General features: G+C 49.7%; 5 protein-coding genes across 6 annotated transcripts in view; 4 read left to right on the forward strand and 1 right to left on the reverse strand.

Annotated features, from left to right (window-relative positions):
* Positions 1-4,112, forward strand: part of LOC116815269 (pituitary homeobox 3-like) — a 17,167-nt gene extending 13,055 nt beyond the window's left edge. The window contains exons 2-3 of the mRNA XM_032763480.2: positions 656-870; positions 1,987-4,112. Coding sequence (XP_032619371.1) covers positions 656-870; positions 1,987-2,487 — 716 coding nt within the window. The 3' untranslated portion in view covers positions 2,488-4,112. The remainder of the gene's footprint in view (positions 1-655; positions 871-1,986) is intronic.
* Positions 4,113-14,648: 10,536 nt separating this feature from the next.
* Positions 14,649-53,738, forward strand: SNRNP200 (small nuclear ribonucleoprotein U5 subunit 200). Its single transcript, XM_032763362.2, has 45 exons — positions 14,649-14,839; positions 16,690-16,853; positions 17,893-18,064; positions 18,651-18,843; positions 20,013-20,068; positions 21,268-21,366; positions 24,189-24,341; positions 25,046-25,145; positions 25,695-25,831; positions 26,638-26,721; positions 26,978-27,151; positions 28,186-28,323; positions 30,237-30,392; positions 30,773-30,943; positions 31,251-31,444; positions 32,446-32,569; positions 33,148-33,297; positions 33,674-33,784; positions 35,695-35,826; positions 36,794-36,982; positions 38,007-38,204; positions 38,703-38,855; positions 39,025-39,105; positions 39,521-39,604; positions 40,109-40,215; positions 40,773-40,891; positions 42,359-42,513; positions 42,989-43,178; positions 43,783-43,956; positions 45,766-45,926; positions 46,184-46,411; positions 46,898-47,089; positions 47,174-47,352; positions 48,016-48,167; positions 48,598-48,706; positions 48,850-48,958; positions 49,513-49,702; positions 49,863-50,027; positions 50,347-50,468; positions 50,887-51,030; positions 51,277-51,453; positions 51,811-51,971; positions 52,099-52,180; positions 52,524-52,616; positions 53,181-53,738. Exons 1-45 carry the CDS (start codon positions 14,795-14,797, stop codon positions 53,322-53,324), a joined length of 6,411 nt encoding a protein of 2,136 aa, XP_032619253.1. The 5' UTR covers positions 14,649-14,794; the 3' UTR covers positions 53,325-53,738.
* Positions 53,739-55,844: 2,106 nt separating this feature from the next.
* On the reverse strand, positions 55,845-65,611 carry CIAO1 (cytosolic iron-sulfur assembly component 1). Its single transcript, XM_075062718.1, has 8 exons — positions 65,537-65,611; positions 65,009-65,174; positions 64,620-64,768; positions 62,282-62,393; positions 60,833-60,921; positions 60,121-60,322; positions 58,520-58,607; positions 55,845-56,724 (listed from the first exon to the last, which is right to left on the reverse strand). The coding sequence occupies exons 2-8, from the start codon at positions 65,145-65,147 to the stop codon at positions 56,484-56,486; spliced, it is 1,020 nt and encodes a 339-aa protein (XP_074918819.1). The 5' UTR covers positions 65,148-65,174; positions 65,537-65,611; the 3' UTR covers positions 55,845-56,483.
* TMEM127 (transmembrane protein 127) lies at positions 65,608-81,099 on the forward strand. The gene is made up of 3 exons (XM_032763349.2): positions 65,608-66,598; positions 76,109-76,273; positions 77,368-81,099. Exons 1-3 carry the CDS (start codon positions 66,355-66,357, stop codon positions 77,673-77,675), a joined length of 717 nt encoding a protein of 238 aa, XP_032619240.1. The 5' UTR covers positions 65,608-66,354; the 3' UTR covers positions 77,676-81,099.
* A 6,107-nt stretch (positions 81,100-87,206) lies between these two features.
* Positions 87,207-121,901, forward strand: STARD7 (StAR related lipid transfer domain containing 7). Of its 2 annotated transcripts, none has more exons than XM_032763330.2 (8): positions 87,207-87,815; positions 99,255-99,457; positions 99,818-99,867; positions 106,273-106,383; positions 106,478-106,560; positions 108,906-109,005; positions 111,343-111,427; positions 119,726-121,901. In XM_032763330.2, exons 1-8 carry the CDS (start codon positions 87,421-87,423, stop codon positions 119,911-119,913), a joined length of 1,215 nt encoding a protein of 404 aa, XP_032619221.1. In that variant the 5' UTR covers positions 87,207-87,420; the 3' UTR covers positions 119,914-121,901. The 2 variants fall into 2 exon arrangements, with proteins under 2 accessions (XP_032619221.1, XP_032619230.1); XM_032763339.2 differs by having other exon boundaries at positions 87,232-87,815; positions 121,840-121,901.
* Positions 121,902-140,443: the final 18,542 nt, after the last annotated feature.

The raw sequence follows: 140,443 nt of genomic DNA on the forward strand, positions 1-140,443 counted from the left end.
GGAGTGGGAGGTTGACCCAGGAGAAGGCTCAACCCAGCTCTCAGACTCAGGACCGGCGCTAGAGTTTTTCATGCCCTAGGCGCACAACCATTTCACCACCCCGCGTGCCGCTCCCGCGGCTCCGGTGGAGATGCCGCAGCCATTTCTGTGGAGAGTCCGTTGGTCCGCGGCTCCGGTGGAGCTGTGGCAGCCGTGCCTGCGGGAGGTCCACCGGAGCCACGCGGGACCAGTGGACCCTCCGCAGGCATGATTGCGGCAAGTCTACTGGAGCCGCCTGCTGCCCTCCCCCCGGCAAAATGCTGCCCCCCGAAAATCCTGGCGCCCTAGGCGATTGCCTAGTTCGCCTCAATGGAAGCGCCGGCCCTGCTCAGACTCATGCCATAACCACAAGCCCCACCCTCTTCTCTGAAGCCTTTGCTGGCCTGAGTGAGCCCTGCTGTCATGACAGAGAAGGACACTCCAGTGCTGTATGTGCTAATGGAACCCAGGGATGGATGCGTGACACTTCCCCTGTGGGCCCTTCCTCAGGGGCCTGGGGTCTGTGACAGCACCCCAGGCTCCTTGGCTCATGCTGCAGGGCCTCCTGTGTTTAGCTTTGGGCTCGCTCACATGGTGGTTCTCCCACTGAACCCCTTCCCCCTCTGTCTTTCTGCAGCAGAGAATGGGGAGAACTCGCGGTACAAGTCATCCGGCTCCAGCGGTGAAGAGGAGCTGAACCCAGGCAAGAAGAAGCTAAGGAGGCAAAGGACTCACTTCACCAGCCAGCAGCTGCAGGAGCTGGAGGCCACCTTCCAGCGCAACCGCTACCCAGACATGAACACCAGGGAGAAGATCGCAGGCTGGACCAACCTGGCGGAACCCAGGATCAGGGTAAGCAGGCGCCTCCTCAGATACTCCAGTAGGGGGCAGTCCAGGCCTGATGGGCTGCAACGGCTCAGCCTACGGTCTGCCTTCCCCTCCAACTGTAGCTTTTACAGAGCGGGGCCTTCAGATGGGTGGGGTTTGTGTGAGAGCCTCCAGAGAAGCGCAGCAGCACAGAATTCCAGTCATATGCTGAAGGAGTAGCTCCATTAGCTGGTAGCAGTAGTAGACCATTGTCCTCTGGCAGGTCCTCCACTACAGAAGCATACAGTGCACATTGTCCCAGTATGTTACAAGTGCCGACAGCAGGGCCAGGAACCCTTTGCTGTACAGGCCTGGTAACAGTGGGAAGAAGACATCTCTCAGCAACTCCTGTCGAGTCAGGAAGCAATTCCTATCCACATCTCCTGGGGCTCAGGTGGAATGCAGGGGCAGCCCTTTGACTCCTGCCATGCTGCCATAATCCCTCTGGTGCCACAGAGCTTGGGCTTTCCCTGCCCTGTGTGCAGCTTGGAGGGCTTGCATGGGCAGAGACTGGCAAAGCTCATCACAGGGGCTGAGTGAGTCTGTGGGTTCGGGACAGACCCCCTACTGGGGCATAGGAATTCGTCACAGAGGGAGACAAAACTGCCAGGGTCATTCCAGGTGCTGGGATGACTAGGACTGCTGTTTGGGCCAGATTCAGACCTGGTGTGAGCCGGTGCAGCTCCACTGAGCTCAGAAAGTTGGTACCAAGTTGGATGGAGCCACATAGTGCTGCGAAGATGCCAGCTTGGCATCCCTAGAGCTTATTCACCGAGCAGGGACCATGTCTGCAATGCCCGGGCAAGCCCCATGCTTGTACTGGAGACAGGGATTCAGCCTCCAGGGGTTGTTCAGTCGTTGGCCCCTCTGCCAACTGGGGAAGGGGGATGCTTTGGGGGATGTGGGTTAACCTGGTAGCAGCTGGGCTGAGCCCCATGAGACAGCCCCCAGCTGGGGATGCCCGTGAGTCTCTCCTGGCTGAGGCAGGAGCAGCACAAGCTGCTGAGAAGTGGGAGGCAGGTTGACTAGCTGCAATGCTGGCTGGTGTGTCGCTAAGCTCAAAGCAGGTTTTTCTCCCCTCCACACTCTCTCTCTCTGAAGGTCTGGTTTAAGAACCGCAGAGCCAAGTGGCGGAAGAAGGAGCGGCACCTGCAGACCGAGCTGTGCAAGGGGAGCTTTGGCTCCCAGCTGAACGCTCTGCCCAGGGGCCCGTATGAAGACCTCTACCCCAGCTACTCCTACAACAGCTGGGCCCCCAAGGACTTCCAGGCCAGCCCCCTCCCTGGCAAAGGCTTCCAGCTCTTCAGTGCAGTGGATTTCAATTCCTTCTCCCCACAAGCCATGTTCCCGGGGGTGTCAACAGCCTCCATGCCCAGAATCCCAGCCCTGGAGAACTTCAACAGCCTGGCCGGCCCTGCCAGGTCTCCCACCCCCACCTGTGGACCTGAAGATTTGCCTTACATGTACAGGGACCCCTGCAACGCAAGCCTGGCAGGGGTGAGACTCCAGGCAAAGCAGCCCCAGCCCCTTGGCCTCGAGGTCCTGCCACGCCCAGCCACGAGCCCCAGCTCCTGCCAGTACACACTGGACAGGCCCATATGAAGCGAACCCCAGAGCACCGGTACCAGCCTCCTCTTCAGACCGTACAGAGGGGTGGAGGGTTCTCTCACCAAGGACAGTGTGGAGGGAGGGGCGTTCCCCAGTTCTGGGACAGTGCCCTCCACTGCGCCAGAACTGCCCTCAAAGCCAATGCACCCCACCTCCCTCTGCCAGTGCCTAGCTCAGGGAGCCCAGGGAGTGCCAAAGGCTATGAGCAGCCCCAAAGATTGTGGCTTAGCCCAAGACCTGTAGATCTGGCCCCAGACAAAGCTCACTGCAGGCAAAGTGCAGCAATCTGGGTTAAATTACTGCGGAAAGCACCATCTCAGATCCCAAACAAGTAACAGACTCTTGGGAGGAGACAAAATCCCCCTGTGAGAGGAGTGGAGGAGACCTGGAGAGGTCTGGACACAGGGCTATGGGACTAGCCTGCTCGGCAGGCACAGGGTAGGGCATGAAGCTGTTCTGACTGAGTTCTGCACTTGATGGCATTATGATCTTCAGCTCTTGCCAACGAAACAGAGATTCCAGAGCTCAGGCTGTGGCTAGAGCAGGGAGCTCAACGAATTCCGTTCCCCGCGCTGGAAGGGAATGCCAAAGGGTGAGCTGAGGAGCAGGGATGGTGTGTCTGGACTCCAGCGGATAGACCAGGAGCCCTGGATTCTATTTCCAACGCTAGCATTTCTTCACCATGTGACGGTGGGCAAGTCCCGTCCCTGCCCTGCACCTCAGTTTCCTTGCCTGTAAAATGTTGATAATGGTGCTGACCGGCCTCACCAGAGGACTAATTCATGCTTGTAATATGCTTTGGGATCCTTGGGAGGAAGGTGTAATAATGTCGGTGCAGATGACATCAGAATTGGGGGAGGTGTAAATCTCGCTGAGGACAGTCACTGATACAGAGTGATCTGGATCGCTTGGTAAGCTGGGTGCGAGCAAACCAGGTGCAGCAAAGTTCTCTGGCCTGTGTTATGAAGGAGGACAAGCAGACTCACTAGATACTCACAGCAGTTCCTTCTCATCTTAAAATCTTTGAATTTAGGTGCAAACTATTCTTTGGCCTTGTAAAATCGGTGCAAGCCTGCTTTCAGATCTGAGCCAGAGTTTGTACAGGATCTGGCCACATCACCATTATGATATCAATCCATGTCCCATCCTCCTGAGGGCAGAACAGACTGGTTTGCCTTTTCCAGTTCCAACTCCCAGGAGACCCCCCAGGACTCCTTGGCACATGGCTCACCATAGCTGAATTCCTCTCATTTCAGGGCTTACTGCCATGGGATTTTGGGGCGTGCTTAAATAGCTCCCCTGTATCTCCCCCTCCCTCAAAAGCCCACATACACAGCAGTGCTCCCTCCAGAGCCCACGAGCCCTACCTTGTGAGCAGCCAAGTGACAGGGTGCTCTCCAGCAATGGCTGTAGGAAACAGGAGTGGAACTTCGGACACACCCCACTCACTCTGCCTGGGGCCCTGGCTAGCCAGCTTTCACCTCATTTCTCTGGAAAAGGGTGGGGGATAGTGTTTAAGACCCAGGGCTGGGAACTGAGGGTACAGCTACACTGCAAAAACCCAGCGGCAACGTCTCAGAGTCTGGGCCTACAGACTGAGACTCACACTTGGGGCTGAAAATAGCAGGTAGAGATTACTGTCTGGGCTCTGAAACCTGGCCGGAGGGAGGTGTCAGACAGACCCCAAGCACCAGCCTGAGTGGAAACATTTACACAGCTCGTGTTAAAAAAGGCTCCAGAAGCAATCCTGGCAATTACAGGCTGGTAAGCTTAACTTGACTACTGGGCAAACTGGTTGAAACTATAGTAAAAAACAGAATTATCAGACACATAACTGAACATGATTTGAAGAGGAAGCGCCAACATGTTTTTTGTAAAGGGAAATCATGCCTCACCAATCTACTAGAATTCTTTGAGGGCATCAACAAGCATGTGGGCAAGGGAGATCTAGTGGATATAGTGTGGTTAGATTTTCAGAAAGCCTTTGACAAGGTCCCTCACCCAAGACTCTTAAGCAAAGTAAGCTGTAAAGGGATAAGAGGGAAGGTCCTCTCATGGATCAGTAACTGGTTAAAAGACAGGAAACAAAGGGTAGGAATAAATGGTCAGTTTTCAGAATGGAGAGAGGTAAGTAGTGGTGTCCTCCATGGGGCTGTACAGGGATCAGTGCTGTTCAACATATTCATAAATGATCTGAAAAAAGGGGTAAACAGTGAGGTATCTTTTAACTCTGTTATAGTCTTGGCCTTCACAACATCCTCTGGCAGGGAGTCCCACAGGTTGACTGTGCATTGGGTGAAGAAGACTTTCTTATGTTCATTTTAAACCTGCTCCCTCTTAATTTCATTTGGTGTCCCCTAGTTCTTGTGTTATGAGAAGGAGTAAATAACACTTCCTTATTTACTGTCTCCACACCAGTTATGATTTTACAGACCTCTGTCATATCCCCCCTTAGTCGTCTCTTTTCCAAGCTGAAAAGTCCCAGTCTTATTAATCTCTCCTCATATGCAAACTGTTCCATATTCCAAATCATTTTTGTTGCCCTTTTCTGAACCGTTCATTCAATATATCTTTTTTGGAGATGGGGTGACCTCATCTGCACCACAGTATTCAAGATGTGAGCATACCACGGAAAAAAATTAGCCGGTTTTAGCACCCCCAGCAGCAGCTCTCCCATCACAAGCACCAGCTTTCTCTTCCTGGGTGCTCAGTGCCCGTCCCACCCCATTCCACCCTTTCCAACTCCCCCACTCCACCCCTTCCCCAACCCCCACGCTCGCCTGCCTCTTCCTGCACTGCTCTGCCCCTGTCCCACCTCTTCCACCCAGTTCACACCTCCCCGAGATGCCGCCCCCACTTCAGGCCCGCCCCAACTCCACCCCTTCCCCCAAGCCCTCATCTCCACCCCACCTCTTCCTGTCCCCACTCCACCCCATGCCCCGCCCCTACCCCACCCATCCCCCCAAGTCCCCATACCTGCTCTGCCTCTTCCTCACCTCTTCCCACTCCAGTTCCACCCCCTCCCCTGATCCTTGCCCTCCCTCCCAGTGCCTCCTGCATGCCACGGATCAGCTAATCCATGGTGGTCAGGAGGCGCTGGGAAGAAGGAATTGATCAGTGGGGTTGCTGGCTGGCGGGAAGTGCTGGAGGGGGAGGGAGAGGGCAGGGAGGTTCGCTGCTGGTGGGTGCTAAGCACCCACTAATTTTTTTCCATGGGCTGGAGCACCCACGGAGTCAGCACCTATGGTGGTCAAACCTTGGAGTGGTTGTTGGAGAAAATGTGTATTTTACTAGTCCCTGGAGTGGGGAACGCAAGTTGCTACTTCCTGATCTGAGGGCAGATGTATGTGGTGTTTCCCAAGCCGCACAGCATAGGCATTTGGACCAGACAGGGCAGGAACCTGGATGGCTGAAGGAAAAGAAACACGTGCACTGCCAGAATTGCCAACATGTGGATTCTGGGCAATTCCTGGCTCATGAGGTTGCATGAGTTTGTGAGAGAGCAAGGAATACACCATGACATGGGGATTGCCGACTGTTTTACCTGCTCGGCAGCAGCTCACTGGTGACTTAAGAGGTTGTGATCTCCCAGACGCTGCATTGAGTCGCTTGGGCAGAAATGATCAGCATCTTGTTCCTGATGGACAATGTAGGAGAGCAGATTTGGCTGGCAAAATCTGAGACGTATGTCTAGGAGCTGTGACAGTTTTCTCTAATTTGAACAAATGTCTGAATAATTGCTACAGTGACAATATGAAACCAATTAGTAAGTGTTGGAAGAACATTAATTGGGAGAGTAGTGTATGGCATAGAAACATTACAAGCTTTGACACCTCTGTTTCTCAGATATGGGGTACGTTTATTGGACAGGGGTCAGCGTAAAACTCTCAGTATTTTGGAATGGACAGCCTGTTTGTGATTTCTCTTGCCAGCCCTGCTACAAACTTCACCCTTCAACTATTCTGAACCCCCACCAGGAACACCATTCCCCTGTAACACAGTTGTGCTTTGCTCCAGGCACTGTCTGGGAGTTGGATTATAACAGAGGGGAAGTCATGGCAGTATAAACCTTTGTATATCATGGAGTGAAGACTTCAGAGAGATGCATTCCCTGCTAGCAGTGGGGCAGACTCAGGTACAGTAGTGGGAGGGGCCAGGGGCCAGGCTGGAGGGAGAAATGCAGCTAATGGGTCAGGAGCATGGGTAGGAAGGTGGGCCGAAGCAGAGCATGAAGACCTTTGCAGAAGAGAACCCTATGTCTCTGTCAGGGATGCTCCAGCCCAGGCCCCTCAGCAGTCAGGGAAGGCAGGAGGAAGGAGTTCCTTTGCCTGCAGTAACTGTGCCATCCACACACCCTCCGCCACAGAAGCAGCAGCAAGCTCGTTGGTCTGTGTGATACCAGGACGCTACTGGAGCCAGCAGACAGGTGGGAGTTAACTGGCTAGGAATGAAGTGCCCTCTGAACAGAGAGGTAACGAGCTGACGGTAAATGGGTAAGGACAGGAGGGTTTGGGATCATCGTAGAGTTCAGAGACAACTCATTTAATCGAAGGAACAGGGGCAAAAAGTGTCAAAGGGCAGGGAGAGAAAAGGAGAGCAAGACGGAGATAGAGGGCTGTGCCACCTGGGCAATCCTGATAGCTCTGCTAGGATGCCACAAGCCTGACATTCAGCCCCAGCCGCTTTTCTACTGCTGGGCTCCACACCAGTGTTCCCATGCATGTGCGGAATGAATTGTGTTATGTGCACCAATACGGAGGTGATGTGTGGGGGCTCCGGCTGGGGCCAGGGATGAGGGGCTTAGGGCTGGGGTAGAGGGTTGGGGTCAGGGGTTGAGGGCTTCAGCTGGGGGTGCAGGCTCTGGGGTCGGGTCGGAGAGGAGGGGTTTGGGGTGCAGGTTGCCCTGGGGCTACAGCAGGGAGAGAGGACTCCCCCCAGACCTCTTGCCACAGCAGGTCCGGGCCAGGGCTGGGCTGGGGCCTGCAAGGAGAGGCACATCTTCCCCGGCTGCGACAGGCATCTCCCCCTGCCACAGCCTGAATGCCGTGTGGCCGCACAGCTGTGCGGCTTAGAGAGAATTTAGCTCCCCACACACAGCTCAGATGATGCCACACAATCTTAACCCACTTCTATTCCAGTGTTGGGATCCCCAGCTCTGACAATGTCCCCAAACCCAACCTGCAGCCCCTCTTCTAATCCAGTCCTGGGCTCCCCACATAGCTTTGCTGATGGATCTCTTAAAATGAGGATTATTTCTCCTGGGGAGGGCATAAACTGGCATTTAGGGTCACAAAGGGCCTAACGAGAAGTGACCAGCTCCTTCTTGCTGTAGCAGAACTCAGGTCATCTCATATAATTAAAGGGCAGTACATTCAGAGGAAATACTACTTCTTGCAGCTTGAAGCCAGGCAGTGCAATTCATGGCAGCAGGAGGTCAGAGAGTCAGATACCACCGGTAGAGTTTAAATCAAAAGGGCTGGATAATTTTCTAGCTGCTAATCTCATTTGTGGCTATGCTGGTTAAGACAATGAATCAAAGCTCTCCCCACATGATCTCAGTTGACCCTCACAGGGGTCAGAAGGAATGTATTGCTCCATTTGCAGCATTGCACAAGTGTATTCTGGGTACCAACCACTGGGCGCAACAGGGCAGAGTAGAAAATCTGATCCGCGGGATAAATCCTCTGTACCTAATAAGGACTGAGGCTATGAACAGGTTCCTGTATCAATGACAGCCTCAATCCTTCTGCAAGGACGCTTCACGGGAATTTTACAACCGAGCTGGAACTCAACCAAGAGATGCAGGGAGCAAGCATGACACTCTATTCTTTACAGCGCAAGGTGAGCTCCTTGGAAGGGTTGGCTAAAGGGGCCTGGGAGAGCTGCTCTGTGGGAAGACACAGCACAGGTGTTTATATCTGGTAGAGTCCTTCAGAGTGTCAAGGAACAGAGAGTGAGAGGGATTTTGATGTTAGGAGAGACCTAGATTGCAGCCTCAGTTTCTTCCCTTCATGGTGCCCATGAAAAGGGTTTCTGTTCCACTCTCTCTTGGTTTCTATACCTCTCCCATCACTTTAGGGCCTGAGCACTTCAGATCTTCAGTATCTGGGTTTGGTTCCAACAAAACTCTGGCAGTTTGGAGGCTTTGGCCAGGAATCTAGGGTCTTCGCTCCCTGCTGATGCACACATGCAAGTGAGAACCAATGATCGCAAAATTGATCTCACTCGAGTCCATTCAGGGTCTGGAGGCTGCATCTTGTGAAAACAAGATGGGGTGGAAATGAGAAACATAACAGGCCTCTTCTCTTCCATTTAAATCGCCCAATGATCAAGCCAGGAGAGCATCACGCCTCACCTTCCTTTCAGCTCTCCCATTCCCAGAGAGGGGCTTTGCTGTGGCCGTGTGGTAATTAACATGGCATTGGGTAATGGGCTCATTTGCACCTGCAGATTTCTTCTGAAAACCTGACTGGAACAAGCAGATTTCTACAAGGAGGAGTGAGGGGTGGGAAATCAGACATTGGAATTTGTCTTTCAAACTGCTTTTGCAGTTGCAAGGTATGGTTCTGCTCCAGGACCACACTTCCTACATCCAGGAAAACTGAAGGTCCTGTCAGAATGAGCTTCCAAGGCCAAGTGCCACTGATCTGTAGCAACAGGGAGGCAGAGCTGACTTCTGGGTTCTCTTCACAGGCAGACTAGCTGCACTGGGAGACTGAGACATAAAATGTACATGCCTCAAACGTGTTGTGGAATGGTCCAATTTCCCTAGGCAGATGTGTCCTTAGAAGAGGTTTAGCCAAACCTTGCTGCAATTGAATGAGAATTTCACAGTGGAGAGAAGTAAATAGCGTGTCCCCCAATGGTCTGCACTGGGAGCAGTGCTGTTCAACACATTCATAAATAATCTGGAAAAAGGGGTAAATAGTGAGATGGCAAAGTTTCCAGATGATACAAAATGTCTCAGGATAGTTAAGTCCAAAGCAGACTGCGAAGAGTTACAAAGGGATCTCACAAAACTAGGTGACCGGGTAAGAAAATGGCAGATGAAATTCAGTGTTGATAAATGCAAATTAACGCACATTGGAAAACATAATCCCAACTATACATATAAAATGACGAGGTCTAAATTAGCTGTTGCCACTCAAGAGAGAGATCTTGGAGTCATCTTGGCTAGTTCTCTGAAAACATCCACTCAATGTGCAGCAGCAGTCAAAAAAGCGAACAGAATGCTAGGAAGCGTTAGGAAAGGGATAGATAATAGAAGAGAAAATATAATGCCACTGTACAAATCCATGATAGGCCCACATCTTGAATACTGTGTGCCGCCCCATCTCAAAAATGATATTTTAGACTTGGAAAAAGTACAGAGAAGGACAACAAAAATTATTTGGAATATGGAACAGCTTCCATCTGAGGAAACATTAAAAAGACTAGTACAGTTCATCTTAGAAAAGAGATGACTAAGGGGGGCATGACAGAGGTTTATAAAATCATAACTGGTGCAGAGAAAGTGAATAAGGAAGTGTTATTTGGCCCTTCGCATAACACCCGAACGCGGGGTCACCCCATGAAATTAATAAGCAGCAAGTTTAAAACAAATATATGGAAGCACTTCTTCACACAGGGCAGAAGTCAACCTGTAGAAGGGGATGTTGCAAAGGCCAAAAGTATAACTGAGTTCAAAAAAGAATTAGATTAGTTCATGGAGGACAGGTCCATAAATAGCTATTAGCCAGGACAGCCAGGGACACAACCCCATGTTCTGTGTGTCCTTAAATCTCTGCCAGAAGCTGGGACTTGATGACGGGATGGATCACTTGATAAATTGCCCTGTTCTGTTCATTCCCTCTGCAGCATCTTGCACTGGCCACTGTCGGAAGACAGGACGCTGGGCTAGGTGGATCATTGCTCTGATTCAGCATGGTCATACTTATGTTCCAACTTTCCTCGCATTTCTCTCATTCCCAGTGCACCCAAATCCTGCCCTGCCTTGGTAAGTAAGAGGAGAATTTGTTGTCTGCTCATTCAATCTTCCTGTCACACTGCTCAGCTGATGGATCCTCACTAATCAGAGTGAGTATTCCCAAACCATGGGTTGAATTCATCCTGGTGTAATGCTACTTCAGTCAAAATGGTCGTTGTCATGATATAATTCCCCACTCTGAACCTTAGCGTCCAAAAGATGGGGTACCAGCATGAATTCCTCTAAGCTCAATTACCAGCTTAGTACTTGTAGCGCTGCCACCAACCAGGAATTTCAGTGCCTGGTATGCTCTGGTCCCCCCAAAACCTTGCCCGGGGAATCCCAAGACCCAGATCTTCTGGATCTTAACACAAGGAAAGTAAACCCTTTCCCCCACCATTGCCTCTCCCAGGCTTCCCTCCCTGGGTTACCCTGGAAGATACTGTGATCAAACTCCCTGAATCACAAACGAAGGAAATTCACTTCCTCCCTCTTCTCTCCCTCCCCAGACTTTCCCTGAGAGAGAAAGTATCCTAACACAGAGAGAAATCAACCTCTCTCTCCCCCTTCCTCCTTTTCCCCACCAATGTCGCTGGTGATCCAGACCCAGTCCCCTGGGGTTCACCAGAATAAAAAAAACTATCAGGTTCTAAAACAAGAAACTTTTATTAAAGAGAGAAAAACAGTAAAAAATTATTTTTGTAAATTTAAAATGAATAGGTAAGGTCTTCAGCTAGAGGCACTGGAAATACCCCAGCTAAGTATAATACAAATTAAAATCCTTTCAGCAAAAATACAAATTGAACTCCTTCCAGCCAAATCAATTTGCAAATAAAAGAAACAAAATAGCCTAACTCGCTATCTTCTAGTACTCACTATTCAGAATTTACAGAGCCTGGATTGGAGAGAAGCCTGGTTGCACTTGGTCACTCTCAGAACCAGAGAGAACAACCACCAAAATAACAGCACACACAGACAACTTCCCTCCTCAGATTTGAAAGTGTCCGTCCGATGGGTCCTACTGGTCAGGTGACAGCCAGGCTTACTGAACTTGTTAACCCTTTACAGTCAAAAGAGATATAAAGTACTTCTGTTCTATTAACTCCTACTATCTGTTTATGACAGTCGTACCAGGGATCAAGATGCCCCACTACGTTGTCAGACTCTATTCACTATCATCAGGAGGTAACTGAGGTCAACAAAGAATCAGATCAGATCAAATGGGATTTGGAAACAGATGGCTCCTGAACACATGACCTACACATATCCCACTCAGGCAAATTTACCTAGTTACCCGAATCACTGGAAGACCCAATGACAGAGAAAAGATTATTTCCCACTTATTTTACGCTGAGTGCATCTGACAATCTGAGTAGTGCCATGACTTGTCTGTGTAGCTTTATGCAACACGAACGTCCACTGTATTGGTGATGGTGGCAACTGTCTTACATATGTATGCTCTGTAGAAAAACAACTTAAAGAAGAGTTCATTGCTGACCTACAGCTGGTGTGTTCTTGTGTTTATTTAAGAGTCTAATGAAAATCCAATTTGCAAGTGGAAATGAGGTGGCATTACTGTTAGCTTTGCTCCTTAAATAGTTGGACATCAGCCTGACACTAGATTCTGAAATCAAGACAAGAAACTTGAGTTGACCTGACTCCATCCTGGAAAATTTCCAAGTGGGATGAGGCTGTGGGCTCCCACCCATGAAAAGGGGACTCTTACATTATGCCTGGGACACCAAAAGTCCCCTAGGCTGACCCTGCCTTTCCTTCTGTGTCACAGCTCATTCCATTTCTCTAGGAGGGTTTAACCCTCCACATCAGTGTCCAGAGCAGAGATCTCTGAAACTCTCTGTGTGGGGCAAGGCGACCCAGAAAAATGACTTCATGAGCGTGATGTGCAATAAAGACCACTGTGTCCAGTAATGAGGCCTGGGCTTAAGCACAGACAATGCTGGTGAGGCTCCACTAAGTCGTCATTTGCAGGCTGGCTGAATCTTCCCCTCTGGCTGCGGGGTGCAGAAAGGCAACTCATAGCTCAGTCAACCCTTCTAGCTCCTGGGTGCCTGCTTCTTGTGTAGGTCACCCAGGCCAGGATTCAAACAGTGGTTTAACTCCCCAGTGCAGAGCCCATGTGGCCCAGGATATTATATTATTTGCTGGTCATGGCCATCATCAGTGCCTGGAGAGAAAGACAAAATTAGATGATGACCATTGCCTCGGGCAGGTGTGACGGGCTGGAACACAGAAACCCCCTTGGGATCGGCCAACTGAAGTGACAAGACTACCTCTGCCCCTGCTTTCCCTACCAGCACCCTGTCTCGCTGAGCCAGACACGCCCATCTGCTCCAACAAAGACCCAGGGTCTGAATTACTTGCCCCAAACAGTTGCAGACTTAACTGAAAGCAGCTAACAGAAGTGTTCCTGTCTTTAACACTCAGATGCCCAACTCCCAATGGGGTCTAAACCCCAAATAAATCCGTTTTACCCTGTATAAAGCTTACACAGGATAAACTCATAAATTGTACGCCCTCTATAACACTGATAGAGAAATATGCACAGCTGTTTTCCCCTGCCCTGATATTAATACATACTCTGGGTTAATTAATAAGCAAAAAGTGATTTTATTAAATACAGAAAGTAGGATTTAAGTGGTTCCAAGTAGTAACAGACAGAACAAAGTAAGTCACCGAGCAAAAAAAAAATAAAACACGCAAATCTATGTCTAATCAAACTGAATACAGATCATCTTACCCTTAGAGATGCTTCAGTAAGTTTTTTTCTCAGACTGGACACCTTCCAGGCCTGGGCACAATTCTTTCCCCTGGTACAGCTCTTGTTCCAGCTCAGGTGGTAGCTAGGGGATTCTTCATGATGGCTCCTCCCTTTTGTTCTGTTCCATCCCTTTATATATCTGTTGCATAAGGTGGGAATCTTTTGTCCCTCTCTGGGTTCCCACCCCCTTCTTCTCAATGGAAAGCCACCAGGTTAAAGATGGATTCTAGTTCACGTGACATGATCACATGCCACTGTAAGATGACTTCAAGCCTTCATTTCCTCCAGCCTGACTCACAGAAAGGCTTGCCTGCAAACAGAGCCATCCATGGTCAATTGTCCTGGTTGATGGGAGCCATCAAGACTCCAAACCACCATTAATGGCCCACACTTTGCATAATTACAATAGGCCCTCAGAGTTGTATTTCATATTTCTAGTTTCAGATACAAGAGTGACACATTTATATAAATAGGATGAACACTCAGATTATAAGCTTTGTAATGATACCTTACAAGAGATCTTTTGCACGAAGCATATTCAAGTTACATTATATTCACTCATTAGCATATATTTATAAAATCATATAGACTGCAACATCACAACAGGAATAAAGAGAAGTAAACAGAACGTGCACCTAGGCCTCACCAGGCTAAAGCTAGGGAGCAAACCTGGGCTATCAGTGGCCCAGCTGTTGCCTGGAGCTGTGATTGTGAGGGGCCGAGAGGGGAGCTGCAAGGATTTGGGCTGTATGACATCATTAGTCCTGTGCCAGCTAATCCTGAGCACTACTGCAAGTCATCCCTGCTCCACCCGCACTGTCCCTGGCGTTAGCCTATGACAAGGCTCTTCATTTCGCTGTCGCGCTTCATTCACCAACTTCCTCGTATCTGAAAAGAAAAAAAAAATCCACAAAGCAGCAGAAGAGGTGGGGTTCAGCTACGCCAGCCCTTACAGCCAGAGCTCCTAGCTCTGCGCTCCTGAGGGCGGCTCACAACCCCGGCCCATGCACCAAGCCTGAAGTGACCGCGACAAAGTGCCCCGCCCTGCGGGAGGGAGATCGCAGCAAAACGTGACATCGCCGCTTCACACCACAGCGCGGCTCAGCATCGCGCCGGCCGCGAGCCCTGTGCCTGGGGACCTCACACCCCTGCGACCCGCTGGCTGGGAGCCCCGCCCCCCGGCTGGGAGGGAGCCCCAGGACCCAGCCAGCTGGGAAAGGCCCTGGGCAGATTATTGGCACAGCCCCGCCGCAGACACGCCCCCAGCCCGTCGCTAGGCAACGCCGCCGCGTGCTCACGAGAGGGCCAGCTGCCCGCGGCCCGTGACGTGCTATCGCGCCGCACCACCGCCGCGCGCGCTCCAGCGTCCAGGGGGAGGGGCGGAAGTCTGGGGGCGAACGCGGCAGGGCACTTCCGGTGTGCCCCGGAAGGAGTTGCAGGGCGGACGTGCGTGCTGCGCGGCGACTTGTTTCAGTTTTGGCCGCTGCTTGATCCACTGCGGGGAAGGGGAAGCGGCCCGAGTCCAGCACCGGGGTCCGGGCGGGTGAGGCGGCGCCATGGCGGATGTGACTGCGCGGAGCCTGCAGTACGAGTACAAGGCGGTGAGTGGGAGCGGCCGCCCGGGTGCGTGGGGGCGGGGAGGGAGCGGAGCAGGGGCCCGGGGAGGGGGTAGGGGGAGGGAAGATGAAGGAGGGAGGCGGCTGGGCGAAGCCCGGGGAGGAGGGGAGGGCGGCGGGGGAGCCCGGGGGGAGAGGGAAGAGAAGGGGGTCAGGAGCCTGAGGGGGGTGGGGCGGGAGCGGCCCTCTCTGGCCCTGTGTGTGAGCGAGCAGTTCTGTTCTCGTCACCCCACAACCCTGGCCCCCCATTTTCCCTGCAGGAAGGAAACACTAACTCGGACCTGGGTAAGCTTTGTACAGGCCGTAGTATTGCTGTAAAGTTGTGATCGATGTTGTAAATATACAAATGGGGAGACAGAGTCTTGCATCCTTTAACATGATCCTGGAAACCCTGGGTTGTGGAGTAATTCTGGTAACCTGCAGGGTGCTAATGCTTGGCATGCGTTAGGCTCTGCTATGTACATGCCATGTGGGGAAGCATGGTGGCTGTGGGAATCATTACTTCAAATTGCCCGATGGTTGTATGTTCACAGCCATGAGGGGCTCGCCTTGCATTTCATTATCTAAATTTATAAAATAAACTTACCCTTGACCCTGCTTCCCTCTGCAGCTACTGCCCCTTATTCCTTTCATCCCTGAGGTCATTGAAATTCTGTCTCTAACTGCTGTGTGGTGTTCTTTTCCTTCAGTTGCAGCCTAGATCCTGCATAATATCCCTAAAATGCAGCTTTTCTTATTTCTCCATTCACACAGATAAAACTCTTGTTCAGGTTCTCATCTTACATCTTGATTATTGTAACATCCTTCTTTCTGGCCTGGACTGCTGCAGTCTTGCCCCACTCATATCCGTTCAGAATGTGGCTGCAAAGATCATTTCCCTAACCTGTCATTTTGACCATGTCACCCCTTTCTTTGCATCCCTCACTGGGTCCCCCTTTATCATAGGCAGGCGCTGACTCTGTAGGTGCTCTGGGGAAAAAATGGTGGGTGCTAAGCATCCACTGGCAGCCCCCCTATCAGAACCTCTTCCTGCCCGCTGGCAGGCCCTGCCGATCGGCACCTTCCACCCAGCGCCATAAACTGTTTTGCAGTGTGCGGTAGGTTCTAGGGGGGAGGGGTGGGAACAGGCAGTGGGGATGGGGCCTTTGGGAAGGGGTGCACCCCCCCCCCCCCGGCACATTGAAAAGTCAGCGGCTGTGCCCTTTATTGTATCAAACGTAAGCTGCTTGTCTTCACTTACTTTCAAGGTTCTTCACGGTCAGTTCCCACCCTACATATCATCTCTCATTCGCTCTTGAGCTGTTGATGCCTGCCTCCAATTGGCTGCTTTTACCATCTGCTTGTCTGAAAATTTAACAAGCATCTTCATGCTTTCCCTGTACTGCTCCTCCCCTTGTGACACTCCCTGTAAATATTTTCAAGGGTACCTCATTATCTTCCTTCAGCTCTCTTCTTAAAACTGCCCTTTGCAGTATGGTCTACAAAAAGCCTGACAGCCGGTAGTGTGCTGAGACCACTGATGATGACCACTCATTGTTTCCTTATGCTCTGCTGTCTGTATCCATTTGTTATCTCTGGGTTTATACTTGGATTGTAAGATTTTGGGAGCAGAGCTTGTCTTTATTGTTCTGTTTGTGCAGTGCCTAACACCATGGGGACTGGGCTCATGACTAAAAGTCCTAGGCGCTACAGTAATGATGATAATGTGTGGGAGTTTGTTTGGGATGGCCACGGGCAATAATGAAACGTACTACTGGCCTGGCTGGGGTTGTAGAGATTGTTGCATTGGTTTCTTCACACCTTTTACTTGTTCTCTTGTGCTGTGATCCCTCCAGAACTCTAACCTCGTACTTCAAGCTGATCGCTCCTTGATCGACAGGACCCGCCGAGATGAGCCTACAGGGGAGGTGCTCTCCTTGGTTGGGAAGCTGGAGGGCACTCGAATGGGTGACAAGGCTCAAAGAACCAAACCCCAGATGCAGGAAGAGAGACGAGCGAAGTGAGCGGATTACACATGAATTTGTCTTTCAGAGCTTGGGGTTCTAAGAGACTAAATGAACACAGAGCACTGAGTGAGAGCATCCTGACTGCAGTACGGTATTCAGGAGTCTAATGCTGAAAAGCTTGTGTTGGATCTAGCCCTAGGAATTTAAAGTATTTCCACACTGCCTGGGTTTCAGAGATTATTGTTAAGGATAGAATTTAATCATGGAGGTCATGGATTCTGTGACTTTAATGAACCTCCATGACTTCTTTGGCTCCAGCCCCTGCTGCAGGGGCTGGAGCTATCAGTGTCATCCCTCCCAGTTATTTTCAGTAAAAATCATGGACAGGTCATGGGCTTCCATGAATTTTTGTTTATTGCTTGTGAGCTGTCTGTGGCTTTTACTGAAAATAACCATGACACAATCTTAACCTTAATTATCATACAGTTATCTAGGAAAACCCTTAAAGCTTGTGCTCTTAAAGTGATACCTATTCACTGCCCTCCTCAATATTGCTTCTTATGTAAGTTCGGCTGTGTACTCTTGATTTGGTTTTTCTTGCAAGTTATTCTCTACACCTTAGCTATGCACATGATGACAGTGCAGATAGTGTAACCTTATAGAGAATGATTCTGTTACACCACACAAATGCGGGAAGGAGCCGTGAAGGTTGCCTTGAGGAACCTCAACTCGAAATTCCATGACTTTAAGATCATAATTGCATCAGACGTAATGCTGAGTTAATGTTCTTGCGTCTGAGTACTGCAGACAGTGTGCTGCTGTGGATAAGGAGAGTTTCCCATGAACTGGCCAGGCAGCGATACTTTCATATGTCTCAAGTGCAGTAAAAATTAACTTCTTGTGCCATGGATAGAAAATACATTTGAAGGGTTACTGTCAGGCTTTTAAAAAATGTCATGTTCTAAAAAAATCTTTGAGATACTGATAGATTGAATTATTAAAAAAACTCTTTGCCACCATTTATGCCAAGTGCTTACTTTCTAATTTTGCTCTGATTGACTTGTGTGATGTTTTCCTTGCCCTGCTTTCTAGGAGGAGGAAGCGTGATGAGGACAGGCATGATATCAACAAAATGAAGGGTTATACGCTACTCTCTGAAGGCATTGATGAGATGGTGGGAATCATCTACAAACCCAAAACGAAGGAGACCCGGGAGACCTATGAGGTGCTGCTAAGTTTCATTCAGGCAGCCCTTGGGGACCAGGTAAGGATGTGCATGGACCTGTGAGGGTATCTTTGCTCTAACTACTTGTGTTGTGTGTACATATCAGCCGAGTGGAGTTGTCAGAACTCTGTTTGTGCGTGGTGTGGGGCAAATAGCTGGCAGAGCTGTAGTTCAGATCAGTCAATAAGCTGGTCTTTGGATCCTTGATTGCTAATCCTTCTGTTGCAAGCTAGTGAGAAGTATAACAACTTGTGGGTGCTAAAGCTCTTCACCTGAGATACTGTCTCCATAGGACCCTAGACGCACCCCCAGAGCTACCTGAGTGACTGCCCTTACTGTAAGGTGGGATCTGATTTCTGAACAGGGTCGTGGCTGTTACTGTTCCTCATGTGCTGGCACAATGCTGCAGTGTTTTAGAGGGAGATGCTTCCAGATCGGTCGTTTTTCCATGGAGATAATTATTGTAGACAGAAAGGTGGAAGCATTTAGTCCATAAATGTGAGCCAGACTTTTAGTTCCACTGCTGAGCAGTGGGAGTGCTTATCCCAGGTGGGAAATGCGCAGTCCGGTACATAAAGCATCCCCTAAATTAGGTGTGTTGCAGCTGTTCTCATTTCTTCTGCAGCCACGTGACATTCTCTGTGGAGCAGCGGACGAGGTCTTGGCTGTATTGAAGAATGAGAAGCTGCGTGACAAAGAGAGGCGGAAGGAAATTGATTTGCTGTTAGGACAGACGGACGACACCCGCTACCATGTGCTGGTGAACTTGGGCAAGAAGATCACAGACTATGGTGGTGACAAGGAGATCCAGAACATGGGTAGGGATCACCCTCGAGCTTGCGCCTGGACTCCTCCCTTGTATTATCTCACAAATCACAGTATATGGGTTCTCAGCATGTTGTATTTCAATAGCTGGCACACAGATGGGGCACAGTGCCTGTATGCAGGGAGGCTAGAAAGTGTTTTAAACTGAGACGGGGCTTAAAAATGTTTCTTTGGGGCTTGGTGGTAAATAGTTATTGGACTTGGAAACTAAGGGCTACACGCTAGCACAGGGGTGGGCAAACTTTTTTGGGCCAAGGGCCACATCTGGGTGGGGAAATTGTATGCAGGGCCGGGGCAGGGTGTGCGAGGTCTGAGGGGGGGTGCGGTGTGCAGGAAGAAGCTCAGTGCAAGGGATTGGGGCAGAGGAGGGGTGTATGAGGGGGTTCAGGGAAGGGGGTTGGGGTGCAGGGAGGGGTGTGGGGTGCGGCAGGGGATTGGGGTGCACAGGGGTGCAGGGTGCAGCAGGGGGTTGGGGTGCGAGGTGCAGGCAGGGGGCTTAGGGCAGGGATTGGGGGGCGGAGTGCAGGAGGGGTTAGGGCTCTGGTCCGGCACCACTTACCTAAAGCGGCTCCTGTGTGGCATTGGTGCGCACTGGGAACAGGGCAGGCTCCCTGCCTGCTTGCCCTGTCCCCAGCCCTGTGCCACTCCAGGAAGTGCTGCTGCCCCTGGGAGAGGTGGGATGGAGAGCTCTGCATGCGCTGCCCTTGCTGCACCTCCAGGTACCTCCCCCGAAGCTCCCATTGGCCATGGTTCACCATTCCCAGCCAGTGGGAGCTGCGGGGGCGGTGCCTGGAGGCATGGGCAATGCACCGAGCCTGCCCCCCATCCCCCCGGGGCTGCTTCTGAGAGTGCTGCAGGGCCCCTGCGGCACCACGGAGGGCAATCCCAGGGCTATAGTTTGTCCTCCCCTGCGGTAGCCTAAGCCATGCATATAACTCCCAGAGATGTCTATGGATAATGTTTAGTTTTTCTATTCAAATCCTGATTCAGTCATAAGTAAAATGAGTGATATTTTCTCCACTTAGCCTCTCGTGGGAACGTATCCCTGGGTGTGCTCCCCATGCTTTAGTGGGTACTGGTGCTTTTGCATTATAGTGGTGCAAAAGCAGGATAACTGGGTTGAGCTTGGGTTGCACCCTTCTAACTCCGTCCCCCTTTACAGATGATAACATTGATGAGACGTATGGAGTGAATGTGCAGTTTGAGTCTGATGAAGAGGTAAGTGATCAGATACTTCTACGGTGGTGGCTGAGCTGCTCTTCTTTGTGCTGCTGGTTGTGGACAGGGCTTGGGGACGTGGGGAGCTGGAGTTTGGCTCTATCTCAGCCTTGTTGGCCAGCGAGGCTGAGCCAGGCCGGAAGATTAGACCCTGCTTCCTGGTACTGGAAGGCTTGGTAAATTACTGTACTATACTGTACTGCCTTTCACAGAAATGTGTATGAATTCTATGGCATGGCCCACAGACCAGCTGCTTGGTTTTGATCAGCTGTCAGACTTCCTGGCCTCCTCAGCAGTCCCTTTCAGATTGAAACTTGCGCGCTCTCTCTCTCTCTCTCTCTCTCTCTCTCTGACTTCCTGTTTCCTGCAATGCCTTTTCTAAATGTGAGCCACTTGGGACTATTTCATATAATTGCTCTTCTGTCACATTTACCTGAGTGAGGGTCTGAAAAGAATTGCCTTGTCTGGTTCCTTAAGGCAGAACAATACAGGAACCTCTGAGTCATTGGTAGCACTTATTTTTGAAAGTCTTGAGGTGGGAAAGGATTGAAAGGACTTGTGCGCCCTAACAAGTTCTGAACGCACTTTAACATCACAAGATAGATGAGGGTTATCTGCAGCGAGCTCAGTGGAAACATGCTCCTTCTAAAACAGAACTAACGCGAGGGAGTAGCTGTCCCAGGGGAGTATTGAGAAGGATAACTGAGCCTGAGCAAGGGACCTGACACGTGGCCAAGATGGCATCTGTAAGAAACTGTCCCTCTTTCTGCTCTGGGCCATAGATGATCGCTGCATGAAAGATTTTCCCTCACTCCCATAATTTAGGGGTGCCCAATTGGCTTGGTACGTTATTTTTTCTGCTGACTTTGGCTGCATCTGGTATTGGTCACAACTGAAAGCAAGATGACAGACTACAATAATAATGCTCACTTCTACTGAGCTTGCAGTACAAGGAGCGCCATCCCTGATAAGGATCATATCTTCTAAATGGGAAGACTGAGGCATGGGGTGATGGGACTTGCCCAAAGTCCTGTGATCTTCTGCCTTAACCACAGTATGATTTTTCTGCTGCCGGAGGAAGGACTAGCTCAGCTTTCAGTGGGAATGGCATTTGTTGTACTCCTATCCAAGGTGTGGAGAGCTTCTCCATGAGGTTTTCTGGGGAGAGAGCCATTCACAGGAGCTGTGTGTTCCAACAGGAAGGCGATGAGGACGTGTACGGTGAAGTACGGGATGAGGCGTCTGATGATGACATGGAGGGGGACGAGGCTGTTGTCCGCTGCACCCTCTCAGCCAATGTGAGTTACCAAGTGGGAAGCGAAAGGCTACTTTCCTATCACTGGAGGGTTGGCTTGAAGTTGGTGGCTGTATTAAAGCTATGGGGACTTCATTCCTAACTGTGATAGCAGACACTAGTGTGTCAGATTTAGCTGAGGGCCCCCTGCTGGAATGCTGTACGAGAAGCCAACTGCTGAATATTTGGGTGTCTTAAGCCCCCAGGGTCAGAACAGAGTCCAGGCACTGCTGCTGTCTTTGATCCTCCTGGCACGCTCTTGGGGAGCAGAACTTCTATGTGGTGTACCCCTTCTGAGAGCTGTGACCCTACGCCCCACCCCAGAACGGGTGCTGACCCTCATGCTTATCCTGTCGGTTAACACACCCTATCTCAGAACACGAGCTGGGTGGTGCTTTGGGTCCATAGTTTCCTTCATGGAGCACATGGTAGATGTAATTTGTGAAACATAGACATTTTGCACAGGATTCTAAAACACAATTGTTCTTTCTTTGATAGAGTGAGAAATACACAGATCTATACAAAAATCCAGCATGCATTTCCCTACCTCCATTTCCTCACTATTCCAGAACATTCTTTGTGTCCAGGGTCCCACTGCAGAAGTGTGTGACTTGTGTTCTGAACCAGAAGCCTTCTGCTCCAAGCTTATGTTCTCTAAATACATTTCACCAACCAAGTAACAAGTGTGAACTCCTCAAACCCTCTAACAGCCTTGCCTTAGAGTTAGACAGTCCCTTTGGGCACTCTGGTCTATCTTGCCACCCAGGCAAGCCTGCCTCTATGATCGATGGTACCTTATACCAAAAATCACAATAATATTCAGGTTACTCCCAGTCCCAAAGGACCAGTCACTTACCCCAGGTCAGTTGTACCTAGGGTGTCCCAATTTTATAGGGACAGTCCTGATTTTTGGGTCTTTTTCTTATATAGGCTCCTATTACCTCCCACCCCTCGTCCTGATTTTTCACACTTGCTGTCTGGTCACCCTAGTTGTACCCCAGATCTCTTACCAAAGTCAATGCTTGTAGCCAATCCTATATCAAACTGACTAAAGACTTATTAAATAGGAAAAGGAAATGAGAGTTATTTACAAGGTTAAAGCAGGTAATATACACGACAAATGAGTGACTGTGTGACTGGATTCCTGGAGGAGCCAGCTGAAGTCACTCAGTAAGGGTGAACTGCAAAGAATGAGGCAGACAGCCCCAAAGCTGGTGGATGTTTCAATACTTAGATTTACCAAGTTAGCACTAAACAGCTTCTGTTATACCTTAACGGTGACTCGGAAGTCCAAAACACAGTTCCCTTAAAGTAACCCAGCCTCAGCCTCCATCTAATTACCCAAGTCAGATATGATGAAGATTAATGAAAATCTTATTTCATCATATAAAAAGGTTCTACCAATCCCAGGGGATCGGACACATTACCTCCCAGGTTACCCAAATACATGCTTATAGCCAGGTCTTGTTAACTAAACTAAAATTCATTAAAAAAGAAAAGAGAGTATTTTTAAAAGATCAATATACATACAAACATGAGTTCAATTCTTGAGGTTCAGATTTATAGCAGAGATGGTGAGCTTTGTAGTTGCAAAGAGTTCTTTTGGAATTTTAGTCCATAGGTTATAGTCCAGTGTCCAATATGATATCCAGGGTGTACCAGCTTAACTGGGATCTCATCTTGCAACTCAAACTTCCCCTGATGAAGCAGATCTGAGATGACAGAATGAGGACCCCTGGATCTTTTATACAATTTCAGGCCTTTGACAGGTTGGAGTCCCTCAGGGAACGATAGGCCCTTATTTCCTAAGCATCCTCGTTTGCCTATTTTTCCACCATTCATAGAATCATAGAATATCAAGGTTGGAAGGGACCATAGGAGGTCATCTAATCCAACCCGCTGCTCAAAGCAAGACCAACACCAATTAAATCATCCCAGCCAGGGTTTTGTCAAGCCTGACCTTAAAAACCTGTCAGGAAGGAGATTCCACCACCTCCCTAGGTAACCCATATAGGCGAGGCTAAGGGCTAGTCTACACTGGAAGTGCTGCATCAGTGCAGCTATGCTGCTGTAGCGCTTCTGATGAAGAAGCTCTTGTTGGCACAGTAAAACCACCTGTGCGAGAGGCGGAGTAGCTGTGTGGGCAGGAGAAGCTCTGCCCGCACTGGTGCTTAGGTCAATGTAACTTGTGTCGCTCGGTAGTGGTGGGGGTTTATTCACACCCCTGAATGGCATATGTTATATCGACGTAAGTGGTAGTGTGTACAAGCGCTAATACACGCAGCACCGTGCAAGCTAAGCTAGAAGCACTGAACACGTTCTTAAAACTCCAATATCTGCGTTAACAGTACTGACACACAGGTGAGCCAGGCTTGTTTCCAGCTATACATTTGTGTTCAGTGAGGCCTGGGGCCTTGGCATGAGCTGGCACTGGGTTTTCCAGCATCATACTCCTCTGTTGCCCAGAACTGCCTGTGTGACTCTCCCAGTTTCCCCTGTGAGTCTCTTTAAACCCTGTTCTGTCCTCTTTGTCATGCTGCTGGTAGCTCCTTTTTCTCCACTTCTCTCCAACTTGCAGACAGTAGGAGGAAGTAGCTTTTCCCCGGTCCAGCAAACTTCCTTAGCATTGCTGTCGTTGGGTCAAAGCCCCGTCATTACAATTAAGTGCTCTGTTGTCCCTGGTCTGACTGCTGCTGCCAGGGCTTTGCTCACATACACGATGGCTGGGGGGTGGGGCAGTACCCAAAGGGCTGTTTGTGCCTGTCCTGGGGACTCAGTCCTGTGTGGGCGAAGGTCGGCCGTAAGGAGACACTGCCTGTCTTTCAGCTGGTGGCCTCAGGTGAGCTGATGAGCTCCAAGAAGAGAGACTTGCATCCCCGAGACATCGATGCCTTTTGGCTTCAGCGGCAGCTGAGTCGCTTCTACGATGATGCCATCGTGTCCCAGAAGAAAGCAGACGAGGTGCTAGAGATCTTAAAGGTATGTGGCCAATTATCCTGCCTCTGCAGGTGGAGAAGGTTCCAGACTCAGGGCCTGCCTGGCTGGAAGACAGGAAGCTGCCTGGGCAAGTTCTTTACACTTTGGACCTATTTTTCCATATTAAAATTGTTAATACAACCAAACAACTTGCTACTTTGCCACTCTTCCCCTGAGGATACTCCCATCGTGTCCCCCTCTGCTGTGAGGACCAGGTTTAACGCATGAGCAGACCTTCTCTTGGGTGACAGTTACTGCTTCTTGTGGAAGGTCAACTCTGGGGTGGTGTTCCCCATGCTAACCATGACCCTGATCCTCGCTCCCTTTGACTTCCCTTGGAATTAGGGTGCCCAGCACTTCTCAGGTGCCAGCCCTTCATCTACAGTATTTATGCGGCTCAGATGCCTGTAAACTGCACCAGCATAGATGACCTAGCTGTCCTGCACCTATAGGCCTCTTAGGAGGGCGGAAAAAGGTTCTAGGACAGACTGCACTTGTTTAGATTCATCTCAGCAACACTGGCAAACTTGCTCAGAATCTTGATTGTTACCTGGAGGATAGGAGTTGTCAGTCTGGCGGGTAGCCTGTATGTGCTGTGCAGTTAGGTTCTACCTGCTGTGCAGTGGGAGTTTGGGTCCCCTGCCCTCTCCCATGGTGAAGCAGGGCAGCAGATGTAACCAGCTTCTTTCTGTCCCTTCTTTTCCCAGACTGCCAGCGATGACAGGGAGTGTGAAAACCAGCTTGTCCTGCTCCTGGGCTTTAACACCTTTGACTTCATTAAGGTGCTGAGGCAGCACAGAATGATGAGTGAGTACTGGGCACCTCATTAACCTGCAGTGCTGTTACCCTGGTTCTCTGCCTGTGTGCTGCTCCGGTCGTGCTGCTAGTCACACCTCAGGTTATGTCTGCACTGCGGGGATTTACACCAGCACAGGGGAGGCTACGTACCCCAGACGTAGACGTCGCCTACGGTGATGGAAGGGGTTTTTCCATCAGTGTAGGAACACCATATCCCTGAGCAATGGTAGCTGGGCTGACAGAAGTATTCTTCTGTCGACCTCGTTACATCTGTGTGGGTTTTTAGGGCCACGTAGCTACGCTTGGGGCATGGGTTTTTCACATCCTTGACTGATGTACGTTGTCCTAAATTTTAAGAGCCGGCCTCAGTCAGCTTTCATAGCTGCAACTTTCTCACCTCTCCATACATCTGCCTTCTGTGCAGTCTTTCCTCTGCTCCACGCTTTGTGAAACTTCAGGTTTCTCCTGATCCTCTGTGACTGTTCTCCATCTTGCCCCTTTCTCTCTGACCTTGTGCATTGGGGCAGTTGCCTTCTCTCACCCTCTTTCTCCTTCTAGTCCTGTACTGTACGCTGCTGGCTAGTGCACAAAGTGAAGCCGAGAAGGAGAGGATCATGGGGAAGATGGAATCTGATCCCGAGCTGTCAAAATTTCTGTATCAGCTGCATGAGACGGAGAAGGAGGATCTGATTCGGGTAAGAAGAGCAGAGAGAGCCCATAAGGTCCTTGTTGCATCTGAGCTGACACCATTGAAATAGTGCTTTGTATGCATGTCACACACACACATTTCACTGCAATCACTGAATAAACTGGATTGAAAGGAGGGGAGGGTGCTACTGGGCTCACAACATAGAGGTATGGTCTGAAGATGATGGTTGTAGACTGACCATGGTTCCCCTCTTCCTATTAGCCAGATCCAGCTTTGGGTTCAGAGTATTGCTCCAATTTGAGCTGTTACTAATCAGCAGCAGACAGCAGCTTCTGTGTCTCTGTTACGGGGTCCTCTAAGATGCAACTCCCTTTGGAGCACGTTGGATCCACTCATTAATTGGAAGGGGTTATGGTGGTTTTGAGCATGACATCCTCCGTGCCCTGAGGGAGCTGAGATATCCTGACCAGGATCTGATGCTGGGTCATCTTCAGTGTAGTGCTTAGCATTGCTCGTTAGCCCCCTGGGTCAGCTCCATCCTGTCATTGTGTTGTCTAATGAATGTTTCCTTGTGCCTGGACCCAGCCTGTTCTTACACCCTTCTGCACGGGGTCTGTTGCAGTATGTTCCCCTGGGGGACAGGTGATGTTTCTGGCCCTGGTGGTGGTGGTTTCCAGTGACCATCAGCAGGTGGCTCTGGTTGAATGAATGGCTGTGCTTAAAGGGACTCCCAGCCTGAGGAGCTGCCTCACTAGCTAGCTGAAGCTGTGCTATCGCAGTGGGGCAGCAGCTGCTGTTCCCCACCGAGAGGTGTCTGCACCGTGTTAACCTGCCCTCTCCCTTTGCATCCAGGAGGAACGCTCTCGCAGGGAACGTGTGCGCCAGTCCCGGATGGACACAAACCTGGAAACCATGGATCTGGATCAGGGTGGAGAGGTATGTCCCTTAAGGCACCTGTTCTTAGGATGCTCGAGGAACTGCTAGATGAAGGGCTGAATGAGTGCAAGGGGGTTGTTATTAAATACCCTGATCTAGTGGCCTGCAGGTGGGGTGTGTAGGGTTAAGCCCCGATCTGCCTGAGAAGTTGTGAGAAGGCAGACTTGCAGGCTGGAGGGAGTGGATGCCATGCTGCCCCTTTAAATATGGGCCCCTCCCATTCTTCCTCTGACCCCCCCCCTTCTGGTTTTTCCAGGCGCTGGCCCCGCGCCAGGTTTTGGATCTGGAAGATCTGGTGTTTGCTCAGGGCAGCCATTTCATGGCCAACAAGCGTTGCCAGCTGCCTGATGGCTCGTTCCGCAGGCAGCGCAAGGGCTACGAGGAGGTGCATGTGCCTGCCTTGAAGCCAAAGCCCTTTGGCTCCGAAGAGGTAGGTTTCTCTGTTCCCTTTCGGTCAGCAGGGGGCAGGGTTGGATTACCTAGTGTCCCTTCTTCCCCACGCCACACAGAAACCTGCTGGCTTTGTGGCACTTCTCACTCACAGTGTGCGACTCAGGAGTTGAGGGAGCATCTCCACGACACGCCCTGGGGCCAGCAGGACTTAGGCCCCTTCCAACATGGGACCCTTAAGTAGCCTGTGCGTTAAGCTCTGCTTCCCTGAGATTTCATGTGACCAAAAATTGCTTCTGATCCACTGGTTTCTAATGCCAGGGATGTGCACCTGGCATTGGTGCCTCTGGCTCCCCTTACACCTTAAAGATGGGCTACTCTGCGGAGCTTGGGGGCACTGTTGCTGCACCTCTGCCAGTCATTTGTGCAAGCTGCTCTGCCGGACCGAGCAAATGAGCATGGGCCATAATCAAGGTTGGGTTCCAGTTCTGGCTGTGCTACTAATTCACCATGTGACTTTGGACAAGTCATTTGGACTCTGTCAGTTTCCCAAGCTGTAAAATGGAGACAGACAAACCCATGGTGTGAGGAGTCCTTGCTGCTTGTACAGTGTTACAGGTTGTTGTGGTATGTGCTGTAATCGTTGCTTTGCAGTTGGGCTACCCACACTGGCAATCCAAGCTCCTCCGTGAGCTCTGACCCACAGTGGGAACTGCCTGGTACACGAGAGGGTGCAGTCTGGGGAATCGGTAGTGTCGGCCCAAAGAGTTAGAATCCTCTATGCTAGTTGACTGCGTTGCTGATCGCTGCCCAGAGTGATGTGTGAATCTTGCAGATCAGCAGTTGGACCCCCCCACTTCCCCCACGCCAAATGCTTTGGTCTAATGGGCTCCATCTGATCTTACTGCCTGTTCTGTGACTGCTCTGCACAAAGCATTATGTCCCAGCCACACTGAGAGACCAAGAAGCTCCCTGCCATTCCCCAAGGGGTCTCTCTTCTAGACCACAGAGTGCCCTGCTTGCTGCACAATAAAGGGTCTGGTCTTTGATGTTAATGATGTTTCCCCTTTTCAGCAACTGGTTTCTGTGGACAAACTGCCCAAATATGCCCAGGCTGGGTTCGAGGGGTTCAAAACCCTGAACCGGATTCAGAGCAAACTCTACCGTGCTGCGCTTGAGACTGATGAGAACCTGCTACTCTGTGCTCCCACGGTAAGGATCTGGCCAAGCTGTCTCCTGCCCCAGGAGGCCACCTCATAGATACTCAGTGCCTCCAGCCACTCCTGTTCAGCACAGACTTTGGGTTGTAGCCCAACTCTCTTAGAACATAAGAACGGCCAAAATGGGTCAGACTCAAGGTCCATCTTGCCCAGTATCTTTCAGTGGCCAATGCCAGGTACCCCAGAGGGTGTGAACAGAACAGGGAATCATCAAGTGATGCACCCCCTGTTGCCCATTCTCACCTTCTGGCAAACAGAGGCTGGGGACACCATCGCTGCCCAGCCTGGCTAATAGCCATTCATGGATCATAAATTTATCTAGTTCTTTTCTAACCCCGTTATAGTCTTGGCCTTCACAACATCATCTGGCAAAGAGTTCAACAGATGGACTATGCCTTGTGTGAAGAAATACTTCCTTTTGTTTGTTTTAAATCTTCTTTGAGATGGGATGACCACATCTGCACACAGAATTCAAGATGTGGGTGTATCATGGATTTATATAGCGGCATCATGATATTTTCTGTCTTATCTATCCCTTTCTTAATGATTTGCAACATTCTGTTTGGTTTTTTGACTGCCACTGCACATTGAGTGGATGTTTTCAGAGAACTACCCACAGTGATTCTAAGACCGCTTTCTTGAGTGGTCGGCTAATTTAGCCCCCATCATTTGATATATATATACTGGGATTATGTTTTCCAATGTGCATTACTTTGCATTTATCAACATTGAATTTCATCTGCCATTTTGTTGCCCAGTCACCCAGTTCTGAGAGATCCAAAGTTTTGTCACCTGGGGGAGGGCTGGCTCATACTTCATGGGGAATCTGTCTTTGGCTGCTGTCAGGAGACTATGGATATGATGGGGCTGATTCAATGTGTGTACCAGGGTGTGACATACCAGGGTGCAATCCAAACCAGTGGAGGGCTGTGTTAACTTGTCTCCTGCATTGGGTGCCTTACAATGCCTTTCTGCTGTAGCTTCTCCTTGGGCTGCTCATAACCAGCCTTCCAGCATGCAAGCCACAGCCTGACTCTCACCAGTCATGGTTATACTGCAGGATGACCCCAACATACCCCCAGTCCCAAGGATTGTCACCAGAAATGTGTGTCCTGTTGCTGCCCAGCACCAAGGAATAATATGTCAGTTTCTTTTGTCCAAGTTATTCAGATACTTTCGCTTAAACACACTGGATTAGCTAAAACAGTAAAACAAGTTTATTAAATACAAAGAGGTAAATTTTAAGTGAATACAAGTAATGAGGCATAGAAGTCAGAAATGGTTACAAGAAAAATAGAGGCAAGACATTTACTAATACCTGACTTGACTTAAACTAGATTAGATTCAAGCAAAGTTTCTCACCATGTGCTCCAGCAGATTACTGACCAAACCCCCCAGAGTCCAGCGCCTATTTCCCTTGTCTCTTCAGGCGCAGTGAATGTGATAGAGGGAGATGTCTGGGGCTGTTTTGCCCCTTCTTTTTATCCTTTCAGTCCCTCTTGAAAAACATTTCCATCTGAAAACCAGGATCCAAAGAGTCTATGTGGAGAGATGTTCCCTGCTGTTTTTTTTTCCACTGTTTGAACTTCCTTTGTCTTCCCTTCCTGCTTGATAACTGTTTCCTGCTTAAATGTAAATTAAGCAGAGTACACGCTCCTTTATTTAGGACAGACCTGTTTGCCAATGTCTTTTTGGGCAGTGTTGTGGGGTTTGAAACGTATGGAGTTATTAACGCACAGGGGAATCTTATAACTTCACGTATCATGATGCCACACACATTTTACCAGGCCACTACTGATCAGCAAATTATGAGTTTTTAATTGATACCTTACAAGGCGTGCTTTATGCAAAGATTATTACAATAGTGTGTAGGGTGTGACTACAGAGGTGTATTCTGTGCCGCAGGGTGCAGGGAAGACCAACGTCGCTCTGATGTGCATGCTACGTGAGATCGGGAAGCACATCAACATGGATGGAACCATTAACGTGGATGACTTCAAAATCATCTACATTGCACCCATGCGGTCTCTAGTGCAGGAGATGGTGGGCAGCTTTGGGAAGGTAATGGAACGACTTTGCTCTGGTCCTGCTAGACCTGGCGGGGAGGGGGAGTGGAGCAAGGACTTGGAGCTTTGCTCCTGTGAGGTCTGTACTCAGAAGGGCCCTAGCTGAGCTCTAGCATTAAAGGGTATCGAGCCTTGAGAGGACAGGGTGTTGTGCCTCTTATTCCCTGTTCTCTTGGGCCTGATGCCTCCATTCCAGGCTTTGTGATTCAGCACCAAAGAGGAAGAATCCATGTCTTGCTTAATGCCACGGTGCGGAAAACCCTGTTTGTAGTCATGGGAGAGGTATGCAATGGTGCATGCGATTTCCCCAAAGGTGCTGCTCAGGACCTTTCATTTCCCGGTCTCCTCACATGCACTGTGCTTGGTCTTTCCTAGCGCCTGGCAACTTATGGCATCAATGTGGCCGAGCTGACTGGAGACCATCAGTTGTGTAAGGAAGAAATCAACGCTACACAGATCATCGTCTGCACCCCTGAGAAGTGGGACATCATCACCCGCAAGGGCGGAGAGCGCACCTATACCCAGCTGGTGCGCCTCATTATCCTGGTGAGTAGCAGTAATGTCTTCTCCAAACCCACTGGGAGATGATGACGCTGGCTGTCACTGCACTTTGGGAAGTGCTTCATGGTACCTCAGCCCTAGGGGTTATATCAGGGTCTTTGTGGTTTCTGAGAAGGCCATAATTGATGTGAGACTTCATCTGGGCGTGGTGGATAGGTAGGTGTTTTAAACCTATGCAAGCCCAGCCATGCAGTTCCATCAGGGAGTATGAATGAACCAGATATGCAGCAAAGAAGTCAGTCGAGCCTTTCCCCGTTGAAGTCAATCTCTTCCCACCCCTTTTCTCCTCTAGGATGAGATCCACTTGCTGCATGACGACCGGGGCCCTGTCCTGGAGTCCTTGGTGGCTAGAGCCATCCGCAACATTGAGATGACCCAGGAGGATGTGAGGCTTGTTGGCCTGAGTGCCACTCTCCCAAACTACGAGGATGTAGCTACGTTCCTGAGAGTGGACCCCGTCAAAGGCTTATTCTACTTTGATAACAGGTGTGGGAAAGGTTGGGAAGGGCCTTTTACAATCCAGCTGGGGAAGCAGCCAAGGTCTTTGGTGAGATCTTTACGGGGAGGTGGTTTAGAATGTAATTGTCATTAAGCTGATGGTGCCAGGGTTTCATTGGGCATCCAGCCTGATTTAACTGGCCACGGGACGAGCTTGTGGTTCTTAGGGAGATCGTTAGAATGTGTAGGTCCAGGATCGCACCCCGAAATGCACCCTAAGGGTATTTTCCTGAGGTTGGGTAGCTATTAGTTTTACTTAAGGTTAAGATTTTGTTACAGTTATTTTTAGGAAAGGGACAGGTCACAGGCAACAAACAAAAATTCACAGAAGCTTGTGACCTGTCCCTGACTTTCACTAAAAATAACTGACAAAATGGGTGGTCAGGGGTCAAGCACCTACTCCCGCTGCAGCTCTAGGGTGTCTCAGGTGCCTGCAATGGCTTGAAGTTCCAGGGCCCTCAGCTGGGAGCTGCGGGATCCCCCAGCCAGCTGATAGGTCCAGCCCCACCACCCCAGGGTTGAAGTGGAAAATGTCATGGAGGTCTCTGGAAGTCAAAGACTCTGTGACATAATCTTAGCCTTAGTTATACTCATACCTGGGTTCAGAACATAAGCTGGGAGGGGGAGAAAAGGGATTCTCCATCCCAATCTGCTGGGGAAGCTTTGAATGGCTCTGAGGCGGCTTGCAAAGTTTCATCCATATCTGAGGATGTGCATCCAGGGAATGGGCTCAAGTGACAGTCGAATACTGCTGCCGTAGAACCAAAACAAGGAGGCAGTGCTTGGCCAGAACGTGACTCATTGAATCTTCATGTGTTGGGCTAGAACAGGAGGGTATTTAGCATGGAGTCTCTGCGAAGGGGCAGGATTAAAGCTTGCGAAGGGATCTGCACAGTGATTCTTGGATAGAAACCATCTGATCTGTGGCAGAAATCCATAACGTGGAGGTGTCATTCCAGCCAGTTCATGCTACCTGCTTCTCACTGCAGCTTTCGCCCAGTGCCTCTGGAGCAGACCTATGTGGGAATCACAGAGAAGAAAGCAATCAAGCGCTTCCAGATCATGAATGAGATTGTCTACGAGAAGATTATGGAGCATGCTGGGAAGAACCAGGTAGGCCTGACATCCTGCTGGTATTTTAGTTGCTGGTGCATTTAAGCCTCTTGGTTATGGTGCACTGGTGAGAGGCTTTTTCTATTTATGTTTGTCTTGTGGACTCTGCTCCCAGCTCCAGAACTACTGCAGTCTCTGTGGATAGAAGTGTAGATCTGTGCTGGTTACTAGCAGCTGAGGAAGGGACATGTACCCCAGACTGCTATTTCTCTGCCTGCTGACTATTGCCTTCTGACCATCCAGCACGAGCACTTCGGTTCTTCCCACGTGGCTGTGCCTCAGCCCAACTCCTCTGGTTAGAGCTGGCTGGAGCTCCCTCCTGAGCCAGCTCACTGAGCCTCCAGCCCCTCCCAGAGCTAAGCGTCTCTCCTTTTCCAGCATTAAACTGTTTCCTCTTGTGGTGCTCCCATTACCAGGCCAGCAGCTCCAACCCGGACCTGCTGCATCAGCACCATGCCCCAGTGTGTCTTCTAGGCCACACTTTTGCACCACAGTCACCTCGCTTTCCTGAGCACAGGGAATGGGCTAGGGCAGAACTCTGTGCCCCCAATAACAGTGTTGTGTGGTACGTTCAACAGGTGCTGGTGTTTGTTCACTCCAGGAAGGAGACAGGGAAGACGGCCCGAGCCATCAGGGACATGTGTCTGGAGAAAGATACGCTGGGCCTCTTCCTTCGCGAGGGCTCAGCCTCCACAGAGGTTCTGAGGACAGAAGCTGAGCAGTGCAAGGTAACTGGCAGGCAGAAAGTTGGGGTATTTGCCCGTAGTCTAGCTGGTGTGTTATGACAGACTTGGGGGGACAAATACCGCGGCTCACGTGTGATAAGCTTGCCACATTTCCCTAGAATCCGAGCTTTCTCTCCCTCTTGTCTTTACTCACAGCATTAAACCAAAATCTTCTCAGTAGGAACAATGGGACCTGCATCCTCGTTCCCCAGGGGGTGTTGGTTTCATGGCAGCATGAGAGACCAGCACTTGTTAATGAGTGCTGGAGCTCAGGCGCTCCCTGCCCTGGTTTGCTCCAGGAGTTCCTCTGACCTGCAGTGTGTCCTGTGGATTCACTCGCTAAAGAGTCTGACTCTAATTAGTTGTCTCTTTGCTACAGAACCTAGAGCTGAAGGACCTGTTGCCATACGGCTTTGCTATTCACCATGCTGGGATGACCCGAGTAGATCGAACACTGGTGGAGGATCTGTTTGCTGACAAGCACATTCAGGTGAGTCCCTGCTCCAAGTGGAGCATGTATATTCAGATCAGGCTGGGATCGTCCCTGGGAGATACTTGAGCAATGCTTTAAAGGTGATTGCTGCTTCAGCAGATGTTGGGATTCTCCATCTGGAGACTAGAAGTGCAAGGCTGTTGATTGTCAAGTCTTCATGAAGCTAGTGCTCACTGTGACACTGGAGGCACACAGACTGGGTTCTCTCTGGTCAGAGGTCTAGGCTCCAACCCAGGAAGTGAATGGGTCCGTGAACAGGACATGGCTAGGATAGGGGAAGGAAGCCTTTCCTCTAAGCAGGGATGGGTATCGCTGTTCTTGGATTTCCCTTTAGCTGGCTCTCACCAGCAGCCTGTGGGCTTCCACCGTGGTTACAGTCATGGAGGATCATCTAGGATTAGTTCCTGACTTTAACGAACCTCTGTGACTACTTCTGCTTCAGCCACGGTGGTGGGGGGCTGGAGCTGGCAGATTTTTGTTGCTTGCCTGCGACCTGGCTTTGACTTTGATCTGAACGGCATTCATGCCCTGTTACTCCGTTTCTGCCTGTGGTGCAGTGCAGCTGTGGTAGTCAGCCCTGCCTGCTGCCCACAAGGATGCAGTGGCTTTGTAGGGAAGATGTTCTGCTGTGGGAAGAGCAGGGTTCTGTTGAGCACAGGATAACCTTGTCCCTCTACCCCCACTTTGTAAAGCGCTTTGAGGACAGTGAGACTGAGGTCCTGTTTTACAGCTGGAGAAACTAAGGGCTGGAAAGGGTCATTGCCCTTAGACTTGTGACTTCTTAGGGGCAGGGGGTGTATTTGCTCTGGGTTGGGGCAGTGCCCAGCACAGTGGGGTCCTGGCCCATGACTAGGGCGCCTCGGTGCTACTGCAGTATAAACAAGAGGGAACATTGCGACAGACTGACAACACATGCCTTACAATATCTTGAATTAATTTCACTGAGGGTTTGTCTACACTTGGAACGCTCCAGTGGCCCAGCTGTAGCACTTCAGTGTAGACAATCCCTCCGCCTGTGAGAGGGGTTCTCCCATCGCAGTAGTTAACCCACCTCCTCAGGGCTAGCGAGGCCAACAGAAGAATTGTTCCATCGACCTCGTGCTGTCTTCACCGGGGGTTAGCTCAGCATGGCTAAGTCTGACAGGAGTGTAGATTCTTCAAGAAACCCCATTGTCTACTAATGACCTGCTCTTGGAAACTCCAGCTAACAGACCCCTGAATGGTATAAGGTGGGGGACTAACCCTGTCTGGGTGTGCTTGTTCTGAGCTGAAGTTGTGATGAACTAGTAACCCCAAGGAATCCTTTGGGTGGGTGTTGAAGGACTGCTCCTGCAGAATTCATGTGAGGGTTGAGATGAACCCTGATAAGCTTAGTACCATGTGTGTGGGTTCTTTGATCTTTTCTGTAGTACTTTTTACTTGAAGAGTAAAGCAGGCTTGCAAAGGAAGTGCTGTGTGGTACCTTCTGATGATGGCACTGATACCTGTTAACCAGCTCTGAAGAGAAAAGCCGGTGCCCTTGGATAGTATCTCTGCTGGGACACTGAGGCAGGGAGCTGTGCGGTCTGGAAGTACCCTGGTCAGAATGAAGGGAGACACGGGTCTCCATGCAGAAAGGTGGTGCTGGGGAGCTGGAAGGCTCCGGGGATGCTCTTGGCTGGACCTTGGAGTGGGGATACAGGTTCAGTTGCTCAGAACTGAGACAGGCATGACTCACCCAAGGTCAGGCAGTCTGTGGCAGATCTGGGAATAGGCTCCAAGTCTCCCAGGCTGGGGCCCTCCACTGAGCTTTGTGTACATGGAAGGAGACGTTCAGGCACACTTGTCCTAGTGGAGCAAGGACCAGTATCTCTAGTGGAGTTTCCTCTAGGAATGAGCTAACTAACCTCACTGTGTTCCTGCTCCAGGTTCTGGTCTCCACGGCGACGCTGGCTTGGGGTGTGAACCTTCCTGCTCACACGGTCATCATCAAAGGGACGCAGGTGTACAGCCCGGAGAAAGGCCGCTGGACGGAGCTGGGTGCTCTGGACATCCTGCAGGTAAAGTCCTGGCAGTAAAGCTTCTCTGACTATCCCTAGCAGGTCCCTCTCCTTTTGGAATCTGCCTCATGAATCCTCCATGTGATCAGCTTCATGCATTTTGACACCACAGCTGCCATCACTTCCCTAGGGACAGCTCTGTGTTGGTCACGGATTCCGTGACTTTCTGGCGCGCCTGGCCTGGGAGTCACCTGAGCAGCTCGGGCAGCCCCTGGGCCAGGCACCCTGGCTGCTGCTGGGGCAGTCTTGGGGGCCTCTGCCTCCCAGTAGCAGGAGTTTGGGTGTGAGAGGGCCCAGGGATTGGGGTGCGGGGCGGTGCTTACCTGGGGTGGGGGGCGGCTCCTCAGAAGGGTGACAGCAACTCCCTTCCCTCAGCTCCTAGCTCCATGAGCTGCCTCCACCCGCAGGCATCAGCCCCGCAGCTCTCATTGGCTGTGGTTCCCAGCCAATGGGAACTGCAGAACTGGAGCTTGGGTCAGAGCGGTAGCATGGCTTCTCCAGGAGCTGGGTAGGGAGCCTGCCCCACCCTGCACCTGTGAGACCCCCTGGGCCATCCTCCCAAGGTGCCCCCCTTCCCCCCGCTCCCCAAAAGAAAAGAAAAGTTTTAGGGTTATATAGGAAAAGTCATTGAGAGGTCACGGGCAATAAACAAAAAATCACAACCTGAGACCTGTCCATGACTTTTACTAAAAATACCTGTGACTAAAACGTAGCCTCCCCCATAGTCTATTCCACTCTGCCTCCCCCAGCTAGATTTTCTTGACTGTCCGATGAGCTGGACCACAGAATAAGTGTGCTGGTAGGAGTAAGGACAGAGGAATGACCTAGAGCACCATGAACACCTCCCGCTCTGTAGCTGATAGCTGAGCACTGGCTGGCTTGTGGCACAGCGGTTAGGAAAGTGTTCTGCTGTTGGCTAGATTAAAAGCTCTTTTCTGCATCTGATTAAGCCCTTTATTTGTCCTAGATGCTTGGCCGTGCTGGGAGACCCCAGTACGACACAAAAGGCGAGGGGATCCTCATCACATCACACGGAGAACTGCAGTATTACCTCTCCCTACTCAACCAGCAGCTCCCTATTGAGAGTCAGATGGTGTCGAAACTGCCGGATATGCTGAATGCAGAGGTTGTGCTGGGGAACGTCCAGAATGCAAAGGTGAGAATGTGGGTATGTCATCCCTCCCAGCCCCCAATTGCACCTTTGTATAGAAATGTTCACAATACACCTGATCTCTGGGTCTGGCGGAGAAAAAGGTGCCCTATCTTCTGTGTCCATGCCTGGTGGCTTGCTGGACAGACTGCTCATAAAGGCACAGAGCACACTGCCCTGCCCTGGGCAATATTTTGCATCTCCATGTGCCTTCTAGTGCTGCCTGGCTGTCAGGGTAGCAGAAAACCCAGCCCTGTCACTGAAAAGGAAGGGACACTTGATATAGACATGTGCAGATTGTAAAAGCGATGGAGCACACTTTCAGTCCAGCATAGCATTGGGGTTTATGTGTAAATCGAAATAGTCTGTAACTAAAGCATTTTGGCTGTTTCATGACCTTTGGCTTCCAGTTGTTGCCTGAGCTGGGAAGAGAACAGTGTCCTCAGGCAGCAAGTGAAATGATTTTTGCTTCCTGGTCCAGGATAGACGCTTAGAGAAATGTATTAGCCCTGAAGGCATTTGCATTAATCTGTGATCTGTCAGTTTCTGGATCTCCGCTTGGTCTTCACAATATTCCCCTGCTTTCTTGGCTGGAATCTCTTTGCATTGCAGCATGGTTTTGCTGGCCTGGATGTCTGAGATGAGCACTCTCTGGCACTTGAATGTGGGGTTCCCAAGCTCTGAGGATAGTGTGTGTTGTTTTGCATTTTAGTGGTTCTGCAGATAATGGCCCCTAAAACTAGGACAGGAGGAGTGCAGGAAAGCAGCTCGTACTCAGGCAGGTGCAGGTTAAGGCCAGTTATTACAGTCTGCCGGGGTAGGAGCTGCCTCTTCTCCGCTTTCGGTATTTCTAGTTCTGATGTTTCATGAGGCCTCAACTTTAAAACTGCCCCAAGTTAATTGATCTAGCCGGGGTCACATCGTGGTAGGTTTTGGGCTTTGAACGAAGGGTCCCCATAACTTCCTGCTCCAGGGGCCGCGGTGTGCCCGCTCAGCTGAAAGGTCACTGGTTCTCGGGGTCTGTCCGTAGGATGCAGTGAACTGGCTGGGCTACGCCTACCTGTACATCCGAATGCTGCGCTCCCCGTCGCTCTATGGGCTCTCTCACGATGACCTGAAGGGAGATCCCTTGCTGGACCAGCGCCGGCTGGATTTGGTTCACACTGCAGCCCTGATGCTAGACAAGAACAATCTTGTGAAGTACGATAAGAAGACGGGGAACTTCCAGGTGAGGCAGGGGACCAGGGGGTGACTCACTGAAGCCAGGTGGCTGGGGAGAAGGCTGCAAACTGCCTCCTAGAGGTGGCTCCAGATCAGCCACAGTGGGTGTTTGGGGAGTGTAGTGGCTGTTGTATTCCAGCCTGGAGCTCAAGGGAGTCACTGGTCTGAAGAGTCAGAATGGGGGTTGAAGTAGCTCCAAACCTCGGTATCCCCGGGTATGCTGCTGCCTCCTTGCTGAGCAAATTCCCATTGTGGCCTGTGGCTCCTTTGCTTTGGAGCTGGGGCTGAGGGAGGGAACTGTGTCCCTGACACCATGAACCTTCTCCCCATGGCCATTCCTGGCTCCTGAGTGACTCTGCTCCACATGTCAGGAGCCTCTGTGCTGGCCAGCTTCATTCTGCATCTTCCAGTGGGCTCCTTTCTGCCTGTCTCAGCCCCCTGATCAGCCAGAGGGGTCTGTGCTCTACCACTGCAAACTGGAGTTACTCCGTCCTCCCTCCCCCAGGTGACTGAGCTGGGCCGCATTGCCAGCCACTACTACATCACCAACGAGACCGTGCAAACCTACAACCAGCTCCTGAAGCCCACCTTGAGTGAAATCGAGCTCTTCCGGGTCTTCTCCCTGTCCTCCGAGTTCAAGAACATCACTGTCCGGGAGGTACGGCACTGGGACGGGATGGGGAGGGGGCTTGCTCAGGCAGGAGAGGTGCTCCCAGGATCTTCTCTCCTGTCCCCTGGAGGGCTGCCGGGCTGGTTTCTCTGGTTCAGAGGGTTTGTATGCAGTGCCCCCAAGCTGGCTTCACCTCCCACCCCTTGTCTTCCCGCAGGAAGAGAAGCTGGAGCTCCAGAAGCTGCTGGAGCGGGTCCCAATTCCAGTGAAGGAGAGCATCGAGGAGCCCAGTGCCAAGGTGAGCTGCCCCTCTGCCCGCCCTCCTGGGAAGCCTGCCTCTGCGTGAGAGGAGAGCCCTGCGGCCCTGAACCCCTCCCTGCTTCTGTTCAGTGCTTTAGGGAATGCTTGGGCCTGTTGCCTGCCCCTTGTCCTCTTTGTGCAGTGTCCTGGACAGGAGCATGGGTTGCTTGAAAACTCTGAGCCAAGCACAGCCTGATGCTTCAGGAATGACTGGGCTTATTGTTTCCGGCTGGACTGCTTTCCTGCACTGGGGAGTGGGAAGGAACTGCAGTCTCTCCCCCCAGTACTGTTGTGCCAGCCCTGACCAGCTAGGAGCTCTTCCTCTCCTTCCACCCTTCTTCCCCAAAGATGCGAGGCTCTTAGCTGATACCCCATCAAGGCTTCGATCTAACTCCTGTTCTTGCTGTCTTTAGATCAATGTGCTCCTGCAGGCCTTTATCTCCCAGCTGAAGCTGGAAGGGTTTGCTCTGATGGCAGACATGGTGTACGTCACCCAGGTGAGTGGGAATTCACGTGGGTAGAAAATCTTCCACTGTCTTGGAATGACCCTGTCTGGGCCTCAGTACCCCAGGTTAATGCCTCCGTGCTTAATGTTCGTTAGTTGCCTTGATGACTAATAGGGCTATGAATTTGTAATGGGGGCTAATTCCTGTGAGGTGCTCATTAACATATGAATACATGAAAATAACTGCCGGCGAAAGCTAATTTATTTTGGAGAGAGATGACATCTGGGTCTTAGCTCTGCAACAGATCTTGAATCTGAAATATTGACAGATTAAGTCACCTTAACACACACCAAGTCGATGGCTGTAGTTGACCCAAGGATTGCTGGTCACATGGCTGGATGGTGGAGTAGGTGGGCTGGAGGAGCTATTTCCTCGATTGGGGTAGGAACAGGGCAGATAGTTGTGAATTGGAAATCTCCATAGCTTGATCCCCAGTGGCTGTTAAAACACACTGATCCCCCATGGGCTCTGACAGCTCTCTTGTGTCTCTGCCAGTCTGCTGGGCGGCTGATGCGTGCGATCTTTGAGATTGTCCTGAACCGTGGCTGGGCGCAGCTCACTGACAAGACTCTGAATCTCTGCAAGATGATTGACAAGCGCATGTAAGTGATGGCTCTGTGGTGCTCGGATTTCTGATGTGCCGTAGGCTTACCGCCTATAACCAAGGCAGGTGTCTGATCTGCCCTGGTGCACCCCTCACGTCCAGGTGCTCTGGTCAGAGAGGCTGGTGGCGACTGGGACCATAGTGAGTTCTCTACAGGTGATGACGTGTGAGAGAGTAACCTTAATTTCTGGGACAGCCTGGAAGCCAGCTGTGCTCTATGGCATTGACGTGGATGCACCTGCAGAGCTTGTCTCAGCAAGAGAAGCTGCTGTCTAGTGTGTCATATCCCAGGGCTCTTGGAGTCTGAAATCCATGTCCCATGAACGTGGAAGCCCTGTGATTGTAGGGAATGGGGGAGCACAGTCTCTGGGTTCAGGGGAATGACACTTACCCGAGTAGGGGGGAAACAAGCTGTGGTGGGTATGGTTGCTTGTAGCGGCACAGTTGAAAAGGCTGGCTTCTTTCTCGGTGCGGGAACGTAGGCACATGCCTATGGGTATCCTGATGGTGCTGGATATCCCCTTGCTAACTCCTGCGTCCCACTCATCCCCATAGGTGGCAGTCCATGTGCCCCCTGCGCCAGTTCAGGAAACTGCCTGAGGAGGTGGTGAAGAAAATCGAGAAGAAGAACTTCCCATTTGAACGTCTCTATGACCTGAATCACAATGAAATAGGTATGGGAAGGGGGACGTCTGTACCAAGGGGGGCTACTCATGGTCCCTGCATTCGAGCCGCTCATGGCTTTCGTCTGCCTTTGCTTTTCCCCTGCGGAAGCCCTGCACTAGCTGCAGCAATGCAGCGGGAGTTGGGTAGAGGCACTGCTCTTTCGCTTGTCAGCTCCATATCCTCCCAGAGCAAAGGATGTCAGGGGATTTTGACTGAGGGCAGCTCGCTTACTTCCCACATCAGCGGTCAGTGGCCAGGGGGTCACCAGTATAGTCAAATGTTGGCTGCATGTGTGTTCTCTCTGTGTGCTGTGTTGACTCTGGCCAGACGACAGGCTCCAATCACACTGCCCAATAAGCAGAGACTCTGTTCGTATTGAAGGAACTTGGTCAGGTTTATTATCGATGGAGCACAGTATTGGTGCCTTATATTCAGTTCATGTATGCCTGTGACAGTGGACGCAGCTCAGTTAGCAGTGGGATTTTCCCCTGTCCCTGTGAGACCCCTCTTTATATGCCAATACAAATAAGTACCATATTGTCCCTCCGATGTACCTGAGTGCTACCCATTGCCTTGTACCTTTAATCAGAACATCTCTATCATAGAATATCAGGGTTGGAAGGGACCTCAGGAGGTATCTAGTCCAAACCCCTGCTCAAAGCAGGACCAATCCCCAAATAGATTTTTGCTCCAGATCCCTAAATGACCCCCTCAAGGATTGAACTCTCAACCTTGGGTTTAGCAGGCCAGTGCTCAAACCACTGAGCTATCCCTCCATCATGCTGTCAACATGACCTGATCTTTAAGATAGGTCAGCATGTTCCTATTATCTGTAGGGGATGTGCCAAATCGGGATGTTCTGGTACCCCCCTTTTGGAATGTGTTTGCGTGTATATTCCTGTACCAGCACTACCTGGGAATGTGTGTTTCTGCAATATCAGCCTTGTGCTTGCCAGATTCTGTGAGCAGGGCCTGCCTCTTGCTCACAACTTAACTTGGCTTTATAGCAGCAAAGATTTGACCCTTACTTTAGCCTAGGCCTTTGACACAAGGCCTTATGTCTCAGGCCTTCTTTCTTCTATAACCTACCCCTAGATTCTGTCTCTGTTCGGTCATTGCCAGGCCTTAGCCTTTCCCTGGGACCAGATGGATGCACCTATTGCTGGATCTTGTTCATTGACTGTAAAGCACCTCAGAGCCCGGACACCCTTTTGTTTGTACAGGGCCTGGCACAGCAGGGGCTAGATGAGGGCCCATTGGTGCTACCACAATACAGATAACGTCCAGGGAATGGGTTTGGCCTGAGAGCAGTGCTGTGGGAACGAATGCCCTCAGATCACAATGCTCCAGATATGAAACAGCTGCTTCTCCTTCAGAATGCCATTGAATTGGGGAAGCACTAAGCGGGTGGGTCCATCCGCTTGCCCTGTCTCTTTCTCCAGTGCCGTCCATAACATTTATGTCCTGCGTTACAGGGGAGCTCATTCGGATGCCCAAGATGGGCAAGACGATCCACAAGTACGTTCATCTGTTCCCAAAGCTGGAGCTGTCGGTCCATCTCCAGCCCATCACCAGGTCCACCCTGAAAGTGGAGCTGACCATCACCCCTGACTTCCAGTGGGATGAGAAGGTGAGAGGCACCCCCGGAGACACGCAGTCTTGGCTGACCAGGTCATGTGGGAGGGCGGCAGCTTGATGGCAGATTGGAAAAGCTGTCATATTGTGAGCTGCTTGAGTCTGTCCATCCATTTAGCTTGAGAGAAGGTTAAAGGGTGACTTAAGCCGTTAAGTCCCTACATGGGGAAGGAAGACTTAATACGCCTCTGCTCTGGGATTTGTGGGGCCGGTTTCTGGCCTGTGCTATCCAGGAGCTCAGACTGGGGGAGCACAATCGTCCCTTCTGGCCTGGGAATGTGTGAAAATCCAGCTGTGCGGTGGGATGGCACCTGGGGAGCAGTGTTGCTCTGGAAGAGCTCTAGCCATGGGCTTGTGGGCAGGGGCCTGCGTGGCCAAGCTTGTCTGTGGCTGGCAGCCCCAGTGCAGGGCAGGTCAGAATGGGAGTGCTCTGGGTGCTATGCTGCTAAGCTCGCTGCTGTCATGCCCAGGTGCACGGCTCGTCGGAAGCCTTCTGGATCCTGGTGGAGGATGTGGACAGTGAAGTGATTCTGCACCACGAGTATTTCCTGCTGAAAGCCAAGTATGCCCAGGACGAGCATCTCATCACCTTCTTCGTGCCTGTGTTCGAGCCGCTGCCTCCGCAGTACTTCATCCGGGTGGTCTCAGACCGCTGGCTGTGTGAGTCTCCACCTGCCCGCTGGGCTGCGACGTTTTTGTACTGTATTGCAGGGGCTGTAGTGGGGGAAATGCTTTGCCAGCCAAGCAGTGGGGGCAGGTGGCCTCTGGAAGGATCTTTTTAGAAGGGAATTTGAACCTTCCCCTGAGGCCCACTGAACTGCACGTGGGATGGGTGGGACACCAGCTCTGACTTGTGCTTGGGACAGAGCACAGGTACCCGCCTCAGTCACTGGCTGGGGAGACCTGCTGCTGTGCATTGTGGGAGGAGAGTGTCACACCCAAGTTGGGCAGTGATGATGAATTGCTGGTGAGGAGTGGCAGCTGAGATCAGTCGGTAGCAAAGGATGGCTTGGCGTGGGGGGACGGGAGGAATGGGCTGGTGATCAGCCCTCCCAGAAGTGGAAGTATTTGCTTTGTGGGAGTTCAGTGCTAGGAGCTGGCATTTCCCCATGCTAGCAAGGTACTTGCTGAGGATCTCTCATTGCTGCAATGATCCCAGGCAGTCCTTGGCCCCACACCCCTGGGTGCTCAGACTCTCCAGTATGTCTGACACGGCTGTGGCTGATTCGCTGCACAAACTATTCTGATCCTCTTTTGTTTCCAGCCTGTGAGACGCAGCTGCCTGTGTCCTTTAGGCACCTGATTCTTCCCGAGAAATACCCCCCACCCACAGAGCTCCTGGACCTGCAGCCGCTGCCTGTGTCCGCTCTGCGTAACAGTGCTTTTGAGAGTCTCTACCAGGACAAGTTCCCCTTCTTCAACCCCATCCAGACCCAAGGTGGGTACTAGCCCAGCTCCCACCCCAAGCTGCTCCCTGCAGCAGAGTCCAACGTGAGCCCGGGACTGCTGAGAAGCAGGTGGCCCAGCTCCATGGTTTAGGGAGCGGGGGTGACTGATCCCCTGCATTAAATATCCTGCCTTCTGTCCCTGCCCCACGCCTTGGGAAAGAGCAGCCTGCTGGGCTCTGAACAATTGGCAAACCTTTCTGGCAAATGGAGGAGGCCGCGCCATGGTGATCAAAGGCCAAGACTGTACTTTGCCCTAGCCACGTTTTCACTTCCCAAATGATGCACCTGGGTAACAGGGGTGTCCGGAGCTAAGTAGCTAATACTCCTGGCAGGAGTGGAAGGGATTGTTTCAGGACTTCACCAGCCTCTAACTACTGGAGGTGGGGTTAAGAACGTGAGAACGGCCATACTCGGTGAGACCAAAGGTCCATCTAGCCCAGTGTCCTGCTAATAGCCATTGATGGACCTATCCTCCATGAAATTATCTAGTTCTTTTTTAACCCTGTTATGGTCTTGGCCTTTACAACATCCTCCGGCAAGGAGTTCCAGAGGTTGACTGTGCGCTGTGTGAAGAACTTCCTTTTATTTGTTTTAAACCTGCTGCCTATTAATTTCATTTGGTGACCCCTAGTTCTTGTGTTATGAGAAGGAGTAAATAACACGTCCTTATCTACTTTCTCCACACCAGTCATGATTTATAGACCTCAATCATACCTCCCCTTAGCCGTCTCTTTTCCAAGCTGAAAATTCCCAGTCTTGTTAATTTCTCCTTGTATGGAAGCCTTTCCATACCCCTAATCATTTTTGTTGCCCTTTTCTGAACCTTTTCCAATTCCAATATATCTTTATGGAGATGGGGCGACCATATCTGCACGCAGTATTCAAGGTGTGGGCATACCATGGATTTACATAGAGGCAATATAATATTTTCTGTCCTATTATCGATCCCTTTCTTAATGATTCCCAACATTCTGTTTGCTTTTTTGACTGCCACTGCACATTGAGTGGATATTTTCAGAGAACTCTCCACAATGAGGCCAAGATCTTTCTTGAGTGGTAACAGCTAATTTAGACCCCATCATTTGATATGTATAGTTGGGATTATGTTTTCCAATGTGCATCACTTTGCATTTATCCACATTAAATTTCATCTGCCATTTTGTTGCCTAGTCACCCAGTTTTGAGAGATCCATTTTGTAGCTCTTCACAGTCTGCTTGGGACTTAATTATCTTGAGTAGTTTTGTATCATCTGCAAATTTTGCCACCTCACCATTTCCCCCTTTCTCCAGATCATTTATGAATATGTTGACTAGGACTGGTCCCAGAACAGACCCCTGGGGGGACACCACTGGTTACCTATCTTCATTCCATAAGACACCCATGGGGGCAGATTACCCCACATCTGCCTGGTGGTGGAGATCCTTGCACCTTCCTCTGAAGCAACTGGTGTTGGCCTGTTTAGGAGAGAGACTGTGTTCTGATGTTAAAATGCTTCCCAGTGCCTGCCAAGTCAGCCTGGAAAGAGTCTGTGCTGTAATGCTCCTCCTGTGAGGAATTCCTGTTAGGTGTTTATGGTACTGCCCTGCTAGTGTGCCTTGGCCTGGCGGGACCTCCTCTGGGGTGATGGTGCCAGTCTGTCTGCGAGGGCTTTGGCCTGCCAGCGAGGAGGCCAGGGAAATGGGAACCTTGTCCTAGTTGCTCTGGGCTGAAATCCCCAAACCTCCTCTGGGCAGTGTGGCTCAGTGGTACTGCGGCAGTTGGGCTCCCTGGGATAACCAAGGGTTCTGTCTCTCGTCAGTGTTTAACACCGTCTATAACAGCGACGACAATGTGTTCGTGGGCGCCCCCACGGGGAGTGGCAAGACCATCTGTGCCGAGTTTGCCATCCTGAGGATGCTGCTGCAGAACTCAGAGGGGCGCTGTGTCTATATCACCCCCATGGAGGCCCTTGCTGAGCAGGTGAGTCCCCACAGCCCTGTCTCCTGGGTGTGGGTTCGATTCCTCCCCTGGCCCATGTGCTGGGCCAACTCCCAGCTCCCCAGGAGAAGGTGTGGGGGCTTCTGTCTCTCTGCTCCCCTGCTTGTACTCTGCTGTCCTGTCCCTTCCCTCCCTCCAAATGTCCCTGTGACCTCAAGGGAGTGCAAGGAAACTCCGGGGCGATCTCAGCCAAGGGCTCTGACCCAGGGCTAATGGCCATGCCTGCTGTGCCCTGGCAGGTCTTCCTCGACTGGTACGAGAAGTTCCAGGAGCGGCTCGGTAAGAAAGTGGTCCTGCTGACGGGGGAGACCAGCACGGATCTCAAGCTGCTGGGCAAGGGTAACATCATCATCAGTACCCCCGAGAAGTGGGACATCCTGTCCCGGCGCTGGAAGCAGCGCAAGAACGTCCAGAATGTCAACCTCTTCATCGTGGACGAAGTGCACCTCATCGGGGGCGAGAATGGGGTAGGAGGCCGAGGGGGCTGGGCTGCCTGGATGTGCCAGGGGAGGCCCACCGGCTCCTTTCTCTGGGCTGCCCCATATCTCAGCCCGGAGTGGTGCCCAGAGAAAGGGGTCGGGGGAGCTAGACCACCAGGGTGGCTAATCTCATCCCTGCTGCATGATGTACCGGGACAAAAAGCTGTTCCAGGACTACACCCTGGAGTGAAGTCCTGCTGGGAGCGGACCCCTGGCACTTAAAGGCCAGCAGCTACAGGGCTAAGCAGGGGACGAGATTGGGTCTGAAAGGCCAGTGGAGATGGGGAGGAAGAGGTAAATCCTGCAGCTGGCTCGGAGCTGGGGATCTCCACAGAGGCCATGGGAGCCCGGGACAGCCCTTCTGCAGCACAGTCATCGCTGAGTGGCTGCTTGGTGCAGGGGCTGGGGAGAGGGCTCAGGCTGACGGGTGCCCCCCACCCCCCTGCTGTAACCTGCCCATGTGTCCATCCGCAGCCTGTACTGGAGGTGATCTGTTCCCGGATGCGCTACATCTCCTCCCAGATCGAGCGGCCCATCCGCATCGTGGCCCTCAGCTCCTCACTGTCCAACGCTAAGGATGTCGCTCACTGGCTGGGCTGCAGCGCCACGTCGACCTTCAACTTTCACCCCAACGTGCGCCCCGTGCCCCTGGAGCTGCACATTCAGGTAGGGACCCGGGAGGAGACCCCCCACCCCAGAGTTTCAGTTGGGGGCTTCACCATTCACTGCCGGCTCCTCTCTTCTACTCAGGGCTTCAACATCAGCCACACGCAGACCCGCCTGCTGTCCATGGCCAAGCCTGTCTATCATGCCATCATGAAGCACTCCCCCAAAAAGCCAGTCATCGTCTTTGTCCCGTCCCGCAAGCAGACGCGCCTCACGGCCATAGACATCCTCACCACCTGTGCCTCCGATGTGCAGAGGCAGAGGTACTTTGGCTGGGGAGGTCGGGGGAGGAGGACTGGGCGGGCATTCGGGGTTTTCTCCCATGTTTCTTCTGACTCTTCCCAGTGGAGAGGCCCATGGGAGTGAGGAGAACATGTCCTGATCACTTGTGGTCTCTGAACGTGCTTGTGATCGGTCCCACTGGCCTGACGATTCTTAGAGCCACTGTCTCCCTGACCCCCACCTGCATGTTCAGCCACAGCACTTCATCTTCCCTCTCTGTGCCGGACTCCTGTGTGCTGTTAAAAAGCCGCTGTGTTCCATCCCAGAGGTGGCTGCCTTTCAGGCTGGGTTAAGTGACCCGTGTGGGTCTCATCTAACTCCCCCAGGGGGCGCGGAGCTAGGCACAGACCCTGTGAGGCGGGTGTGTTACGTTAACCTCCTATATCAACAGGGAAATGAAGGCATACAGGTGAAATGACGTAATGCGGGGCCGTAGTCAGCTGCTGAACCAGCACCTGAACCCAGGTGTCGGGCTCCTGGTCCCCTGCTCTAAAGGCTCCAGCTCCGAGAGCTGGGAATGGCCCTGCTGCCTACTCTAGCCAGTTGATCTCACTGAAGGGGTGTGAGAACATGGTGCCTATGTGTGAGCGCTGCTTCAGGGCGGGTGGGGCTCTTGGGTGGGCCCTGACAGCTCCTCCCCGCAGGTTCCTGCACTGCACAGAGAAGGACTTGGGGCCATACTTGGACAAGCTGAGCGACGGCACCCTCAAGGAGACGCTGCTTAACGGCGTTGGCTACCTACACGAGGGGCTGACAGCCATGGAACGGCGCGTGGTGGAGCAGCTGTTCGGCTCTGGTAAAGGGAGCAAGCGGGGGCGCGAGCTGCCACACGGTGCTGTCAGCCCCACCCTGGAGGTGGTGGCCTGCAAAAGCCACAGTGGCAGAGCTATGGAGAGACCCCTGGGAGTCTGGACTCCCAGCCCTGTGCTCACTTGCTGGATCCTTCTGTCTCCTCCTCGTGACCCATTGCGCCATGACGGCTTTACCCCCAAACTCCAGCACTGCTGCAGGGGCGCTCATGCTGCTTGCAGGGGACAGTGAGGTGCTGCTGCTCAGTGCAGAGGTTGGCCCTGGGCCTAAGAGCCAAGGGCCCATGTCAGGTCCCTACCCCCGTCTCAAATGGGTGTTCATGCACTGCCACAGCGTCAGCTTGCTTCCCTCTGCCCAAGGTTTGCTTGTGAAACATCTGGCAGCTTTCTTGCTGACTGCTCCTTGCTCACCCTTAGGTGCTGTCCAGGTGGTGGTGGCCTCTCGAAGCCTGTGCTGGGGCATGAACGTTGCTGCTCACCTGGTGATCATCATGGACACTCAGTACTATAATGGCAAGATTCATGCGTGAGTATCCCTGAGCCTACAGTAGGCGGGTGGAGGAGGGAGTGGCTGGTGAATGAGGAATTGTCCTGAGGTGCCCTGCCCCTCTCTGGCCGTCAGGGGTCTCAGACACTGCCAGTGATGGGACACTTTCTCCTTTGTCTCAGGTATGTGGATTACCCCATCTATGATGTGCTGCAGATGGTGGGCCATGCCAATCGCCCCCTGCAGGATGACGAGGGGCGCTGCGTTATTATGTGCCAGGGATCCAAGAAGGTGAGTGAAGCAAGGGGCATGTGTGTGTTGCACCTCCCAGCTAGGGCACGGATTCCCTATCCCAGCTCTGGTCAGATTGGCCCAATCCTCCATCCTGGGAACAGACTAACTTGGCACAAATGCTGCAGTGGGCAAAACCCCATGCCCTACTATCGTACCTCTGCCCCCCGGCACTTTACAAACCAGACCTCTGCCATCATTTCTGGGGGCGAGGGGCAGTGCTCAGTGCTGCAGCCTGGCTTAGGATGGGTGCACTGTCTCCACCATAGTCCCATTGGAGAGGGAAAGTCATTCCCCAAAGGGCACTGACCCCCGCATTCCGAACACCTCCACCCTTTCGGACTTGTTTCCTGGGCTGGTGCATGGTCTGCAGCTCCTCCTCTGACTCCACGCGTGAGCTCCTGGAGCTCTCCAGGACCTGGCTGGCTGTGCTGCTCCAGTGTGCCACCGAAGAGGGATGCTCTTGGGTGGGGGTGAATCTGTCCAAAGCGGAAGGGGTCACTTTCTCCTGAGTTTCACACCTGCTTTGCCTGGTTCCATTCTCCCTGCTGCAGGATTTCTTCAAGAAGTTCCTGTACGAGCCCCTCCCGGTGGAGTCGCACCTGGATCACTGCATGCACGACCACTTTAATGCTGAGATTGTCACCAAGACCATCGAGAACAAGCAGGACGCTGTGGACTACCTCACCTGGACCTTCCTGTACCGCAGGATGACCCAGAACCCCAACTACTACAACCTGCAAGGTGAGCTGCGCGAGACGGAGGAAGCTGATCGTGTTGGGATGGGGCTGGCATTTTTAGCACCAACCCGTTCTCTCTGGCTGGCTTAGGCACTGGTGACAGGGCAGCATTGCAAAGCCCCTCTGCTGTGCTGCCTTGTCTGATCTACCTCTTGTGTTTGCAGGGGTGTCTCACAGACACTTGTCCGACCACCTGTCCGAGCTGGTGGAGCAGACCCTCAGTGACCTGGAGCAGTCCAAGTGCATCAGCATTGAGGACGAGATGGACGTGGCGCCCCTCAACCTAGGGATGATCGCAGCATATTACTACATTAACTACACCACGATCGGTAAGGGACCCCCCCGGGAAGGCAGCGCATATTGCTGCTCCTGGCCTGGAAGGGAGAGCAGTGAACTCTCACTTCCTCCAATGGAGACGGGGGCGGTGTTGGCCTGCCAGCCCTGCAGAGCCCCCATCCTGGTGGGCGGGGGTCACAGCTGGTGGGGGCTGCACTCTCGCTGATGCTGCATAGAAAGATCTGTTCCTGGGACACTTGATTCTGTGCCTCTAAGCCAGCCCAGCAGCAGATGGATCTGTTCCCAGACAACTGGGGTCACCTGCTGCTGCCGGGCTCCCCCTGACCCATCTCCCTGCTTTGGCTTCCCTAGAGCTGTTCAGCATGTCTCTGAATGCCAAGACCAAGGTGCGAGGGCTGATTGAAATCATCTCCAACGCTGCTGAGTACGAGAACATCCCTATCAGGCACCACGAGGATAACCTCCTGCGGCAGGTGAATGCCAGGCTTCATGCCCAGCGGCCTAGATTCTAGGTCTAACCTAGATCAGTGACGAGCTGCTCGCTCAGACACTTGAACAATGGGGTTGTCTCAGACCGTGCAGGGGCAGCTGTCCGCATTGATGAGGACCCTGTTATCTGGTGGTGCTGTGGTCCTTTGGCTGTCAGTAGTTGCTAGGGTAGTCAGGAGAGTCTCTCTGGGGACCTGTTCCTCTGGGTGAGGTGCAGTAGGTTATGTAGCTTACTTGGCACTAGGATACAGCCTAGCAAAGGCACCGGGGGAAGCTGGATCTAGTTGTTGCAGCACGGGATGGATCACGGATGTAGGCTCTGCTTGGCTGTGCCAGGCTCTCTGCTTCAAATGGCCAAAGAGCCAACTTGGCTTCTCTCTCTCTCTCTCTCTCTCTTCCCAGCTGGCGCAGAAAGTCCCTCATAAACTGAATAACCCCAAGTTCAACGACCCCCACGTCAAGACCAACCTGCTGCTGCAGGCTCACCTGTCCCGCATGCAGCTGAGCGCTGAGCTGCAGTCCGACACGGAGGAGATCCTCAGCAAGGTGTGGGGGGAGGCGGTGTCCACAGTGCTTGAGGTGGGGTGGGTGCTCAGTGGGGCTCTTTCAGAGCTTAGAACTGAGTTGAGTGGTCAGGCTCATAACTACTGCCTTCCTGGGGGCAGGAGGAGGAGCTTCCTCTCCTGGGGGTGTGGCTGGCATGTGCAGAGGGGCTGGGGGTTGAGCTAGTTGATATGTGTCCCTGTACTGCACTCCTTGCCATTCCCCGCATGACGGCTCTCTCCCGTCCAGGCGATTCGCTTGATCCAGGCCTGCGTGGACGTTCTGTCCAGCAACGGCTGGCTCAGCCCGGCCCTGGCGGCCATGGAGCTGGCCCAGATGGTTACCCAGGCCATGTGGTCAAAGGACTCATACCTGAAGCAGCTGCCTCACTTCACTTCGGAGCACATCAAGCGCTGCACGGATAAGGTAAGAGTGGGGGAGGGGGACTGGGGAGTTCTGAGTGGGGGCGCCCTGGAGCCTGGCTAGATGCAGACGGCTGCCCTTGGTTTTGCAAAATGGGTTAAACGTTTTTGCTGCACCGGCTGCATTTCAGCCGATACGTGGGTAACCCCTTCCCGTGTTGCTCCAGCCCTGGCCTTTTAGGGTGGAGAGCACCACGCTCTTGGTGCTGGTGCCACAGGCTGCAGTTGAAGCCTGGTGCTGGCTCTCTGCCCGGTGTAGGGAGTTGGCGCAGGCTGTGTTCTTGGCACTGCAGGCAGCACAGGGGGTGTTCTAAAGCCTGAGGGTTTGCTCAGTGCCTGCACTGTGTGCGCTTCGTTGCAGGGGGTAGAGAGTGTGTTTGACATCATGGAGATGGAGGACGAGGACCGCAACGGCCTGCTGCAGCTCTCCGACGCCCAGATCGCTGACGTGGCCCGTTTCTGCAACCGATACCCTAACATCGAGCTTTCCTACGAGGTGGTGGAGAAGGAGAGTATCCGCAGGTGAGCTGGGAGCTGCCTGCAGCGAGTGTTGGGGAAGGGATAGGCAGAGTCATTGGCATCCCTAGGTGCCGAATCCAGGCGCAGGGGAGGCAGCGGGACCTTGCTTACCTCTTGTTTCTATCTGCAGCGGAGGGCCGGTGGTGGTGCTGGTGCAGCTGGAGCGAGAGGAGGAGGTTACGGGACCTGTCATTGCTCCCCTCTTCCCCCAGGTATGTTGGCGTGCTTGCGGAGGGAACTGCTGCTTTTGTAGCTGTGACCGGCTGAGCCACCTGACAGCTAGAATGGGGCTGGGGCAGCCGAGATCCCCACAGACCCCCTGGAACGGGGGTCTGGCCGGGGTTCCTGAGCCAGCCTGGGAAGCCCCTGTTAGCTGGCGTGCTGGGGGAGCCGTAGTGCTGCCGAGCACTGGGCCCTCGAGCAGGATGACTGTCTCTAGGCTCCTTGCTGGCTAGCCTGGTTGTAACTGCAGGGAGGGGAGGTGGAACATAGCTAGGGGAGCATCTCCCTCCCTTGCAGGCAGGGACTGTTAACCACTGATTGTTTCCTCTGCAGAAACGCGAGGAGGGCTGGTGGGTAGTGATCGGCGACTCCAAATCCAACAGCCTCATCTCCATCAAGAGGCTGACTCTTCAGCAGAAGGCCAAGGTGAGCTGTGGTGTGGAGGGAAGGGGACTTCGTGCAGCCCTGCTGCGGGGGTATTGCCACTTCCGGGCTGCCTGCCAGCAGGGTCCCTGGCAGTAGGCGGGTGCTAGATGGAACCAGCCTGTGACATTCCACTGTCATTTCAGTGCCCCTGAGAAGGGCAGTCGTGAAGTGGCACACAGCTGTAGTGTGCTCGGAGGCTGCCTGGCTTAGCGCCCGATGCAGCCCTGCGAGTGAGGGCTGGGAATTGCGACTCGTACACACAGGCTCGCATGCATATTAATAGCAGTGTAGCCATGGCCAGGGAGGCACGACCTGAGAACGAGGGTGTCTTGGTTCTGCCACTACCTCAGTGTGACCTTGGGCAAGTTGCAACCCCCCCACCTCAGTTTTCCCATTTCACCTGGGGCTGATGCCTAGCTCACAGGGAGTGTGGATTCTGACCCACAGGGCATGTTGTCCTGTACGCTAGTGACACAAGATCTGAGCCCCTGGGAAGCCCAGTCTCCTGCCCAGCACTAGCTCCTCTGCCCAGCCAACAGCTCACAAACACCTTTGTTTGTTTAGGTGAAACTGGATTTTGTGGCCCCAGCCACAGGCGCCCACAACTACACCCTCTACTTCATGAGTGACGCCTACATGGGCTGTGACCAGGAGTATAAATTCAGCGTGGATGTGAAGGAGGCAGAGAGCGACAGCGACTCGGACTGAGCTGGGCCTTAGCCAGAGCTGGCCCGGGCCTCCCTGCCCGGTAGCGGAGACCTGGGCACAGCTGAGGCATCCCCAGTGGTTCCAAGGGAACAGTGTGTACAGCTCTGGCATTTCTTTTAATGTGTCCGTGTGAGTGTGGAGGCAGCACTGGGCCCTTCCTCCTGTGTAGTGGGGCAACCTGGCCTGTTTAAATCATAACCTCCCATGCAGTTCTGAGCTGCCCCATTCCTCACTGCTGCTGGGGCCAGTAGCACCGGCGAGGACAGCACGTGGTGTGCGCAGGAGACTCCTCATCTCACTGAACCTGTGTTTTTAGATGCCGATGCCTGTGGCTAAGCAGCCAAGCTTTGTACAGTGGTTTTAGAGGGGGGCTGGGCCAAGGGCCTTGGCCTCAATAAAGCTCTTTAGAAACAACCTCCAGTCCCTGGTGTCCTGCAGAATAGCTCGCTGGGGTGGGTGAGTGTGTGATATCCTGGATTGTTCCTCTGTTGCCTGGAGCCTCCATGCCCAGGCACTGGCTGTTGGGAGGAATTCTGCCTAGCACAGAGGGCATGAGCAGCATCCCTGCCCCAGAGCTCTTCCACTTCCTCAGAGGCCCCTCTCAGCACACTCTTGTGGGGGACTTGCTCATGCCTGAAGCTGAGTCTTTCCTTCCTCCCTCAGTGGTTCTGGCCCTGTATCCCTGACTCTGTCTCCCAGCTGGGGACTGGAGCTGTCCTCTCATTCAGTTCTGCGTTTCCTAGCCCTATGGCAGCAGCTCCAGCCCTGCTCCCCTGCCAGTAATGGCTGCTGGGAGCAGAAGTGATGGAGTGGCTGTATCACAAGTAAGACACCTGGGCTCCATTCCTAGCTGTGCCCCTGCTCTGCCCCACGTGTAAAACAGGGAGAACTTGCCTTTGCAAAGCCCCGTAACCCAAAGGAACGGCACCATCCCACAGCCAGCCCAAAGTGCTGGCCCTGCTAGGAGCTGAGTTTAGCCCCTCTAAGAGTCTATTAAGACACTAGCAGCATCTTGCCTTCAAGACCCTCAAGCACTCAAGGCTGACAGCGCGTCCAAGCCCTGCTCCTAGCTGGAGTGCTGGTAGAGGCTGGCACCCACTTGGCCAAATTAACAAAAGTCCAACTCAGGCTGTTCATAACATTGTTTGAAAGTCAGCACAAGATGAAGCTCTCTTGGATTGTCTGGGCTCACAGGCCTGTGCTCAAGGCTCCTGATAGTCACAGGATGACACAAGGGGGGGAATGCACATTTTGTAGCTTCTACACCTGGGTGCATTGCACAGCCCAGGGCTCTGCATCCCCACCAGCTCCCCAGGGCCACCCTCCCCTTCCCCTCTCTGCCAGCTGGGACGGTCAGTGGGTGAAATGCTAGTGGGAGCATGGCTGAGCAGACTAGGCCAGCTGGAAGGTGTTAATGCTGCCTGCAGGTGGCTTTGCCCTCCAGCCAGCTGTGCCTGTGCCTCACACAGGAAAGGGGGGCTCTGTCTCCCTCCCCTGTTTACAGGCACCAGCCCGTGAAACTTTGAGTTGAACTGTTCAAGCCAGCCAGGCCCCAGCTCTGCCAGTGTGTTAAAGGTACCACGGGGAGGAAGTGTCCGCTGAGATTGCTAGCGGAGCTGCTGCGCTCAGTGGAAGCAGTTTTATGATCCTAGCTGCTCCCAAGCTGAGTCCCACCTTAACACTGTTGTCCTGGCCAGGCCTGGGAAAACGAACCAGGTGATGTCACTCCACCAGCATCAGCTAACTCCTGATCTGGAATGGAAGGTGCAGGTTCCTGTGCTCCCCCCGTATCCTTCTCACCTATGGGAGAGTCAGGCTGAGCAGGTCCTGACAGTGTCTTTTGCAATAATGCTGGGAGCCCATGTGCAGTGGGGCAGGTAAATGCTGGTATGAGTTTGCCAGGTCTCAGCAGAGCTATGCCCATGGTTCTCCAGCAGTGAGGTTGCAAGTAAAGCAGCATTGTCTCTTTTCTGTCCCCTAAAGGAACCAGGGTCAGACTCTAGCCCCTGAAGCTCTCTTCAGTTACTCTTTCTCCCTCCAAAAAAGCAGAGTTAATTTTTAGTAGGTTCTCCCTACCCTGACTCTAAAGCTAAAGGGAAGTTAAGGGGCACTGGTTAAAATGAAAGCCTGACTTACGTTACAGTTGAGTTTTAACTGTTTCTTTCCCTTTAATGAGAGGTTAGAGTTCCAGGGGTGTCACTAGCACCAATTTGCCATGAAACCCTGGACCATACTGAACTACTCAATGGAATAGTGGGCAACAGTTTTATCAGCTTGTGCCTTGTTGGGACAAGGGCCACCCCTGCTCCCAACCCAACCCATCCCAGACCAGAGCCCTGCGTCCCACAGCCCCGCTCCGCTAGCCCCTGGCACTGGGAGGCTCCCAGAGGCCACCTCAGCAACCTCATTTAACTCCCCTGAGATGCTGCTTGGCTCAGGGGCCTGCTGGAGACCTCAGGCTCTAAGCCCAGTTGATACCACAGCAGAGCCCATCACCAGGGGAATGAGACAGAGCCAGGATTTAGGGGGACAGCACATGATTTATTAGAACTCTTCAATCACAGATTGATAGGGCAGCAAGCAGCCCTCTCCACACCAGGCTGGGTCAAGAACAGCCCCAACCGTAACTGATTGGACACAGCCCTCACCAGTGAAACCCTCAGCTTGGAAATGCCAGTTTCCCATGTAATGGCCAGAACAGGGACCAGCTCCAGAACCGGTCCTGGCCCCGGCTCCTTTCAAGGAGTTGCACTATTGCAAAGAGCCACACGCTGAAGCATCCTGCCAAGCTAGTATCAGCTCCAGAAAGGAACTCATGCTGGGCCCCTTTGCAAGCTGCTCACACCCCCTTACCATCCACTGAGCCCGTGGCAAACCTTTTCCTATGGAAGCTGTTTGAGACACCCCCCAAAAAACATCCAATAACCCTCATCTACCTTTAAGACACTAGTTTAGCAGTAACTTGGGTAGGGTTCATCATGATACTGCAGTGATCCAAGTACTGGAGCAGTCCTGGTGGGAGTAGTGGGTGCTCTTTTCCCCCTTTGCAGGACATGTATTCTTAGCAAAACATGTAACGGTTGCTGCCCATGGCTGTGCTGGTCCCTGGCCTGGGGAGGGAGGTGGGTGTGAGCTGGGGTCACTGCACTGCTGCGCTTCTCAGCAAACCTCTGGCCGCTGGTACTTCCAAAATGCCAATTCTCCATCGTCGCTGCATGAAGCCAGCAGCCCTGGCTCCTTGGGATTCCAGGCCACACAGTTCACATCCTGGGAGTGAGCCCTAGGCATGTGGGCAGTCAGTGCGAAGGTGGGCTGCTGGGGACTCGAAAGCGGCTCTTCCTCAAATATGCGGATAGCATCATCTCCGCAGGCTGTAGCCAATGCCCCTGTCAGGCGACACCTGCAGCAAATGGAGGGCAGTGAGTGACCAGAGTTTGTTCTCTTGGTGCACGTTGCTGCAGCATGACAGGGAGATGGTGAAGCCAAGCCAGTCCCTGCCCCGTGAAGATGCGATGAGCCCTGCATTAGGCACTGCACATGGTTACCACCCTCAACCGGGGCAGGCTTAGTGGAGGCAGTTTCCTTCTGAGAGCTCCAGGGGCACAGATGGATTGGAGCTAAGAGCCTCAGTGGCCCCTTGGAAAGGGGGAGAGATGGGTGAAGGCAGTTGATGCCAGGTGGAGCCTGCACTGGGGCCCAGATAACTCATACTCCTGGGGGGATTCTGCACCAAGTAATTCCAAATTCTGCATATTTTATATCAAAATAACAGCACGTAATCATGCCAGTTTCAGTTATTTTGGTGATTTATTTCAAAATACTCCTCAGCAAGTACCTCTAACAATAGAGACAACAAAGGAGGTTCCCCCAGGAGTAGGGAGTTAAAGAAACCCCTACAACAACCAGTTCCTGCTTCTCTGTTATGTTTTTGTTGGGTGCCTCAGTCTGGGTGTGTCACACATGCAAGCTGGGCACAGCTTGGGGGAAAACTCTGCCCCTCTGTTCTTTCCGTCAATTCTCATTTTTGTCACCCAGGCCCCATAGGGTTACCATATTTCAAGACACTACTGGGTGGAGGGGGAGCTGGAGGGATGTGTGTGTACTGGGAGGGGGCTGTAGGCCCCCCAGACACCTCTACCCCTTCACCCCCAGGGCCCAGCTGCAAGGTACCCCCTGACCCAGACACCTATGCCCACCCCACTCCCTCCAGAGCCCAGCTGCAGGGTACCCCCGGCCCAGACACCCATGCCTGCGCCTCCCTCCCTCTAGAGCCCAGCCGCAGGCTCCACTCCATGCAGGTGCGTTAATGTCCCGCCGGCAGAGACAACCTGTACCTGCTGATAGCAGGGGGGCACAGTGTAAAGGTTCACACACACACACCCCCCGCAACCCGCTCCTTATCCTCAGTCTCCCCTCCTTGCAGCTCACAGCTGCCTCTCCCCACGAGGCACAGTTTGTTGGCTTTCCGTACAGGAAGGGGGCCCATCTGCACCCTGTGACTGAGCGGGGCTGGCAAACCCAGGAACCACAACCCACCCACCCAGTGCAGGCTGGGAAACCAGTGGCCCCTAGAGGCAGTCAGCTGCTCCAGTTCTGCAGGAAAAAAAATGAAATTTTGCACAGAACGTTAATTCTGTGCAGATTCTGCACTGGGTGGTGGCACAGAACTCCCCAGGAGTAAATTCAGGTCTCTCCACTGTGCTGAGTCAGAGCTATTTTAAAATTTCACTGGGGGGAGGGGGGGGGCGCTGACCATTCCTGCTGCTCTCCCACCGCTAAATAGGAGGGATCCTGGGCTGGAAGCAACTGGAGTCATGTCCTCCAGCACTTAGAACAGTTCAGCAGCAATATGCTCTTGTTTGGTGACCTACAGCTATATGAGGGGCCCCAGAACTGGAGCTCCTTCTGGCCTAGCTGGTTGGTGGTGCTGTGGGCACTACCCATTGTGCTAACTTGATCATGGTCCCACTGCATGGGTGTTGGCCAGACCCCGAAATTCCCATCATGCTTCAAGGATGGGAGTGACGTGAAGCAGCTTCTGGCAGACAGGGACTCAGCTGCATTAGTCACTGCGTGGCTTGCAGTGCCAGTGCCCTGGGAGTGATTCTCACACAAGTATTCAGGGGTCCCTGCAGGACAAATCCCTCCCACCATGGAGTGTGGATTGGATTGAGCATTCCCAGGCCCAGGCTCACCACGCCACATCGTAAATGGTCCTGGTGTGGAAGCCAGACAGGGTGCAGATGCATTTCCAGCTGGGGTCAGCACCGCTGCAGACCATCCCTGCAATACACCAGACAGCAATCAGAGCAGTTCTGCCTGCAGCGCATGCAGAGAGTCTGAGGCATAAGCAGCACTTGCTCCTGTGTTCCAGTTCTGGACCAGGACGGGAAGGCATTTGGTCACATTAGCACTGCCCCAGGGCCTGATGGGTAGGGGCAGTGCAGTCTTTGTTCCAGCACATGGGGAAAGTCTCCCGGCACTCTAGGGCAATGAACACCGGACTATCTGGGCAGCCGGCTCTAGGAGAGGTCTGTAGCTCTGGCACCAAGCATCCCAGTGGCACTAAGTGAATGTAAAGCAGTAAGTGTCACTGTGACGAAGTGGGGATTTTCCCTTCTTATCTTGTATGTGAGCCTGTGAGTCTTACTGTTGAGCCTATGTGAGTTTTACTGTTCTGCATGAATGCTGTGTGCGCGCCTCAGTTTCCCTATGTGCTCCACCAATACCTAGGTGGTAGGAATAAGGGTGAGTATTCCTCGGGGGCAGGTGAGGATGCCACTAGGTGACACTTTGCCTAGGAAGCAAGACAAGACCAGGAGGAGGAGCAAAGGAGGGGCCTGAGGTCAGGTGACTGGAAGCTGGGCAGTCTGCTTGGGGGAACTGGAGGGGGAGTCCAGGGTGTCTGGCCTGGGATTCCCCCAAGATGGACTTGGCTGAAAGTCACTGATTTCTGTGCTAACAAGTTCTGTTCTACGCTGTGTTCCTCTCGACTAATAAACCTTCCATTTTACACTGACTGAGGCAAGTCTCTGCTGACTGTGGAGTTGGGCTGCAGGGCCCTCTGGCTTCCCCAGGAGCCCCACACAGGTGGACTCGCTGCAGGAAGCACATGGAGGGGCAGAGGATGCTGAATGCTCTGGGGTCAGACCCAGGAAGATGAAGCCGTGTGAGCTTCTTGCCCTGGCAACAGTCAGCTCAGAGAGAGGAGGCTTCCCCAGAGTCCTGCCTGGCATTGTAGGGAGTCGTTCCAGAGCATTGGCCCGGTGACCCCGTGACAATCACAGACTTGGCTGCTCCAGAAGGAGGGGCGAGATGAGCAAAGCACGGGTGGGTTTCCTTGGAGGCTGGTCTGCTATCCCTATAGGCACAGGTGCCAGTTGGGCCTGACTCAGAGATGCAGAGGGTTTGGATTTCCTTTGCCAGGGTGTATGTGCACTGGCAGAGGTGTCGGGGGCAGCTGGCATAGCACTTTCCCGAGTCGTTTGTCTGACTAGCCAGGGCTATTTGTCCCTCGCTCTCAACCAGCTTCACCCAGACCAATGCTACATATAAAGGGGAGTGAGTCTAATGGTTAGAGCAGGGGACAAGGAGTCCAGAGTCCTGCTTTCTATTCTTAGCTCTGCCACCAACTCCTTGTGTGACCTTGAGCAAATCCTCTCCCATTTCTGCAGCTGTATATACTAGGAATGGTACCAACGCACCGCTCTCTCTAGTATTCCAGTCTCCCGGGATGGCAGTGGGGTAGGAGTGGCTCCTGGGATAGGAGATTCTGCCCTCCGCTTGACCTGCTCACCTTGCTCATTGCCTGGTTTGTACTGGTGCCAGATGCGCACAGTCTTGTCATCGCTGCAGGAGGCCAGGCGCTCCCCACTCTGGTCGAAGGCAAGGCTCCACACCGTGGACTCATGTCCCTCCAGCGTGGCACAGCACACCCAGTCATCCTCCTCTTCGCGGTACAGCTTCACCGTATCATCATAGCTGGCTGATGCCAGCAGCTGATGGGGGAAGAGGAGGGACACAAATGAGCTCTGGAGCAGGAGAGCCAGGATGGAGGGGCAGCACATGGGGCCTTGCAAACCCACTAAAAATGTGGCCTTTAGATTCCCCCTCTGCTGGAAGGAAAGAGACAGGCTAAGGGGAACATGGTCTTGGGGAGCCAAGCCTGAAGCCCCCTTTCCCCCAAAACGGCAGAGCTCCCTCTAGGGCAGGGCTGCCCTCCACTGGCAGGGTTGGGGGGCGGGATCTGTATGCCTCTTGCTCAGGGAGTTGGGTGAAAGGGAGCCAGTCAGCTGATCACCTTTGTGCCTCTGGGCTCTGCCCAGAATCAGACCCAGTGGATTCCTCTCCCAGCTCTAGCTGCACCACCAACTCCCACCACCTTTGGCACCTGCCTAGGATCACAGCAACGACAGACACTGCACCAGGACAGCAGATGTTTGGAGCGACTGAAGACCTGGGTGGGAGCACATGACGGGGCTAGGGAGGCCATTGAGGAGAGCCCTCACCTCTTGGTTGGGATGCCACACCACGTGCTTGACATCCTGCGAATGGGCATTCAGGACACTCACACACTCGTATTCGTCCTCTTCGTCCACTGAGAGAGAAGGGGTTGTGGGTGACTCTGCCCAGTACCCTTCTGCATCCCTGTGACTGCTCAACGGAGGGGCAAAGGGAAAGTCCTGACTCTGCAGCACCCAACCTGAATAGGTCAGCACAGATAACAGGGCTGCCCTTTAGTCCTTCAGCTGCCCCTGCCCAGACCCAGCTGGTCTGCCCACACCTCTCCCATGATCCTCCAGGTCTCAGGTCCCAGCCCCCCACCCATGGTCCCACCTCATGTTTCTTGACACACCTGGTGTGACACATGCTCATCGGTGCCAATGGTTCACTGTTCTTGACAAGTAACTCATGTCTCAGACCTGACAAACGCAGGTCCACGGTACATCATCGTAGCATGTGAGGTCTCTACTGAAAGCTTGTAACTTATCGATACTCAATGCACGATGTACATATGGGCAATAGATAAGGAATAGTAGAACTATATTGAAAATTAAGACTTATGGTCTTGGAGTAAAAGTCAGCCACCAGGGAACCGTGCATCTCGGTGACAGCCCCTTCCAGCAGCAGGACACTGTCACCCCTGCCTGGTTGGCTGGTGATTTAATACAAGAGTCAATTGTCTAACCTTGCTCCCTCCCAGATCACTCAAGGGAAAAGTATCAAAGTCAACTGCAATCAAAACCACCTGGAGGGAAAAAGAAAACCTTGTAACAGACAGGGGAGCACCCCCGCTGTGAACAGAGACCAAAGACTGATTCAGCAGGAAAGACAGGGGTGTTGTCATGAACATGTGGATCCTGGCTCCTGGGAAGCAGCCAGCTCTGCCAGAGACTGAACTTTTTTGGGGGGGATGACACGACTTCCCTTATTAGCTAGGAAAGGGAATTGTTAATAAATGTAGGCCCTAGGGCGTGGTTTATAATTTTGCTTTTATTGTAACCATTTATTTCCACAACTCGGCTTTGTGTCTGGTGAATCTTTACTCTTACATAAACCTTCTTTTGTTTTATTAGAAGTGTTCACAAAGGCTGTGTGTTGTACAGGAGTGGTGCTTTAAGGTCCAACTGGGGTACCCTGCTCCTTTCGGGACAGAAGTTACAGGATTTCTGTGAGTAACCAGTGTCAGGGGCTGGATATCAGAGGAATACTTCAAAAGGACTTGGAGACTGGGGTGCACCTCTTGTTAACCTGCAAGGCAGATTGTTAGCCTAGCCCAGAGCAGAGAGAGCGGCTGAAAGGCTGGTGGTGTCTGGGAGCTAACATCCAGGCACTACGGGCAAGCCGGAGGTACGGGGTAACAAGGTGACTCTCAGTCCTGAGAACCATCAAACCTGGTTCCCCACATATCTCCCATGGTGCTCCTCGTCCGCACACCCCTCAGACCTGTCTCTCACCTTCCCAGACCCAGACGCTCTTGTCTCGGCTGCAGGTGGCCAGGAGGCTGCCGGATGGGGCCCAGGATACAGACTTCACCTCGTTTTCATGTCCCTCCAGGGTGGTCACACACTGTCAGAGGGAGAAAAGGAGCTTGTGCTTAAGCCAGCCCCAGGGAGGGAAGGAGGGAGGAGCCTAGCTCTGCCACATGTTCCCAGTGCCCCCATTGGTCCAGGGAAGCCCAGAGGGAGCAGAAGAAGAGACAAGTGTCTCCCTGAAAGCAGAACAAGGAGGGCTCAGACAACCCACCACAAGCGATTCAGAGCATGGCAGCTGGAGACAGAGAGAAACCTTCCTCCCAGGAAGAGCTGCAGCCAGGAATTCAAACAGGCTCTATGGGAACACTCAACACAGCTCCATGTGCCAGGCCACATCCCCTCTGCTGTAACCCCATTGCACTCATCCCATATGCACCCAACTGCAACTCTACGTCTTGTAGGGAAGCTGCCCCCAGAGGTACTGGGCCAGCCATCCGCCGAGAGTGGGGAATCTAGCACTAAATTGGAAACTCTGCATCTTTATGAATGTGTGTTCTCATTTCAAGCCACGCCCTAGAGATCTCCCTGCAGGCTCTTGATCACAAGAACAAGGGACACTCAATGAAACTAAATGAGAACAAGTTCAGAAGTGATTGAAAGAGAAGTTGTTTCACACAAGCAGTGATTAGCCCATGGAACTCCCTGCTATGGGATACCACTGAGGCCAGGAGCAATGCTTAGTTCTACGAGAGATTGGAGATTTATATGAAGAACGAGATTATCCGGCATTAGAAGAGTTAATACTCATGCATTTTGGAAGGGATTCACGGCTTAGCCAGTTATTATGAGAGGTTAGGACAGGGATGGGCAAATTACGGCCTGGGGGCCGCATCCAGCCCTCTAGACATTTTAATCTGGCCCTCGAGCTCTCGCCAGGCAGTGGGGTCAGGGACTTGTCCCGCTCCGCTAACTCCCAAAAGTAGCAGCATGTCCTCTCTCTGGCTCCTACACGTAGGGGCAGCCAGGGGAGCTGCAGGGGCAGTGCATGCATAGGAGCCGGAGGGGGGACATGGTGCTGCTACTGGGAGCTGCCTGAGGTAAATACCATCCGGAGCTTCCACTCCTGACCCCCTCCTGTGCCCCAACCCCCTTCCCTACCCCTGACCCCCTCCCACCCTCTGAACCCCTCCATCCCAGCCCAGAGCACCCTCCTGCACCCCCAAACTCTTATCCAAAGCTCCACCTCAGAGCCCGCACCACCAGCCGGACACCCTGAGGAGAACCTAGAGTACTGGATTTCAGACAGCACCCCGCCTAGGAAAGGAGCTTGATGCTAGAGCCGGACAAATAACTGATTTTTCAGTTTGCTGCAGTTCTAACAAATCAGGGGGATTGGGGGGAATGGTTTGGGCCAAACGAAATCTGAAAATTTTGCAAGATTCCAGCGAATTAAAAAAGTGACCATAAACCATTCATTTTGTTCAACCCAAAACAAACTGTTTTGATTTGCAGCACTCTCTCACATCACACCACTACCTAGCTCTTTATATGCTTTTCATCAGTACAGCTCAAAGCATTTCACAATCTTTAATGTATTTCTCATCATTCCTCAACAGCCCTAGAAAAGAAATTAAGATCAACAAAGTGGGCTGGGGTGTGTGTATGGTTGTCGGTGGTTCTGTACCACTTTGTACAAAATAGTCAGTCAACTGGGCCAGAGAAAGACCCTGGTGGTCAGGGCACCCACCTGGGTGGCAGGATACCCACCCTGCTCCAATGACTAGTTATCCACAACGGAAGAACTTTAACAGGCGAGACACAGAGAGATCCACAGTCCAGTGACTAGGGCACTCACACCAAACAGAGGAGGGGAATTGACTCTAGGGGAGACCACCCCTGCAATGGTGGAATTGGAGGGGAAGGCCCTAGCCATTGCCTAAAGCTTACAAGAGACACAGCACCTCCTTCAGTTTTGTGAATGGCGCCTACATCTCAGAAAGTTTTGGGGATGGAATTTGGTGAATTTGTGTCAAATTCACAAATCATTTTGGGTCAAGTGACACTACATTTTCAGTGAATAAATATTGTGCTCAGCTGTATCTGACATCTCACTGACGGACAATCACTAAAATGCAGACAGAGAGCAAGCCGGAGCCATCCACTGCATCTGCAGGGGGCACAGTAGTGGGGGGGGGAGAATGCGTGTTCTGCTGCTCTCCGGACTCTGTTGATCCTTGTGGAGGGCACTCAAATCAGCACCTGACACCAGCACCGGCTCCACAAACATCCTCTACATTCAGCCCTGTGGAGACAGTTGTACCTCAAACTCATCCTGGCTCTTCTTCCAAATACAGGTGGTGGCATCAAAGCTGGCTGAAGCCAGGTAGTTCCCACACGGGGACCAGGCTACCTTCCGGATGGTCCTCTGGTGCCCCTCGCCCAGCGCCGACTTGCACACCCAGCCATCCCCTAGGGCAGAGGATGAGACAGAGATGAGTGAAGATCGGGGGCTTGGCAGCAAGAGCTCCCTTCTCAGCCCCACTCACAAACTGCTTTGCCTATGACCGAGGCACTGAGTGACGCAGCAGCTCATGGGCTCCCTGGACGCAGGACACCCCAGGAACAGCTGGGATTTCACCTTCCTAGGACAGAGCCGGGTCCCCACCCACCAGCTGCCAGCGCCGGCCCAACCTGGCAACGGCTCCCTACCCTCCTTGCCCCAGATGCGGATGCTGCGGTCTCCCCCGCAGGAGGCCAGCAGGGTCCCAGAGGGGTCCCAGGCCAGGAACCAGCAGCGAGAGTCAGGGTGGGCTGGGATGCGGGCGAGCAGCGACAGCGAGTCCTTCATCCCCAGGGCGGGTCTGGAACAGCCTCCCTGTGGAGAGGAGCCGAGGTTAGCCCCGAGCTCCCAGCCCTCGGCCCCCCGCCCCGCACCCCCCAGTCTCCCTGCATCCAGGTAGGCTCTGCCTGCTTCCNCAGAACTCTGGAAGTTTCTACAAAGGTCCAGAACATTCTAGGAGGTTTATGAAAAATGAATACCTGAAACATGTTATTTCAACCATTCTATTTTCCCTTTTGTTGCTGACAACAAAAACAGCACCCCTCGGCCCCCCCACTGGCCCCTGCACAGGGACCCCCGGGCTCCCGCTCCGCTCCCAGCAGCTCCTCTCCCCCGCTCCGCACCCAGAGCTCCCGCCCCCTCCGCACAGGGCCGCGCCCCAGCTCGAGCCAACCCGCCTGCGGCGCGCGGCGCTGCCCCACGAGAGCCGCCCGCTTAACGGGCTCCGCACACTCGACTCCCAGGGCGCGTGACGTCCTACGGCGCGTGACGTGTGACGTGCGGCGCTGCCGGCCTGGGAGGCGGAAGCGGAAGGGCGTTAGGCGGCGGCGGCGGCGGCGACGGCGACTCGGGTTTGGTTTCTCCCTCTCGGGTCCAGGGGCCGGTCGCTACTCGAGGGGCTCCGGAAGTGCGGACCGCAGTGGGAACTGTGACGAGAGACCTTCCCGGACTTGAGGGGGAGGCGAGACCGACCCCTGGGGGCTTCTCCCCCTCCGCACAGGGACCCCCCCGCCCGGACCCCGCCGCGCCCCTCCCCCTCCGCACAGGGACACCTCCCCCCTCCGCCTGGCTCGGACCCCGCTGTACCCCGCTGCCCAACAGGGCCTGCCGGGGACCAGCTTAGATCCTGCTGTTCCCCGTCCTCCCCAATAGGGAGCCTGCCAGCTGCTGAGACCTTCTGCTACCTGCCTCACCCGCCAGGTGCTCACTTGGACCCCTGGGTGCCCACTCTGTCTCCAGAGGGTGCTTGCTGTGTTCCCTTCTTCCTAAGTGCCTAGAGGGGGTCTGGGGTGCTGTGCCCCTCTGGCATCCCTCTTGGTTGCTGGGATTTCCTCACCAAGCTTGGCCTCCGCGTGACACGCAGACGGGTTGTCCTGGTTGGCATTTGCTCCCTGCTGAGGATCTAGAGCAGCACGGTCCCACGGTCCACGACAAGTTGCACTGAGCTGGTTTGTGCCCCTTGGTACTGGATCCATTGCAGGGAGAGGATTCTGGCATGTACACCCCAGGTGGCTCTGGGTTGCCTGGAGGGCGCAGGCGGAGAGGCCAGAGTGGAGGTGCCCTCCCAAAGCAGCCAGAGAGGAGCCTGGCCTCTGCACTGCCCGGCGCCTTGTCTATCACAGCCCTGTGCACTGCACTGGCGGAGCCTGCCTGGCTACGGATTCACGGGGGGACGTGTTCCCGTCAGGAGCTGGGTGTAGCTGATGTACTTGGCTACCTTGATCCAGAATTGCTTAGAGGTGAGAATGGGTTTTTTTCTGTTCCTCCTGGGATCGGATGTGGGGGAGTATGTGGTTGAGAATGGCCCAGGTCCAGTAAGCAGGAGCAAGCAATAATGCCATATACTGTACATTTAAAGGGCTTGTCAATTCCCATACTGTCTCTATTACATATTTGTACAGTGACGGCTGACATGGCTTTCCCAAATCATCATCTTTATTATGACTGACTTCATTTCCTGTCTGCTCTGCTCAAAGAACTGAATAGCTTGAGCCTTCCTTTCAGACTTTGCTCTTAAGGCAGAATTCTGCACGTTGAGCTATATGGCGGGTGTCCCAGCTCTGATATTCTGTTCTCCGCAGAATTGCCTGTGGTATCAATGGCAGTTCCATGCACGTAGAAGGAAAGGTTGTTTTAAATTCTGTGCTGGGGAGAATGTTGCTCTATGTTTACTTATAGCCAGTTGTTGAGTGAGCCTCAAGATGTTTGCATGCACTGTCACTGGGAACTACATGTTGTTATTTTGATAAGACATGTGCTACTTCACCTCATGTTTTTAGTGGCTCTCATTCAATGTGTTCCATCAGAAGTTAGACTGAGCTCTTTGGAGCAGAGCCAGGATTTCATTCATAGTCTCTTTGGAAGTCAATAGGAATTTTGCCATTGACTTAATACGGTCAGGATTCTATGTTTTAGTCTATATAGATATTTAGAAAAGAGACGACTAAGGAGGGATATGATAGAAGTCTATAAAATGATGACCGGTGTAGAGACAGTGAATAAGAAAGTGTTATTTATGCCTCCCATACCGCAAGAACTATGGGTCGACTAATAAAATCAATAGGCACCAGTTTTAAAACAAACAAAAGGAAATGTTTCTTCACACAACTCCCAGTCAACCTGTGGAACTTGTTGCCATGGGAGGTTGTAAAGGTTAAAAATATAACTACATTAAAAAAAATTAAATAAGTTAATGGCAAATAGGTCCTTTAATGGCGAATAGGTCCATCAATGGCTGTTAGCCAACATGGTCAGGAACACAACCCATGCTCCAGGTGTCCCTAAATCTCAAACTGCCAGAAACTGGAACTGGATGACAGGGGTGGGTCATTCAAAATTGCCCTGTTCTGTTCACTTCATCAGAAGCATCTGGTACCAGCCACTGTCAGAGACAGGATACTGGGCCGTTGGTCTCAACTTAGTATGGCCGTTCTCATGTTCTTCTGCCACAATCATCATCCTAGTATCTGAGCACCTTCTAGTAGTGCATTAAGCAACATGACTGACATCTGTCACATACTGTTCCCAGTTTCTTGCTTTGGTAGGGCTTTTAAATTTACACATTGCTCTGTATTAATGCTAGAGAAGGGAAGTAAAAGAAATGCATCAAGGTGCATTGGAGATTGGAAATGCTTGGAGAGGAAGGTGGTGAGGTTTGCGATGGTCTTTAGTTTCTGGGGAAGTTCATTCCACTGGATTTCACCCCAGATCTTTGCGGATTTCTTTACAGTGTTCTGAGAGCTATGTAAAGAACATCATTGGAAATTTGCACTCAGTTAAAGACAACACAGTTTATGACTTAAATTTTATTAAAAAAACGGTTGCTTGTTCAGTTTCTTTATTAGCGAAAGTAGAGGTGGTAAAAAAATGGGGGAGAAAAATTGGCAAAAACTTCAAATTAAAATTTTAAAAAAAGTAACTTTCATTCCGTGTTTCAAAAGGAACAATTTTTTCACATTGAATTTTTTTCATGAACATTTGTATATTTTATTTACAACAAAGTTGTTTTTTGGGTTTCTCTCTCCTCCCTCATTTCACGCCTTTCCATGGTTACCCAAGGAGGCTGTGAATTCCTTTCACTGGATAAATTTAAAAAAACAGGTTACTTAAACACCTTCAGAGGCAGTCTAGGTGTATTTAATATAGTCCCAGCACAGGAGGTGGGGCTAGATGACCTCCTGAGGTCCCTTCCAGCCATGCATTTCTGACATTCTAAAACATTCAGCTTCATAAATGTGGATCCGCATTATAAACTTTTTAATGTTATTTGAACCCTCTGCTGAGGGTTCTGAATTTCTACAAAGTGTATGTCCCAGTGGGTTGGTAAAGGGTCATCAATGGGTCAGTTCAATATTGTTTACTGCCTACCTCATAGCTACTTAATCATCTGTGTGAAATTAATCAATGCTTCTCTAACTCGATCCTAGTGGACAAGTGTCTATAGCACAAATGCCTCCCTTGTTGTCAGTCTTAAGGGGTATGGCTACACTCACACTTTACAGTGCTGCAACTTTCGCGCTCAGGGGTGTGAAAAAACACCCCCCTGAGCGCTGCAAGATACAGCACTGTAAAGCATCAGTGTAATCAGGGTGGCTCCCAGCGCTGCACGCTACACTTGCTGCACGCTCTCTCCCAGCGCTGCCGCTCCGACCACACTCACACTTCAAAGCGCTGCCACGGCAGCACTTTGAAATTCCAAGTGTACCCATACCCGGAGAGACCAAGGTCTGAATGATCCATGGAGCCCCTCTAAGACTAGATTTAAACACTTTGATGTTGGACGTTTGCCTTGTCTCTCTGTGTTCTGAATCTGCTTTGGAGATAAATAGAAGTCTTCATTTTCAGGTCTGTCAGTTCAGCATCTTTCAACTAGCACAAATTCCTTTTAAATAAAAATCAGTCTGAAAAGTACCACTTCATATCCTTATCCATATCACATCCTTAGGATCAGCTTTGTTCTTGGCACTGGCTGGGGAAGTGGAAGGGGATGTTCTTGAGAAGGCAAGAAACTTTGGTGTCGTTTAGTTTTTCCTTTAATTTCCTGTTTTAATCAAGTTGCTGTCAGATGTGGTTGAGAAGTTGTTGTTCTTTAATTAATGTGTGATTGTGTCCTGTTTAGATCTAAATCTCTTTCCTCTATCAAATATCCGTTACGTCTTGCTGCATGTTTCTGCAGATTGTTTCAAAGAGATTAAATTCCAGACAACAGGTTAGAGCAACCCTTTTAACTCAGAATATTAAGTCACTTGGAGTTTTTGAGGAACAGGCAAACTACTGGAGTCATTTTAAAGGCTGGCATCCCATGTGTGAGTGTCAGTCAGTGGTTAATTTTGGAGTTGAGGCTGATCCGGCCAACCCCAAAATCCAGATCCTAATGTTGTTGCTGAGCACTTGTTCACATGGTATGTTAGTGTGCACCAGTGGGGTGTGACTTCTGGGCCACACCAGTATGTCATATACTAACTGGCTCGTGGGGTCCCTGCTGACACACACTGACAGTTCCCTAGTGCACATTAACGTGGTACTGTTTGAAATAGAACTACATTAACACACACTAGGGAATTTTTAGTGCATGTCAGCAAGACCCACATGGGCCAGCTAGTGCATGACACACACTGGTGCAAATTAGAATTCACACCCCACTGGTGTGTGCTAACGCGTTGTGTAAATAAGCCCTTACGACTCACCACGAGTCAATTAGCTCTTGAGCGGGAGCACCAGCGTGAGAAGGGTACTCTGATGAGCTGCTCAGCAAGTGCACACTTCCAAATATGGATTTGTCCTTTCCTCGTGGACCCTCCTCTCAGTGTAGTGATTCAATGTTAGCCAAGCCACAACTGCAAATGTGTTGCTAATAATGAAAAACTTGCTTTTTGAGATGCCTAAAGTGGGGGAGAACCTACATATCTGTTGTAAAACCATGTAATTAGTGCTAGAATTGACCTTCATAGCAGAGAAATCAGAGCTGCTGTTGCCTGGTATGTGCCATTCTTTTGGGTAGAGGAACCATGAAGTCTGCTACTCCAGATTTCTGAGCCTCTAAAGGGGTGAATTTTATTCAAGTACAGCACTGATTCCATTGCTTAACAATGACTTCCCCCTCCCTTTTGGAATCTTATTTGGTTAAATGTTGAGGTTCACCTTTAAAGCGTTTGTCCATGAGTCTTATTTAATAGCCACCTTTTCCTTTGTATAAACTCACTCTCCGTGCTCCAATAGCAGCCATACGGATAGCGTGCCTGTAGTTTGGGAGGACAGCTGACCTTCTAAGCTCTAGGTTTTGCTTCATGACCAGTTTCTAGGGAATTCAAAAGTGCAAAGACTTCCTCACTCTGTCAAAGGCTGACATCACCTCTGTAAGGCTCACAATTCCAGCTGGCCCAAGTGGCAAATGCTTTGAGGTTGCTTTGACTCCTATGTGATAACGCAGCACCTGCTGCCGTTTGTTTGGCCGTTGTGCTAATTCAAGTGCTCAGTTTTTAAAATCACAGCTTTAAAATTCCCCTGGCCTAGATGACATCACTTCATAAAGCCCTGGGCTGCTTCTCGGCAGGGAGGAGGTGTTCTAAGAGTTGTGACAGTGCTTCACAGTTACTAAGCTACACTATGAAAACCTGGCAGACCTTTTACAATATCACTCTGTTGGGGGACTTAGGAGATGACTGTAAGACTGTGCACAGGTGAGATGTGGAAGCACAGAGATAACATCAAAGAAATTTGCTCATGGTGCATTCATTCCTGAGATCACAGGCACATGAACCCCGTGGTGTCCAGCGACAGAGTGTTGTGTAAATTTGCTTTATGATGAGCTGAAGTGAAAAGTTAGGTCAAATATGGAAAGGAAGAGTATTGGGTTTCTCATTTTTAGCAGCTGCAGCTCTGTGTCCTGCATCTAATCCTTTGTTTTTATTAGGGCTGTTGATTAATTGCAGTTAACTCATGCGATTAACTCAAAAAATTTAATTGTGATTAAAAAAATTAATCACAGTTTTTATTGTATGTTAAACAATAGTATACCAATTGAAATGTATTAAATATGTTGGATGTTTTTCTACATTTTCATATATATTATATTCTGTGTTGTAATTGAAATCAAAGTGTATATTTTTATTACAAATATTTGCACTGTAAAAATGAAAAATAAAAGAAATGATATTTTTCAATTCACCTCATACAAGTACTGTAGTGCAATCTCTTTATGTTGAAGGTGCAACTTACAAATGTAGATTTTTGTTGTTGTTACATAACTGCACTCAAAAACAAAACAATGTAAAACTTCAGAGCCTAAAAGTCCACTCAGTCCTACTTCTTGTTCAGCCAGTCGCTTAGACAAGCAAGTTTATTTACCTTTGCAGGAGATAATGCTTCTTGTTTACAGTGTCACTTGAAAGTGAGAACAGGCATTCTCGTGGCATTGTTGTAGCTGCTGTCGCAAAATATTTACCTGCCACAGGCGCTAAAGATTCATATGTCCCTTCATGCTTCAACCGGCATTCCAGGTGACATGCGTCCATGCTGATGACTGTCATTTAAAAAAGTGTGTTAATTAAATTTGTGACTGAACTCCTTGGAGGGGGAATTGCATGTCCCCTGCTCTGTTTTACCCACCTACTGCCATATATTTCATGTTACAGCAGTTTCAGATGATGTTCATTTTAAGAACACTTTCACTGCAGGTTTCACAAAATGCAAAGGTACCAATGTGAGATTTCTAAAGATAGCTACAGCACTCGACCCACGGTTTAAGAATCTGAAATGCCTTCCAAAATCTGAGAGGGACGAGGTGTGTAACATGCTTTCAGAAGTCTTAAAAGAGCAACACTCTAATGCAGAAACTACAGAATCCAACCTATCAAAAAAGAAAATCAACCTTCTGTTGGTGGCATCTGACTCAGATAATGAAAATGAACATGTCAGTCCTCTCTGCTTTGGATTGTTATCAAGCGGAACCCGTCATCAGCATGGACGCATGTCACCTGGAATGGTGATTGAAGCATGAAAGGACAGATGAATCTTTAGCACCTCTGGCAGGTAAATATCTTGCAATGCCAGCTACAACAATGCCATGTGAACGCCTGTTCTCACTTTCAAGTGACATTGTAAACAAGAACTGAGCAGCGTTATCTCCCGCAAAGGTAAACAAACTTGTTTGTCTGAGCGATTGGCTGAACAAGAAGTAGGACTGAGTGGACTTCGTTTTATTTTTGAATGGAGTTTTTTTGTACATAAGCCTACAATTGTAAGTTCAACTTTCATGATGAAGAGATTGCACTACAGTACTTGTATTAGGTGAATTGAAAAATATTACTTGTTTTTTTTCAGTGCAAATACTTGTAATAAAAAATAAATATAAAGTGAGCATTGTACACTTAGGGGGGAGAGGAGAAGTTAATTGAGATGGACTGGAGCTGCTGTTACTGTTAAGATCTGATCCCATTTCCTAAGAAGACAAATCCACAAAAGGCGAGAGAAAAGAACAGTACAGGTAGAAAATGCAGCTTCTGTCTCTGTTGTTGAATTTCACTTTTAACCTCACTGCTGGAAAGTTCTTGATGATATTTTCCAAGTGAAAGAGACTAGGCTAAACTAACTCATGTACAAGGCCTCCCATAGGGGCTCTGTGCTGTAAACAGCACCACTAACCTAGGAGGGGGTTCCCCAGCTAAGAGAAATGAACAGCTGAGGAGAAGTCAAGCAGCCCGCCAAAAGGCATCAGAAGCCGCTTGTGACTCTGTTACCAAGGCCGTGATTAGAGCTAGGGGCCTGGAGGTCCTGCGTTCTAACACAGGCTGTGCCAATGACTCAGTCACATCCCTTGTGCCTCCCTCAGCCCTCAATAACTATAATACTGGGTAACACACACGACTGTTGAAAAGCAGCTGCTATATGTGCACTGATCTTTCTAAGGAAAATAAATACAAACCGTGCCTGAAGAAAGAGAACCTTGGTTCTAACTGACCAGTACTTAGTGGAGGATAAAATAATCTACATAAAGTCTTCACAATATAGCTAGGTTTGTTTGTACAGTGTAGGTTGATGTTACCCAATATTTGAATTTTACAGTACCACTGTAGCAAGGAAGTGAGAAATCCCACAATGATCATTTCATATTAAATCACAGTTAGATCCACATGAGTGACCCCTTAGATCCACAAAGAGCATCATTTGGTCTCAGCTTCTGGACCGCTGCTGTAACCATACCCTTGTTAGCTGTGAGTGTCGGGCTTCTCTGATGCCTTCTGATGGGATGTTTAACTTCACCTCAAGCATTCACTTCCCCTCTGCAGGTGACTCTCCTCCTAGTTTAATGAAGGTGGTGGTCTTTGCGGGGGGAATCCAGTTCTATGATCTGGAGGGAGGAGGGATAGCTCAGTGGTTTGAACATTCGCCTGCTATACCCAGGGTTGTGAGTTGAGTCTTTGAGGGGGCCATTTAGGGACCTGGGGCAAATATAATATACATACATACACACTAGTTGGGGATTGGCCCTGCTTTGAGCAGGGGGTTGGACTAGATGACCTCCTGAGGTCTCTGTCAACCCTGCTATTCTATGACTCTATGATCTGGGCCTTATTCTGTGTAGTCTTTCATAGAAGCCACATTAACATACCCCTCCATGCTTGCCAACCTAACGTAGCAGTCCAATAACATCAGAGTGGGGAGAGAAACTGAGTGAGATGGGCAAAGGAGGGAGAAGAGTGAAAACTTGCAGTTGTTATTTGGAAGTGAGATGGAGAGTAGTGCATGGGAGAACTTCAGGAGGGCAGATCCAGATTGCTGCTACACAAGCCTGCAGCTCATGTAAAGTGGGAAGATCATGGTCCGGGATGGAGAGGAAGTTGGTGCTCAATGAAAGAAGAGAGGACAGAGAAAGAAAGAGAGACTATTCATGAGTTAGTTTGGAACAAGTCTCTGGAGGATTTAAAAATGTGTGGATTGTGTAACTGGGTCAGCTTTTCGTGCATAGAAACCCACCCCAGCCATTTCATTGTCTGCATCATTAAAACCTTCCTCACCAGGTTGCACTGTTTCAGCCAGCTGACTTTTCCACATACCCAATTGCCTGTTAGATTTTAATATTTTTATTAAAGCTAATGTTAAAATTATATAATACACAGGTAGCAAAAAAAGTGTTTGTACATCTGAGTATAGTGCTTAGACTATCCACAAATACAAAGTTTGTTTAAAAAGCTCATAAGATACATAATCAACATTAACTCAAATTTAGGTGAATAAATTTAACAGTACAGTTTAGATATTAGCATCCAAGTATTCGGGTGCATCGCTCATGAAAAGTTATATATATCAATGAATGAAGATTGTCCCTCAGTAATTGAGAATTTAGGGTAGGTTGTCCATTTAGAGGTGTCACACAGCTCTGTTAGCAACATGCTGAACACAGTCACTGCAGGCAATGGATAAAAATTAATGTCAATTTTCAGACTGCTAACGTATTGTTAACAGGTGATGCTTATGCAGTGTTAAATGATTGAAACCTTTTCACTTTGCTGGGGATGCTAGAAGAAGAGGGTTCATTGTCATCAACAAACAGGAGTAATTGGATCCAGCCTCTTATGTAAGCTGTTCTGTGTATTGTGCTTATCAGCATCTCTGAGCTATAATACAAAAGAAGCCACAGTGATCATTCTCTGCTACAACTAATGCTGCTGCTGGACTAAAGGAACTAACCCCCTCATCCCACCAAACCTTAATTGGCCTTCTCTTTTCAGCCTCACAGGCTGAGAACTGGCACCACTCTGGAGATGGAACTGCTCTATGCCATCACCACTCCAGGTTGAGTGTGGTGGTGGGTGGGCTTGAGGGAACTTGCCCAGTGCTTTCCTGGCTGTACCTAATCTGTGGACAAAAAGGGAATTTCATTCTTGTGGGCTGCCAAACCAGCACATTTCAGCATCGTAAAACTCACACAAAGGCAAGCTTGCCAACACGAGTGACCATAGATCACTATTGGAATAGTTAAGAGCAGACCAGAGTTAACCCTTGAAGGAATGGCCACCTCTGGGTTGCAAGGTGACCTCCGTTTCTACAGCACTACTCGTTCATCTAGACACGTTAGATGTGTTACCAGGAGGCTTTATTACTAACTCGGTTTAATTTTCAGCCTCTTTTGTTATTTCCTGTTGGCTCAGGTGCCTTAGATTCTTGTCTGTGTTTCTTGAGTCAGTTTCATCAGCATAATAACTTCTAGTGAAATATTTGACTGATCTGGCTGACAGTTGCAGTGTATGCACTTTGCCAGTTGCATTTACCTCAATATTCCAATGTCCTGGTTTGTGCCTGTATGTCTTCTGTTTTGTTAGAGCCTTTCACTGTCTTTGGAAAAACACTGTACACAATTACAAACTATGGGATGAAAAGCACCTCTTGAGAGGCACTGACCACCCACACCTCAGACTGAAGTCAATCTGAGTTTAATGTTGTCATGTTTGATAACTGATCAGTGATCCTTGCTTTGGCTGAGGGACAGAAGTATGGTGTCTGGATAAAGAATGTGAATATTTCAGTAGAAATGTGCTCTGCAGAGCCCCAAGTGAAGATGCCCCAAATAAAGGCCTGATAGTTGAAGGCTGATGCCTGTGCAGTCCCCTGCACGGATTTGGATGCATGTGGAAGGTTAAATGACTCGGCTCTGAAAAGCCCATCTGTATCTGAATGAGCTGAGCAGCTCAAAATTCATCATGAAACAGTGAGATTTTGAGGTTTGACACTTTGTATTCTCTCTTTCTCAGACTACTGCATGAATCCACAGACAGTCTTGTTGCTCCGGGTCATCGCTGCTTTCTGTTTCCTTGGAATAATATGCAGCCTTTCAGCTTTTCTGCTAGATGTTTTTGGACCCAGGCATCCTGCGCTGAAGATCACTCGGCGCTATGCCTTTGCTCACATTCTCACAGGTAACTGCCAGGGCATTTGCACCTCAGTGAGGCTGGTTATGTGAGGTGACATACGAGCGCAGCAGTTAGCTTTCCCATGCTGCAGTTTATAGTGCTAAATTGATATCTTACCTTGGGCCCTTGTACGCCCGCAGCAAACTATACCTCAGAGCGTAGCAAATGGGAAATAGTATTGTTATCCAAAGGGGTTTTCCTTGCCTTCCTTGTGACCCTGATCCCTGCCAGGTCAACATTCTCAGCTGCAGAGCGCATGTGCCTTTATGTTCCCCTCTGCTGTCAGCACAGAGCATTGGTGGGGTCCTAGAGTCTGTGCCCTTGGCTGCAGGACTCTTGCTTCACATTGTGCAGCTGCAGCTTGAAAAGTGGGGGTTAAATCTGTGAGAAATAGAGGCCTAGGATGAAGTTTATATTTAGTCTGTTAATGAGGATGAGCTGGTACGTTTCATTTCAGAGTGATCCCTTAGCACAGACAAAGTGAACCAAGATAACTATGGCTCCCCTTCCCCCCAAGTCAGGGGAGAATTGCCGTTGATTGTAGTAGCAGCAGGGTTGTATGCTCCACCTACTGTGTGTCCACAGGTGCCAGCTGTGCTATCTGCACTGTCACCAGGGTTATTATAAATCAGCCCTGGACATGTGCTAAAGGGGTGTAACTTGCATGAACCTTCAACTTCCCTTCCCGTCATCTGGCCCCTGTCTGTGAACGGTGAGTTTAGAGACTGAATGCTCTGGCCCTGACTCCCAGGCATTTTCAGCTCATCCTTAAAGCCCACAGTGCCCATGAATTCGCCCAACCTGTTTTGGATTTTATCACGTCCATTTTCTCTATTCTAGTTGACAAATCCTCCCACCATGCTATGCAGGTTATAGAAGTCAGGTTGAGGTTCCTGTGGGCATTACTGTGCAGAGCCGTAGGGCTGGCCCTGAAAATCTGGCATTTCTGTTTACTTTGTGGTGGTCTCCCAGGGGGGTTCCTGTGCAGTCTCATTGATTTTGTTTGTTTTTGTGCCTTACAAATAGAGTAATTTGCTTCCTCCTTGGTCACTTACTTCTCTCTCTCTCTCTTGCATATCCTCCATGGGTGCTGGTCTCAGTTTTGCAATGTGCCACTGTGATTGGATTCTGTTACTGGGCCTCGGAGCTGATTCTTGCACAGCAGCAGCAGCACAAAAAGTACCATGGATCTCAGGTCTATGTCACCTTTGCTGTCAGCTTTTACCTGGTGGCGGGAGCTGGTGGAGCCTCCATCCTCGCTACTGCTGCCAACCTGCTGCGCCACTACCCAACCGAGGAGGAGGAGCAGGCACTGGAGCTCCTGTCCGAGATGGAGGAGAATGAACCTTACCCAGCAGAGTACGAAGTGATCAACCAGTTCCAGCCACCTCCTGCTTATACGCCATAATGCTGCCAGCGAGCTATAGGGGGCAGCACCTAGGCTTTCTCCCAGCCCCCCAAAACTAACTGCCCATCTCTTTTTGAGAATGCACTCCCTTGCCCATGGAGGCCACTCAACAGTGCCTCGCTTCCCAGGCAACTTGCTCACTCTTATGCTCTTCTACCCACAAGGGAGAGGACTTCCTTTAGAGAGTCAAATGACCAGCGGTTTCTTCTTAAAGAGCCTCCCAAAACCTCCTTGTTTTATGGACTTTGTTTTGTGATTTTTATCTCCCACTCCCATGCACTGTACATACCTGGCAGTGCTGAAATACTCCCTGACCAAGATGATTTCAGCAGCTCTCAACTTCCTATGTAATCTCAGAGACTCGTACTGTGCTGCCCCAATACTCCCACTCACCAGCATGGTGTAGGAATGCACCGTTGTGCAGAAATCACGCCTGTTTCTGACATGCATGTGCATACCTGGGGGAAGGGGTGTGTGCTTGGGGGAGGGGGTTCCCTAATCTCACATTGTAATATTCAAGATCTCATTCACACTGGCCCAGATACCTGCATAGCGGTGACAGTCACGTAGGTACACATGCCTGCATTAGAGGTGAATTCTGCAGTCTTCTGCTGTTATCCATGCAAGCTCAGTCAAGCCTCTGTAGAGGTGTAACTTAGTGATAAGCACACCTGGAGAGGTGTGTTCCATAGGAGCACCGTAACACCTATATATAGGTGAAACTCCCACCATTACGAACTGGTCTGTAGAAGAGAAATTTCTTTATATCGATAGCATACTAGGTGAAGGGTCTAGCAAATCTGCCACCGCTGCTTTTTCCACTTCCACACTCTGATTCATGCTATTGACACAAGCATTTTGCACTTTATTCTCCGAGCTCACAGCCTTTCTTTCCCCCCAGATTTCTGGGGAACTGTGGAACTTTCTACGACTAGCTACTGTATACCTCTACCATTAAGCGGCCCTCAGATAAGTTCATAGATTATTAAGGTTGGAAGGGACCTCAGGAGATCATCTAGTCCAACCCCCTGCTCAAAGCAGGACCAGTCCCCAAATGGGCCCTGGGTTTAGCAGGCTAATGCTCAAACCACTGATCTAGGAGTTTATGATGGAGCTCCTGCATCTCTAAGTGAATCCGAAGCGTGTCTGTGAGTCAATTCAGCAATTCTTGGAACTGCCTGAAGTCATACGCCATAGGAGCATAGTGGAAGCATTACGGCTGCATCAGGTAATGAGGCAGAAATTTTAGTGAGAGGAGTCACCTCCTTATCTGCCCTAGCTTCCTGCTCCTTGAAGGTCTCTTCCTGACATAGGTGGTTTGGAAAATGGGCCCTTTTCTGCCCCCTCCTATGGTGGGACAATTTCATTGTAAATTGTTGACAACAGAATGCACACAAGTCCTAGAAAGGTGAATGAGGGAGAAATTTTGCAAATATTAGGCCAGAGCTGGGTGAAAGATGGAGCCTCTCTTTAAAAAAAAAAAAAAAAAAAGAAAAGAAAAGAAAAAGAAAGCTATGCTAATTTCAATTGTGGTATAGAGGGAGCTGTCAGTATCTGTTCAGGTCTAGCTTCCATGGCTACCGCAGCACAGTACAAGCAGGTGGATCTATGACAACTTTTAGTGTGTTTGTTCTCTTGTTAACACCAATCTGCTGTACAGTGACAACTACTGAAAACCTGTTCCGTGGTTTCCACCAAGACGTACAATTGGCTAGAGATTGTATGCAAATTCTGTCTTCACGCAGACCTGCTCTGGTTTTATAGCATTTTGTCTCCTTTTCTTTTAATCTAGATATTTTTCTCTCCGTTTTTCCCTTTACAAAGACCATTCTCCCAGCTGAAGGGGACAGCTGTGACCAATCAGCATCTTTGTTGAACAGCTCCAGGAAGCACTGTAGAGCTGCTCGTGGTGCTTTATTTCTATAAGGAGCATGGACTGGGCTCCCTTCTCCCTACACATGTAGTAGTGCAGTGTGCTAGCGCCAGGCCTGCTGAGAAGGAGCCAGTAACACATCCACATACTTGCACTGTGCCAGCCATCATCACAATTGTAGGGACAGCATATCACACTGAAGGGGGAAACAGTTAACCAGTCACTTCTCCCTGGAGGGGATTGTTGTTAAAGAGGTTTTAGAAAGTGGCCTGCATGTCACTGAAATGCTGAGTTCTGTGTGGGACTTGGTCATGTCCTTCAAATGAAATAATGAGGCTCAGGAAGGAAGGTTATGTCTCCCTAGTGCTGGCTTGGAACTGATGATGCAGTGGCTTGTCTGAGTCACTTTAGTACAGGCCTACTGCAGCTTGTAACTCGTATGCAGTCCCTAATGGATCTCCTCTCTTTCTCTTTGAATGTATATCTGATATCAAAGTGTTACCAGCAATTTTGTTGAGCTCCTTTCTTTCCCTCGCATATTTGCAACACTGTTGGCAACACAAAAGAGGAAATCTCCAGTGTAATCCAACACCTAGACCTCAGCTGCAAACCTGGAGTCTTCTCCTAGGAGAATGTAAGACATTCCACCCCTGGTGCCCCCTGCTTAGGGGAAAGCAGCCATAGCTTATAAATTGATTCTGGAGAGTTACCAAGGAATCTTCTCCACTGAAAGGCCTGGAGCAGAATGAGGAACAAATAGATAAGGCTTCTGATAAAGGCCTTTTAGAGTTTAGAGGGAACTCGGGTGGCAAAGAGGCTGCCAGTGGTAATGATAATGGGGTCTTCTCCATCAGGCAACCAAATGTCTGTTTCGCTCTTCCCTTCCGCTTCAAGGGAATGGTCAGCTTAATGCCAGTTGTTATACATGCAGGCAAAGAGTGTATTAGTGAGGCCCCTAGACTGTCTCCTGATGGCTGATATGGTCTTACCATTGCTTGGCATCCCTCTTCCTGCTCTGATATTGAACTACATCCCATTTATGTAGACTCCACAGTGACCTCTGTGTATGGTATGGGTGGGAAATGTTCTGGGTTTTCTCCTACTGCTGTGAGAGAGGGAGAGTGTGTGTTGGACTAAAAATACCCTATGCATAAAAAATTGTATTTCTATAAAAATACTTTAATTATCCCCAACTAATAATTGATCCTTGGAGTTTGAAGAAATCTACCTGAAATCTGGGCAAAACCTCATTCCTAGCCACTCCATGCAGCTCTCTTTTCCTTCTCAAAGCCTGGGGAGGGACAGCAGAACAGGCAACACATCCATGTGCCAAAGGGACTTTGAGCCACTTTAGGAATGGTGATCACCTCTGCTCATCTGGTTTCTGTGGCTGGGACTCCACAACCAGTTTACAGATGATCCATGTATTCAGTCTTCGTGAGATCTCTTTCACACCCTTAATGTCATCCACAAGGCACCGGTGGCTTATGTAAATTCAGCTCTTATGTTCTGATTTTTTTTCTAGAGAAAATAAAAAGGATGTAACTAGTATCCCCTGGGAGTCCTTACTCTTTATTTCACACAAGATTAATTGTCACCGTGCTGAGGAACAAGAGAAAGAAGGGGTCACTCTGATAGTAGTTGGCACTTGTCATTTGTAAGATCAGTTTAACAAGCCTCATGACTTTTGTGACACAAGAAACCTCTCTATTTCAGAGAAGGGAAATGATGAAAGAGAAGTTAGGTGACTTGCCCAAAATAACAGATGCAGAACTGCAGGTAGCATTTGGCCATTCCTTGCTGCTAGTCCTGGGCTATAATTGCAAGTGGTTGTTGCTTTACATTCCATTACTGGGACCAATCATGTTAAAATAAGGGTGATTGAATCTCATGCTTCAGGCTGTCAGCCTGCCAGGGCTCTGAAGTGCTTTTCACACCACATCCAGTATTGTATGACTGGCTGAGAGCCTTACCCTGGGGGCTTTCGGTAGAATGAAGCATCAAGGAGAGCCAACTGCTGGAGCCTTGATTCAACAACATGGATCAATCACAGGTTTTGCTATGGCATTTTGTGGATGAATGTGGCTCTAGAACAGGGGTTCTCAAAACTTCATTGCACCGCGACCCCCTTCTGACAATAAAAATTACTACATGACCCCAGGAGGGGGGACCGAAACCTGTGCCCCATTGACCAGGGGTGGGGGGCTGTAACCTGAGTCCCAACATGCAGGACTGAAATCCTCAGGCTTTGGCCTCAGGTGAAGGGGCTCGGGCTTCAGCCCTGGGACCCACCAAGTCTAAGCCAGCCTTAGCAACCCCTTTAAAATGGGGTTGTGACTCACTTTGGGGTCCCAACCCACCGTTTGAGAACCACTGCTCTAGAAGGGAAGGAAGCTGTTTGTTCATCCTGGTTATCTGTACACTGAATACTAGTGCTGTTTGAGTTTGATCCTGCTCTCAGGGTGCACCTTTAGTGTGAGGGGGCTATCAGGTGCTTAAGGCATGCAGGGCCTTATGTTTGCTGGGAGCCGTTGTACGTAATGGATTGAATCTATCCCTAGAACTAAGTAGAAAATAGTCATAGCTGTGGGAACTATTAGATTTTAAATTTTATTAAAGCTAATGTTAAAATTATATAATACACAGGTTGAGAAAAGAATGTCTGTACATCAGGGTATAGTGCTTAGATTATGCACTATGTGTATCATGACTTTTAAAAACAAACTTTGTATTTGTGGATAATCAGCAATATCCCAAATTTAGGTGAATAAATTTAAGAATAGTTTAGATATTAGCATCATGAAAAGTTGTACAAAGATTTGGTTGTAGAAAGCAAAATATATCCATGAGTGAAGATTGTCCCTCAGTAACTGAGAATTAGGATAGATTGTCCATTTTGAAAATATAATCCATGAGGAAAGTATTTGAGTTACTTTCTCCACTGTGCTTCTCATTGGCACTCCAGCTCATCCCCACTGGTATTGCCAATGTCTGGTGCTATGTTCTAGGGAGATGTCTCTCGACCATCTGATGGCATGCAACACCATGAGTTGCTGCATCGGCCGAGTGTAGCATTGACCTTCCGCATTCTCTCAACACTCGCTCGTTACTGGGGTACAATGCGCCCAAGGCTCCAATGATCAGTGCATGTCTGAACCTGGTAACCCCTAGCTCTCAAGGTTTTGGGCAGAGAGGCTATTTCCTCCACCTTTTGAGCTTGGGCATCGTGGAAGGCCGGAGTTCTGTTCTCAAAAGGCACTGCGATGTCCACCCTGATGACGATCTTCTGGTCCTCGTTGGTGATGACTATGTCTGGTTGCAGTTGGCTGTTGGTTCCGGTGATGGTGAAGTTCACAGCAACCTTCCCTACGGGTGGCAGGATGGCTCTGACCAGGCGATCTTGGATGGTGTGTTGGAGCTGCCAGGCTCTGGAATGGGGCTTGCAGCTACACAGGACGTGGGGTAATGTCATTAGCATAGCTGCACTTCCTACATCACTTGTCCTGATTCCCGTGATGGACAGCTCTGTTCAGCGGGATGCAGTTGAGCCAGGCCCTGTGGATGAGCCTCCAGTTGCCAAATCGGGTGAAGCTGCCCTCAGGGAGGAAGTGGTTGCTGGCGTCCCACTTGCACATCATCTGTAATGCCTTGCTCTGGTCCGGCTTCCATTTTAGGTTTTCCACATACTGGCAGCGGATGGCATTTTTCAGGGTCCTCTCCACTAAACTGCTACTTCCTAAATGCTTGGCCTTAGCTGAAGGGCAGTAAATTACATAAGAGCAGCCATACTGGATCAGACCAAAGGTCCATTTAGCTCAGTATCCTGTCTTCTGACCGTGGCCAATGCCAGGTGCCCCAGAGAGAATGAACAGAGTAGGGAATCATCAAGTGATCCATCCCCTGTTGCCCATTCCCAGCTTCTGGCAAACAGAGGCTAGGGACAACCATCCCTGACCATCCTGGCTAATAGCCATTGAGAGACCTATCCTCCGTGAATTTATCTTGTTCTTTTTTTAACCCTGTTATAGTATTGGCCTGCTTCTGGCAAGGAGTTCCACAGATTGACTGTGCATTGTGTGAAAAAAATACTTCCTTTTGTTTTAAACCTGCTGCCTATTAATTTCATTGGTAACCCCGGTCCTTGTGTTCTGAATAAATAACACGTCCTTCTTTACTTTCTCCTCACCAGTCATAATTTTATAGACCTCTATAATATTCCCCCTTAGTGGTCTCTTTTCCAAGCTGAAAAGTCCCAATCTTATTGTTTCTCATACAGAAGCCATTCCATACCCCTAATCATTTTTTTTGCCCTTTTCTGAACCTTTTTTGAGGTGGGGCGACCACATCTCTACTTCAGCTAGTACCAGTGATATCCAATGTGTGTAACTGGATCAGAATGAACAGTATTAGTCATTTCCTCTTACTACCTGCACCAGTGAATCTGGATTTGGAGATGACTAGACCATCGGATTGAGGGGAAGGGAATTTACTCTCCACGTCTGTTCAGGCCTAGGATTTCCACAGTGGAGGCTGCTGCTGCTCCAGACACCATAGGTTCAGAAGGAGAGCTAGTCTTCAGCAGTGGATTTCCTCTTCTATTCCATTTAAAGGTTTCCCCAGTTTTAAAGAGAGTGCTTTACCTTTTCACAAGAGGATTTCAGTCGTAGGTTGGTTAATGGATAGCCGCCAGCTCCACATGGCCCTCTGAGTGGCAAAAAGAAGGAAAATCAGTCATCTGGTTCAGTGCTCTCACAGGTGTACTTTAACCTTCCCAGAGGACTGTCCTGTCCTGGGAGAAGTTCACCTTCCATTTACTTTTACTCAGAGATAATAAAATTCTGAGATGGTTTGAGGGGTGGGATTTTGGACTCCCAATTAGTTGTCCCACTTCATAATGGCTTAATTTTCATACTGCCTTTCAGTGCTGACATACACACTGTGAATCGCTCCACTTGCCATTGCTATGCAGCCACTTCTGGGGTGGCATAAGACAGCTATCTAATAGTCTGCACCAAAACTATAGGCACATGACTGCAGTGACTCAGGCCTTGGCTACACTTGAGAGTTACAGCGCTGGTAGTGGCTTTACAGCGCTGTAACTCACTCCCCATCCACACTGGCAAGGCACATATAGCGCTGTATCTCCCTGGCTACAGCGCTGCATGTACTCCACCTCGGCGAGAGGAATAAAGAGAATAGCGCTGTTGTTGCAGCACTGGGGTGCCAGTGTAAACAGGGAATAATCTTACTACACTGTAACTGACCTCCGGAAGCATCCCATAATGCTTTAAGTAAAGATAACTCTCTTTGTTTTGTTGTGATGCCTCTGTTTGTTTTGTTGGGAACTCGGGTCTCCTAGAGCTGCTTATCAAAAAAACAAACACAGCTCCTGTTTGCTGTGAATGAGCTCCCTTGGAACGCCCACAGCTAGTGTTTGCTTGAAGAGAGGGGGAAGGAAGGCGCTTGAGGACAGAAGGAGCTTGGCGGGCAGCAGGATCGTTTCAGAGCAGCTGCTTATCTGGTCTGTGAGGAAAAAAACAAAGAGGGCTATTTGCTTTAGGGGGTTGGAACTTGCAAGGCAGCTGCTGACGCAGCGTTAGCTCCAAAAATCCACTTTCTCTCTCCCCCTCACTCCCTGTCACACTCCACTCCACCCCCATCTTTTGAAAAGCACGTTGCAGCCACTTGAACACTGGGATAGCTGCCCATAATGCACCGCTTTCAATGCTGCTGCAGATGCTGCAAATATGGCCACAATGGTGCGCTGGTAGCTGTCAGTGTGGCCAGATTGCAGCGCTTTCCCTACTCAGCTGTACGAAGATGGGTTTAACTCCCAGAGCTGTACAGCTGCAAGTGTAGCCAAACCCTAAGACAACTAACAGGCAAAGGGAATTGGTCTGTTGAGTTTGCCTGCAGAGAAAGGCAGAAGCATGATTTTTCTAGCACTTTTACAGGTACCACAGCAGGAAAAATCTACAATGTGAGGAAAAGGTGTATTGCCATCTCTGCCACTAGCTAGGGTGACCAGATGTCCTGTTTTGGGGGACTTTTTCTTATATAGGCACCTATACTCCCCCACACCCATCTTGTTTTTTCAGTTGCTATCTGGTAACCAAACTGTTGCATGCAGATAGACTGCTGAGGCAAACAACAGTGGTAGTCTGTGCCCGGGGTGCTTAGCACCAATAAACACACCGAGATGGAGAAGCAAAACACAAGTTTATTTGGGATCCCAAAGCGGAGCTGAGAGACTTAGTACGCCTCAGATCCAGCCCAGCTAAAACAAACAGTCTGTTCCTTTATATTCATGAGAACTTTTCTCGCTGACTAGCAAGCCCCCGTTTCCCCTCCCTCTTCTGTCCGGCTGCAGCATTCTTTTCTTACACACTTCTTTGTCTTCCCCCTCCCTCTCCTCCTCCTTCCTCCCCCTGTAGCAGTTACGTAAGCGCAGGTGCATTAAGTGATCTTGGCTGCGGCAGCTCGTTAGTAAGTTTTCCTTCTGCAAGTTATCTTGTCCTTCTGCTAAAGGTGCACAGGCATCATTATTTCTGCATACCAGTTTGAGCAGGCTTACAACTGATAAGGGCTGGTGCACCTGGCCTTTCCCCTCTGCCAGCCTCTGAGGTCGATTAGAGTTTAAACATGGAAGGACTCTTGTTCACTAGAGGCCTGAAACAGGGAGACCTTATATTCTTATTGCCTTTTACCTTCTAAGTTACTTAGGATTATCCTTAGTGACACCAATACTACCACTAGCTCTTCTACCTGCCTCTGTGGGTGTCAGGCCCAAACAGGTATCCTGACCCTGGAGGTCTCCTTACCCATCCTGGTGTTGACTTGCTAGGAATGCAGTCTGGATGTCCTTGCTGCAGAAAGCCAGGCAGGGCCAGCTTTAGGCACCACGGGGCCCGATTCAAAGGAGCTGCCACCAAAGTCCCAGGACTTCGGCGGCAGCTCCTTTGGGACTTTTGCAGGGCCCTCTTAGGGGTGCGGAGCCTGATTTCAGGGAATCATCCTAAAACCGGTCCTGAAGCCAGGCAGGAGGAACCATCTAGCTGGACAGGTGTCTGCTGGTGGAGTCTGTAAAGGGACAGACTAGAGCCTTGTAGGAGGAGATGGCTCAGCTGCAAAGCACCCAGGACCATGCGGACTATAATGGCAGGCTGATATGGAGACATCTCGGCTTGAGGAAGGGAAGCCAGCGAAAGCGGAGGGAGGACACGCAGCTGCTCAGGGAGGGGACTGGCTGCTGCCCACCTGAGGCAGTGGTGTTTGGAGAGGCTCTCCAGGGGGGATGGCGGCCTGCTGGCCTGGCCACGTGCTGCCTGTCTGGAACGCAGACGGGCACTGACCAGAGTGCCCGGCTCAGACCCCTAGCGCGCGGGGATCGAGGGTGCCAGGGCCGCGCGCACAAGCGGCGGTGCTACAGGGCGGGGGCCGTGGAGACCCCCCCGGGCTCGCTCCCCGCCGCAGGCAGCTCCCTGGCCAGCCCACGAGCTGCCGCGCAGGACCCCTGCGTCTCCAGGGCGCCCGCGCTGGCTCACAAGGCGGGGCGGCGCCCTCTAGCCTGTTGGGCGGGGGCCTGCGCGTGCGCCACAGACAGACGGCGTCGTGCACCAATGGGCGGCCGGGGCCGGCCGGCGGGCGGGCAGGCCCACGTGGGAGGGGACGGAGGCGCGCGGTAGCAGTTAACCTCTTGGTAGGCGGCGGGGGTGGGTCTGAGGTGGTGACGGTTCCTGCCCGGGCGGGGCTCGGCGGCGGCGGCGGGCGGGGGCTTGGTAACGGCGGCCGGACGTGGCCTGCCGGCGCGTGGAGGCCGCGCGGTAACGGGCTCTGCTCTCTCGCGCTAGGAGGCCGCGCGGCTCGGGCGGGATGTTCCACCCGCTGCAGTGGAGGCCGCCCGCCAGCATCTATTCCTACTGCGCCCGCTGGGAGGGCCGCCCGGGGCCCGCGCCCGCCCTGTGGAGCCGCTACCAGTGGCTGCTGGGCTGGTTCCAGAGGGAGCCCGGGAAATGCCGCGGCCCGAAGAGCCTCCTGTCCCTGCTGGCCAGTCAGTGCAGCTACGTGACCGGCCAGCGGGTGCGGCGAGCCCAGCAGATCGGGCAGCTCTACGGGAACATCTACTCGGAGCGGACGCGCTGGAGCCTCTTCAGCGGCCTGTGGCGCAGGTTTCAGGCCCGGCACGCCAGCGCCTGCAAGCTGATGGCCGCCCTCACCGGGGTCTTCCTGTGGGAAGAGGAGCGGATCCAAGAGGAGGAGTTGCGAAGGTGGGTCTTTCTGGGGTCTCCCCCCAGGGCACTAGCACCCCTGGTCCCGGGGGTGGGGTTACCGTGATCAGAAAGAGGAACTTGTGATCTCATGTTCCTTAAAATAAGTATCAATAGGAGTCCTGCGTTAAGGCAGTTCCCCCCACCGCCCCCCATGCAAAGGCCTTTCAGGGGCTACATCAACTGATCTAGAGATTTGCCTTTGACATTGCACAGACTTCGCTAGCACTTTTAAACTGAAATGTCAGACAGTGACTTGTTTGTACTGCTCTATATGCTGTACACTGAAATGTAATTACAATATTTATACTCCAGTTGGTTTATTTTATAATTACGATAAAAATGAGACTACATTTTCAGTAATAGTGTGCTGTGACACTTTTGTATTTATATCTGGTTTTGTAAGCAAGTAGGTTTTAAGTGAGGTGTGACTTGGGGGTACACAAGACAAATCAGACTCCTGAAAGGGGGGACAGTTGCCTGGAAAGATTGAGAGCCACTGCCTTCATGCACTAGAAAATCAAGACCCTAATTCTGGGATGGATGGGTGAGATGACTTGCTAGGGCCTTTCCATCTGTAGCCTCTGATCCAAAATATATCCATTCTTTAATAACAAGAGTAGAGGCAGTTCATGTTTTAAATATCTGATTAATGGTTTTGTGATTGATTGGGCCTCAAAAACATGGTTGGGGGGTGATATGTCATATACTTTAGCTTGAAACTGCCTGCAGAATGAAGGATTTGAGGGAGGTACAGAGATTGCAGGCCATTGCTGTCTTGGTGCCATCTTATCCAGTTGCCTTTAACCTCTTAAGAAAAGATGCAAACAAGTTTAAACATTATATTATGCAATCTATTAAATCACAAACTCTTAGAAGTGAAATAATTCTTGCATTTGCACCCATCTTTGCTACTTTGTCTATTAAACGTTAAACAAAAGCCTTCATGGCTTTGTGTATATTTAAAGTACCAAGATTGTTTTCTGTTTTTTCCTATTTCTTTTTGAGGGGCTCAAGTGTGTATCCTGAGGTCTCTTAGGACCCATGTTATAAACGGATAGGCAGGTGGGGCCTGATCCAATGCCCAGTGAAGTACTAGGAATTTTTCCGTTCTTACCATGCTTACCATCAAGGCTACTCATGGGACCCTACAATAGTTAAGATTCATTCTTTTGTATCAGAAAACTCATGAAACTTTGTGTGTGAGAGAAATATAATTGCATATTTTTTTTAAATATATGTTAGTTTATGGAAGTCCCTAAAGCTGTATTGGTGAGACCAGGTACCAGTCATTTTCTTCAGCTTTGTGGTATTAATCACACATTATGGTTGATGCTTTTCTTCTGTCTTGTCAGTTGAATTCTGTTATCTTTTTTTTTTTTCTTTTTTCCCATTTAGATGGATAACCTGTTGGCTCATTAAAACTCTGTGATAGTGAGCTTTTCTACTTTTACTTCATGTCTATTTTCCTTATTTTAGTATTTAGTTTAATGTTGATTGTTGAAGGGGGTTTCCACTTCCTTAGTAGTTAGTTTAAAAAACATGGTTTGTTTTTTATCAGGTTTGGTAGCAGGGAATAAACTGCTCCAGTAAACTTCAGAAAGTTCCACTACATTTCTAAGTAGTTATGTTTTTCTCTTCTCTATAGAACTGACTTGATTTAGTTTTTCTAGTACCAAAATTTCCCACCAGAGTGGATAAAAATCTATTATTTTGTTAAATAAAAAAATCGGTTTTTATTTTGTTTAAATGGTTTATTTAAAAAAAATAAACCTGTTGAAAATAACGTTTTGTATCACATTCAGATAAGGCCTAAATTTACTATAATTTCTTAATTTTTTAAATAAAAAATAAATATGCTGAGTCCATGAGCCTCTATCAAAAACTTTGAGTTAAAGGCTGCTTTTCTGTATAAAGACAGATGTGTTTTTCCCCCTGATTCTAACTTTTGAGGTCATGCTGTATAAATGTGGCACAGTAGGTCAGCCTAAGTAATTTAGGAGACTTCCATTTTCAAGAGACTTGGGCGCCAGTGACTTTCACTTAGGCATATTTGAAAAATTTCTCAGGCTGACCTAAAATAATCAGTTTAATTCAATAACTACAGTTTATCCCTCTGTTTAATAAATGTTTTTTGTTGATGTGAAACATGTTTTGGATAATAAACTTCTCTTATCAAAACACTTAGTTATTTTATTTAAAATAAAATTTATCTGCTGTTGTTGGCCTGTAGGTTTTTTTTTATAATCCAGGGGTTCATGAGAAGTTTGATTCCACAAGTTTGATACTGTGTTATCCAGTTCATCAAGTTTTTAATGTGACTCTCTTGGTATAATAATGCTTAATGTTTGGTTAAGCCAAGCCTCCCTTTTACCATGCCCCCCTTTGTAAAGTAGATTGCTTAAACGTTGAGTTTCTTATTTCCCCAAATAAATTGGTTTATCATGGATTGCCGTTGATCCAAGAGGCTTCCTAGAACTAAAATGGGGAGTGTTTGGAAAAAGAAATTTATTTGGAGTCATATCTCCTTTTTAACTCTATAGATTGAGTTGAATATGTTGTTCACAGCTATTTGCATTTGTTTAAAAAAAAGTCTGAATTTCTCTCTATCATGGTTCAGTTGCTTGAGGTCTGTGATGTCATAGGTTTTTACTAGTTGTTGTAGATGAGGTAGACAAGACCTGAACTTTTAAGTGTAGAAAGAAATAGAAATTTTTTTCACATCATAAAGAAGTGCCAAACAGAGTAGTGGGTGGGGCAAAAACCCTTTTTTGGGGTTCCTTTTGCGGGCCACCTTTAAAGCCAGTTTCTAGTACTGCAAAAATTACTAATGGCTCTGCCCTTTCTTGTGAGGGGAGTGATTCTTCAATAAAATCAGCTGCATACAGACTTCCTTGCTCAGTGTTTGTTTCACTTAATTTTAACTGGGAATTGTAGGAGCTTTAAAAAGCAGATTAAAAAACTAGTTTATTTAACTGTATCTTTCTCTTCAGTTCGTATAAATCTTTTGCCTTCTACTTCTGAAACGCTGTTCAACCACCAGCACACACACAGATGGGATTTTTTCATCTGAGACCTCAAAGCACTTGACAATGGTGTGAATGTGTCATTCCCATTTTACAGATTGAGGTCAAATAGGAAGGCTGACAAAATCAGGAGAGGAAGCTGGGAATCAGGGTGCATTGATTTTAATCACATTTGATTTAAATCAGGTTCAGCAAGAAGAAAACCTGGATTGAAATAATTAATTTTAATCTTAATTATTTTCCTAAAGAAAGATTGGTTCTCATTGGTTGGTAACCATTAAAACATGTTTTGCAACATAATATAGTCTTCAGTAACTGGTTTATTAAACCAAGGAATATTATCTGTAGTAAATTAAATGAAGAAATTGTTTCTGGTCACCATGTCCTTCAAGATTTCAGAACTTGTACATCTCATCCTCATGTCACATTTTTATTCATACACTGGAAGAGAGAAAACAAGCTTTCTTGCTCTTTCAACTCCATTCAAAGTTGAGAAACTGATTTCAACCTATTAATTGAACTGAACTACACCTCTACCCCGGTATAACGCTGTCCTCAGGAGCCAAAAAATCTTACCGCGTTGTAGGTGAAACCGTGTTATATCGAACTTGCTTTGATCCGACGGAGTGCACAGCCCCGCTCCCTGGAGCACTGCATTACCCTGTTATATCTGAATTCATGTTATATCCGTGTAGAGGTGTACTTGAATAAACTGAAATGAAGCAAACATTCTCTCTGCATGTGCAGAAGAGTCTACTGCTGTCAAAAGCTGGGTTAGCACTTCAAACTCTGGTTCTAAGTGCATAGCCAGTGACTTGCACCGGCTCAGTAGTTTGACTTTCTTTAAAACTTTAGCAGCAAACATGCCATTCGAATATTTTTATTTAAAGAATTATAATAAATTCAGACCTTAATATAAACCAATATCAAATTTAATTTGAAATTATAAAAACTGATTTAAATTAAAAAACAAAACACTTTTTATTTGACTCCCAGCAGCCCTCTTCTAGTTCTGTGCTGAGATTGCACTTTTACTAGCTGGTCCTACATGTACTCTTCCAAATGCTACAATTTTAACTCTCAGGCCTCTGTCAGTTGAAATACTCTTATGTGAATGTGCTCCTCTGCCTAATCCTGTTTTATTGTCACATTTCTCACAAGGTTCTCAGTGGTTTGAGCATTGGCCTGCTAAACCCAGAATTGTGAGTTCAATCCTTGAGGGGACCATTCAGGGATCTGGGGCAAAAATCTGATCTGTCTGTGGATTGGTCCTGCTTTGAGCAGGGGGTTGGACTAGATGACCTCCTGAGGTCCCTTCCAACACTGATATTCTAAGTTATACAGCAGCTTAAATAAGAATAAAGATCTATTCATTAGTAACTGATCTAAAACCTTCAAATGGATGTCTGATGTTATAGTATCAAATCTAAATAAAGATCTCAGACAAGAATTTGTAGTTACATTTTAAGACAGCATTATCCTGTGGCAACTTCTGAAAAGGGGCAATTTAAGGGTCTCAACATGCAGTGATTATCATGTTAGGAAGAAATGTAAAGAACATAAGGTTTTTTCCTATGTACAGTACAGCACTAAGCTATATATAAACTTATTATTTTTAAATAATGAGCAAGCAATCCAAAATGCCTACAAATTCTGTAGGCATAGGCGGATTAGAGATTTGTGGAGCCCTGGGCCAGAGCAAGTGGAGACCCCTCCCCACCCTTTCTACCTTCAGACCCCCTCCCCCCCGTGGGCCTCTAGCAGGTGCTCTGTGGACAGTCACTTGAGAACCGGTGGGCTGGAGTGGCAGTCTTCATCCTGAGTGTCCTTGGTTCTAGAACTCAGGCCTTTAATACTAACTTAGTATTGAATGTGAGGCCTTTTACAGAAAATAAATGACTGGCTGGAAAAGAGCCTGAGCTGAGGTGGTGTTAAGTGTTTTAAGTAGATCTGTACTGAATATTCATTAGAAATCATGTTTCTTCTCCCCCCCCCACCCTCCAATATTGTCCCTCTACAGTAGCATCTCATTATCATCTTGCATGCTTTTTCTAAATGGACTGTTTGTGCCTAAGGTCTGTCACTATTCCCAGCTGAGGGTGTAATGATGTAATGGAGAGAGTTGAACATGGCGTACAGATGATCTGACACACATTCAGAGTGAAAGTGATGTCATCTGTTACATACAGGGAGTGTTCGGACTTACGACACAGTTTGTTCCTCAGAATTGCGTTATAAATCGGAACTGCTTTTCCAATAGGAATCAATGGTGTGAAGGGGCTGAACCAAGGCTTGATAGACTATTTTCACCGCAATAGCCCAGATCTTTGTACTAAATGAATTATAGGTAACTAATATTGGAACATCAATGTATTTACTGTACACTGTAGTTTGTAAACAGCATTCAAATAAACATAAACTCATATATCTGCTACGAATGTCAGCAACACAGGCTTGGAAAGTGAGGGAGAACAGTGCACATGCTGAGCCTCAGCCAATCACTGTTCAAGCTTTCTGATTGGCTCTGAGCCCAGGGCTCAGAGCCAATCAATCAAAAACAAGCTTCAATAAACTACCCTGCTGCCTTGAAGCCACTCAGAAGTGACCCCTTCCATCTCAATACCAGTATAACTCAACCAGGAAGTGATTTCAAGCAAACTATGCAAATTGAGCACCAAGTGTCATAAGGGCAAAATGAGCAGTAAAATTGAAAAGCGTCCGACGTACGTTGGGCATTGTCAGTCCATGGACTCCTTATATTTGGGAGCTTCCGCTGCTGAGCCTTCAGATACTTGAAGCATCAAGTCTTGAAACCTGACTAGCCCCAAGTTAGCTGCCTATCAGGTCATGTGGGATGTGCTGTAGGAAATACAATATGCTGGAGGTGAGTGCTTCACTAATGGTACTATCTATGGAGTGATAGATGAAAAGTGTCGTCTGCAAAAATTGTCCAGAGTTTTTCTCTCCTTCTGCCCCCCTCCCCTCCCAGGGAACTAGAAATTCCCAATCATGAAATGCAGAACTCCTGGAATTTTGTTTGGAAGCTCTTAAGATTTACACGTCTGCTGTACTCGTGGGTTTATTTTTAGGTTGTAAATGCTGCAACAGGGACTGTCTCATTCTGTGTCCAGTTTACTGGGCACCTTAGCAATGCAGCCAGAGCATTTATTTGCCAGCCAAAAATTACTTTAGCACAGGTTCAGTATAGGGGAATGTAGGCTGCTGCCTCAGATTGGTAATTTGTGCACTTTGATTGACCTTTGCAGGTTGCTACAAGGCAAACAGTGACCCAGGGAGGGAGGGGCCTGGTTTGAGAACCTTTTAAACTGATTCTGCCAAGTTGCTTTTGTGAACGCTTTATCTGTTCCAGGTGCCTGCTGAAGTCTGGTGCCAAGGTCAGAAGTGACTTATATGATTATAGAAATACAAACTGCAGCCAGGCTTTTCCCCTCCCTCCAAAATAAAAAAACAAATGAAAAGGGAATTTTTAAGGCAACTTAGTCTCCCTGCTGTCCTGGCTAAACTTTGTTCTGGGTAACTGCATCCTGCCTACCTACAACTCTCCCTTCAATTGAATAAAATTCATCGATTCCAAGCCAGAAGGGATCATTATAATCATCTAGTCCAGGGATCGGCAACCTTTCAGAAGTGGAGTGCCGAATCTTCATTTATTCACTCTAATTTAAGGTTTCGCGTGCCAGTAATACATGTTAACATTTTTTAGAAGGTCTCTTTCTATAAGTCTATAATGTAACTAAACTATTGTTGTATGTAAAGTAAATAAGGCTTTTAAAATATTTAAGAAGCTTCATTTAAAATTAAATTAAAATGCAGAGCCCCCCAGACCGGTGGCCAGTCTGAGTGCCACTGAAAATCAGCTCATGTGCTGCCTTCGGCACCCATGCCATAGGTTGCCTGCCCCTGATCTAGTCTGACCTCCTGTATAACACAGGCCAAAGAGCTTCCCTGAGTTAATTCCTAGAGCAGATCTCTCAGAAAAACATCCTGTCTCGATTTAAAAGTTGTCAGATTGAAAATCTACCGTGACTCTTGGTGAATTGTTCCACTAGTTAATTACCTTCGCTATTTAAAATGTACACCTTATTTCTAGTCTGAATTTGTCTAGCTTCAAATTCCAGCCATTGGAGTATTGTGTTCTGCCTTTCTCTTTAGACTGAAGAGCCCGTGATCAAATATTCATTCCTCATCTAGATACTTAGACTAATCACATCACTGCTTAACCTTCTCTTTGTTAAGCTAAACAGACTTTAAGAGCTCAGTATATCACTTGTAAGGCATGCTTTCTAATCCTTTAGTCATTCTTGTGGCTCTTCTCTCCAATTAGTGAACATCCTTGAACCAGGATTGGACACAGTATTCCCACAGCAGTCATACCACTGCCAAATGCAGAGGTGGAATAACCTGTCTACTCCAACTCAAGAGTCCCCTCTTTGTTGATTTCATTAGCTCTTCTGGCCGCCACATAAGATTAGGAGCTCATATTCAGCCGATTATCCACCGTGACCCCCAAATATTTTGCTAGTCATTGCTTCCCAGGGTAGTCCCCCATCCTGTAAGTGTGGCCTGTTTTTTTTGTTCCTACATGTATACATTGACATTTAGCCATGTTAAAATGCATATGGTTTGCTTGCACCCAGTTTACCAAGCAACGCTGAAACAGTGACCTGTCATCTTCATTACTTACCTCTCCCCTAAGTTAGCTGCCAATTTTATCACTGATAGTTTTGTTTTCTTCCAGATCATTGATAAAAATTTAGTTAAACCATACAAGTACTGATCCCTGCAAGACTCTACTGGAAATATATCCTTTTGAAGACAGTTCCCCATTTAGATACATTTTGATACTTATCAGTTAGGCAGTTTTTAATCCATTTAATTTGTCAATTTTAATTTTATATCATTCAAGCTTTTCAATCAAAGTGTCATGTACAACCAAGTCAAATACCTTACAGAAGGTACATCAACACTAATTTTTTTCAGCCAATCTCATCAAAAAAGATATCAAGTTAGTTTGATGTGATCTTTTTTTTTATATAAACTCATGTTGATTGGCTTTAATTATGTTTCCTATCTTTAATGCTTTAATCGTGGGTTGACTCCTCTGTCAAAACTGTTACGTAGTGTCTGCTCTGCTCAGGTACTTGTATCGCACCAATCACTGGGGGAATCTGAGCATCTTCCACAGGTACGTACATTCATGTGTTTGGCCTCTGTTGCACATGGTGCCTTTTCCATTCCTCTCCTCTCCCCAAGGGGAAAATGGAGGGTTGCACAATGCTTTTATTAGTCAAAGCAGGCAGTGGGAAGTGAGGCTCACAACAGGTTTTTAAATCAAGTGGCAGTGAGTTCCATAGTCCTGCACTGGTCTTTGAAATTGTGCAGGAGACTACCTCTCTCCTTGTAATGTGCAGGACTGCTGTGCCATGGGAGGGAGAGGATGACCATGGTCATGCTCTCATTGTGACTATCCCATTTCTAAACTATTATGGCCTTTGAAGATAAGGACCAAGATCCTGAACCAGGTGGGGTAGTCAGATCATTGTGGGGGTGTAGAGTGTGCAGGACAGGTTTGATGTCACTATGTGATGTGAAAGCCCAGAGCTGGCTGCCAGTTGATGTTGGAGTGAGGAGTGGTGTGGGGCTGCACCACAGCGGGCAGAGTAATTGCCTTAGCAGCAGTCCCGCTACAATCGACTGGGGGAGTCCCCAGAATCGACCAGTTGCTTGTGATCAATGGGTTGGTGACCACTGCTTTAGAAGAAGGTGCAAGGAACCCTAGGCCTTGTTTTCATTAGGGCTTTTTGCAAACCTCTCGCCCTGGTGCAGTAGCACTAATAGCAGCAGTGCAAGTGTTGGCATTGATAGGGCTCACATCACCTTCAGTTTAGAGCCATGCTGAGCATAGTTAAGGAGTGGAAATGGTTCACTTGCAGGAAGTGACTGGATTAGTCAGAGAGCCCGTGAACTACTGGCATGGCAGCCGCAGCCAGAATGACTCTTAGTGTACTTGAAGGAAATGGCAAGGTTGCTGCACAGTAAAGTCAATGGATCTTTGGAAGTATTACTGTACCACTGCAGTAGTATGAATATACCAAAATTAAACACTGTCTCTTATCTGCAAGAGTTGCACTAACACTTCTGTAGTATTTGGCTACCAAAGATGCTGCCATCAGGGAAGCACCATCCCCCTACTGCTGGCTCCAATAAGAGATCTTGCAGGGGCCAGCCTGGGCAGCTTTCTAAGGGCTTTCTGCATAATGAATACATGAGGAGACTTAGGGTAAGTCTACAGTGCAAAATTAAGTCAACCTAAGTACATTGACTTACAGCCACTGTAGTAACTAAGATCACTCTTGCATGTCTACATTATGCTTTTTGTGTTGGTGGTGCACCTCCTCACTAGCAGTGCTTGCATCGATGCGAAGAGCAGTGCATTTTGGGTAGCTATCCCACTGTGCAACTTGCCACCATCTAGCACAGGGTGTTTTGGGAAGGCTTTGCAATGCCTCATGGAGGCAAACAAGTAATGCAGGGTTGATTGAAACCATGTTCCCAATGTCCCTTGAGGCAGTTTTCTCCCTCCCATAATTTTATCTGCATCCTATGATGTTCTGCGCCTCTTTTCAAAAGCCCCACATGTCTGCCATATCTGTGAGGAGCATGAATCTGATACAGCTTTGCACTGCTGTGATGAGTGTTCCAAGAACAGTGTGTCTGATTTTGCAGTATTTGCAGAGCCACCAGAGATGTCGCGGGGAACAAGATGATGCCTTGGAGGTCAGATTTCTGTGGGACATAAGATACAATTCAAGGTTATTGTTAGCATTCACGGAGCAGTCGCAGATGGTGGGGTGTCAGTTATGGGCCTGAGAAACAAGCACTGACTGACTGGGATTGCATCATTATGCAGGTATGGGATGACGAACAGTGGCTGCAGAACTTCTGGATGCACAAGGCCACATTCCTGGAAGTGTGTATGAAGCTTGCCCCAGCCCTCCAGCATAGTGACTCCAAAATGAAAGCTGCACTGACAATGGAGAAGCAAGTGACATTGCTGTGGAAGCTTGCAATGACCGATTGCTAGTAATCGGTCAAGAATCAATTTGGTATTGGGAAATAGACCATGAGGGTTGCTGTGATGCAAGTGTGCAAGGCCGTTAATCACATCGTGCTATGAAGGACTGTGATTCTGGGCAGTGTGCAGGATATAGTGGATAGTATTATAGCAATGGGGTTCCCAAACTCGGGGCGAGAGGGGAAGGGAGGCAATAGATGGAATGCATATCCCTATTTTGGCATCAGACCACCTTGCCACAGAGTACACCAACAGAAGGGGCTACTTTTCTATGGTATTGCAAGCTTAGTGGATCACTGGGGACATTTTACCAATATGAGCATGGGCTGGTCAGGGAAGGGGCATGATGCATGGTTTAAGAACACAGGCCTGTTTAGAAAGCTGCAAGCAGGGACTTTCTTTTGAGACAAGAAGATTACCATTGGGGATGTTGAAATTCCAATAGTAATCCTGGGAGACCCAGACTACCTCTTACTCGTGTGGCTCATGAAACCATCCACCTCAAGAGCAGCAAGGGGTATTTCAGCTACAGGCTCAGCAGGTGGAGAATGATAGTTGAATGTGCCTTTGCCGTTAGAAGGGCAGCTGCCGATGCCTGGGGGAGTGTGGATGGGGCAGGAGTCCTGGTGGGAGGGGTGGATGGGGGCTGGGCCATACCTGGCTGTTTGAGGAGGCACAGCTGCCCCCAACTAGCCCTCCATACAATTTCCAAAACCCAATGCAGCCCTCAGGCCAAATCATTTCCCCCCGCCCTCTGGCATAAAGAATAATAGGAAATACTTCTTGCTGAGTCTCTTTCTCAAGGGGAAAGTACTTCTGTCTCGTGGAAAGCTTCAGTCCATCTGTACAAGGACCAGGCTCCTTTGCAGTTGCCTCCCCCTCCACAGGCAGTTTGGCTTCCTAAGGAGCAGCACTGGCATTAATGGCTGCCCCACTGTGCCCCTTTTTCCCTTCTCTTCTCCCCAAGAAAAGGTCTTTGCAATCCCCATCAATGCTTTCACTTGGAATCCTGCGAAGCCTAGCGGGCAGCATGAAGAGCCCTTACCAGAGAAGGGGAAAGAATGTACAGTGGAGCTGCTGTCCCATTCCCGGCCTGGCTTCTGAGTTTTGTTTCCTTGGCCAGGGAGCGTGGGGCCCATTGCTGGCACCTTTGGGGAATCCTATTGTAACATGGCTGCTGCTGGGATAAACGAAGCCAGAAAATGCTTTTCTGGCCTCATAGGCTGTGTATGTAGCAAAATACTAGGTGGTCCTGGCCTCTTCTGTAGCAGGGCCTTGGCACTGACTAGCACAGTCTTTCCTCTGTTCCCACCCCAGGTCTGCAGAGGAGATGAAGCACATGGAGGAAGTCTCCAGGCTGTTCCATGGCAGCGGGGGAGAGCACCAGAAGCTGGGTCCCAAAACCCATGTGGATATAACAGCCACTCGTGAGGAGCATCCCTGGGAGATGGTGATGGACAAGAAACACTTCAAGCTGTGGAGGCGTCCAATAGAAGGGACCCACCTGTATCAGTACAGAGGTAATTCCTCCATTCCCCTTTGCCTAACCATGTGTGTTGTCAGTCATGGTACGATGCCAGTGTGGTGTGGTGTGCCTGGCTCTTAAATGCTGAGCAAAAATTCAGTGTGGCCTGTCCTAAAACCTACTTCCTTCTTCCTCTCTTGACATCACACTGCTCCCTTTCCCAGCTTTTCACTGGAATCTCTATCCTCCCCCATATTGTCCCTCTCCAGTCACGGCCTCTCCTCCCCTCTGTCGTGTGATTCCAGCCCTGACAGCAGCTTCTGGAAAAGACCTTTCCCATGTGATCCCATTGAACTGAGATACAAACTGGCTTATACCTGTGGTCTCAAGACTCTTTTGTTTCCCTTTACTGCAGTCTTTGGGACATATACAGATGTGACTCCCAGGCAGTTCTTCAATGTGCAGGTGAGTATGTCTCAGCCCATATCTCTAATTCCAGGATGCATGATGTGGTGGAAATAAAATACAACTCTCTACCCACAGCACTTAACAGAACATCCACATAGGAGGGGCAGAGAAGTGGCAGCCAATGCATGCTGGTCCCAGGGCTTGCTTTGTTTTGATGCCCACAGGGGGATGATTTGCTTTGTATTAACAATCCAACTGTAGTTCTCATAGACTCATAGGTCAGAAGGGACCAATATGATCATCTAGTCTGACCTCCTGCACAAGGCAGGCCACAAAACCCTGCCCATACACATTTATAACAACCCCGAACCTAGTTCACCTGGCAGTGGGCCTATTTGGCTTTACATATGTATGCAGCTTCTGCTTACCTCTTGTTAGCTTTATGCCTTGTCTGGCTGGTAATCTCTTTAGGATCTGTCGTTAAGTAAATCCCTCGTATGAACCTCATGCTCTCTCCCCACATTTATTACCTGGTACACCTCTGCCTCGATATAATGCAACCTGATGTAACACTAATTCGGATATAACGCAGTAAAGCAGTGCACTAGGGGGAGCTGCGCACTCCGGTGGATCAAAGCCAGTTTGATATAATGCAGCTTCACCTATAACACAGTAAGATTTTTTGGCTCCTGAGGACAGTGTTATATCGAGGTAGAGGCGTATGTCTTCTCTGGTGAATCAAAAATACTTGGCAAGATAGAGCTGCTTGAACTAGTTGAGACTCTGTTTTCCTCCATGGTAACCATCCTGGTCCAGCAGATAGAGCATGGCATTTGGATTCAGGAGACATGAATTCTGGATAAAAGATACTTTTCCATATAATGCATAATTAGACTGTGAAACCTGCTGCCATAGGATGTTGAGGCCAGAAACTCAGCAAGATTCAAAAAAGGGATTGAACATTTTATATGGCTAGCAAGAAAATCCAGAGTTGCAATTGTTAATGCTGCCAAAGCTGTCCTTAAACCCACACTGCTCTCATATCCCACCTCACTGCTGGCACAACCTAGTATTAGAGAAACAGGATGAGGGAAGTAATCTTTTATTAGACCAATTTCTGTTGGTGAAAGAGAGAAGCTTTTGATCTGCACAGATCTGCTCTTTAGGTCTGGGAAAGGTGCCAAGGGCAAGTGTACAGTACAAAGTTAAATTGACCAGAGGTTACATTGACTTACAGCCACCACAGTAATTAAACTACTTTTGCATGTCCACACTACGCTCCTTGTGTCAGCGGTGCACATCTTCACCAGGAGCGCTTGCACCGATTGAACTGTCAGTGCGGGGCATTGTGGAATAGCTTCTGAAAGGCAGCAACAATCGATGCAAGCAACTCGATGTCTACACTGGCACTGCATCGACTGAAGCCATGTCCACACCTTACAGGCTTTCAGCGGCACAGCTGTAAGGGCACTTGCGTAGCTGCATTATGCCAATCGGAGAGATCTCTCCCGTCAATGTAATAAAAGCAGCTCAATGAATGGCGGTAACTATGTCAGTGGGAGAGTGTCCAGAGGAGCTGTGAAATTGACAAGCCAGCCAACAGCCGATGTAAGGAACACGTGTCTACACAGACACTGTCGCCCTAACTACATTGACATAAGCCCTGTGCCTCTCTCGTGGAGGTGCAGTTATGTCAGTGTAGTAGGCTCTTACCTCAGTGGGAGCAAGGCTGTACTGTAGACACTGACATAGTTAGGTTGAGATAAGCTGCCTTAGGCCTTGTCTGCCTTTTTCCAACAAAAATTGTGTAGCTTTTGTTGACAAAACAGTGGAGGTGTATACACTACAATGCATCTTTTGCTGACAAAACCCTCCTGTTTGTCAACAAAATAAAACCACCTTGACAGGAGGCATAGAGCTTTCTGCGGCAAAATTTTAATGACAGCGTCAGTGTTGACATCACGTTTTGGTTTTGTTTGCTATAAATGGCCTCCAGGAGGTGTCCCACAATGCTCATCCTGACCTCTCTGGTCAGTAATTCGAACTCCGCTGCCCTGCAGCCAGATACGCAAACATCCCCCTTTAAAGGTCCAGGAATTTTTGAAATTCTATTTCCTGTTTGCTCAGTGTGGAGAGCTCACTTTGCATCTTTCCAGCTGACCAAGGCGGCTGCACGTAGCAAACGGTCTCCCACTTGGACCATAGTAGAGCTGTTGGATCTGCTGCGTATATAGGGAGAGGAGGCTGTCCTGTCCTAGCTGCAGTCCAGCCGTAGGAACTTGGATACCTACGAGGAGATTTCTTGTGGTGTGTGTGATAAGGGCTACGATCAGGACACTGCAGTGCAGAGCAAAGGTAAAGGAGCTGAGGCAGACATACAAGAAGGCAAGGGAGGCAAACTGTCGCTCCAGTGCTGTGCCGAAGACCTGCTGCTCCTCTAAGGAGCTGAACACCATCCTTGACCGCAACCCCACCACCACTAGTCCCCTGGGTACCTTGGCAGGGCTGGAGGCAGCAAACAGTGGACCTAACCCCAAGGACAAAGTCATGGATGAGGAGGTGGAGTTGTGGGACGATGTGGAGCCCACAGCTGTTTGTCAGGTGGTGCAGCAAGTCAGGAACTCTTCTCCACTCCGGAAGCATCTAGCCAGTCCCAGCAGTCCCTTTCCAGCGAGTAAGAAGGAGAGGAGACCCCTGGTAAGTGATCTTTTTGAGTTGATGCTGCTTGGTTATATGATGTGCAGCTGCCCTTTGCTTTGTATACTTGAGAAGTGGATGAAGGGATAGAAATGTACGAGACTAGCTGAGTTTGAGCGTGCTCCAAATTACCCTGCGCAGCTAAGCAGTGTGGTGGAACAGTGTGATGCACACTGAGATTCCACAGGAGTCCTCCAGAGAGATCTCTAGGAAACTTTCTTGGAGGTACTCTCCAATCCTCTGCTAAAGGTTCCTTGGCAGAGCTCCTTTGTTCCATCCCCCATTGTAGGAAAATTTCCTAGACCACCTGGCAGTCACTTGTTCAGGGACCAGAGGCACATGGGTGAGCAGCATAGGGACCAAGTCTGAAGACTCACATGTGCAGTAGATGCACCCTAGTGTCCTTGCTTACCCTCAGGAGTGATATTTGCTTCAGTGACCCCTGCCTGAGGAAAATGGTGGCAGAATCTACACTATTGTCCCTACTCCCCTGCACTGATCCCCTTAAAACATCACCTACACTCTTTGCTGCAGCTTGAACGCCTCCCACCCACTCGAGCCAGACTCACTGTGTTTATTGTGTTTGGCAAGGTGCCTGCTTGCTAAGGGTCAGTGAGAAAGTGGTTGGTATGTTACAAGAGGGGTATTTTACTGTAATGATTCAGTGCTGTATGTGAACTAAGTCATGCTTCTGTGTATTTTTCCTTGTGCTTCTGCAGATGTGGCCTTCAGAGGGAGCACCTCTGACAAATAAGGAAGCAACCAAGGCGTAGCAAGAAAGACCTGTTCTGAAAGGTGCTCCAGTCCTCTGAGGCAGAAGGAAGAGAATTCAGGGAATGGCGAGAAATGGAAAGGCAGAAAGAGTGAGGCGTGCATTCGAAAGGCCCATGAGCAGATGATAAAAGTCATGGAAGAGCAAACAGAGATGCTGAAGTCCCTAATCACACTGCAGTCAGAACAGATGCATGCTCTCCCCCATGCAGCCAATACAGAACTGTCTTCCATGCCCTCCCCAAACTCCTCCCATACATTTCTTTCAACTTTTCAGAACATCTCGGTATCCCGTTCATTCCACCTCTTCAGACAGCTTCCAAAATGATAGTTGGACTTATGCCCAGCTCTGAGAGCTTACCTTGCCCTTCACTGATCCCTCCCTTCCCACCAAGCCTTTTGTGTGTTAATTGATGTTTAATAAAAACATACTCTGAAAGATAACCAGTCTTTGTGCCCTACACCTATTGATTGCAACTGGTAGTAAAACATAGGCATGAGTTTAATCATTTGCTTACTGCAAGTCCTGCTTCAGAATCATGTCAAGAATTAGGTAAACAAACACAACTCCGATTAAAGAAGCATGGCAGATTGCTGTATAGAAATACATGTTATCAAAACATTGCCTCAGAGCCTCCCTGATTTGAATTGTCCTCTGTTGTGCCCCTCTAATAGCCCTTGTATCAGCCTGCTCAAAACCAGCAGCCAGGTGATCTGCCTCAGCACTCCACCCCAGGCAAACCTTTCACCCTTAGCCTCACAAAGATTATGGAGCAGGCATCTATTACTTTTGGAATGTTTTCCTCACTTAGATCTTACCTGCTATAAAGACATCACCAGCATGTTTTTGATCTGCTAGATGTACATTCCATGGTCTTTCTGCACCTATGCAGTCTGTTGGCATGCTCCTTGCTGCTGTCCGGGTTTCTCATGTAAGACTTCACGAGCCGTGGGAGTGAGGGGTACGCTGGGTCTCCCAGGGTCAGTCTGGGCACTTCGTCATCCCCCACTGGAATCTTCTGGTCTGGAAAGAAAGTCCCTGCTTTCAGCTTTCTGTGCAGGTCATTGTTCCTTAAGATGCTTGCGTCATGCACCTTCCCAGACCACCCTGCATTGATGTCAATGAAATGCCCATAGTGATCAACAAGAGCCTGCAGTACCCTGAAGAAGTTCCCCTTTCTACGATGTACTCCCTTGCAAAATCGTCCAGGGCCAAAATGGGAATATTCATTCCATCTATCACCCTGGCACAGTTAGGGGATCCCATTTCTGCAAAAACCTTCACTATGTCATGCACATTTCACGGTCCTTCATAGCAGGATGCAATTAATGGCCTTGTACACTTGCATTAACGCAGTCCCCATGGTCTACTTTCCTAATCCAATCTGATTTGCAACCAACTGGATGGAGTTGCCAGCTTCTCCACCGAGCAGGCTTCTCTCATTTTGGCATCCTTGCACTGCAAGGCTGGAGCAAGCGCCACACATAGTTCCAGGAAGATGGCTTTCTGCAGCCACTGCTTGTCATTCCAGACCTGCATAATGATGCAATCCCACCACTCAGTGCTTGTTTTCCAAGCTCAAAAGCAACCGTCCACCATGTGCAGCTGCTCTATGAATGTCAAAAGTAATCTGCTGGTGGTTTCTTTCTATGACACGCAGCAGGTCAGGCAACTTTTGATTCCTGTTCAGATTGGGAGCTTGTGCTATACTGTATGTCCATCCGCGACATGTTCATAACTACATGACCACTACAGTAGTAGGGAGTGTGGGATCCATCCCTTCGCACACAGATGGGCGCACAGTAAACAGGGGATGTTGAAAAATACCGCAAAATACAGTCAGAAGACTATGGAAATAGTGGGACACAAAATAATGCATCATGGGACATTGAGCCCACACCCATGATGAGCTGCGATCCACTCCACCTTCCCACAAGTCCTAGCTGCAGAAGGTGGTGAACAGCACAGTGCGATAGCTATCCACAGTGCACTGCTCTCACTGTCAGTGCAAGCACCAAGTGTGGACTTGCTCTGCTGACAGAGGGTACATAGTATGAACATGCAATAGTGATGTTGTTTATAGCATTTTTTATCATAGACATAAGTTTTTTTTCAACAACACTTGTGTAGTGTAGACAAGGCCTTAGATTGATGTAAGCTACCTTACATCAACCTAACTGTAGCAGAGACCAGGGGTTAGTATCACAGCTAAATACAGGGTGGAACAGGTTGTTTAGCATAAGTAGTTAACACAGACTGTAAGAAACAATTCAAAGTGAAGTAGCCTGTTAACGCCTCCGTGGTCATAGAACAAAAAATAGGGGTGGGGGGTGGGGTTAGTAGATTAACTTGTTGTAATAAGCCATAAATCCAATGTATGTCTTCAGGCTGATTTTTTTTTTTTAAATGTCTAGTAAAGTTATGAATTTAAGCTCACAAGCTCGTATTTTGAAGGCACTGTGCAGGTTTTCTTTGGGGACAAGAGCTGAGAGGTCAGATGTGGAGTGATCATTTTGTGAAAAGTGTTTTTTTTATTTTACCATTTTTCTGTGTAAGTGGAATGAGAGTGGGTCACCAAGAAGATTCTAGTATTGGCCTACATCGTTTTCCGTGTGATGGTCTGTCGTAGACCTCTAGAGTCTACCTCTAGGGCCTTCTATCCCCAGTCCCCCTCAGTAGACCATCTGCTTCCCAAAGCAACATTATAGAGGGGAAAAGCTATAAAGTCCTGTGTCCCTGCTGCAGTAGCCATCCCTGCCACTGTGTGTTTCTTCCCAGCAAGAGTATCTTAGGGGTCATGAACTTCTTGTAATACTCCCTGGCTCCCAAAAACAGTCTTTATTTTTGGTAGGTGTAAGGAACTGCTTGTTCTTCTGTCTTTATAAGGTGGGGAAGAGGGGTACCTCCTCCAGCCATAACCTCGATTATACAAGAAACGTGCTACAGCTTCACCCCATAACAGAATTGTCATATGTTCTTCCCTTGTTCTGTAGCTGGACACTGAGTACAGGAAGAAATGGGATTCACTGGTCATCAAACTGGATGTGATTGAGAGAGACCTGACCACTGGCTCGGAGGTGATTCACTGGGTAACTCACTTCCCGGTGAGTGTTCCTTCTTTCCTCTCTCACCCCCCTTGCTATCTTACGGCCTGTCTGGTGTTAGAAGGGACTGATTTGCATGTCTTTGTTCCTTTAGTACCCAATGTATTCACGGGACTACGTGTATGTTCGGCGGTACAACGTGGACCAGGAAAACAATCTGATGGTGCTGGTGTCACGGTATGGATCACTGTCATACCTAGCTTTGTAGTGTGAGAATGGGGTTGTCCTTAGACTCACTGTCACTATGACAAAGATAGCATTGGCATTGTTTCTTTTGTAGGCCTTGTGCCTTTTGCCATGCTTTTACCTGGGTCAGTGAGTTGTTATAGGTGCTGCCAGCCATGCCTATAAATCATTAAATTTGAAAACAAGGTCTTATACTGGGAAGTATTAGACAAATTTGCTGTGCTGAGCGTCTGGAATGAGACTGGTGCTGGTTCCACTGTTTCTGAGAATGAGGCTTGGGAAAAACGTTTTGTCATATTAAATTCTGACGACCTGCTCTTTGAAAAGCTCTTAATGCTTCTGCGTCTTGGAAGAGGGACATGAAATTTGGCAGGAAGGGTGGACTTTAGATTAGGGACGTGCCTTTTGCTGAGTCTGTGAAAATCTGCCCTCATTTGGCCAAGTTGTAACTCTTCCAAAAATCTTAGTTCACACATGCTCAGTTGAAAGACACGTCTTTGATTTTTTTGTTTGTTTGGTAAGCTAAAATCTCTGAAGATTTGATGTGCACTGAGCATGGTCCAGCATCTTCAGGTCATAGTGCTGACCAGGCTCTGCTTGTGCCTTCTCCACAGTCTAACTAAGCAATACCCGGTAGCCCTGGGCTGGAGGGAGTGAAGCTGGATTCTCCCCGTTATTGACAGCTTTGTGCAAGGGTAGTGTTGGGCACCAGAACTGAGAGCAAGGAGTCTTTCTTTCTCCCAAGCTTTCAATGACCCTCATGCCGGCACCTAGCCAGTGTGAAGGAGTAAGCCACATGACTCAAATGTGGTGGGGAGAGGGGAAGAGCTGGACCTGGGGGGTGAGGGGGAGTAGGCTGGAGCAAGAAGCTTTGAAGTGGAGGTGGGGAACAGTCTGGGACTGGAGGCTGGCACAGGGGTGGGGACTGGGACTGCAGGGAGGAGACTGAACCAGTGGGAGTGAGAAATGTGTGTGGGGGGGAGAGGGACTGAAGGCCGTTGAGGGGGGAGAAGATGGGCTTGGGGAGAACTGGAATAGCTGGGCAAGGAGACTGGGGATAGAGTCTGGAGGGGGTGAGGAGAATAGACAGACACAAGGAGCCATGGGTAAGGACAGGCCTGGGAGAGGGACAGTGCAGAAAGGTTCCAACTTGGGTGCAAGGCAGAAGAGTGTCTCCACTAGAGCCTCAGTGCAGCCTTAATTCAGTCTTATGCCTATGCCCTAGTATATAGTCTCTAATTACATGGATATGTACCATCCTGCCTTATACAGCACTATTGACGTTTGCTGCATAGACTATCAAACGCTGTCCCTGCCATGAGGCACGTCCAGTCTAGGTTTGATGGCAGATAAGGGCATGGGAGTGAGTGAAGTTTAGACGGTGACAGATCAAGAAGTTATTTTTCATTTTGCACTGTGTGCATCGTGTTCCACTTCTTTGTTATGTTGGTGTGGAGGAGGTTGTTTGGAGGAAGTGGGCTTGGAGATATATGAAGAGGAGTGAGAAGGTCCTTCCAGGTTTAGGGGAGAGCGAGTGAGATGCTTGTGGGAGGAGGGCATGAAGGAAGCTGGAACTGACTGAGCACAAGGCCCAAGTATGGTGCTCGGAATCTGCTATGGCTGCGCAAGCCTCCTGCCCTGTGGTCCATGGAATGGCCTCTGCTCCGCAGGCTGAAGGATGACTGATGTTCTTGATCCAGTAGTGGAGGAAAGAATGAGAGCTTCACAGGGGGATGTGGCTCCAAAATTGGAAAGGCTGGGGCTTCTCAGATCCCTTGTCAGAAGCCCTTCTGTCATATCTAGCATGGTGAGGAAGAGCCCAGTGTCTGGATACCACTGGTTAGGAGAGAATACTGGAGAGGGCTATCTAGTGTGTGTTTTAGTCACATACGTAGCAGTATCTGGTTCATATACACACAGGCACTATTTTAAAATGCCTTCTCAATGGCAGGGGAGGCAGGGTGGATAATAGGGCAGGTCAGTTTCCTGTTCTTCCACAGACTGGCTGTGTGATCTTGGGCGAGTCACTTTCATGTCACTGCCTCAGTTTCCCCATTAGTAAAATAGAGATGACATTGTCCTCTTTTGTAAAACGCTGTGAGTTAGGTGTTACTATAAATGGCCTGTTGGAGCCTCTCTAAATGATTGCAAAATTTCAAGAGGCTCTCTGAGAATAGCTTGGGTTCTTACCGTTGCAAAGAGAGTCTATATTTTATCATAGTTGATGACTAGTACAGTCTGTCAGCATCTGTCCATTTAGACCCAGGTCTGAAGCTAACCTCAGGAAGGGTTACCCAGGGTTATAAATACCCTTTCCCATCTTGCATATATTCCAGAGCAGTGGAGCACCCAGGCATCCCAGAAGATCCCGAGTTCGTACGGGTCCGAACCTATGAATCCCAGATGGTTATCCGACCACACAAGACATTCGATGAGGTGAGTTCCTGGCCAGTCTGGAAAACCAGGGGAACAGTCACCTGTCGTTAAGGCCTCTCCAGTGGAACCCGAGTCAGTACAGAAGCTCTTTTTGAAAGGTGGTAACTGAATGTGCTGACTAAAGCTCTGCCGTCTGCAGCTGCTGCACCAGGGATACCAGCTCTGAGTATCAAAGGGAGAGCTGTGTGGATTCAGCTAGCCCTAATGACAAGAAACCACTCTGACGGGACCCAGGATTGAGAGGCCCTGCACGACTGGCTGCTTTTAGCATAAGGAAGTCTTGTCTGGGCCTGCTGTGGATCAGCTCCCTGAAACCACCAGCCTCTGGCAGCACAAGTACAGCCTTCCAAGCCCCACAAGCCTTGTGCTGTATGTACCGGTAGCAATAGGCACGCACCAACCTGAGAGCTCCAAGTGTTCCCTGAAATGTCCAGCCCTTTATCCACTGAACACTCAAATTCCCAAAGGAACAGGACACACCAGCTTGTCAGGGTCAACTCAGAGCCAACTCTTAGCTTAGCACCGCAGAACTGAGTTAGATATATATAGTGAAAACAAGAATAAAGAACCGAGAATCAAGTGAGACTGAGTTAAAATGTTGGGGAAATGGTTACATATAGAAGAATATATGATTCTTTCTGAAAACTAAACTTGACAAGTTACTGTTTTGTCTAAAGAAGTTTTTCACCCAAATTTCTCTCCAGCTTTTTCAGCTAAGCCTAGCTGAGATTCCATTTTCATGAAGCAAATTCGCTGTGCACTTATGCTGGAATCTGTCACCTAGGAAATATCTTCTTCTGTATTTAGGGCAGAAAACCTGTGATATGTACGTACATATATATATATATATACACACACACACACACTCTTTGACATTTCTAAGGATCCTTCATTGGCATTCAGTTCAGATTGGTGATAGGTGGCTCCTTGTGAAATATATAATTCTTAATTTGCATTTAAGCAGACAGGTAAACATCTCTTGTCTGACAGAAAACTTTTCACCTTTTGTCGGTGACCAGTGCCTAGCTATTCTTTGAGAACATATTTTCAGTATTATGGATACTATGCAAGGAGTTATGTATACACACATTTACAATTACATTGTGACATAGGCTTTTATTAGATGATGCTCTCTTGGTGAGCTACCATGTACGTTGACTCAGTTGTAACCTCCATGGCCCTTGCCAGTTGGCACCAAGAGATTCCTGTTTCACAGCCACAAAGCTGTGACTTCCTTGGTGTCACCTTGGTTTTGACCCAAAGTCAAAGGTGACAGCTTAGCCAAGATTTTCATAGATTCCAAGGCCAGAAGAAACCACTGTGATCATGTCCTCTGAACTGCATAACACAGGCACTTGTTCAAAGTGTTGTGTTCTGTTACTTTTGAAAATGACTGACTGATTTTTGGGTGCCCAAATTGAGGAGATTCCTAAGTGCTGAGCACACACCCTCTGACAATCAGGCCCCTTTTAAGGGGTCTCAAGCACTCAAAATCACTAGTCACTCTTGGAAATCTTGGCCCTTCTGCTTCAACCACTTGGGAGGAGCTGTTGTGTGGTCTTAGCAGAATACACAGCAACTAGATCTGCCCCTTGGACTCTGACTGGTCAATCTGTGTAGCAGCTAGCTGATTGGAACCAAGATTTGAGTAATTCCCTCCCATTTGTATTTTATGCTCCTTATTTCTGAACCCGGTATCTCTAATTTTATTGCTGTTATGTATTCAAAAGGCTTCTTATCTGCTGCCTCTCTCAGATCCTCTTGCGCAGGGTTTTGTAGTGTGGTCAGGGTAAATGACACGTTCAGCACCTCACAAACTAACCCTCAGCTCTCCCGGGAAGGAGCTGACTAAATATGCTGTCGTCATATGGGAAAATGGAGCAACTGGGTGAAGCAACTTGCTCAAGACAAGTTAAATCTGGGGTTAAATCTGATTTCCATAATGTCACGTCAGTCTTCGTGTTTTTGTGGATTTCTATCAAAGCTCAGCATGTCAGCTTTCTCTTGCCTCAATTGAAGAGAAACTGGAGGAGGAAAATGGTTCAGACTTAAAACATGTCATGCCTATAGTATCTGCAGAGACTCTAGTCAGGATTCTGCTATATTTGCTTTCAGTCCTCATGCTTCCTGGTTATAAGTGGTAGCCAGGAAGAAAGTTCCCTGTGTGGTATAGTGTTGTGCAACTAACTCACCATCCTGTGAGTTATTTGGCATTGGAGGCTGGCTGAGATGGGGACTTTATCTGCCCAGTTTAGGTAGTGGCTTTGTAAGATCAGCCCTGGTTGCTGAGAGGTTCCTGTGACAGGTCAGGTATCACTAAACTTACTCCTCTTGCAGAACGGCTTTGATTACCTGCTGACGTACAGCGACAATCCACAGACAGTGTTCCCGCGCTACTGTGTCAGCTGGATGGTCTCTAGTGGTGAGTCGCTGGCTCTAACCCTTCGCTGTGGTCTAGGGATATAACCCAGCCTAACCATGAACCCCCAGCCCTTGGCGGGCCAGTGCAGCCATGGGCCTGCCGTGCCAGCCACAGTGGCCCCAGCCCCACAGGCCACTTTCCATTTAATCAGTTAACCAGTTAGCTTTTTAAACAGTACTTGCACTCCTACACTGGTTTGGGAGTCTGGTTCCTTTGAGCAGCATGAGTCCTCTGGCCTCCTTGCTTCTGGAATGAAAGCAGTGGAAGGGTGTTTTGTGGAGAACCTTGCCTGTGTTGGTCAGATGGACCTCCTCTTTTGGGGACTACAGACAGACTTTAGTACACAAACTAGAGATCTGGCATGGGGGACCTGGGGAACGGGTGGTGAAAGGCCTCAGACTTTTCTGTTGGTTTCTCTATCCCTATGGGGAGCGGGAGGTGCACTATGCAGAGGCTTCAGTTTGAAGAGCCTGAGAAAGATAACTGTATAGGAGAGCTGCCCAGCGGTGCTGGTTCGCACTGATTTCCCTTGACCAGCAATCAAGGGGAAATGAGACTTGGGAAGCTTGTCCATAACTTCTTGTCTGTCTGACACTTGAGGGGATTTACCTACTTTCCCATTGTGGCCTCTGTACCTCCAATCCATGCACTCTGGAATGGCGTTCCTTCCCCCTCACACCAGGTGATCTGCCCACCCCAGGGGCCGTTGAAGGCACACTGCCAAGGTTGAGACCCAGAGACTGGAACTTGCTATTACAAAAAAATCACTATTTGTAAGATCAGGGAGAAGCTGAACAAACTCTCATCCCCTCCGAAACGCTTCCTAGGGTGACTCTCGGAGCACTCAAGTGGGCTCAGCTCACTGGCCACTGCAGATGCACGTGTGTGTTAGTCTCCCTTGAGAGTGGGTGAAAACATAGAAGCTGCCTGCTCCTGGAATTGGAGTTCGGGTGACTTATCCCCGAACGTTCTGCTCAGAACCTCTGAGACACAGTCCATCCATTCAGTAGCTTAATCAACCCACTGTCAATTAAAGGACTTTAGTTTCCCACCTCCAGACTCTATTCACATAGGCCCAAAAGCCTGTGTAAAATGAATGCTCTAGAGTTTGGGCTCTTTCAGACCAAAAACATGAGGGAGTGCTAGAGACAAGGACCTTAACTGAAAACACCTTGCCACCAGCTGGGTCCTGCTTACACCAGGGTCTGTTAGTTTGAGAACCTCTACTGATGTCATCTGCAGACCAGGGCAGCACATCTTCTCAGCAGAGCAGGTCTTGCATCCACTCCCTGTGGTGGCTTCCCGTCAAATAGCGAGTTAAAATCAAGCTCTCAGTTCTTGCTTTCAAACTGCTCAGTGGTCTGGGTCCAGCATATCTAACTGAGGCTAAAGCCCTGGCACGGAAGACACTGGTCAGCATCTTTGCATCTTGGGCATAATGGAAAACTCTTCCATGGGGTGAAGCACTTTTGTAGAGGAGACAGAGCTTTCTCAGGGGATGGTCTGCAGCTGTGGAATGAAATCTCCACCTCCTTAAACCTCCTCCCCTTCGCCTCCAAGTACCAGGTGCACTCCTCTGACCTATATTGTGGGGACACTGCTCTCCGGGTGAGAGAACGAGCCACACATGGTGCTTGTTAGTCACATTACAATGTGAGTGACTGAAAGCACTAGGATACTACAGTTATGAGGATGGGATAAGAACCTGTGTAGAAATACATTAAACCATTAAGATTGCAAAGTCAAGCGCTCAAGTAGGGAAATGCAGAATTAAGGTTGCCCAGGGGAGCCAAATTAAGGGCTCCTGGACATCTGCACTGTAATAAAATCAGATCATGTAATTAAATACTATTTCCCCACGGTACCCATCTCCTTCAGTTCAATGTTTCTCTTGATCCCCCTCATTCAATATATGCTCTCAAGCTTTGCTTACCACACACCATCCAAAACCTGCACTGGATGGACCCAGAACTTGGAATTTCCTCCTGGCTGTTTCTATAGTGCTCTTACTGTAGTATTTGAGTGCTTCACAAACATTCATAAATGTCCCTTCACCACCCCTTTGTGAGAGTAGGTGATGCTGGTATGCCTATTGCAGCTGAGGCACAGAATAAGACCAAAATTGCCAAGTGTTCACTAACTTTGGGTGCCCAGCTTGTGATACCTAAGATCTGGGTATGTCGTGTCTTCTCCCCCTGCCCCAAAATACTTAGCATGTTTATAGTCCTCTGTCTGATCAAAGAACAGCTCTGCTCTACTTACATTGCAGTTCTGCACATCTGGACCTATGTGTCTCCTAGCACCCAGAGAAGGAGGAATAAACACACACCACCTGACTTTTGTGACAAATGAGGCAGAGGTCCTACAGACAGCCTCTGTCGCTACACAACCCTGATCCATTCCCAGAGCACAAGGTCTAGGTGCTCTGGGAAAAAAGTATGTGATCATGTAACCAAAAGCTGTCCTAATGCAGACACACAAGGGGGCAGATGAAGGTTTAGAAAAGCTGGATGAGCACAAATCCATGGGGCCAGATGCGCTGCATCTGAGGGTGCTAAAGGAGTTGGCGGATGTGATTGCAGAGCCATTGGCCATTTTCTTTGAAAACTCATGACGATCAGGGGAGGTCCTGGATGACTGGAAAAAGGCTAATGTAGTGCCCATCTTAAAAAAAAAAAAAAAAAAAAAGAAAAAGAAAAGGGGGGGGTGTGGGTGGAAGAGGCTCTGGGAATTACAGGCAGTCAGCCTCATCTCAGTCTTGGAAAACATGGAGACAGGTCCTCAAGGATCAATTGTGAAGCATTAGAGGAGAGGAAGTGATCAGGAACAGTCAGCATGGATTCACCAAGGGCAAGTTATAGCTGACTACCTAATTGCCTTCTATGAGGAGATAACGCTCTGTGGATGAGGGGAAAGCAGTGGATGTGTTGTTCCTTGGACTTCAGCAAGCTTTTGATACTGTCTCCCACATTATTCTTGCCAGCAAGTTATAGTGGTGGCGGATGATTGGACTATAAGGTGGATAGAATGCTGGCAAATCGTCGGGTCAACGGTGGTGATCAATGCTCCATGTCTAGTTGACAGCTGATATCAGCAGCTGCCCGCAGGTCAGCCTGGCACAGTTTTGTTCATATCTTCATTATGATCTGGCAGATGGTATGGACTGCACCCTAGCAAGTTAGAATCATTGGAGATGCACTAAACTGGGAGGAGTGGTAGATACACTGGAGAGTAGGATAGGATACAGAGGGACCTAGACAAATTAAGAAGTTGGGCGAAGAAACTGATGAGGTTTAACAAGGACAAGTCAGAGTCCTGCACTTAGGACGAAGAATCTTACTTCTGCAGCTAGGACTGAGTGCTAGGCAGACGTTTTGCAGAAAGCCTAGGGGTTACGTGGCTGAGAGCTGGATACGCATCAACTGTGCCTGTGTGCCAGCAGGCTACAGGCATTTTGAGCAGTGTAAATAGGGCATTGCGCCAGATAGAGAGCATGATTATTCCCCTCTTCACCTTGGTGAGGCCTCATCTAGAGTACGGTCCAGTTTTGGGCCCCACGCTCAAAGGATGTGGAAATTGGAAAGTGTCAGTGGAGGCAACAAAATGTTAGGGGCTGGAGCATGTGACTTATGAGGAAGGCTGAGGAATGGGATTGTTTAGTCTGCAGAAGAGAAGAATGAGGGGGATTGATAGTGCCTTTCAACTACCTGAAAGGGTTCCAAAGAGGGTGGATCTAGATGTTCTCAGTGGTACTATGAGAATGGCATACTGGATAGACCAAAGGTCCATCTAGCCCAGTATCTGTCTACAACAGCGACCATGCCAGGTGCCCCAGAGGAATGAACTAACAGGTAATGATCAATGATTTCTCTCCTGCATCATCTCACCCTCTGACAAACAGAGGCTAGGGACACCCTTCTTCCATGCTGATATATCCTTAATGGACTTAACTCTCAGAATTTATCAGTTTCATTTAACGCTTTTATGTCCTAGCTTCCAACGTCCTCAGGCAAGAGTCCACAAGTTGGCTGTGCGCTGTGTGAAGAACTTCCTTTTATTTTTTTAAACCTGCTGTCATTAATTTCATTTGGTGGCCCTTCTTGTTTATGGGACAGTAAATAGCTTTCCTCATTATTTCTCCGTATCCTCAGATTATATATCTTCATATCCCTCCTCTTAGTCTCTTCTTTCCAGGCTGAAAGTCCTAGCCTCTGTTATTTCTCTCATGTGCACCCTTCCAAACCCTATGCATTTGATTTCCTCTAACCTTTTTAATGCAGCCGTATATCTTTTTTGAGATGAGAGACAATCTGTACGCAGTATTCAAGATGCGGTGTACAATGGATTATACAGGGCAATAGATCCCAGTCTTCCATTTCTATCCCATTTTATGATTCCTAACATTCCTGTTTGCTTTTTTACTCTCTGCACACTGCGTGAATGTCCTCAGAGAGCTATCCAGAATGACTTCCAAGATCTTTTTCCTGATTCGTTGTAGCTAAATTAGCCCCGCCTATGTATGTATAGTTGGAGTTTTTTCCAATGTGTTTACTTACATTTATCCTTATACCATTTAATTTTCCATTTTGTTCTGCATCACTTAGTTTTGTGGATCTTTGAAGTTGTTCACTAGGTCTTTTTCTGTCTTCCAAATATCTTGCGAGCGTTTAGCTTGCATCTGCCACTGCACCTCACTTTTACCCTTTTCTCAAAATCCGTTACTAATAAGTGAATCAGGATTGGTCCTAGGATGACCCTGGGGCACCAAGTTACCGCCTTATCCTTCTGAGAATTTACCATTTATTACCTATCCTTTGTTCCCTGTCTTTTAACCAGTTCTTAATCCATGAAAGGACCTTCTCTCTTATCCCATGATGACTTAATTTATGTAAGAGCCTTTGGTGAGGGACCTTGTCAAAGGCTTTCTGGAAATCTAAGTACACTATGTTCACTGGAAAAAGAACAGGAGTACTTGTGGCACCTTAGAGACTAACAAATAAATAAATGCTCAAATAAATTTGTTAGTCTCTAAGGTGCCACAAGTACTCCTTTTTGTGGATACAGACTAACACGGCTGCTACTCTGAAATATGTCCACTGGATCCCACTTGTTCACATGTTTGACCCCTTCAAAGAACTCTAATAGATTAGTAAGACACTATTTCTCTTTACAGAAACCATGTTGACTTTTGCCCAACAATTTATGATGTCGTGTGTGTCTGACAATTTTGTTTTTTACTATTGTTTCAACTAATTTGCCCAGTACGGACATTAGACTTACTGGTCTGTAATTGCTGGGATCACCTCTAGAGCCCTTTTTAAATATTGGCGTTACATTAGCTATCTTCCAGTCATTGGGTACAGAAGCCGATTTAAAGGACAGGTTACAAACCATAGTTAATAGTTCTGCACCTTCATATTTGAGTTCTTGGGTGAATGCCATCTGGTCTTGGTGACTTGTTACTGTTAAGTTTATCAATTAATTCCAAAATCTCCTCTAGTGACACCTCAATCTGTTACAATTCCTCCAATTTATCACCTACAAAAGCTGCCTCAGGTTTAGGAATCTCCCTCACATCATCAGCGGTGAAGACTGAAGCAAAGAATCCATTTAGTTTCTCCGCAATGACTTTATTGTCTTTAAACTCTCCTTTTGTATCTCGATCATCCAGGGGCCCCACTAGTTGTTTAGCAGGCTTCCTGCTTCTGATGTGCTTAAAAAATATTATATTACCTCTTGAGTTTTTGACTAGGCGTTCTTCAAACTCCTCATTGGCTTTTCTTATTACATTTTTACACTTAATTAGGCAGTGTTTATGCTCCTTTCTATTTACCTTACTAGGATTTGACTTCAAGTTTTTAAAAGATGCCTTTTTATCTCTCACTGCTTGTTTTACATGGTGATTAAGCCACAGTGGCTCTTTTTTAGTTCTTGTACTGTTTTTTAATTTGGGGTATACATTTAATTTGGGCCTCTATTACGGTGTCTTTGAAAAGCGCCCATGTAGCTTGTAGGGATTTCACTTTAGTCACTGTACCTCTTAATTTCTGTTTAACTGACCTCATTTTTGCATTGTTCCCCTTTCTGAAATTAAATGCCACAGTGTTGGGCTGTTGAGATGTTCTTCCCACCACAGAGATGGTTGCTATTTCCAAGCAGTCCTGTTACAGTTACCTCTTGGACCAGCTCCTGTGCTCCACTCAGGACTAAATCGAGAGTTGCCTCTCCCTTGTGGGTTCCCGTGCCAGCTGCTCCAAGAAGCAGTCGTTTAAAGTGTCAAGAAATTTTGTCTCTGCATTTCATCCTGCGGTGACATGTTCCCAGTCAGTATGGGGATAATTGAAATCACCCACTATTATTGAGTTCTTAATTTTGATAGCCTCTCTAATCTCCCTTAACATTTAATCTTCACTATCGCTGTCCTGCTCAGGTGGTCGATAATAGATCCCTAATGTTGTTCATATTAGAGCATGAAATTACTATCCATAGAGATGACTGATCAAGGAGCAATGGTCTCGGGTTGCAGTGGGGGAAGTCTTGGTTGGATATTCAAAAACACTATTTCACTAGGAGGGTGGTAAAGCACTGAAATGGGTTACCTAGGGAGGTGGTGGAATCTTCTTCCTTAGAGGTTTTTAAGGTCAGGCTTGACAAAGCCCTGGCTGGGATGTTTTAGTTGGGGTTTAGTCCTGCTTTGAGCAGGGGGTTGGACTAGATACCTCCTGAGGTCCCTTCCAACCCTGATAGAATTATAGAATAAGGATTCCTGGGCAACCTTAATTCTGTCATTTCCTAACTGTTGAGTGCTTGACTTTGCATCTTTAATGTTCTTTCAGTGTAGCCTTTTTTGGGAAGTAACTTCCCAATTTTAGAAAAAGAAAAAAGCTGAATAAACAACTTCTCTCACTGTAGAATCAGACTGACTTGCCCATGGGCCATCAACAGGATTCAGCCCTCTCCCACTTGAGCTGGCAGAGGGGAATAGTACAATTACTACCTCCAACTCCATGTGGACCTGTGCTAAGGGGGGGTGGCACTTTGCCAGTGGTTTCACAGAAATTTACTGACAGCAGAGGAGTCTCGAGCCTGAGAACTCCGTGGCTTGATACCAGGTTTTGAGGAAGTATACTCTAGTGGCTATAGACCATTCTGTTCCTGTACCCCAGCCTACTTGTCCCCCCTCTGCTCCTCTGCACCCTCTGGTTCCCATAACCCCACCACCATTTTCTCACTCATCTACAGAGGTCCTTCTTCCTTCTACCTCCTTATTTCCTGGGTACCAGAAGGGGGAGCACTCAGCAAAGGAGAGGCAGGCTCCCTGCTCTAGGTTCCAGTGGCATAGCCACAGTCAGGAGGAGCAGTTGCAGGTCAAGTCCTGATCCGCCTCAGGATGAAGCAGACTCACTTGGGGATGAAACATGGGGGTTGTGAGGGGATGGAGCATGTTCAGTGCAGATGGAATCTAGGGTGATTTAGGGAACTTCTCAAGTCTCTAAAGGGCAAACTGAGACTTCTTCAGATGCTTGTGATTTGGCCAAATTTGGATTAATTTTTCACAGGGATGACACAAGTCACATCCCTAACACCACACCATCTCCTCAGCCAAATTTCAAGACCCTGCTGCAAAGCATGGGGATGTCAGAGCTCCTCCTGTGAAGTGTTTTTGGAAGACTTTGTTTTAACTAACCACCTCCTCAGAAATGACTGAACAGTTTAGCTGAAACTTCCCAGACAAATTCAGCGAGAGGCAGACACCTGTCATGAGAAATTTCAACCCAAAGTGTTAATGTTTGGCAGATTTATACGCAACTGAAAAGAGAGTCTTGTAATGGAAGGTGTTGAGCAACCTTAATCTAGCTTTGCATAGAACAGAATAGGAAGTTTGCTGCCCCATCAAGTCCTCCTTGATTTGATGGCATCTCTGTGAACAAGAGTGTACACCTTCCTGTGAGTGTTCTTGTGTGCGCTTTCCCTTGCCACCACCTTGGCCCTGTTCTAGAGGAGGAAACTCGGCAAGTCACCTCACCTCTCTATGCCTCGATCAGTGTGTCAGTGATCGAGTTGGAAGTTCCTGGCTCCCACACTTATTCCTGCCTCTTAATTAGTCAGCTGGCTCACTAGCTCCGGGGGCATGGAGTGCCTAGGTTTTGCAGGGGTGGATGCTCCACTTTATGTGCTACACACTGGATGGATTATTTTGGTGGCTGTTTGTGTTGATGTATGAGCCTGTTCTGGGGCAGTCCAGATGTCCCCTCCCTGCCCTTCCTTGGTACTCACTGTCATTGCCTTTCCTGCCAGGCATGCCAGACTTCCTGGAGAAGCTGCACACAGCGGCTCTGAAAGCGAAGAGGATGGAGATCGAAGTGCGGGACTACATTTCTGCCAAACCCATTGAGAACAGCGGCAGCGAGGGGAAGGCGAGCATGCCCGGTGCAGAGCACAAGAACGAAGACACCCACAGCCCGGCGCAGCTTGAGTACGCCTAAGGGCTGGTTGTGCCTCCTGCGTCAGCACCCTAGCCTCTGCTCCTGGATCCACGGAGCAGGGCCGATGGGGAGCTATGACGTCAGTGTAGCCACTGGACCTTAATTCAGCCGTTCTCCTTTTGACTTCAAACCCCTCCTCGCCTCTGTCTTCTGCTGCATTTGGGAAGAGGGGTCTCTCCCCTGTTTGAGCCTTGTTCCGAGTGAAGCCTGGCCATTGAAACACAACATTATGTAATATCCTCTTTGTGCTGGTGTTTTGTCCCTGGTGAGGGGATGCCCTAGAAAAATACCTGTATGGATAACATCTCCTCCTCCTTCCCCCTCCCCTTTGAGCTAGTGTTGGGCACAGATGCCACCAGCTCCTGAAGCTCCAGGGCAGTTCAGCTCTGCAGTGTCGGGGGCCATGTGTAGAGAACCTTAGCCACAGGATTGGTGTGCTTGTCTGCAGCCAGCCCCAAATGGGTTAACGCGGGTGAGGGCAGGGGGATGGGATCTGTGTTCAGTAACAGTGTGTGTGTACTGCTTTGCTCCTCTGCCACGTGAGGGAAGTGTTCCTCTGCTGGCCAAGCGCCTTTCCCCTGGAGCTGTCCTGGCCTCAGCTGGAAGTGGAGAGCCGTGTCTGGCAGGGGTTGTGGCCATGTTCAGTGCTGCCCACTGGAACAGGATGATGCCTCCTCGGGAGCCAGCACCACTGCACCTGTCACCATATTTTTGCCTGTGGTTTCCTGGTGGGAAGAATGAAGGACGCTTGGCTGCATTACTACCTGTAGCTCTGCAGCCTGGCGTGGGACAGGGACTTGGTATTGCTTGGGCAGGGAGGGCCCAGCTCCTGCTGCTGTGAATGCCCTGACCACCATGACTAACAAGGGAACAGAAAACTGCTAGCAGCTGCCTCTTGTGCTGAGTTAGCTGCACCTCTCTCTTGTTGTATCAAGACACTCCTGCAATTATAGCTCCTACCCAGCTTCCCTTGTGTTGGGAGAGGAGGTACCTCCCAGGCATACCAATAAGGGAAAGCTGTCTGGATGCAGCCAGGATGAGGGTCGCTTGCAGCTCTTACTTTGGTAGGGAGGGGTCTGGAGCAATCTAGGAAAGTGATTAAACCTTAATCGATGAATAAGCTCTTGTAGCAATGACCGAACTGCATATTGGGTCAGGCTAATTGCATGTGTTCACCCCAGAGGTTCCCATTCTGCAGTGTAGTCTTGGTTTGGATCTAGAGGAGAGACCAAGAGCTCTCCCTGTCCTGTGTTGTTTCCTGTTACCCCGAATGTACTAGCCAGTGTGTTCCAGCCTGGTTCTCCTCGTGATAAGCAGAGTTTGGGAGAGGGGCTTCTCCCCGTGTCCAGTCCCCACGGTGGGGGTGGGGGTGGGGCACATACAGTCTAAATGCTCTTCCAGGGGGCTGAAGCCTCATGCTTTAACAGACCTAACTGCACCATCACAGGGAGGGACTCCATGAATTCTCCCGTGCTCTAGGGAGCTGCTGTTCATGGCACTTGCATAGTGAGGTTCCCTTCTCAGTGCAAGGAGTTGTGGGGTTAGGGCCAGAGCTTTCTGCCACCTCCCATTCGGGATATACCTGGTCCCAGAGGAAACAGAATTCTGTGCTGATAGCCCCCAGTGGTCAGGTACCCACCACCCCACTCCCTTATAGCATGTGGTTTGAAGTCCCATGTAGGACAGACAGTGTGAGCCAGGTGCACTCCCACGAACATCCTGCTGTGGTGCCAGAAAACAGCTCTTTCCACCTCCCCTTTCCTTCAAGGGCCTGGCCACTGTGTGGTACAGTGAGTGAGTAGGAGGGGGCTCGACCCTCATCCAAGTGCAATTGAGGGGTGCTGTGTGTTGGAGACCTCCTGGCTCCTCGGTTCCTGTTTGTGGCCATTGAGGTCCATTAACATAGTCATTCTGGATTTGTTACAGGTTCACTCAAACCTGGCATTTCTATGAAAATGGATGTGTGAATAAACTTATACTGGTACAAACCCGAATGGAGTTGCGGCATCCTTAGGGAGAGAGGGAGTGTGGAGCTGGCAATGGGGTTGGCGAAGCAGAGCTCTCACCGTGCCTTGAGGGCAGCTGGAAGGAGTTAACTGCCTCTGGCCAGCTGCTTCTCAAAGATATGCAGGGCCCAGCTGAGGAGGGGGAATGTGTCTTCCAAGGAACAACAGCAATTGGTGCACTGCGAAGCACTCTGCTTGCCAGGAGATCTAGATACAGCCTCTTATGTGGATGGCACATGTTCTTGCATGCCAGGTGAGTGGTGTCAGTTCAGGGTAACTGCACCTGAATTCCCTCTCCATGATCTGGAAGGGTACCCACTCTAGGGTCCCAGCTGTCCCTTCTTGGGCAGAGACCTGCCTACCTCTCTCTCCTGAGTGGGCTTTTCCCCTCCCTGCCAGCACAGTTCCCTGCCTACACTGCATTCCACAGAAAGCCAGATGGCTATTTCTCCAGTTTGTCCAGATCATTTTGAATTTTAATCCTATCCTCCAAAGCACTTCCAACCCCACTCAGCTTGATATCATCTGCAGACGTTAGAAATGTACTGTATGCCTTTATCTAAATCATTGATGAAGAAATCAAACAGAATCGGACCCAGAACTGATCCTGCGGGACCCCACTCGTTATGCTCTTCCGGCATGACTGTGAACCACTGATAACTGCTCTCCGGGAATGGTTTTCCAACAAGTTTTGCGCCCACCTTATAGTAAGTAGCTCCATCTAGGTTGCATTTCTCTGGTATGTTTATGAGAAGGTCATGCAAGACAATATCAAAAGTTAGTCAAGATATACCTCATCTACTGCTTTTTTTCTCTCCATCCCCCTTCCCCCCCCTCCCCCCAAAATCCACTAGGCTTGCTACCCTGTCAAAGAAAGCCATCAGGTTGGTTTGACACAATTTGTTTTTGACAAATCCATGCTTGCTGTTACTACCTTATTATTGTCTAGGTGTTTGCAAATTGATTTAATTGCTCCATTATCTTTCCGGGTACAGAAGTTAAGCTGATTGGTCTGTAATTCCCTGGATTGTCCTTATTTCTCTTTTTATAGATGGGAAGAGGGCAAATCTAGTGCCAGTCTTCAGGAATCTCTCCCATCTTCCATGACTTTTCAAAGATAAGGGCTAGTGGATCAGATATCTTCTCAGTCAGCTCCTTGAGTATTCTAGGATGCATTTCATCAGGCCCTGGTGACTTGAAGACATCTAATTTGTCCAAGTAATTTGTAACTTGTTCTTTCTCTATTTTATGTTCTTCTGATCCTGCCTGACTTTCACTGACATTCACTGTGTTAGACGTCCAATCATCACCAACCTTCTTGGTGACAACTGAAATGAAGTCATTAAGCACCTCTGCCATTTCCACATTTTCTGCTGTTTTTCCCTTCCTCATTGAGTAACAGTCCTGCCCTATCCTGAGTCTTCCTTGGGGAAAACTCCAGAAGAAATTCGCAAGACCTTCAATCCCAAGAATGACTTCACATACCTGTGCTGCTTCCTCTTTAGTGAAGAGAATCAGTGGTGTGAACAGAAATGAAGTTTTTGTGCTTGACCCTCTAATGCTGTAAAGATGGTTCCAAATACTCATTGCACTGCTCTGTTTATAGTTATTAATATTAGACAAATGCAGCAGCAAATGAAGTTGTATTAGCAGGATTTTGTTCTCTGTGCATGTGTAGAGGTTTTTTTGAGTATAGTTTTAAATCCTAGATTTGAGTTTTTGCCATTGTAATCAGTACATTCAACCCTCCCCATGAGGTAATACCTCTTTGGAGGTGTTACAACATGTGTGAATAGGCCTAATCACAAATTTTGCACCCCCCTTCCCCACCCTATTACACAGTCGGAATTTTTGTAATTTGTGTTAAGCCTGTGTGTGCTTCAGTTTTGCCTATATGTGGTGGTGTTACCCAATGTATGGACAAGGACTCTGCTCTCAGTGCAAGCTCAGAGGCATAAAATAGCTTAGTGTAGACAGCGATATCATTTGGTCAACATACAGCCTTGTTCTGCCAATGTAAGTGCCCTACTCTACCTACGTAAGCCCTATGCATGTCAGGGAGGTGCAGTTAGGGCCTTCCTGTGGCTGTGTAGATGGCATTTCTTACATTAGCTGAAAGCCTGGCTCATGCTGCTGCTTGGTCTCTACTCCAACCAGGGCTACCACCTAGTATCCCAGCTTGGGTTGTCACCTAGGCTCTCTGCTGGGAGCCCTGCTGCCTCCAGGGTTATGGCTCCACGCTCCCTCCGGAGTCCAGGTGGCCCCCAGGCACTTTGCTCCCTGCTCTCCATCAGATGCAAGAAGCCCAGGGCATCTGCCCACCTGCTCCTGGCTGGGAGCAGGGAGTTTGAGGGGGTGCAGCTGGACTCCCACTGAGAAGCTGTGCAGAACGGAGAGACCTGGCTTTCAGCTGCCCGCACACACTGCTGTTCTTCAGTTGGTGGAAGCAGCACTGACAGAAGGAGCGATTTAAGATTGTCGTGTAGATGTGCCCTAAATGGGTCATTGGAAAAAGACTGGCTGAGCCAGCCCCCATCTTAGTGGAGAATCGATGATGACAGTGGCAAAGCGAATCATCAGGGTCCTGATGCGTTGCAACCAAGGAGCCAGAGGCAGAGGGATTTTCGCCACCTCTCAGGAGGGAGGCTGAGCCCCATTCCTCTGCTGGAGAACAAAGGATCATAGAATGTCAGGGTTGGAAGGGACCTTAGGAGGTATCTAGTCCAACCCCCTGCACAAAGCAGGACCAACCCCACCTAAATCATCCCAGCCAGGGCTTTGTCAAGCCTGACCTTAAAAACCTCTAAAGAAGGAGATTCCACTGCCTCTCTAGGGAACATATTCTAGTGCTTCACCACCCTCCTAGTGAAATAGTGTTTCCTAATCTCCAACCTAAACCTCCCCCACTGCAACTTGAGACCATTACTCCTTGTTCTGTCATCTGCTACCACTGAGAACAGTCTAGATTCATTCTCTTTGGAACCCCCTTTCAGGTAGTTGAAGGCTGCTATCAAATCCCTCCTCATTCTTTTCTTCTGCAGACCAAATAATCCCAGTTCCCTCAGCCTCTCCTCATAAGTCATGTGCTCTAGTCCCCTAATCATTTTTGTTGCCTTCTGCTCTAATTTTTCCACATCCTTCTTGTAATGTGGGGCCCAAAACTGGACACAGTACTCCAGATGAGGCATCATCAATGCCGAATAGAGGGGAATGATCACATCCCTTGGTCTGCTGGCAATGCCCCTACTTATGAGATGGGAGGTGGGGGATAAGAGCAGGCTGCTGGAAGGAAACCAGTCTCTCAGCTGGAGTCTGACCAAGGAGCTCAGACTGAGATGCACAGAGCTTGAACACTGTGGTTCACTACTCCTTGTCTGGTCTGTGGGCTGACCAGGCTGTGCTGTGCTTGACCCTTCAGTTCTCGGTGCTATCCTAATGGCTGCCTAGTCTGGGTTCCAGTTGATTAATAAACCCAGTTCTGACAATGCTATGTGAGTGTGTCTGCAAATGCTGAGTGAGGTACATTAGGAGTGGACAAGTCTCCACCAGGGTCTGTCTCAGCCAGACTCAACTGACTGGAGCTCAGGCTGTGAAGCAGGAGTGCTGGAGGTCCAGTTTAAGCAGGCAGTGCAGCCTCATGGCTTACTCTGGAGGAAGAGCGAGACATCTTGGGGGTTTGGCACACTCAAGTGTTCTGCTTAGAGCCTGTTCCAATGCTAGGTGTGTAGCGCTGACCCTGTGGATCACACTGTGATACTCTCCACCCCCTCCTTAGTTCCTGGAGCTCTAGGGGAGGGAATCCACAGGAATTAGAATCCCAGCCCCCAGTGATACATAAACTTACTGTTATATCTCACAGAGCTAGGGCAGAGAACTGCCATGTCTGCCACATCTTCCCCTAGGGAAGGGAATGCAACTTGGTGGGTTGACAGACGTCCTAGGGGAACCCACAGGCTTACTGGCCACATATATTTCCTGGATGGTGTCTTGGCTGTGATCTTTTATCATTTCAGCCATTCAGATAATAAACATTCTGCTAGCAAACCAGCACCCATCCTTCAAAACTGCAGAGTCGCTTGACAGCTGTCCTGGGGAAGTTCTCTCTTTGGAATCCATGGGGTTTGCTGCCCCCAAACCACTGGGCAGCATGAATTAAAATGGTTGATTTTTTTTTATTTGTTATAAATTTCTAAAATACAAAATATGTTAAGGCCTAAATTTTATTATAATCTCTTAAAACATTCAAATAATAAATATGCTGACTCCATGAGTCTCTATCAAAAATGTGTTAAAGGCTGCTTTTCTATACAAAGAAAGAATCAGGGAAAGCATCTAATTTTTAAGGTCAAGCTTTATAACTATAGCACAATAGGTCATATTCTGTATTAAGGGCTGGATCCCGGGGTGGACCCAGAGGCTGTGCTAGTGGGCACAAGAGGCTGGCAAAGTTATCACAGGCCTTGGGACCCAGCCTCTGCCTCCAGGATGCACCATCATGTATCTCCTCAGGATGGTTCACTGAGCACATACGCCTATTTTAGAGCTGCTTCCTACTTCAGCTCAGATTGGCTCAAGTTATGGATGTTTATGACTCTACCCACCGCGGAAACTTACTTTCCCGCTCATGGAAACACACTGAAGATTTTGTTTAATAAAAATAAATTTTACAGGCAGCTTGGCACAAATCATGAGCAAAAAGTTAAGGCATTGTCAGAACTGGGTTTATTAATCAACTGGAACCCAGCTAGGCAATCATTAGGGTAGCACTGAGAACTGAAGGGTAAAGCACAGCCCAGCCAAGTAAGTGAGTGAACAAGCCATAGCTCATTCCCTGTTCTCTAACATACTAGAAATGTACAGTTACTAAGAACCGGAAAATATTAGGCTATAGCTTAAATACATGTATATGGTTATAGTGTGCCCTTAGAGCAAAGATGTACCAAATCTAGTTCAGGGTCCTGGAAGCAGCCAGGAGCGGGACCCGCTGCTGGCTGCTTTCTAGGGCGCAGCACAGCCTGCGATGCCAGGACAGGCGTGAAGCCTGCCTCTGCACCCCGGCTGTGCTGCTGACTGAGGCGCCAGAGGTAAGTCTATACCCCAACCCTGTGCCCCAATTCCTGAGCCCCTCCCAATCTAAAAACCCCTCCTGCACCTCAACCCGCTCATCCCTGGCTCTATCCCACCCCTGCACCCCCAGCCCATAGCCTGCAGTCCCCATTTTGTTCTTTTCTGAAAAGCCAAAAGCTCTTCTCTGAGAGACATCTGTGCCCTAAGGGCTATGCTGCTGCCTTCAGGCTACCTGGGATGCTACCAACCTGAAACACGAAGGGCCTTGTTCCACAGAATTCCTTTGAGCAGAAAAGCTGAGCCACCTCAGCGGAGCTGCTAAGGATGGGAGCTGGCTAGGGAAAGGACTGGGTATACTGCATGGTGGGAGTGTGTGCGCAGGGTTGGTGGCTTTAAAAGGCAGACCTCGGATACTCTGGCTCAGGGGCTTCCCACAAAGCTTGCTCCAAATTAATTTCTAATAAAACTTTTATAAGGGAAGCAACAAGTGCGAGGCTCCTCCCACTACTACAACGTACACGTTACCATCAGGTGGCAAAAGCGAGGAAGACAGTGGAGAGCAGCAGTGCTGCTGGGTGCCCGCAAGTGGCGCTCTGCCACGTAGGTCTCTGCATGTGGTTGGGACGAAGGGCTTTGTCCCTGGCTCTTTATCCCTTTCAAATTCCGGCCTGGCCTCAGCGCATGGGGCTCTGTCATGGCCAGGGCTAGGCTAGTCAACCTCCTGTTAGAGGCATGGCCAGGGCTGTGAGAATTGCTGATGTTGACTATAATGGAATATCTGCCCAGGACAGGATGGCATAAAAACAACCGGCTTTGCTCCCATCGCTGTGTTTGTTATGCTGCCCTCTGCTGAATAGAATCAAAACGGCTCAGTGGATCACAGTCTCCATACTGCTAAGGGAGATTTTTCTTTAGTGTTGGGGCCAGCGATGTAGGAGAAGGAGGCAGTGATAGAGCTCCCAGCCCATGTCTAAGTCCCCACCGTGGAGTAGCGAACATCTCTGGCTATTTCATAGACTCATAGAATATCAGGGTTGGAAGGGACCTCAGGAGATATCTAGTCCAACCCGCTGCTCAAAGCAGGACCAATCCCCAACTAAATCATCCAAGCCAGGGCTTTGTCAAGCCTGACCTTAAAAACCTCTAAGGAAGGAGATTCCATTACCCTAGGTAACCTATTTCAGTGCTTCACCACCCTCCTAGTGAAAAAGTTTCCTAATGTCCAACCTAAACCTCTCCCACTGCAACTTGAGACCATTACTCCTTATTCTGTCATCAGGTACCACTGAGAACAGTCTAGATCCATCTTCTTTGGAACCCCCTTTCAGGTAGTTGAAAGCAGCTATCAAATCCCCCTCATTCTTCTCTTCCGCAGACTAAACAATCCCAGTTCCCTTAGTTCTCCTCATAATCATTGTGTTTCCAGGCCCCCTAACGATTTGTTGCCTTTCCACTGGTACTCTTTTCCAATTTTTCCACATCCTTCCTGTAGCGTGTGGGCCCAAAACTGGACACAGGTACTCCAGCTGAGGCACTCACCAATGTTGATAGGGGAATGATCATCCCTCGATCTGCTCGCCATGCCCCTTACTTACACTACCCAATGCCTTAGCCTTCTTGGCACCAATGACACCCACTGTTGACGCATATCCAGCTTTCTCGTCCACTGCTAACCTCTAGGTCCTTTTCTACGGAACTGGCTGCCTAGCCATTCAGGTCCTAGTCTGTTAAGAGTAAACGGGATCTTCTGTCCTAAGTGCAGGACTCTGCACTTATCCTTGTTGAACCCATCAGGTTTCTTTTGGCCCAACCTCTCAATTTGTCTAGGTCCTCTGTATTCCTATCCCCACCCTCCAGCGTATCTACCACTCTCCAGTTTGTGTCATCTGCCACTTGCTGAGAGTGCCGTCCATTTGCCATTCTCCAGATCATTAGATGAAGGATATTGAACAAAACCAGTGCCAGGACTGGACCCTTGGGGCACGTGATATTCCGCTTTGAAACTAGCTGCAACTAGACATGGAAGCCGTTTGATCATTACCGTTGAAAGTGGACGATGATCTAACCAGCTTCTATCCACCTATGTCAATCATCCCGCCCATACTACTTTAACTTGCTTGGCAGAATAGTGTGGGAGACTGTATTCAAAGCTTGCTAAAGTCAGGAATAACACATCCACTGCTTTTCTGCTCATTCACAGAGCCAGTTATCTCCTCACAGAGCAATTGGGGTTAGTCAGCGCGTGACTGCCCTTGGTGAATCCATTGCTGCTGTTTCTGCATCACTTTCCTCTCCTCTCAGTGCTTCAGAATTGATCCTTGAGGACCTGCTCCATGATTTTTCCAGAGACTGAGATGAGGCTACTGGTCTTGAACTTCCCCGGATTGTCTCCTTCCTTTTTTAAAGATGGAACTACATTAGCCTTCAGTCATCGAGACCTTCCCGATCGCATGAGTTTTCAAAGATAATGGGGGCCCATGGGCGCTCTGTAATCACATCGCTAACTCCTTTAGCACCCTCGGATGCCAGCGGCATCTGGCCCCATGGACTTGTGCTCTTCCAGCACTTTTCTAAACAGTCCTGAACCACTTCCTTCTCCACAGAGGGCTGGTCACCTTCTCCCCATACTGTGCTGCACAGTGCAGCAGTTAAGCTGACCTTGTTTGTGAAGACAGAGAAAAAAATCATTGGATACTATTAGCTTTTTTCCAAATCCTCTGTGCACTAGGTTGCCTCCCTCTTTCAGTAAGGGGCCCAATTTCCTTGCTTCCTTCTTGTTGCTAACATACCGAAGGAACCTTTGTACCTTAACATCTCTTGCTAGCTGCAAGTGTGATTGGCCTTCCTATTTCACTTCTGCATGCCTGCCAATGTTTATGCTTCCTCCCTGTGTCATTTGTACAATTTCCACTTCTGGTACTTCTTTTTCGCGTTTAGATCAGCAAGGATTTCACTGTTAAGCCAAGCTGGTCGTTGCCATATTTACTATTCTTTCTACACTTCGGGATGTTTTTTTTCCTGTAACCTCAATAAGAATTCTTTAAATTCTGGACTCCTTTCCCCCTCATGTTATTCTCCCAGGGAGGATCCTGCCTATCAGTTCCCTTGAGGGAGTCAAAGTCTACTTTCTGAAGTCCAGGGTCCGTTATTCTGCTGCTCAAATTTCTTCCGTTGTGTCAGGATCCTGAATTCGACCCTCTCATTGTCACTGCCTCCTGGGCAGGTGAGGCTCCAGCCCCAGCACGCCAAGATGTGTGCTTGGCTGCAAGCCGTGGGGGGCACTCTGCGGTCACTTGGAGGCGGCAGGTGGCTCTGGTGGACCTCCTGCAGACATGCCTGCGGAGGGTCCGCTGGTTCCTGGCTCCGGTGGTCCCCAAAGCCGCTGGGACCAGCGGACCCTCCGCAGGCACGCCTGCAGAGGTCCACCAGAGCCGCCTGCCCTCTTCCGGTGACCAGCAGGAGCGCCCCCCGCGCATGCCACCCTGCTTGGGTTGGCCAAAATGTCTAGAGCCGCCCCTGCTCCCAGGTTCCCATCACTTTTGCTTCCCCACTAATTCTTTCCCGGTTTGTGAGCAGCAGTCAAGAAGAGCTCTCGCCCCTAGTTGGTTCCTCCAGTACTGCACCAGGAAATTGTCCCCTACACTTCCAAAAGCTTCCTGGATTGTCTGTGCATCGCTGTATTGCTCTCCCAGCAGATATCAGGGTGATTAAAGTCTCCCATGGGAACCAGGGCCTGCAATCTAGTAACTTCTGCTAGTTGCTGGAAGAAAGCCTCGTCCACCTCATCCCCTGGTCTGGTGGTCTATAGCAGACTCCCACCACGACATCACCCTTGTTGCTCACACTTCTAAACTTAATCCAGAGACTCTCAGGTTTTTCTGCAGTTCCATACTGGAGCGCTGAGCAGTCATACTGCTCTCTTACATACAATGCAACTCCTCCACCTTTTCTGCCCTACCTGTCCTTCCTGAACAGTTTATATCCATCCGTGACAGTGCTCCAGTCATGTGAGTTATCCCACCAAGTCTCTGTTATTCCAATCACATCATAATTCCTTGACTGTGCCAGGACTTCCAGTTCTCCCTGCTTGTTTCCCAGGCTTCTTGCATTTGTGTATAGGCACTTAAGATAACTCGCTGATTGTCCCACTTTCTCAGTCTGAGACAGAAGTCCTCCCCTCTTGCACTCTCCTGCTCGTGCTTCTTCCTGGTATCCCACTTCCCCACTTACCTCAGGGCTTTGGTCTCCTTCCCCCGGTGAACCTAGTTTAAAGCCCTCCTCGCTAGGTTAGCCAGCCTGCTTGCGAAGATGCTTTTCCCTCTTTTTGTTAGGTGGAGCCTGTCTCTGCCTAGCACTCCTCCTCCTTGGAGCACCATCCCATGGTCAAAGAATCCAAAGCCTTCTCTCCGACACCATCTGCGTAGCCATTGGTTGACTTCCACGATTCGACGGTCTCTACCAGGGCCTTTTCTTTCCACAGGGAGGATGGATGAGGACACCACTTGTGCCTCAAACTCCTTTATCCTTCTTTCCAGAGCCATGTAGTCTGCAGTGATCTGCTCAAGGTAATTCTTGGTGGTATCATTGGTGCCCACATGGAGAAACAGGAAGGGTAGTGATCCAAGGGCTTGATGAGTCTCGGCAGTCTCTCTGTCACATCATGAATCCTAGCTCCTGGCAAGCAGCAGTCTCAGTTGGGGTGGCAGATAGATGACTCAGTGCCCTTGAGGAGGGAGTCCCCAACCACCATCACCCTTCTCCTTCTCTTGAGAGCGGTGATTGTGGAACCCTCATTTAACCAAAGCGCCCTGTGTCGTCCCCTGTGCCTAAAATGTTACTTGATACGTTTGTCACAGCTGTTCCACAGATACTCCAGCAGGTGGCAGAGGCCACTGCAGGTGTTCGGGGACCGACCCACACTTCCTTGCTGCTGCAGGGGTTCCAGGATGGCAAATGGTGTTTGAACTTTTCCAGCTCTTCTAGTCAGTGCAAGGGCCGGTGTTGCCAGCTCCACATAGCAGACCAACCCTGAAAAGTTGATTCCACTAAAGATTTCCAGAGCATTATATCTACGTGTGACCGCCCAGGCAAGTATCATAACACAATCATTCACAATCCGTTCAATCATGTTTTAAAATCCATTCCATGCCCTCAGGCTTTTGCACACCAAGGCAATGTCATTACCCCTCAACTGAGCATGTCCTCGGAAGGAATCGCGTTCCAGGGCTTTCGGTGTGAGACCATGATAATCTGCAGGCGAGGAAAAGAAGTTGGGGAAGGCTAATTAAATGCTTGGCTAAAGCCAGGCGCACTTTGGAGAGAGCAGCACATTAGCCAGGGCTTGTTTTTTACCCAAATGTTCTTCCCCGCCGCTGTAATAGGTAGCACAGACTGTGATGCAGGGGAAGATGTCTGAGGAAGCAGGCTGGGTGGGGGAGGCAGGTTAGCCAGCGAGGAGAGCTGCAGGGATGGAAGGTGGGGCGGGGGCACCAGGCCTCCAGGGATGAAGCCTTTACTACAGGATCAAAGGTGGAACTAGTTTGATTTCGGCTCCCCTTCACTCCTTCCCCAGGCTTGGCCTGGGATTAGCTGCCCAGCTGTTTTCAGAAGTGAAACCCTGGAAGTAGGGGGATTGGGAAGGGGTCCGGCTAGCGGATTTTTGTTTTTAAATCTATTTTCTTGGCTCCCCCCAGCGCCGCACTCAAGTCAGGCAAATGCCTCCTTCCCCCTGCCTCTCGGTTCTGCCTTTTACTCACCTGTCGGCTCAAACGCAGGCTGGCAAGAAAGGGAGGCTCGGCTGAAATTAACCAAGCCCAGCTGTACTGCGGTGTACAGAGTGTGCCTAGCCCCTTCTCACCCTAAGGGCCTTCCCAGCCATGGTTCAGGGGCATGGGCTGACTGTTCTTCTTGTGCAGCATTGCTGCTGTGTGTCATTGCAAGCAGAGGGGTCAGAACTACGGGGGCAGGGGGTGCTGATGCACCCCCTGGCTTGAAGTGGTTTCCATCGCATACAGAGTTTACAGTTTGGTTCCATGACTCGCAGCACCCCCACTCTATAAACTGTTCCAGCCCCCCCGATTGCAAAGGGGAGGTGTTCTGCTGGGCCAAATGTCTAAGAACAGGTCATGGCCCACAGGAGAGCAGTAAAGCAGAATGTGGCTGTGTCTGGACTAAACTGATGGGAGTCCTTTCCCCAGTAATTCTTGGTCTAATTTGGGGGCACTCCAGCTGTTTCCATTCTGTGGGGAGATCCCAGCTCCCACGGCTTGCAGCTCAGTGTTTCGTCATGGACAGACCCTGGTGGTACACACTGGACTACAAGAACATCAGGCATCCCTCCTGACAGACAGGCACTTCCCCTTTTCGCCCCAGCAGATGCTTGCAGACAGCCTCTGGGGATGGCCCAGAAGAGTCCCAGGGGTTTGCAGTGCAGAGGTGGCCTTTACCTTGCTGTGATCTACGTCTGAAGATCGATGGGTCATGGCACAAATGAGTAATATGACAAGGTTGAGAGCCTTAGCTTCTCCAGGCACAGCTGCTGAGCAATGGAAACAGGAAGGCAAACAATGGTGGGGAGGGGATGTGGGTGGGTTGCGTTTCCTCTCTGTGCTGTTGTGGTTTCTAAACTAAGCTGTCTTCTCAGCTCTAACAAAGGACTTGAGTGCGAAAGTTAGAATGCAGGGTGCTGGTTGTGCCTGTGTGGGATGGCATTGAGGGACCAACTTCAACTCAGGACATTAGGTAAAACTTTCGAAAGCGCCTACGTCCTATTTTCAAACGTGAACCTAAATCACGTCTGAAAATAGGACTTGCATCTGAAAATGTTCCCCCTGGTCTGTAATGGAAAGCTATGCTGGTTTCATTAAAATTCACTTTAAACCCTGATTTAGTTCAACTAGTGAAACCTCCTAATGTAGATGCACTTAAACCAGTTTAATCTCTGCTGATGTGTCTTCACCCAGTGGATTAGAGTGATTTTACAGTTAAACCAGAAACACTTTCCAGTATAAGCAGGGCCAGAGTCAAGGCTTTCTTCTCTGCTCCAAGCTGCACCCCCTGCCCCTGTTTCTGCACCATCTGCTGACTGCTGTTAAGAACATTTGGCAGGTAGCGGGAGAGGAGCGTGTCATCTGGGGCTCCGCATCTTGCTCCAGTATTTGTGGCTTTGCATAGGGATAGCCTATTTTGAGGAGCTTTCCCTTGTGCCATTCAGATAGGAAGTAGGGACTGTAACTGTTTGTGTGTGGACAGTACTGCTAAGCTGGAGCTTTAGGGTTTGACGCCCTGTCACCCAGAACCTCTCATTGCCCCGGCAGGGGGGAGACAGACATGCTCTGATTGTACCAGGCACATTGTGGAACGGTGCGTGAGCTGTGTCACACTGGCCGCCATCAACAGCGCCGCAAAATGTACGAACGGATCCCGTGGCAGGTGTGGTGTGTGATACCGAAGATGTGTTCAGAGAGGCTGTATCAAGGGCTGAGTCAACAGTAGAAGTGGAAGCAGGTTGTCTGTCAAACCCCTCTGCCAGGAATGAAACGAAGCATTGTGGGCTGTTTACATAGAGGCCAAGGGAGAGATGTGAAGTCAGCAGGAAAGGAGCACAGAGGGGAGCACAAAGGAGCAAAGAGAGTGAACTGGGAGGATGTTTCTAGCCAGCCTGGGGTTTCTGAGAGTGCCCAGTGGCTAGAGGTCTGGACCCTGCAGGGACCACTTGGCGAAGGCGGAGGGGCCGGGGGCAGGGAGCCATTCAACAGCCAACGCCAGGCCTGTACTTGTGCTGCCAGAGGCTGGTGGGTTCAGGGAGCTCCTGCTAAGGGCAGGTGGTGTGAGTAGGGCCGTCCCTAGGGGGGTGCAGGGCTTGGGACACCTGGCCCCTTTGGCCCAGGCCCTGCCCCACTCCACCCCTTCCCCTAACCCCTGCCCTGCCTCTTCCTGCCCCTGCTCCACCCCCTCCCCACCCGCATTTCACCTCTTTCTCGAAGCCCCAACCCCACCTTTTTCCAGCTTCTGCCCCCTCCCCCGAGTGATGCCAGGAGCCGGTGAGGTGGAGTGGGGTGGGTTGGGGCCAGGTCGCTCACTACTGCTGCTGGTGCCAGGCCCCTCACCAGTCCCCCAGGCTGTCCTGGACACTATGTCCCAAAGCATGGGGCCAGGGGGGAGGAGGGTTTGCCCTGGTCTGTTCTAGGTCCGTCCGAGGTTCCCTTGGGAGTGTCACGTGTGACCAAGCTAGGGAAGAGCAGACAACATGCTCCCAAAAGTCACAAGCAGCTGGGCCTTTGAGAAAAACCGTAACAATCACCAGAGATGGCACCACAGACAAGTCCTTCTAAGGCCTCTGTAGTTCATTTGGGTGGTGAAAATGGCTGGTCTTTGCTGACCGAGCCCTAGTGCCTGTTTTAAGGAGAAGCTCTGTGCAATGAATTCTGTGCTTAAGCTAAAGGGGACATTTTTTCTCTGAACTTGGAGGCTCAAGCCAGGGGGATATGAGGAGTGGTTAGGGTGCTGTGTCCCCTGCCTCCTGCACATCGCTAGATGACAATGCATGACAAGTGGGTGGGCCACTGAAATCCAGGGGCCTGCCTCAGAGGCCTATGCTGACGCTAAGCACAGGCTTACCTGCTCTGCTACCTTGGGGCTTTGGGACCCAGAAATGTCCAACCCTGTAAGACAGTGGTCCCCAACCTTTTTGTGACCAGTAGCACATTCACATTTTCAAAAGAGTGTGGCGGGCGCCAACAATTTTTCAAGGCTTATTTTGTATTTGTATGTTAAATAATACAAAAAAAATTAATATTACATAATATATGAATCCAGAGAGAAGCTGGAGAAAAGCCGCGAGGACAGAGAACACCGGTGCCCGCAGCCCTGGAGTACTCTGTCCCCAGCAGGCATGGGGCCCCAGATTCTCTTTTCTGCTGGGCACTAGGTGGGTCCAGCACCTGCCAGGGACCGAGAACACCGGCACCTGCAGCCCCAGAGTTCTCTGTCCCTGGCAGGCGTGGGGCCGCAGCTTCTCTCCCTGGTGGGAACTAGGCAGGCCCCGCATCTGCCGGGAACAGAGAACACCGCGCCCGCAGCCTGAATTCTCTGTCCCCGGCAGGTCCCCTGCTGGGCACTAGGTGGGCGCATAAATGCCCCAGTGGGTGACAATTGCCCATCACCTTGGGGAAGCTGGTGGAAAGTTCCCAGGGGCGAGTGCTCCAAAACGAGCCGTGAGATGGTGATGGAGGTGGTTCTCTGCCCTGCTAGGCAGGGCCAGGTTGGAGGATCTAATGGACCCATCTGGCCCGGCTGAGAATCTGGTGGAGGAGGAGTCAGACAGCACTAGGCAGGGCAGCAGCCTTAGCTCCCCCTGAATTGGAGAGGGGGCTGCTTGGCTCATGGCACTGGAAATGGGTCTTTCCTTGTCCTAGTGTAACACCAGACAGGCAGCCACATCTGTGCAAACTCCTGCTGTAATCACACTGCCCCAGTGCGACTGACCCTACCCAGCTCACCAACCCCCTCCAGCCTTCGGGCAGTCCCTGGCCACTGCTAGAAAGATGCATACACTAAGCGGATTAAAAGCTGGCTAACGGATAGTTCTCAAAATGTAAACGGGGAATTAGATGTGTTTCTGGAGTGCTCAATTCTCAGCCCTATGCTCATTTTTATCAATGATATGCAAGAAAACATAAAATCATCCCTGATGACACAAAAATTGGGGAAGTGGTAAACAGTGAAGAGGACAGGTCACTGCTACAGCGTGGTCTGGATCACTTCGTAAGCTGGGCACAAGTACGCCCTAGGCCCTATGGATTTTAATATATACATCTCGGACAATGGTTTCCAACCTTTTTTGTCTAGTGGGTGACAGATGACGAGCCACGGAGGACCATGACGATGGACGAGCATCCACCAAAATGCCGTCGACAAGCAGCAACATCAATAGGCGTTGCCGCTGACAAGTAGCATCAGCCAGAGACGTCGCTGCTGAAAATCAGTGGCATTTCGGCAGCAACGCCTCTGGCTGATGCTGCTTGTCAGCAGCATTTCGGCACATGCTCATCCGCCGGCCAATACGCAGGCGCACTTACAAACTCCAGCGGGCACCATGTGCCCGCAGGCATCACGTTGGGGACCCCTGATCTAGGAACAAAGAAATAAGCTAGACCTGCAGGCTAGGGGACTCTATCTTGGGAAGCAGCATCTCAGAAAAGATTTGGGGGGTCATGGATAAGCTGCAGAACATGAGCTCCCAGTGTGACGCTGTTGCCAAAAAAGCAATTGTGATCCTGGGCTGCATAAACAGGGCAATATTGAGTAGGAGCAGAGCGGTTATTTTCCCTTTGTGTTTGGCACTGGTGCCACCATTGCTGAAACCTCGTGTCCAGTTCTGGTGCCCACAATTCAAGGATGTTGACAAATTGTAGAGAATTCTTTCCTGGGTGCTGGCTGGTGAGTCTTGCCCACATGCTCAGGATTTCGCTGATCGCCATATTTGGGGTCGGGAAGGAATTTTCCTCCAGGGCAGATTGGCAAAGGGCCTGGAGGTTTTTCACCTTCCTCTGCAGCATGGGGCGCAGATCACTTGCTGGAGGATTCTCTGCACCTTGAGGTCTTTAAACCTCGATTTGAGGACTTCAGTAACTCAGACATAGGTTAGGGGTTTGTTCCAGGAGTGGGTGGGTGAGATTCTGTGGCCTGCATTGTGCAGGAGCTCAGACTAGAAAATCATTATGGTCCCTTCTGACCTTAAGTCTATGAGTCTATTAGAGGGGTCAGAGAAGAGCCATGAGAATGATTAAAGGTTTAGAAAAACTGCCTAACAGACTCACGGAGCTCCATCTATTTGGCTTAACAAAAGAAGGTCAAGGGGTGACCTGATCACAGTCTATAAATACCTACATGGGGAACGAATACTTAACAATGGGCTCTTCAGCCTAGCAGAGAAAAGTCTAATATGACCCAATGGGTGGAAGCTGAAGCTAGATGAATCCAGACTGGCAATGAGAGGGAACTGGGAGAGCAATTAACCCCTGGAAGAATTCACTGAGGATCGTGGTGGATTCTCCGTCACTGGCCATTTTTGAACTCAGATGGGCTGTTTCGCCCAAAGCCCTGCGCTAGAGGTTACTGTGGACAGGTCTCTGGCCTCTGCTGGGCAGGAGCTCAGATAGATGGTCCCTTCTGGCCTTGGAGCCTGTGCATCTCTGGTTTACTTTGGGGTAGCTAGAGTGGGCCTATCCCCTCACCAATGAACTGGGAGCCCAGCGACTGTGTGTGGGGGTGACATTAGTTCTGGTCCAGGTCCCGGGTGATGAATGTCCGCTTGACAAAGAACAGTTGTGCAGTGGATGTGAACTGCCAACATCTTAGCTGGGAGCCAGTGGCGGGATTGAAAGGGGGCGATCCCTGCAGGGTCAGGGGGTGGGGGTGGGGACGGGCATCTGCCCTTCTCTGGGCTATGCCAAGGCCTTGAGGCACCAGGGCTGCCAGCTGGCCCCTCTCTCCTGTGCCCACTTACATACACAGCCAGTTAGCAGACCACCGGGGAGCTGCCCCTGGACAAACAGCTTATGGAGGGGCTGCAGCTACTTGGCAAAGGGCACTGCAAAGTGTTTGGATGCAGACAAGGTGCCACTGAGCTCCTAGCTGGCCAGGCACTCTGCAGTTAAAAGCTACCCCCTCTCTCCCTCCTTCCCCCTCTCCCAGGCCAACCATGCCTTCAAAGCCCCAATGCACTCTGGCTCTGGGACTCAGTGGCGATTGGGTCTGAAATTGGCTCCTGCTCCCCTCCCCAAAAGAGCAGCTAGTCCATCCTGCTGATGCTTGCACCCAGCCTTTCCCAGCCGCCTGGCCGCTTTCACTGCCCCCTACCCCCCGGGGGCTGGGGCTGGTTGCAGCCAGGAGGTGCATTTGGCTTTGGAGGGCCTGGGATCAGGGCCGGCACTACCGTTTAGGCAGCCTAGGCAATCGCCTAGGGCACCAGGATTACTCAGGGGGCAGCATTTTTCCGGGGGGGCAGGGCTGGGCTGGCAGGGGCTGCGTGTTGGGAGTGAGGGGCACCAGCAGAGCTGGTGGGGGCAGGGCTGGGCTAGCAGGGGCTGCGGGTCGGGAGTGAGGGGCCCTGGCAGAGCTCTGGGGGAGCCCAGGGCTGGGCTAGCAGGGGCTGCGGGTCGGGAGTGAGGGGCACTGGCAGGGCTGGGGGGGCTGGCCTGGGCTGGCAGGGGCTGCGGGTCGGGAGTGAGGGGCACCAGCAGAGCTGGTGGGGGCAGGGCTGGGCTAGCAGGGGCTGCGGGTCGGGAGTGAGGGGCGAACTGCAGGTCAAATTAAGTCTCTGGAGCCAGTCCCCCACTGGGATGGTATCAGTCCTTCGGTGTAGAGCTTCAGCTTGCAGCAAAAGTCCCTCCAGGTAGAAGCAGATTGAAGACCCGCAAATGCGAATGAGGCCTTCGCCTATAGACTTTTCGGTGTAAGAAACTCCTTGTTCGCTACTGTTGGAAAGTTTACAGCAAGAATGGAGTTTGCAGTCACACTGGGCCAGGTTTCTGCATACCTTGCTGAGTTCACCAAGCGTATCTGCCTCCTCTCAATGCGGTCCAGTTGTGTAGTTGACTGGTCTTAATGGGCCATCAAGCAGGGGCTAAGCAGAGCTGACACCAGCCTGTCTGGGACTTTTCAGTAACACAGATACAAGTTTGAATACAGAAGTACACAGTCAGATATTCATAAACTCCACTATAAAAGATTTCCCATTCCTGGGAAAAAAAAATTTATACACCTCTAAGGCAAACCAACCAGCCAGACAAAAGACTTCGGTGTCACCCCTCTGGCTAACCGCAAGTCACACAAGCAATTTCCTTAGACACTCCAGTCTCCCAGTATCACCACCAGTCCCACACGTCCTGGGGATGAATGGTTATGAAAACCAACACCCCAGTAAAAGAAAAAGGTTCTCTCGATCCCAAAGGACCAAGCCCCAGACCCAGGTCAATATATGTTTATTAGAGAATATTTAAATAAGGATGATACACAGAGTTTGGCATGTCAGTCATTAGTCATCGGGGCAACATACAGAGTATGGGGGACGCTGGTATTGGTTATGGGTTAGCATATAGTACATACAGTCTGTAATGTCCCAATGCGGGGTGTACGGTGGGTGGGGTCAAAGTAATAGTAGGGAGCAGTGAGGGTACATCGCTCATCTAATGGGTTACACATAGTCATGATTAGAGCAAGCAGGCCGGTAATGGGGACAGGGTGACCCTCACGAGGTGGAATCCAGATCGGTGGGTTCAGGACTCAGGGGATGTAGTTTAGTAGGGGGTTGTAAGGGTTTTCCCTCCCCCCCGTGGGTGCGTGGAGCCACATCGGCTCACTCCTAGTACTGGCGGTGGCCGGTGATGTGTTCGGTGTAGATGTCCCTGGACCACCGGATAGTGTCCGAGACCATCAAACGTCTCATGAGGCAT

The sequence above is a fragment of the Chelonoidis abingdonii genome, chromosome 2 (genome assembly GCF_003597395.2).
Source record: "Chelonoidis abingdonii isolate Lonesome George chromosome 2, CheloAbing_2.0, whole genome shotgun sequence".
Classification (NCBI taxonomy): domain Eukaryota; kingdom Metazoa; phylum Chordata; order Testudines; family Testudinidae; genus Chelonoidis; species Chelonoidis abingdonii.

What these genes read in the sequence shown, in the direction of transcription:
- SNRNP200 (XM_032763362.2), top strand. Translation starts at nt 14,795, where the DNA reads ATGGCGGATGTGACTGCGCGGAGCCTGCAGTACGAGTACAAGGCG. An exon ending in TGGTGGGCAGCTTTGGGAAG is followed by an intron (nt 30,393 to 30,772) that starts GTAATGGAACGA and finishes GGTCTTTCCTAG; the next exon opens with CGCCTGGCAACTTATGGCAT. An exon ending in TGTGCCAGGGATCCAAGAAG is followed by an intron (nt 48,959 to 49,512) that starts GTGAGTGAAGCA and finishes TCCCTGCTGCAG; the next exon opens with GATTTCTTCAAGAAGTTCCT.
- CIAO1 (XM_075062718.1), bottom strand. Translation starts at nt 65,147, where the DNA reads ATGAAGGACTCGCTGTCGCTGCTCGCCCGCATCCCAGCCCACCCTGAC. An exon ending in AGAGCCAGGATGAGTTTGAG is followed by an intron (nt 62,394 to 64,619) that starts GTACAACTGTCT and finishes TCCCTCTGACAG; the next exon opens with TGTGTGACCACCCTGGAGGG. An exon ending in GAGCGTCTGGGTCTGGGAAG is followed by an intron (nt 60,922 to 62,281) that starts GTGAGAGACAGG and finishes CTTCTCTCTCAG; the next exon opens with TGGACGAAGAGGACGAATAC.
- TMEM127 (XM_032763349.2), top strand. Translation starts at nt 66,355, where the DNA reads ATGTACACCCCAGGTGGCTCTGGGTTGCCTGGAGGGCGCAGGCGGAGA. An exon ending in TGATCCAGAATTGCTTAGAG is followed by an intron (nt 66,599 to 76,108) that starts GTGAGAATGGGT and finishes TCTCTTTCTCAG; the next exon opens with ACTACTGCATGAATCCACAG. An exon ending in CTTTGCTCACATTCTCACAG is followed by an intron (nt 76,274 to 77,367) that starts GTAACTGCCAGG and finishes TGCTGGTCTCAG; the next exon opens with TTTTGCAATGTGCCACTGTG.
- STARD7 (XM_032763330.2), top strand. Translation starts at nt 87,421, where the DNA reads ATGTTCCACCCGCTGCAGTGGAGGCCGCCCGCCAGCATCTATTCCTAC. An exon ending in CCACCTGTATCAGTACAGAG is followed by an intron (nt 99,458 to 99,817) that starts GTAATTCCTCCA and finishes CCTTTACTGCAG; the next exon opens with TCTTTGGGACATATACAGAT. An exon ending in CACACAAGACATTCGATGAG is followed by an intron (nt 109,006 to 111,342) that starts GTGAGTTCCTGG and finishes CTCCTCTTGCAG; the next exon opens with AACGGCTTTGATTACCTGCT.